Source organism: Hyperolius riggenbachi, chromosome 3, assembly GCF_040937935.1.
Source record: "Hyperolius riggenbachi isolate aHypRig1 chromosome 3, aHypRig1.pri, whole genome shotgun sequence".
NCBI classification, from domain to species: domain Eukaryota; kingdom Metazoa; phylum Chordata; class Amphibia; order Anura; family Hyperoliidae; genus Hyperolius; species Hyperolius riggenbachi.
In genome coordinates this window covers 48038873-48183051 of record NC_090648.1, presented here as the reverse complement: position 1 = coordinate 48183051, position 144179 = coordinate 48038873, and the positions used below count along the sequence as shown (strand labels likewise).

Sequence of the window (144179 nt, the reverse complement as noted above, 5' to 3'; positions counted from 1 at the left end):
TCTGAATTTGTGCGGCTGCAGGAGGTCTCCAGTGTCACCCCCCTGCCATGGTGACCCCCAGAGCAGTTTTCTCTAGCTGCCAGCCCGTTAGTACGCCACTGAATGGTGATCCACTCAATCAGGCTGATAACTAACATGCCAGGAGCCCAGGAGGATGGGTAGGTGCCCCTGTATTTTTTAGTGCAGTGGTCCCTTTAAATTCTGCTCTGTACATAGTCAAACAAAACTATTTCTCAGTCATACCCAATGTTCAAATGAACAGGTGGGTGCCAATAGGATTCCACCACCCGATTCATACCCATGCTTAAAGAGTTGTTTTTTTTCTGTTCCTGTAGTCACTGTTTATTAATTTAGGAATGAAAGTGCGAATGTCTTGTTATTCCCTCTATTGTATCTACAATGATAAGCCAGTTCACGTAAGCAGAACCTAAGATATAGGCCCATATGAAATTTTCCTTTTTTCCTGACTTTTATCCCCGAAGAAAATTTTTCAACTTCTTTTTAAAATAATTAAAATAGATGAAAAAGTACTGTCAAAATTATTTAAAGTATTTTCTCACTTGCAGTTTAAACAGTATTTTATTGACAATTGTGAATATAGAGATGGCCCGAACGGTTCGCCGGTGAACCGATTTGCGTGAACTTCGGTGGTTTGCGTTTGTGGTGAACCGCAAACTATATGCGAGTTCGACCCGCCCCCTATGCTACATCATTAGGCTCAACTTTGACCCTCTACTTCACAGCCAACAGACACATGGTAGCCAATCAGGCTACACTCCCTCCTGGAGCCCCCCTCCCCTTATAAAAGGCAGGCAGCATCGGCCGTTTCCCTCACTCGTGTGGCTGCAGTAATTAGAGAAGGGAGAGGTTGCTGCAGAGACATTAGGGAAATCTTAGTTAGGCTGTTGTTAGGCTTGTTAGCTTGCTCCTTGCTGATACATATTGCTAAAAGTAAAAAGCACCCTCAACAGCTCTTTTGAGAGCTAATGTTGTTCTTGTGATCTATTTTATTTTTTGTGTGTGTCCCACTGACACTTACATATACAGCCCTGTCAGTCAGTTGCAGCTGGCCCTTGGCCCCTTGCTAATTCCTACTGTGCCACTGCCAGGCCCAGCACATTCAGTGCCTACTTTTTCTCTGCACATGTGTCACAGCTGCACATTTGTAATACCAATCACTGCATACCTGTTCATGTTTACTGCACCTGTGTGACAGAAGCACGCAGTGTTATATACCAGTCACTGCACCTGTTCACAGGACCTGTGTGTGTGACAGCTGCACATTTGTAATACCAATCAATGCATACCTGTTCATGTTTACTGCACCTGCGTGACAGAAGCACGCAGTGATATATACCAGTCACTGCACCTGTTCACGATACCTGTGTGTTTGACAGCTGCACATTGTATTGATACCAGTCACTGCATACCTGTTCAGTGCACCTACGTGACCGCACGCAGTGTTATATCATATACCAGTCACTGCATACCTGTTCATGGTACCTCTGTGTGTTACAGCTGCACATCTGTAATACTAGTCACTGCATACCTATTCACTGCACCTGTGTGATCGCACGCTGTTTTATGTACCAGTCTGTGTATACCTGTTAACTGCACCTGCGTGACAGCTGCACATTGTATTTTAATACCAGTCACTGCATACCTTTCACTGCACCTGTGTGACTGCACATTGTATTAGTCAAGTCAGTGCATACCTTTCACTTCATCCCCCTGATATGGACAAAACAGGCAGAGGCAGAGGCAGACCCAGAGGCAGGCCACCCGGCAGGTCTGTTTGAGGTCGTGCTGAAGTGATTTCATGTGGCCCTGTACCAAAGTACAGTGCTCAGAATAAGGCACGTCCCATCAACTCCCAAATTTGTTAGGATGTGGTTGACTATTTAACACAGAACACCTCATCTTCCGCAGCCACCAACGCTACTCCAAGCAGGGGGAGCTCGTCGTCAGAAACAGCTGGTGGCAGTGTCTGGCGCCATGTATTGACACCTATGGACAGCCAGCCAACATGCCCTTCAACGTCAGCTGCTGATGCCACCATAGTGCCATCACCCCAGGGCTCAGCGGTGTGGAAATTTTTTATTTGTGTCTGTCTCAGATATGAGCAATGCCATCTGTACTCTCTACCACCAAAAATTGAGCAGTGGAAAGGCCAACCCCTGCGTAGGGACAACTGCCTTACGAAGCCACATGGAGAAAAGGCGCAAAGTGCAATGGGAAGACCAGCTGAGGAAAAGCAGCACACAAAAGCAAAGCCACCCTCCTTCTCCTCTTCCTCCTTCAGGTGCATCATCTTCAGCCGCTTTCTCCCTTGCACCTTCACAGCCACCCTCCTCAACTCCGCCTCTCACCTTGAGCGGTTCCTGCTCCTCTGCCCACAGGTGTCCCACAGGTGTCCATGAGGGAAATCTTTGAGTGGAAGAAGCCAATGTCTGCCAGTCACCCCCTTGCCCGGCATCTGACAGCTGGCTTGGCGGAACTGTTAGCTCGCCAGCTGTTACCATACCAGCTGGTGGACTCTGAGGCCTTCCGAAAATTTGTGGCCATTGGGAACCAGTGGAAGATACCAGGCCGCAATTATTTCTCAAAAAAGGCCATACCCAAACTGTACCATGAAGTTGAAAGGCAAGTGGTGTCATCTCTGGCACACAGCGTTGGGTCAAGGGTCCATCTGACCACTGATGCCTGGTCTGCCAAGTACAGTCAGGGCAGGTACATTACTTACACAGCCCATTGGGTCAACCTGGTGACCGCTGGCAAGCAGGGAGTACATGGCTGTGCAGCGGACCTTGTGACACCTCCACGGCTTGCAGGCAGGCCTCATGCCACCTCCTCTCCTTCTCCTCCTACTCCTCCTGCTACATCCTCTTCGCTGTCATTCTCCTCCTCCTCCTTGGCTGAGTGGCAGTGCTACTCTACTGGTGCTGCAATCTCCTCTCCAGCTACACAGCCCCAGCTCCACGGGGCCTATGCTGCATGCCAGGTACGACAGTGTCACGCCATCTTAGACATGTCTAACATGTGAAAGTCACACTGGAACAGGTCTCCTGGCTGCTCTTAACAAACAAGCGGATCAGTGGCGGATCCCGCACCAACTGGAGATCGGCAACGTGGTGTGTGACAACGGCAGGAATCTAATTTCGGCTTTGAATTTGGGAAAATTGACACATGTACCCTGCATGGCACATGTGCTGAATCTAATAATTCAGAGATTTGTGTGTAAGTACCCAGGCTTACAGGATGTCCTGAAGCAGTCCAGGAAGGTGTGTAGGCATTTCAGGCGGTCTTACACGGCCATGGCACGCTTGGCCGATATTCAGCGGAGAAACAACTTGCCGGTGAGGCACTTGATTTCCTATAGCCCGACTCGCTGGAATTCAAAGCTCCTGATGTTTAACCGCCTGCTACAACAGGAGAAAGCCGTCAACCAGTATCTCTACAACTACAGTAAAAGGACATGCTCTGGGGAGATGGGGATGTTCTGGCCAAAGTACTGGACACTCATGTGAAATGCCTGCAGGCTCATGCCGTTTGAGGAGATGACAAACATGGTGAGTCACAGTAAAGGGGCCTCAACAGTACACAGTACATTTTTTCACCTACTTTCAGGTACATTTTCAATTGTAAAATGATTACAATTTAGTTTAAAGAGGATATGAAAATGATCTCCTAGGAGATAACTCAGAAGAAAAAGTTAATTGCATATGGGCCATGGTCTCTTGTCTCTATTGGCTTCAGAGGTGCCAAGCAAGCTTCCCAAACAGCAGTCTGATTGCCAGGGAAGTAGTAAGAGATATGAAGATGCTTAGAGGATGTTATAAAATGTTTGACTATTGTAATGTTCAAAAAAGCACGTACAATTGTAATTTTGAGATATTTCTTTTCAGTATCTAATCTAATACAATTCCATGCAACACTTCTCTAGCATGCAGGGCAGAGACTGAAACATTTTATGCTGTACTGTTAATCATTTACTGTCACAGATTTTCAGGAGCTGAATAATAGAAAACAAGTTATAATCCTCTCTCATGCCTGTCTGTCTTTGTCACATGATGTCCCTATCACAGGCAATATTCCTCCTGGTAAATCTTCCTAAATTCCCATGATCTTTATAAGCCTTACGATTCAAAATGGTTGTGAAGACTGAGGCTTAGCTAGGGTTTTCAGCACCTAAGGACAAAGACAGTTTTTGTGCCCTCCTCCGAATAGTCCTGCAGCTCCTGTCGCCAAGCAAAAAAAAAAAAATGGCTATGATCGTGCACTAGAATGTGGGTGTAGTTTAGGAGGACTATGGCAGGGATTAGATTGTGAGATCATCTGAGGACAGTCAGTGATATGACTATGTACTCTGTAAAGGGTTGCAGAAGATGTCAGTGCTATATAAATACATAACAATAATATGGTAGGGCATTAGACTATGACTATGGTAAGATTAGATTGTGAGCTCCTCTGAGGACAGTCAGTGACATGACTATGGGCTTGATTCACAAAGCGGTGCTAACAGTTAGCACGCTGGTGAAAAGCCCTTTATCACGCCTAAACTCAGTTTAGGCGTGATAAGTTTAGGCGTGATAAGTTTAGGCATGATAAGTTTAGGTGTGATAAGTTTAGGCGTGATAAGTTTAGGCGTGATAACTATACAACTGGGTTAGCACAGCAGTGCACAGCTGATCAAAGTCTGGTGCACTTCGCATAGAGTTTAATGGCGCTGCTTTGCGTGCGGGACTTTGCGCGCGATCTAAACTTATCTAAACTTATCATGCCTAAACTTATCACGCCTAAACTTATCACACCTAAACTTATCATGCCTAAACTGGCTTTTCACCACCGTGGTGCAGTGGTTATCATGCCTAAAGTCTCTAACTGGGTTAGCACCGCTTTGTGACTCGAGCCCATGGAGTAAAATGTGTTAACAACTTAAAATGAACAGCTAATGTAATTTAAAAGAGCCTCTGGTCTGAAATACACTGACAAAAAATTAATGTAGCAGCTAAACTTGACTTTTTTTTTAAAGAGGAGAAAAAGTTGGCTCTTATATAGCTTGTTCTAAGTATACTTGTGGTAACCTGCATCCAATCTGCATTCAAATTTTAGATTAGGGACTAGCACATAAATTTGCACTTAATTTGCATAATTTTGCATCTGATTTGAATTCAAGGCGTGTATTTAGCCCCTGGGGGTCTGTACACGCCCCTTGATGGTTTATAAGCCAGTTGCAGCCTGTGAGTGCTGTCATTTTTGTTTGTCTGTCTTGAAGAAATGTGTATACCATTGTATGATAAGTCGCACCAGGTAAGTTATGCTTTTAATGTCAGGTTAGTGGTAGGTCTTCCCCGAGGGGGCACGTCAACGCCGGGGGGAAGTCTAGTAGGAAATGATTTGTGCACATATTATTTGCTGAAGCTAACGCCCTCCATTGCTGTACCTGTTTGAATGCATGTTGTGTAATATGGTCCATTGGAGCTCTGCACTTCTTTGCAGCTAAATCAAATCAGGTGCAGCCTTTTGTATTTGGAAGCGCTGCCTACACCTTCTTCTCTTATATAGCTTAGTTTGCTTAAAAAAAGTTGGTCTATTTGTGTTAGTGCTTTCAGCTGGCCATGCACACAACCATATCAATAAATTGTATATTCTAAATCTAAACCATGTCTTTATTACAAAAACATACATAAATAAATAAATGCTGCTTGTGCAGAATATAATTTGGATACATCTTGTAGGAATCAGCTCAGTGATTAGTGGGATTAGGTAGCCCAGCGAATAAAAAGTCAAGGAAGGTAGTACTCCAAGAGTATGTGGTGATGGTGAGAATTAATTTATTACACTAAAAAAAGCCAATTTCGTAAAAAAAACTGTTGGCATACACCTGCTAGTGTATTCCTTATTTGCATCAGCCACGGTATATACTGACAGTACCCAAAAGATAGCTGCATGCTATTTTCATTTATTGGCAGACAAGTTTAATAAAAAAAAAAATGGCAGATTTTCTGATTTTCTGAATCACATATGTTCTAAAAAAAAGTCTTCTCCACTTTTCTTCAACTCCAGAGTCTCTTTGAACACCTATTATGATGTATCACTTAAAATTAGAATTTAGATATTTAAATTACATTTATTTATTTTTTTGCAGTATACCTGTGCTTTTTTTACTCATGCATAGAAAATTCTTATACATAACAATGGAAAAAAAAATGTTTTTTAAGTCAGCTAGGATTTTTTTGTCGCCATTTCCTTCCCAAATGACTCTTTCAAAGCTTGTAAACCTCCTTTTTATACCTACACATATATGATGTCCAATTTTTACCATGATGAATAGAATCATTCAGGCAAATCACCAAGTGGGCAGAATGTTTGAGGTTTAATCATCTCTTTAAACAACATCACATAACCAGGAAATCGTCATCCTTTTTTTTCTCTTTTGCCTTTACTGGTTTGAATTAATTAGTAACCTACAGAAGGAAGACAACCTGCTTAGGCTACTGTCTCCTCTCCTTTTTAACATGAATTTACTATTTATGATCATGATGATGACAGCATCGAGATACAAAGATCAGTATGTTATATGATGAGGTGTGATGCTTCTCACTCTCATTTTGAGTGTTGGTGATGTAGTGAGGAAGGTCTCTGAATCGTATGCGCTACCTTGAACATGAAAGCATCGGTAGTCTTCATAGTGGTGGGCATATGGCTCCTGTCAACAGGTGAGGAGATCACAGAGAAATATATGGTGGATTTTCATTCCAGTTATGTTTTAATTGATAACATTTTGTTACTCATCTGCTATACATTTGATATCCTTTGTCTAATTCAGGGATGAGCAGAAACTACGCCAGTGCGAATTTACGCATCGTAGATTGCATCTACGCATCGTGGTTCGTAGGTGAAGTTTCAAAACTACGCTTACACCCACTATGCGTAGTTAACATGTGTATTGTGTAATGAACTACGAATGCGTTACTTGCTATTTAATTTTATTATTATTTTTTAATTAATTAATTAATAATGCGTTATTTAATTTTCCGCGTGCGGTTGCATGCTTACAAATTTACACATTGGAAAGGGGAATGTATGTACAGAAGAGTTTGCGGCATAAGCATTTAATGAAGAATTAATTCCTAAAATTTTATGCATGCGGGCATAAGCATACACTACGCTTCGCACTACACATAATTGCGTACTTTAATGCGTAGTCTACGAAATGCATACAAAGCGAATATTTGATTTTGAAGCCGTAGTTTGGCGAAGCGTAATTGCATAAAACTATGCGTAGTTCCAGCGTAGCGAAGTTGGCTGACTACGACCGTCCCTGGTCTAATTGGTAAATCAGATTTCATTCTCTTGAACATTTTTAGCGGTTTGACAGATATAATCAACACACATTATTTTTCTTTTGATTCAATCTGTGTTTTTGTTTTTTCGTGGGGCCTTTTAATCTATTATTTTGACCATTAGAAAATAGGAGTGTTTTTTTTGGGTTAAATAGTGTAAAGACTGGATGATGTATTACTTAGTTAAAACTTTGGCATGTATATTTCTGTATGCCATTTCTGATTGTCTATCCAGTGTATATAGTGTCCCAGGGCTATCAATCCCAGAAGATTAGCACATATGTGTTGTGTCACTTGTCTCTTTAAAGTTGTAAAATAATGCAGGGGAATGGGGGCCCTTTGGATCCCTTTGTATAAATAAAACTTGTATTTGTTTTCAGACATTATCAGGTTTTCTTCTTCACAGCAGGGCCAGATGCGAGCTAGGAGAGCAATGGCTTTATATTCCAGTAAAACAAACAATATTGTGGATGTTTATAAGAGTCTTATGGGGGATCCTCTTTTTTGCTGATTTGAGATCAGTCATTTAGGCTTCTTGCACACCAAGACGTTGCATTAGGTGGCACGTTAAGGTTGCATAACGTGCACCTAACACAACGTATGGTGCTGCAAGAGCCGACGGTAGAGTGAGCCGCGTTAGGCGGCTCGAGTCCTATAATGTCTCCCAGAGTGGCGCTGATTGGCCAGCGGGACCACGTGATGCGGAGCGAGACACTCCGCATCACGTGGTCCCGCCGGCCAATCAGCGCCCGCCAGTGCAGTGAATATTAAGTAGCCATGTGCGCGGCTACTGTAGCTGGCTCTCCCCGCCTCCTCTCCGCCCCCCACTGCGCATGTGCAAACAGTCTAACGCGGCTATAGCCGCTCCAACGCCGTAGCATGCTGCACTTTACACAGAACGTGCAGCGTTACATGTAACGCAACGTGGGCTGTGTGAACAGCCCACTTGTGTTACATTGCTGTGCGTTGGGGGAGCGTTACAGGTGCACTAACGTGCGCCTGTAACGTCTTGGTGTGTAAGCAGCCTTATGGGTGCAAATTATAGCAAAAACCATTCCAAAACACAGATTCATTGAAAATGCTCTGTCACCTTTACTGGTGATGCTGGATACATTTTACTGATGATACTGACTGGAAGGATTCTTTAGCAAGTGTTAATAATGTACTGTATATATATATTTTTTTCCAGTGAGCACATTTTTGGGTAAAGCTGACATAGCTAGGAAATGTGTCTATCGATTTTAATCTTGAGGCCAAGAGGAAGGTAAAATTAACCCCAAATTTCAGAATCGGTCCTACCTGCACGATGTCATCACACTAACTCAGTGGGTCAAAGCATTAACATTGCTTTGGAATGAGAATGATTATTTATTAGCTAATTTGGTAGATTTGAAATGAAAACATACAAAACCTTTCAGACATGGGCCCATATGCAATTCACTTTTTCTCCTGACTTTTCTCATAGGAGATAATTTTTCATCTTCAATTTAAATTAACTTTTTAGCACTCTGCAGTGGAAAAAGTACCAAAAAGTAGGTGAAAAAGTACTGTCAAAATTATTATCAGTATTTGTGTTGCTTACTGGTGGTGTAAAAATCATTTTATTTACAAGTTGTGAAAATATCACCTAGGAGAAAACACAGATAAAAAAGTGAATTGCATATGGGCCATAAGGGCTCTATGCTAACTCGTCAGCATTAACGTTGCCTCATTCTTCTACCCTTAACATCTGGCAGGGTGTTAAATAACTGGCTTGGACCATTTTATCACCCAGCATGTTCTTTACATGCTATCCTATTCCCTTTTTCATGCTGCCAGGAAGTGATGCTTCCAGTTCCCATCAAACATGAGCATTGGCTTAGACCTGCTAGGAGTATGTCTAAAGTTCCTATCACACATCTTTCATTGCATTATTCTAGCATCTGGGGTAATTCTCTTTGGTCCACTTTGGGGACCAATAGAGCTCCGATGGGAACCATGAAGATACTTTTGCCAGGACTGTAGTGTTCATTCTTACTAGTGGAAGCGGAGGAGAGCAAGGGCCTGGCTTGTAGAGGCAGACATTGGATAAGTGCTGGGAACCTGCCAGTCTTTTATCAGTGGCTAGCAGTGGATGGTGGGGAACAGCAGGGTTGAGCAATGGATGTCCCAGTTGAGTAAAGTTGCAGTGCATCTCCCAAGGAAGAGAGGTAGCAATGCTGTGGTGCTGAAGGACAGCTCCATGGCACAAAACCTTGTTCCCCTTCACGCATACGAGGAAGTCCAAACGCATTGACCCCCAAAGATAGTACTCACTGGTGCTGGATCCAGTGATCCAAGCCACGGTTCAGATAAGATAGGAGATCCACTAACTCAGTGAAGTACTAAAAAAGCCTGTATTTGTTCCTATGGCAGCATTGTGGATACATTGTTTTGTGTCTGACATCCTATACAACAAAACGCAAGTGTCCCTTTGTCTGTCTCTATTTCAGTGCTTTGTGCTACTGAGCATGTCAAACACTGACAGCCGTTGGGGCAGGACGCAGGGTGGGTGAGCAGGCTGGCCGAGCGGGCGGAAATGTGCACGCGCGTGGTCGGTGCACACGCATACTGACTGGCGGCGGTGGCGGCCTGAAGAGACCTAGAGCCTGTTTTTAAACGTCAACTAGTTTTCAATAAAATACCGGCTCTTCGCCTTTGTCTACAGCCTTATACAGGCCATTTGATTTCCTTATAGGAATCATGCAGATGGTTGATTCAGCCGTTTAACCAGAAACATATACCTAGCTTTCCTAGTTTTGCAGCAGCTATCCAGTGGAAGTGAACCCTGTTTACAAATTGTCCTAAGTTTCAAGCCAATTGCATCATATTACTGGCAGAATTCTGAAATGGTTGTGTTGATTATGATATAACTATTTTTGGAAAAAAGTTGGTTTGGGTTGGTCCAACAAACTTTTTTTTTCTGTTTTAGCATTGCTACAAAACTCAGCAGTTATCTATCAGGAGAGTTTTGCACATTTTAAATATGTACTTTTTTATACAATGTAATATTTAAGCTTTGAGCAACCCCATACTCTGTTTGTTGTTTTGAAGATATGCTAATGTTTTTATCTGTCGTAGCTCTTGACAAACAAGCAGTTGCAGTCATTTTAACAATGTGATATTAATAAACGTTACGGTAAATGTTATCTTTTCTACACTGAGTATAGGAAGGTAGCCAGGTATAAAATAAGTGCCTCCAGTATTGGTAGCTAAGTACAGTTGTCCCCAGTATTGGTAACTAGGTACAGTTGCCCCCAGTATAGAGAGGCCAGGCACTCTCTTCACTTCCTGTTTCTGCCTGGTTCTGCCCTCATACTTCTGCCACCTGAGGAAGTCGCCTCACTTGGCATCATGGGCAGACCGGTCCTGTTTAAACTACGTATTAAATTGGGATGTTTGGTACACACTTTATACAAAAACTACTAAATATGATTCAGTGCCCTTTCAGTCGATTTCCCTTTTTCAAATTCTGTTTTTGCTGATTAGCTGCTATTAGCAGCTTAACTGTTGCCAAAAGCTGAAAATGTATGTTTCTTCCCCTGCCTACATTTATTCCCCCCCCCCCTACTTTTCTCCGCCCACCAAATACATCATATAGCTGTAGAATACTTCTTCTAAATCTATTCCCCCAGCTGTGTGCCTGGAATAATCATCTTACCAAGCCTAACATACCCCATGTGTGATAAATACCAGTTTTGTTAAGTATCTAACACCCATTATAATAACCCCTTTTTTATTGTTAAATACTACTCTTCCTTCAAACCTAACATGGCAACCCACACCCACATTGATATAAGCTCCTCCAAACATTGTATGTCTTCCCCATCCCCATGCCTCTAACTATTCTACACACCTAGCATGGCCTTTGCTGCATACCATTCTTGAAACTCAACACAATCTATCCCTTAGGAGCTACATAACCTGTAGTACTAAATTCTACCTCTACCACCTCCTCCAAATAGCCTTAGTATAGCGCTTCCAACCCCCACTGCTAAACACTTCTCCCATACTTCCCACATACCTAAAAAGCACCTTGCCTATTTGTATTTCCATTCCCCTTTCTCACTCACTTTAACCTTTAGCATTATGACTATAATAACAAACTCTATACCCCACACATGCCTATACTTAACAGATCTCCCCACCCAGTCATGAATTGCCCAAAATAGTTGACTCCAGAAGTCCAACAATGTAGCTGAAGAAGTAAAGTTGGAATTAAACAGGTATTTGTGGCCAGGTCTAGCCCAGCTCTTCTCAAAGCCTGTGTCTGTTCAGTATGGTGCTTGGTCTTAAATGGAGCAATCTCTGCACCAAAAAGAATAAGTGCATGGAAGCTCAGGACAAGGAAGGCAGAGTATTCAGAAAAAGTCGATAATAACATGTTATGCAGCGTTTTTTTCTGGCGATTTTGGTGCCCCAGGCAAAGTTTCTTTGGTTTCACCCTACCCCACCCACCTAATCCAAAGGAATTTGTTGTATTGGTACCATTTAAAAATAATAAATGATATACAAATAATATGCAAAAATTATACTATTTCTCAAAATAAGTGTACAAAGGATACATAAATTATTACATAAATTATTACCAGGTTAGATACACCTCACCAACCGAAATTCATAGCACCCAAATACAAACCGTGTTCCTATAATTGTTATGAGGGGTGTGTAGTCACCTCTAGGGATGCTCATCCGGATATCGGATATCCAGGTAACCCGGATATTTGACCATTTTTCCACTATCTGGCCGGATCCAGATTCCGGATAGTTAGGCAGAAATCCGGATAGCTATCTGCAGATAGTTTGACGGCCGACCCGGATATCCACGGATTTCTCCCAGATATCCGGATCCTAATTACAAGTTCAGTGGCAAAAAGACCACCACCCTCTCTCCCTCGTCTTCCAGGGATTTGTAGTATGTCAAAAGCAAGCTCACTTACTTTGGCCAGGACTCGAACCCAGATCAACTGCATGGAGGGCAGTTATGCTCACCACTATACCACCAACGACACACACAGCCGAGCACAGCACTTTGAAGTCTGGAAGATTCCAGGGCAAGGGTGGGAAGGATGAAAAGCTAGGTGGCCATGCAGCCATTCCTGCTAACCTAAAGCTTACTTATAGACAGTCATATGAGACACATGCCGGGTGCAGGGCTGTGTGATGAGTGATCCTATAGACAGTCATACGAGACACATGCTGGGTGCAGGGCTGTGTGGTGAGTGATCCTATAGACAGTCATACAAGACACATGCCGGATGCAGGGCTGTGTGGTGAGTCAACACATTGGCTTAAGACTTTACCAAATCCAGTGCTCCAATATGGGGAAGCTTTGCTGTTTGCTTTTATTTTGTTTTTGAGTGTGGTGTCACAGTTCACTCATCTCTTCAACTACAAGAAAGGCCCAGAAGTAGTCTTAGCTACCGTAATATCTATGTTACGGCAGGGCCCTTATAACACTTTCTCTTACAGGGCTAATGAAACCGTTTTGCCCATGCGATAAAGCGAGGTGCAAAAATAAAATCATGCCTAGCAGAGGATGGTTTTGATACATCAACCTCTGGGTTATGGGCCCAGCACACTTCTGCTGCACCACTCTGCAGTCTGCTTACATTTGTATACAATCTTCAAGTTTAAGAAGGGTACATTAGTTCCCTTCACAAAACACAAAGCCATCTCTGGGTGGGCTTGAACCACGAACCTTTAAGTTAACAGCCAAATGCACTAACCAATTGTGCCACAGACTCTGTGCACACATTTGCTGCTAAATGGCTATCTGGGGTTTGGTTGTGCCACAGAGACTAGTTGTTGCTGCTAAATGATTTTATGGGGGATGTATGTGTGTCTTTTGGAGGGAATAAGTAAGTCTGCTCCAAGACGTTTAACGCCACTTTTTCCTACAACAAAGCATTCCCTGTGTGGCAGCAGAGTGGTGCAGTGGAAGTGTGCTGGGCCCATAACCCAGAGGTTGATGGATCAAATCCATCCTTTGCTAGGTATGATTTCATTTTTGCCCCTCGCTTTATCGCATGGGCAAAACGGTTTCCATAGCCCTGTAAGAGAAAATGTAATAAGGGCCCTGCCGTAAAATAGATATTAGGGTAGCTAAGGCTACTCCTAGGCCTTTCTTGTAGTTGAAGAGATGAGTGAACTGTGACACCACACTTAAAAAAAACAACAAAAAAACAGCAAACAGAGAAGCTTCCCCATATTGGAGCATTGGATTTGGTAAAGTCTTAAGCCAATGTGTTGACTCACCACACAGCCCTGCACCCGGCATGTGTCTCGTATGACTGTCTATAGGATCACTCACCACACGGCCCTGCACCCTGCATGTGTCTCGTATGACTGTTTATAGGATCACTCACCACTTCCTGGCCGAAGTATGTGAGCTTGCTTTTGACATACTACAAATCCCTGGAAGACCAGAGAGTGAGATACAGTAGATGTTTTTAGCTTCTAAAACAGTTAAGAAGCCTATAAAAAACCATTTCCGGTTCTCAATCCAGATATCCGAATCCGGCCGGATACTGGGATCGGGTATCCAAACTCAATTCGGATTTCAAAATTTCAAACTTGGATATCCGACCCGGATCAGATATCTAGGTATCTGGATCCGAATTAGTTTCAGATAGTGAAAAGTGGTATCCGAGCACCTAATCAAGGCATTTTTATTGTACACCCTGGTTCTTCATAGGTCAAATCAGTACAGACTAAACTTAAAATCATTACTTCTAAATGAGCACATTGAAAGCACCTGCCATGCTATTGTTATGTTAACCAACAGTGTCAATGTATGCATTAGAATGACCATTCATACACTTTTTAATTGAACTAGTAACTAAACTAGAAGCTAGTGTATAAACATTCTATCAAAGGATAGAATGTTGACAGTTTCTATGTGGTGCACCCTCCTGCAGCCAGTTATTAATCCATGCATCTGCCTTGTTTGTCTATGCCTAAAACAGCCTTGATGTTTTTCTCTCATTTGAAGGGGGGGTTATTGTTTGTTTGTTTGCTTGCTTTATGTGTTTTTAAAGCAGTGTTGCATGCAAATGTTTGCCAGTCATTTATGCATCAAAAATGCTATTTTTGGATTTTGAGAAAATGTTGGCGTAAATACATTGTATGTTTGCAGTTTGGAAAAAAACTCACAAAAAAACACAAACAAACTGTATTTTTATTGCAAAAATTTCTACAAATGAAAATTTAGGGTGAAAATTTGTGAAAAAAAAGGAAAAAGCGCAAAATTATTAAAAGGTGATTTTCAATGGCTTCTTAGCTCAAAAGTCATATTTAACATTACGTTTGTGAAAATTAATGCAAAAAGAATATCAGCATTTTTGCTCCGTTTTACAGCAAAAGCTTCCGTCTATGATGCCATTATAGGTTATACTAACAACAGTAAACTGGATTTAATATTCTACAGAAAACCCTATAAATGGATTTCATAGGCTGTAAAGAAGGGAGCAGTGATGTTGTAAACCTTATGAAGTAAATATTCTTAAATTATCTGTCATCTTTCATGTCATCCAGGAATTCATCCCTATACAATGTTTTTATATAGCATTGATAGTTTTTTACGCAGTGCACAGGGCTGTTTATACTTAAGTGAAAATTAAATATTAGAGAGGGCAAGGGACAGGTGTGCTTGTAAAGAATCAGCCAAGTAAGACCAGCAAAGGTTCAGCAAGAATGCAGGTAGTCAGAAGAATGTTCCGCTTTCCCACTGTAAATTCACTTGTTTGGTAGTCATGGAAACTCTAGCACACAGCAGCACAACACCAATATTCACCTGCACTAACATTAACTTTTTCTGGACCAACGCAGTTGAGATCTATGTCCTGCTTGTGGCTGTGCAGATCTGACAGGATGTAGATATCAACAATAGTCACCATGCATTCCCGCCACTCACGCCGCTGTCTCCCCACAGCAGAACACTCGCCCTGCTGTCTATATAATGGCAGAGCTGTGTGAGGCGGTCAGAGAACTGATTTCATTGGCTTCTGACCCTGTCATCACTGTGAGCCAATCCCATTGACTTATATTGATGGACAGCGTCAGGAGCCAGTGAAAGCGGCTCTTGACCTGCTCACACAGCTCTGCCATCATAGAGATGGCAGAGAGAGAGACCTGCAGCAGGGACAGAACGGCGTGACCAGGTGGAGTGGCGGATTATTGCGGCCATTCGTCGAGAGGTGCCATTTTACTGTACCAGCGGTTTCTGGTCCTTCAGGGGGCAGAAGCTGCTGGTACAGAAGTAGTTAAAGCAAACCTGAAGCAAAAAAAAAAAAAACACACACACACAAAATTGTGATATAATGAATTCTGTGTGTAGCACGGATAAGGAATAGAACTATAGTAGCAAAACAAAAGAGTCTCAGTTCAATAAGATTTTTTTTTTAAATAACATTGCATCATTCTGTCATATTAACACTTTTAAAAGCACACTCTGGACCAGGCATGGGCAAACTCCAGCTGTTACGGAACTACAAGTCCCACAATGCATTTGCCTTTATGAGTCATGACTGTGGCTGTCAGACTCCTGCAATGCATTGTGGGACTTGTAGTTCCTTAACAGCTGGAGGGCTGAGTTTGCCCATGCCTGCTCTGGACTGTGGACCAATGGGGAGCCACAGTGGGAGATTTAAAGATACTTTGCCGGGGCTCAGATACACAATAATTACATTGAGAGTACACTGTAATTACAGCAGCAAGAGGCGGCGGATGTTTAGGGGCGATATGTACTGTATATTGTGAAGGGTGATGGGGGGGTCTTTGGCGATGTGTGGCGGCCTGAAGGGGAGCTCAGGGGTTTCCTTATTAAAGGAGGCCCCCCAGATGCACCAGACAAAGATGTTGGCGATGTTTGGCAGGTGCGCGCAAAGGAAACAGGCCATCGCACGAAGTAAACTGGCAATAGGATTTGCCGGTAATCCCTGCGCAATGGCATGGTGATAAGTAGCTTGCATCTGCACGCTTCAATAGAATATGGCCCTCTGTCTTTTAAGCTATAGAACAAAGCAGAAATAATGGCCTTTTGAACTTTCCAACAGTAAAACCTTATCTCAAGCTGTCTCTCACTGTTTCTTTGCTGTTTTAGTGTTTCAGAAAATAGCACTGTCTCCGACCCAAGTTGGGTCGAAGAGCTCAGAGAAGTTTTTTTTTACTCTTCCTGTACTGTTTTCTTTGCTAGTACCAATGGTCAATTTTATCAGCTGTGCTATGCATACAATTCCTTATATCATAAGTTTATTTTAGCTTTAGGTTTGCTTTAAATTCCGCCATCCATGACCATTCTCAGGAGCTGCAAAATTCCCAATTATATGCAAAATCATAATGCAAAATTTCCAACTATTGTAATTATGACGTGTGATTTCACAACCACTCATAGACCCATATGCAATTAACTTTTTCTCCTGAGTTTTCTCCTAGGTGAAATTTTCAAAATTGTCAATAAAATGCATTTTAACCACTTCCCCACCGAGAGGAATTTACCCCTGAAACACCAGAGCATTTTGTACATTTCAGCGCTCCTTCCATTCATTCGTCTATAACTTTATTATTACTTATCGCAATGAAATGAATTATATCTTGTTTTTTTCGCCACCCATTAGGCTTTCTTTAGGTGGGACATTATGCCAAGAATTATTTTATGCTAAATGTGTTTTAATGGGAAAATAGGAAAACATGTGGGAAAAAAATCATTATTTTTTAGTTTTCGGCCATTATAGTTTTTAAATAATGCATGCTACTGTAATTAAAACCCATGAAATGTATTTGCCCATTTGTCTCGGTTATAAAACCGTTTAAATTATGTCCCTATCACAATGTTTGGCGCCAATATTTTATTTGGAAATAAAGGTGCATTTTTTTCAGTTTTGCATCCATCCCTAATTACAAGCCCATAGTTTATAAAGTAACAGTGTTATACCCTCTTGACATAAATATTTAAAAAGTTCAGTCCCTAAGGTAACTATTTATGTTTTTGTTTTTTTTTTACAAAAAAAAACAATTGGGGAATGTGGGAGGTAATGATTTAATTTTATTGTGTAAAACTAATGTATTTGTATATGTAAAATGCTTTAGGGTCCGGAAGGACGCATACAGGAAGCACTACGAGGCTGGGAAAATCACAATGATTGCGCTGTTTCTCATAGAAGCAGCAGATCATTGCGGGGGCTTAGATCAATGAACGGGAATGGATTTTCCCGTTCATTGATCTCCGGGCGAGCGGGCAGCAGCGTGCACGAGCAGCGGGAGCACTCGCACAAGCAGCGGGAGTGCGGACAGCGGCGGTAGCGCGGGGGGTACGGATTTCTCCGCCCTTGCTTTTATAAGGATGGAAAAAGGGACGGAGAAATCCGTACCGTGGGGGGTATAGTGGTTAAACCACCAGGAAGCAAGAAAATACTCAAAATCATTTTAACAGTACTCTTCCACCTACTTTTTGGTACTTTTTCAGTTGCAAAGTTCTGAAAAGTTATTTGAAATAGAAGATGACAAAATATCTCCTAGGAGAAAACTCAGGAGAAAAAGTGTATTGCATATGGGCCCATAACCTCATACAATTCTTTCTGATGCCATGGACTTGGCATGAAAATGTGTTTTTTTTTTTTTTTCATGTCCATGTCCATCATTGAATGTATTAATAAATGTTTTCTCATGCCCATAGACTTCAATGATTTGTGCAATAATTAATGATCATGGTCAGAATCATTATTGAAAAAAAATTGATGTGATAATTCACAAGTGAAACTACCTATTACGATCAACACGATTCGCTTTAAAGTTTACCCGAGCCAAAGTTTGGGTACAAAATAAAATACTTACCTAAGAAGATGGACGCCTCTGGGTCCTAATGAGGTTTCTCATGGCATCCTACAGTCCTCCTTTGCTGCTCACTAACCCGACAAGGGGCTGTGCTACTCTTCACGCATGAGCACAGCTATACTGTTCCTGTGTTAGCACAGTCGCGCCTGTGCAGTAAGCCAGTGGTAAGCTTGGAGCCAATGTCCTCTGGTTCCCCAGATGATTGTGGCCGCGCCCCTTTCCTGGCACGAGCGCCAGCATGATTTGTTTTTATGTCAACCAGGAAATTGGCATTATTTCCTTGCACAATTTCCCCTTATCTAGCTTTATCTATCCTCATTTTGATCACCATCTCATCTTCCTTATATCAGTTTACTAAAAGGCGATTATAAACCTCATTATGCAAAACAGGTTATGTTAAAGATATAAGGTAAAGCAACCTAAAGCTCAATCTCTGTGCTTGCCTCATGAGCCTGACATTCTGAGTCACAATACAATAAGTAGCTGTGAATCTGAAAACCAACCGAGGAGAGGTAAGAGGCTAAAATATACAGCTCTATTGTAGCATCAAACAAGAAAGGAAAGCTTATGTTACAGATAGCCATAAATCATCATGTGGAGAAAATACATTTCTTCCCCGGGTTATGTTGGTACAGCACAGTGTTTGTGCTCCAATAGCTCAAGCCAGTATTTACTGCAAATGTAAAGCTGCTGACAAGTGATGTATTGTGGGGGTGGCCGTACATAGGAAAGGGGTGCCCCTAAATATCAGTAATTTAACCATATTTCTACTATGCTAGGAAGCAGGCACCCAATATCAAACCTCGAGCACTTGCTGTAGCTGTAGGCCTGTAGCCCTGAGCTGGTGTTGGGTGGACTGCAGCAGATGTGAATTGAAAGCCACACCACATGGCAGCAGCTGTAAACTATGGAACAGAGAAAACCATGGGCCCCTTTCCCGTTTATGAGCTGGTTGAGGATGTGGGCTACTGGAGCAGCACCGGCTGTGAGTTGAAAGCTGCAGTGGCAACAGCCTGAAGTAGAGGCTGTGACAGGACGGTGACACAGTGACATGGGGGAGGAAGACGGCACAATACAAACTTGGAGAAATGAGGCACTGCAGCTCTAGCTGCACCTTGCACCCATATTACCCTCATAGCTAGGGGGCGTGAGGGTAATAGTCAAGAGGATATATTTCTATTATTTTTAAAAATATGGGCTTTTAATTAGTGATGGACACAAAACTAAAAAAAAAAAGTACCTTTATTTCCAAGTAAACTATTGACACCATACATTGTACTAGGGAAAAATTGTAAACGTTGCAAGAACCACGACAAATGGGCAAATAAAATGTGTAGCTTTCATCCACAGTAGAAAGTTCTATTTTAAAATTATAATGGCCGAAAACTAAGAAATAATGAATGTTTGCCAATTTTTTTTTATTATTATGCCCATTAAAATGCATTTAGAATAAAATAATTCTTAGCATAATGTAGCACCCAAAGAAAGCCTAATTGGTGGCAAAAAAACAACAACAAGATATTGATCATTTAATTATGATGAGTTTTGCCAATAGGGGATTACATTTGCACAATAGTACCAATTTATGAGCAAACTGGTGAGATACTGTCCTCCCCCTGGTACTTGCTTATTCTAATATAACTTACAAATATATTTAAATTATTTTATATTCCAACCTAGGTGCTATTCTTAAGAATTGACAGTGGTTCCTTGCATGGTAGTATCCTACATCAGTTCAAAAAACGGTGTGTCCATAATTGTTTTTTCATGGAAGTGTTGGAGTTGTCCAATGTTTAAATGTAACAGGAATATTAAGGCTGACATATGTATAACATCTTAAACAATACAAATTGCCTGGTCATCCTGCTGAGCCTCTAATACTGTTAGCCATAGACCCTGAACAAGCAAGCACATCAGATGTCTCTTATCGAAGTCTGACTGGATTAGCTGCATGTTTGTTGCAGGTGTGCGATTCAGACACTATTGATACCAGAATAATCAACAGGACTGCCAGGCAACCCCCCCCCCCCCCCCAGTGACCAGGCTTTAATAGCTTGCTGCAGAGCTGAACAACCAACCACACAAATTCTGCCCCTTTTTCTGCCCACCAACAGAGATATCTGTTGGTGGGCTCTGATCACTGCTGCATGTTTTTTTATTATTATTAATTAATTAATTTTTGTAATGAAATTATATCTTTTTTAAAATTCTTTTCCTAATCCTTCCCTCTCCCAACAACCAATCAGGGCGATCCCTTCTCTTAGGCATCAGCCTATGAGAGGGAATCGCGGTCGGAGCCTCTCCAGGGGACAGCCGAGTGACAGGGCTGTCCCCAGTACAGCACTGCTGTAGATCGTAGTGCTGTACAATGTAAATCCACTCTCTTACAGTCTGCTAGCGGCAATCGCCACTGGTAGATTGATGACGCATCAGCGCGCTTGATCACCTGCAACCCACTCCACCAGGAATTGACATTAATCGGCATTATGCGGCCTTGGGGGAGCCACCTTGTGGCCACCAATCGATGTTAGGTGGTCGTAAGGTGGTTAAAAGGAAATAAGTATGGAAATAAGTATGGCAGCCACCATATCCCTATCTCTTTAGGTTCCCTTTAACATTTTGATTATGCCCAGTTAGAAATTATGTTGAATGGACTATGGTCTATGTATAGATTGTAAAACACGAGCCTTAGCCAATTTCTCAATTTCTCAATTTTTGTATCAAATGTTACTTTAAAAAAATTGCCATACATTTAAAATAAATAAGATTCTTTGGTGAGCTCTCATTAATTTTCTAAAGAAGACAGATGGCAACTGATGCAAATGGCGATCACCCAGCAAATGTTTTTGCAAAAAGCCTGTGCTTTTCCTTCTGTAAGTCCACCATTACCACCACCAATAACACCCCACACTGTGAATGCAGCTGACCGATTCAACAATTAAAGCTACTTTTTTTCAGTATAGCATAAATAATTGATGTTGATGATGCTTAAAATCACTGTGAAACTTTTTGCCAACTTTTCTTCATGTAGCTAGGGTCCATATTCATTTTTTTTCTGATTATATCAGGAATTACAGTATATCCGGGTAATATCAGGAAACAATATGGCATTAAGACAGGCAGTTACAACCAATGTCTGTTTAAAACGAAACCGGGCCTGATGACCGTTTAAAAATGCTTGCCATTTCAAAGCTGGGGGAAGGGGACATTTCTGAAAACAAATTTGCAATAGAAAACACTAACATTCCCTCAGTTAGTATTTGTTTTGTTTTTTTCAATCTAAATAACTATGTAACATATTTTGTAGCACTGCAAATGCAGTTTGCATTGCAAATAAAAACATTAAAATAATAATAATAATAATAATAAACATGGGATTTAATTTTGCTAAATCTTTCAATTTTTTGTTATGTTATTGAGATCTAAGTTGTGTATAATTCATATTGTCTTTACAGGGAGTGCATTACAGAGTTCAACTATTGATCCGTGTCTTACAACAGCGTTTACCACGGATACTTCATCTTCAGGTACACAAATCCCATCTTATATTTCTTTAAAACTTTTTGCCGAACCCTTTTTTGTACTTGTAGCATGTTTTACCATCACAGCAAGGAATATTCAAAGGAAAGGTAAACATAAGCTGAAACAATTTCTATTAAATATCTTAGTGCTACAAAAGGCACTTTAGAAAAAGAATTTTATTTAAATTCATTGCTACAGTTTGTTCAGTGAGCTTCAAATAATTCTAGCTTGCATGCAGATTTCCTTCAAACTATCAAAATTGGCAGGATGGGCATTTGATTGGCTTAATCCCAAAGGTGCATACAGTTTTTAATGTAGTTGGTGTAATTGGTGTATCCAGTGAGGGGCCAGCAGTTGATGAAGTCCAGTATTGGAAGGAAAATAAAACAAACAGAACAAAAAGAAAAAAAACAGTAGCATCAACGCATTACAAAACACTGGGATAAGAAGCAAGCAGAGCGACACTTACAAAGGTGGGTTGCTATGGGCAACCACAATGAAAGGCATGTGGTGAATTCCAGCTCTATGCAGATAAATCTTTGTTCTTCTAAAAAGAATAGTTGGTGGCTCTCCAATAGGGATGGTCAGAAATGCTCATTTCCAATTCAGCGGAAATTCCATTTTCCAGCAACGCCAATTTCATTTTTTTTTTTCCAATTTTACGTTCTCCGTTTTCAAGGAGTTTTTTTAATAATATGTTGTGCATCAGAGAACGCAAACATTTTTTTTTTTTACAAATCTGAAAAACGAAAATCAGAAAATGTAAATTGAAAAAACAGCAAGTCAGTTTTGTGATTAGCCTGAAATAACAGAGGTGATCCAATTTTTGCAGAAAAATTCTGCATTCTCTGTTTGGTCCAATGCTTCCAAGTGGGTTAAAATTACAGAGTTGCAGTAAATCGGATTTCCACAAAATTATGAATTCTGGTTTCTGTCTTCTGAATTCCAATCGAAAATCGAAATCCGAGTGAGAATCCCTACTCTCCAAAACATGAAAAACCACTGGATATTATCTCAGGGGTGTATCCCTAGGGCCCTAGCTAGGGGTCAAGTACTAGACTAGATGAAAGGATGGTCTTACCTCAGATGAAGAGTGGATTAATAAAAATAATTTTATTGAACACACATGATGATGTGCTTTCAGTCCTGAGGTCAGTAAAATAGTGTCTTACTATAGCAATACTGTGAACACGTAGCACCTCTGTAAAAAGCTTGTTTTTTTACATAGTATTAAAAAAAGGTCAATAGTTCTTGATTGTGTGTTTGGAACGATAAAATATTGTGTCCTTCAGCTGGGACAATAAGACATTTCACATCATTTTTTAGCTTTTAAACACAAAATAAAACTATAGAATTTAAAAAAAAATGCTATTTAGGAGTAGAAGGATAGATGCAATTGTTTATCTCATCAGTTTGTTTTCAGTTCATGTTTGCTTTAAGGTATACTTGCTTTAAGGTTTAAGGTAAGAAGTGATCACCATCAAGCCAGCAGATAAAGGTCTGCTGTGTAGTAGTGTGTAGTAGTTTTAGACGCCTGCAAATATGTAGTTGAAACGGAATACAATTTACTAACAATGTGAACTAAAAAAAAGACTACATTAACCTCCTTGCCGGTCTAAAAAATCCGGCAAGGAGGCAGCGCCGCCCTTTTTTTTTATTTATTTTTTTTTTTAAATCATGTAGTGAGCAGAGTGCTCGCTACATGATAGCTGCTGAGCGGCGGCATCCCCCCACCCACCCACTCAGAGTATGCAGGAAATACCGTTGAGAACGAGATTTCCTGCAGGGCTTCCCCGGTCGCCATGGTGACCAGGCGGGATGACGTCACCGACGTCATGGACGTCGGGACATCACAGGGAATCCCGAACCGCCCCTTAGCGCTGCCTGGCACTGATTGGCCAGGCTGCGCAGGGGTCTGGGTGGGGGGGGGGGCTCGGCGCGGCGGATAGCGGCGAATCGGCGGCAAGCAGCGGCGATCGCATACTACACGCAGCTAGCAAAGTGCTAGCTGCGTGTAGGAAAAAAATTATGCAAATCGGCCCAGCGGGGCCTGAGAAATCCTCCTGCGCAGGTTACCCCGAGCTGAGCTCGGGATAACCGGCAAGGAGGTTAAGGAATGCAATAAATAACTAAAATGATCTGCAACTTGGCAAAAAGTATAGTAATGCAGCTAAATCCATTTAAATTCTTATATTTCCTGAAAACATTTTGAGAAAATTGTAAAAAAAGGAACATGCGCTTCTAAAATATCAACTACTTTTTAATCAGATAATTGTATGAGTCAACAAATCAATATAATTTAAAAAGGATCCTATACGTATAAAAACAATCCACAATCATCCCACCATCACATTCACACAATCATACACTATGCGTGACCTGCCGCATATAGCCTTCCAGCACCAAGAAAAATTTTGTTTAGTTTCCAGGATGCAGTTCACTTTTGCAAAAAAAGGGGAGCTCAAGTTGCAGCGTTACAACGAATAAAACTTGCGAGTCCTTTAAAAAAAGACCCAGTGTGTCCACAATGGCAGGTAGAAAAATTTTATATGCTCTCCACCGTTATAGAGAAACTCCAGGATTAATCCTCCCAAGGTTGTAATGTGGTCTATAATGTGCTTCTTAGATATATATAAATTGCTCATATCATTGATCCACTCAAGGTACCTTAAGTTAGATGATCAGGTCCTGCGTGGCTAAGAACTCCACAACTCTCCGTCTAGATTGCGGGGATACCCGGCGGCCTACGTCACTTCCTTCTGGCAATCCCAGTGGTGACGCTCGCTCTTCCGGGATCTTCGCTTGTAGTGTCTTTGTAGTCGGTGACGTCACCTTAAAGATATAGGAGCTCTTTTTCGAAGTGCAGCCGCTAAGCGCTTCTACGGCTCACAGCTCTTAGATATCTTGACACATAGAAGACAGAGTCAATATCTTCACCTCTACGCGTTTCAGCTAAATAACGTTAGCCTTCTTCAGGAAGAACAGTTGCCATTTGGGACCTCTCGTGTTATATAGACCATCTGATTCAAGCCACCACCTCTACAGGGGAGTTTCCTCCCATAATTTCATATGCAAATTTCTCCATTCCCCCTGGCTGTTAACCCTTTCCATACCCACATTTTCTCTCACATTCACCCAAATTACATCAAGGGATTGCCATACAATAAAAATTAATTTATTCATTAAAAAATGCAAATGTTTCCATTTCATTGTTTAAACCTTTAGGAATCAAAGTGTCCAATTGGAAGATCCACTTTGATTCATTTCTTGACATTTTACGGATGTAATCTCCTCCCCTTGGATCTTTTTTAATAATTTCTAGGCCCCAAAAAGTCGTTCCCCTCAGAGATCCCCCATGTTTTTCTTTGAAATGGTTAGATAATGGGTGTTTCATGTTTTTCTTCATGATATTTTTGCAGTGCTCACCTATACGTGTATGCAGGGCCCTCTTGGTTCTACCTACATATATTTTATCACAGGGACACTGGATACAATAAATAACTCCCTTTGTGTTACAGGTTATTGAGTCCTTAATTTTGTATGTTATTCCGGCTTCTGTAATAACTTCTAATATCCTGCCAGGGTTATGAGTGACTCTACACCCAGTACATATTCCACATCTCTTGAAGCCCTTTTTCCCCTTTGCCTCTTCTGGAAAATTCTGCTTTTTCTCATTGGCAGCTGTGGCAATTGATAGCCCTATATTTGGTGCCCTCCTAAAGATTAATTTTGGTGTGTTTGGCAGTAAATCGCCTAGAGTTTTATCTTCCCTCAATACACTCCAGTGTTTTTCTACTATTTTTGCAACCAATCTAGATTGGGAAGTGTATTGAAAGATCATGGAAAAATCCACGTTATTGTTTTCAATCCTACTCTTTGATGCCAGTAGGTCTTTCCGTCCCTTTCTATCTACCATATTTTTTGACTTCATAATCATATTTTCAGGGTACCCCTTTTCTAGGAGGCAGTCCACGAGACCCCGCGCTTCAATGTCATATTCCACTTTATCTGTACAGTCGAACACGGTAAATCCAGCGCTGGAGACTTGGGCGCAGCAGCGCAGGAGACTTGGGCGCAGCCGGCGCCACCATAGGCCGTAATAGGAACTACGGCTATCGCAGGCACATGGAGTAACTTCAGCGCCGTCAGAAGACGGATCTGAAGTTGCTTTTAAAACAATAATTCGGCTTCCAGCTATTGCTGGAAGCCGAATTATTTCATTCCCCCACTATCCATGTCGGCCTGGAGGGGGAATAGTAATTAACACGGCCCGGACTTGTGCGGCAGCAGGATTAGCCATATACTGGCTGTGTCCTGCGCCCAAGTCTCCGGCGCCGTTCTCTCTCGTACGCCTGTACAGTTGCGTCGGAGTCTCGTGAACTGTCCCCCCGGTACACTATTTAACCAGCGGGGTAAATGACAGCTGCTATAAAGAATATAGCTATTTACATCAACAGCTTTTTGGAATGTTCTGGTTTTCAATCTTCCTGTTTCAACGTATATCTCTAGATCAAGGAAATTGACACTGTGGTCACTAATATTCGCAGTTAGTTTTATATTCCAACTATTAGTGTTAATGGTTTCTATAAACTTCTCTAATGAGTTCCGATCTCCATGCCAGACCAGCAGAATGTCGTCTATAAAACGACGCCATAGGACCCGGCCCGCACCGAGACCCAGGTCTCCATAGACGTGCTGAGTCTCCCAATAAGACATAAATAAATTTGCATAGGCAGGTGCGAACCGGGTCCCCATCGCAGTTCCGCTGGTCTGCAGGTACCACCCCTCACCATACAGGAAATAATTATGTTCAAGAATGAATCTAATCGCATCCAGAATAAAATCTGCCTGTACTGGGTTCATTGTATCATCACCATCCAAAAAGTATTTAACTGCTTCCAGTCCCTTCTGATGGTCAATTATGGTGTAAAGTGATGTAACATCTAAAGTGCACAGCAGCCAATCTTCTTCCCATTCCAAATGTTCCAAAATCTTTAAGACATGTTTAGTGTCTTCCAGATAAGCTTCAGTCCTCTTAGTGTATTTCTGCAAAAAAGTATCTACATATCTGGAGAGATTTGAGGTGAGGGACCCTATCCCTGACACAATTGGTCTCCCCGGTGGGGTTTGGGTACATTTGTGGACTTTTGGCAGATGGTAAAACAATGGTTTTTTAGGGAATTTTACATTCAGATAATCGTATTCCTTTAATGATAAAATATCAAGTTCCTTCCCCTTATTCAATAGAGTTTCTAGTTCCTTCCCAAATTGGGTGCTAGGGTCATTCTTTATAACACAATAGGTTTTATTATCTCCTAATAATCTCATGGCCTCCTGGTTATAAGCACTGGCATCCTGCACCACAATGCCACCACCTTTATCTGCTGGTCTCACAATGATTTCTGGGTCTTCACGGATTTTCCTCATGGCTGCTCTTTCACCTTTTGTTAAATTATCATTATACAGGTTTTTTGGTTTTACCCGTCTTATATCTCGCTCTACTAGATTTTCAAATGCAGTCATAGCGTCACTGTATTCACTTAACGGAAAAAAAGAGGAGGGTTTCTTTAGGGTCGTATGTTGGAAGATCCTCTGTTGGGGATCTTCCGTTATAGGTCTTTTCAGAAAATATTTTTTCAAGCACATTTTACGCATGAATTTTTTTATATCTATATATGTATCAAATTTATTCATCTTATTACAGGGTGCAAATTTCAAACCCTTTTGTAAAAGGTTCACTTCGTCGCTTGTCAATTCACGTTTACTAAGATTGAACACCCCTCCTCTCTTCCCACTTTCTCCCACCCCTCGATTATTGTTCTCTAAAGTTGTTACCTTTTTATGTTTGCTCCTCCCCCCTCTACACCCTCTTTTCCTACGTATGGCCTTGGTGTCCGTAAAAAATATTGACTAATTGATTGTCGTGGGGGCTCTACCACAATATTGTTTCTTGATTTAAATTGTTTCTTATTCCTATTGAATTTTTGAGAATTAAACTGCGTGGGTGGTGTCTGTCTTATTATGTTGTTGTTTTTTCTAAACCCTCCCTGTCTTACTAGGGGTGGGCCACTGGGAGTTCTATTTCTCTCCACGGAACCTGTAGTCCCCCTTGGGGTTTTATTCCTCACTACAGGGCCATGGCCAACACCTGGGTTTACCATCCGAGGTGTTCTTTTTCCTACATAATTCTTAGTTCCTCCGAAACTCTCTGAAAGTGGTGCAAATCTATTTGATATAGGGATGTTTGATATTATGGGGCTAGGATCTACTCGCTTTGATATATTCATTTGTCTTTCAATGTCTATTTTTTCTTTCCTCCTCTGGGTGGGATGTGAACTAACCTCCCAACCAGATGAATTGTGTGTTTTTGTCCATTCTCTATTTCCTTCATCTGTATCTGACTCATCAGTGATTTCAACATCACTGATGTCTATGTACTCCTGTAGTAATGAATACTTACCACTTGATACCTCTGTGTCCTCACCGATCTCATCAATCGTCTCCAAAGTGCCTATTTCACTCTGTATATTGTCATCTCCTATATTCTCTTCTTCCATACTTTTAGACTGTTCATCTGTAATGGGTACTGAATCTCTCATAAATTTTTTAATCTTTTTATTTACAATCTCTTTCTCCAATGTTTCTAATCTAGCCTGTATACTTATCTCTAAACTTTTATATTCATTTTGTAATTTATACGGGCTTAGGAAATTTTGAATATCTCTAATATCTCCGCCCAATCTTTCAGACTGAGCCCTTCTTGCGTCTAGTACAAATTGTGTTGTCTCCATAGAAAATACATGGAACATGTAATCCCATTTTTCCAAAGTTTCAGCATCTGCCAAATCTTCTGACAGAACCTTCGATACTGACAGACCTCTAGGGGCTATCTCCCACTGCAAATATCTCTGTAGTGATGCAACCTCCCAATTGATCTTCCAATTGGACACTTTGATTCCTAAAGGTTTAAACAATGAAATGGAAACATTTGCATTTTTTTATGAATAAATTAATTTTTATTGTATGGCAATCCCTTGATGTAATTTGGGTGAATGTGAGAGAAAATGTGGGTATGGAAAGGGTTAACAGCCAGGGGGAATGGAGAAATTTGCATATGAAATTATGGGAGGAAACTCCCCTGTAGAGGTGGTGGCTTGAATCAGATGGTCTATATAACACGAGAGGTCCCAAATGGCAACTGTTCCTCCTGAAGAAGGCTAACGTTATTTAGCTGAAACGCGTAGAGGTGAAGATATTGACTCTGTCTTCTATGTGTCAAGATATCTAAGAGCTGTGAGCCGTAGAAGCGCTTAGCGGCTGCACTTCGAAAAAGAGCTCCTATATCTTTAAGGTGACGTCACCGACTACAAAGACACTACAAGCGAAGATCCCGGAAGAGCGAGCGTCACCACTGGGATTGCCAGAAGGAAGTGACGTAGGCCGCCGGGTATCCCCGCAATCTAGACGGAGAGTTGTGGAGTTCTTAGCCACGCAGGACCTGATCATCTAACTTAAGGTACCTTGAGTGGATCAATGATATGAGCAATTTATATATATCTAAGAAGCACATTATAGACCACATTACAACCTTGGGAGGATTAATCCTGGAGTTTCTCTATAACGGTGGAGAGCATATAAAATTTTTCTACCTGCCATTGTGGACACACTGGGTCTTTTTTTAAAGGACTCGCAAGTTTTATTCGTTGTAACGCTGCAACTTGAGCTCCCTTTTTTTGCAAAAGTGAACTGCATCCTGGAAACTAAACAAAATTTTTCTTGGTGCTGGAAGGCTATATGCGGCAGGTCACGCATAGTGTATGATTGTGTGAATGTGATGGTGGGATGATTGTGGATTGTTTTTATACGTATAGGATCCTTTTTAAATTATATTGATTTGTTGACTCATACAATTATCTGATTAAAAAGTAGTTGATATTTTAGAAGCGCATGTTCCTTTTTTTACATTTATTCAATTGAAAGGTTTGTGGAATCCCCTTTTGGAATAGTGCAGCTGAGAAAGCCCACTAGCGCCGCTTCCCATTGAGTATTTTGAGAAAATTAACTTTCAACTGAAATCGTTTCACTTTATACAGTTAGTATAGAGGGATTTTCCCCACAAACTTTTATGCTTCTTTAAAATTGTACCTTTGATTATTTCAAACAAATGTTTTCAGGTTAGCAAAAATTCTTCTTGAGTAATCAATGATGGTAGAACTTTGTATGTCACATTCCAAAATTAAAGATCGATCACGGGATCCGAATACCGAGCCCATGATGGGGAAAAATGGCTCATGATCACGGGCTAGCCGTGATCACAAGTTTGTGATGAGCAACCCTGCCTCCACATGATACCTTAGCTCATCACTCAGCTACATGTATTTTAGTGTTAAAGCGGACCCAAATCAAACATTTTTTTAATTCAAAATATTTTGTTGCACCACTCTGACACATACAAAGACTCCTTCAAGCCTATAAGCATTTCAGTGCATGCTTTTCACCCTTCTCTTTTCATAACTAGGGTTATACTGGGGGCAGCCATTAGCACTTCTTCCTTTTCCGGACACCACCTACTCCACCAGTTTGCCGGATTCAGTCCCGGCAATATGAAAGGAAGGGAGGGGTTCTTCCAATAAATGTAAAATATTTTATATTTGTCATCATGCAGCTGAAAAAGGGCTGCTATTTATTATTATAATTTAAAAAATAGATTTTATTTCTGAAATCTTTTATTTTTAATTTGGGTCCACTTTAAGTGTAAAGTACTACTCCACACTCTCTTCCAGATACTACTACAGTTCATTCAAATGCAAAATGAATATGACCGTGCATAATTACGATTTGGAAATGCAATGAATTTTTGTGTAATGCATTTGTAATTTTTTTTTTTTTTCATGTAATTATGTACTGATTCTAGAGGTTCTTAAAAAAGCCCCCATACATACTGTCATCATTAAGATTGGTATGAATGTTAACGGTGACAAGTCAAAAACTAATTTTTCAAAAAGGTTTTGTAGTTTTTGAGAAAATTGATTTTAAAAATGCAAAAAGAAAATGTTTTTTCAACTCAGAAAAATGACAGTTTAAAAAACATTTTTTTTCCTTTGCATTTTACTACAAGGTCTTTTTTGTAATTGTGCTTAACATGTGTAGTCATTTTCATAATTATAGCATGTCTGGGAGCTTTGCAATTAACTGCTAAAATCGGCACAAAATTACGCAAAAATGCAAAATTATGGTTGCTGATTAAGTTTACAAACAAAAATATTTGCGATTCCCCCCGAAATTTTGAATTGTGATTTCACATCGTAATTGCGAATTACAATAAAAAATTACAATTATGCGACATTTGTGCTCATCACTAAATGACAATCTTCAAGTAGTGATGTAGTGAACATGAAATTTTCAGTTCGTGAACACAGATTTTCTCAAATGCTTGTGAACAGACCACAATTGGCAGGCAAATTCTAAAACCTATAGGGACTGTTTCTGGCCACAAAAGTGATGGAATGTAATGATCTGCTCAGCTGCCTTTTTGACCATTGTTCAGGTCTGCATTCTGCAGGTCTCTGGAAGAGAGACCTTTTGTCAGTTTTGCAGCTTGCCTCTGCTGAGGAATTTGCATACGTTTGTCATGCAGATTGCCTAGCCACATCCTTTGTGGGCTTGCTCTATATATACCATGTGATATCACAGACCTTCGCTGGTCATAAGGATTCTTCCTGTGAAACACTCCGGAGAGTGTCAGCCTTGCTCATTGTTTAAAGATTAGCTTAGAGTAATTCCTGGGACTGCACTCGGCAGGTTTCCCTAGTGCAGTTAGGATTGCATATCTGTTTTGTTTGTCTGTTGCGATTGTCCTGTCCCTGCGGTGGTCGACAGGAAGTCGTTCTGATCTTTGTTCTTGGAGTATAGCTGGAGCAGCGGTTGCTAGTGCTACCAGCTATCTCCTCTATCTGTCTTGCCCGGATCGCACTCGCCTAGCGCTAGTGCTGTGGATCCGTCTGATCTCCATCTCTCTGTCTCCCTGGATCGCACTGGCCTCTTTTTGCTAGTGCTGTGGATCCTATCTCTCGCTTGTCCTCTGTTTCGTGTTTGTCTGTCGGTGGTTAGTTAGGCGCGCTTGTCGAGACCGCGCATGAACGTGTGCACTGTTGCGAATGAGTGCGGTGTTCGCGTTCAGTTAGCATTTGTTATTTTCCTTATCTCCTCATTGTATGATTTGCTGTGCCTTTGCTACTCTCGTGCTCCGCCTTGCTGTAGCCTTGTGTCATGTCTGGCGATCGCACCTCTCGCGATCGCGTTCCTACTTCATATCTGCTGTGGTGTGTGCACCGTCGCGGGTTGGCGACTAGTTTGGTGCACACACACACAATCTGTCTCTGTGCTCACTCTCAATCGCTTCTCTTGCGATTGCGTTTCTTCCCTTCGTACAATTCCTGTCTGGCGTGTGTGGTAGGGCAGAGGAGCTGTTCCTCTGCACTCCACAGCTCCACCTGCCGACAGGAATTTCCCTCTGCAGGTGCATTGCACCTTCTGCTGGGTTCCCGCAAATTACACGCTTGTGGAGGATTTCCTCAGTATCGGCGCATGTCTTGTGCGCTGATCATGGAGAGAATTCCACAATCGTTACATGGAAAAGTTGTTTCAACTTTTTTTTTAACACCTGGACCGTGGAATGTTGGAGGAGGATCTATAGCAAAAGTCTCACCAAAAATAACGTAGTTGATGCAGAGTCGTGTTTAATCTCTAAAGGGAAGAAATCGCAGTACATTCCTAAATTTGTGGAATTAAGTGCTTTAAAACGTCCGGTGTGCATACAAGGCGATAAGGTAGTGTAAGGGTTATGCCCGGTTCACAATGACAGACTTAATGCCACGTTTACTACTAGAGATGGTCTGAATGGTTCGCCCGGTGGGTAGTTCGTGCAAATTTCAGCTGTTTGTATCCATGGTGGGACACGAACACATAGCACATTTGACTCGCCCCCTATACCTTCTCACTCACTACAGCTGCTGCTGTAGTGAGTGGAAGGGAGAGACATTGCTGCAGAGACAGGGACAGTTAGCTAGGCACTTCTGTTTACTGCTGATTGCTGAAAGCACCCCAAATCAAAACCCCTTTTAAAAGCTCGTATTGTTCTATTTGTATGATTGTATCCCTTGCTGTACTGTGCTAGCACACAGTATTACCAGTGCATATCTCTCTACTGTATTTGCTGGTGACACTGCATAGATACAGCCCACAGTTCCCAGTTGGAATTTGTAGTCCGCCACTGGCAGTGATGAGCAAAAATGCAAATATTCTTTTTGTCAAATTTTCCCCAGAATAAGTAAAATTTTTGTTTCGACAAGCAAAAAAAAAAAACATCCGAACATAGGCTTGGAAACAGCGACCATGCTTGAAGGACAACTGTAGTGGGGAAAATGGAGGCTGCTAAATGTATTTCTTTTAGAACAAAACCAGTTGCTTGGCAGCCCTGCTGGTCTGTTTGGCTGCAGTAGTATTTGAATCAAACCAGAAACATGCATGCAGCTAATCTTGTCAGAAATCTGACACAAAAATCACACCTGATTTGCTGCATGCTTGTTCAGGGTCTATGGCTAAAAGTATTAAAGGTAGAGGATTAGCAAGATAGCCAGAGAACTGGTATTGCTTAAAAGGCAATAAATATGGCAGCCTCCATATACCTCTCAATACAGTTGTCCTTTAAAGGACAACTGTAATGAGAAGACTATGGAGGCTGTCATATTTATTTCCTTTGAAACACTACCAGTTGCCTGGCTATCTTGCTAATCCTCTGCCTCTAATACTTTTAGCCACAGACCCAGAACAAGCATGCAGCAGATCAGGTATTTCTGACATTATTGTCAAATGTGACAAGATTAGCTGCATGCATGTTTCTAGTGTGATTCAGACACTACTGCAGCCACATTGATCTGCAAGACAGCCGAGCAGCTGGTACTGCTTAAATGTAAATAAATATGGCAGCCTCCATATAACTCTCACTACAGTTCTTTTTTTAAAAATACTTTTGTTTTAGAATACAAGTACAATCCAGCCTGCTGTAGCTTGTATTTGTGGGGATTTTCAAACCACAAACACACAGTAGACTGCAAATAAATGAGCAGTAGCTAGCCGTGGCATAGCTGAGAAGCTGTGTGCCCCAGTGCAAGTTATGCATTGGGGCCCCCCAAGCTCTCTATACATAACAACTGATACACCACACCAAAACCAATCAAGGACAACCACAGTGTCAGAGGTGCAAGAAGGGGATGGGGAACTGTGTGTTAATGATCACTACTATTCTAATCATCTGTAGAAGTGAATATTATCAGCATAGTACCAATAAAGAGCTAATACTGTGGTTAAGGGTGGGCCCCTCGGGGCCCCTCTAGCCAGAGGGTCCTGATGCGGTGGCTACCTCTGCACTCCCTATTGCTATGCTCTTGGTAGCTAGCTAACCTCTCTCTACTCCTATCACATCCACTAACTTTTCCTAACAGAGGCTGTTGTGTCAGAGAGCTAGTCTTCTCAGGGGGCTGTCTGTTGTCTGATTGGTTGAAGTTATATGGAGGAAAAACGTTTTAGCCATGGAGAAAAAACGTTTTAGACATTTATTTAGAAAAGGGTTCTTTACAGTAAGAGTGATTAAGATGTGGAATGCATTGCCACAGGAAGTCGTTATGGCAAACTCTATACCTGCATTTAAAGGGGTCTTAATGCTTTCCTTGCGTTGAAAGACATCCATGGCTACAATTACTAGGTAATGCCTAATGATGTTGATCCAGGGATTTTATCTGATTGCCATCTGGAGTCGGGAAGTAATTTTTCCCTTTAGGGGCTAATTGGACCATGCCTTGTGGGGGTTTTTTCGCCTTCCTCTGGATCAACAGGGATATGTGAGGGAGCAGGCTGGAGTTGTACTTTGTACTTGTTGAACTCGATGGATGTATGTCTTTTTTCAACCAAAATAACTATGTAACTATGTAACTATATGGTTCCTGGGTCAATTATGCAGCTAAGAATCATGGGAGACCTAATATGGGGAGAGAAGACATTACTATCAATTTTCGAATTTTCATGCTAAGCACATGTCGAATATAGCAGTTATTTTTGAAATTTAGTATTTGGGCGAAAATATGTCACTTTCTCTTGAAATTTCGCTATTGGGCGAAAATGCGAAAATTTAAGCTAATTTTCACGAAAATTCGGCAAAAGCGAAAACGTGATTTTTGATGCGAAAATGACTTTGGCGAAAACTTACAAGCAACACTGGCCACTGGCAGCACACTGTATTATACAAGTGCATATCTTTCCACTGTATTTGTGATTGATCTTACTGTACCATAGCTTTCTTTGTGGGTGACACTGCATAGATACAGCCCACAGTTCCCACAGTTTGATAATTTATGTCCTGGGAGTATCAACTAATGACAACTCTTTGCGGCTGTTTGCGGCGGTGCGTTAAACAGTGAGTTTGGTCTGTAAGTGGGAAGCAGTACACTACTAACATTACCTGATCTACGTATACACACGCAAGATGTTTTAAAGCACTTTATGCCTCTAATTTAGGAATGAGATGTGATTTCTGCCCTTTAGGGATTATAACCCTACTCTGCGGCAAATACGTAATTTTCCCCGGGACTTTTGGTATGTATCCCACTCTGCCATGTCTCCCTCCAGGTGTTAGACTCCTTGAAACAACTTTTCCATCACTTTTGTGGCCAGAAATAGTCCCTGTATGTTTTATAATTCGCCTGCCCATTAAAGTCTGTGGCGGTTTGCCCGGTTCGCGCAAACTCAAACTTTTGCGGAAGTTCGCGGTTTGCGAACACAAAATCTGTTGTTCGGGCCATCTCTGTTTAACACACCCCAAACAACAGCAAAGAGCTTTAGCGATTAAGTCTGGTGAGGACATATTTGTTTTACTAGTTGAAACCATAAGTGTCAGGACATAAGTGTTCGTCCTCTCGGCAGCATTCTTTGTGAAGTGGTGTGTAGTGGCCGCCGTGCTTGTGCACACATTTGCGAGATTGCAGGCAATCGTGGTTTTTCAGTCTCTATGGTCAGGCTGAGGTAGTTCAATGACAGTTAAGTAACCCAAAAAAACTCTAATTCTGCACTAAGGGACAGTAGTGGATACTAGATGGCAGTAGTGGTAGTAAAGGATTATTGGGTTTTGGTCGGTGCACTACTAGGACCAGCAGACCTGTCTCCAACAGCTAACTTGTGCAATGGACACAAAACAGCAATACAATAGCAATAAAATCAATGTACCAGCCCTAAGAAGGGCTTAGCTGTTCAGGACAATGTGGTAGCAGCAAGAATCAGCACTGAGGACTAGAGTTGGGCCGAACCTCCGATTTTAGGTTCGCGAACCGGGTTCGCGAACTTCCGCGGAAGGTTCGGTTCGCGTTAAAGTTCGCGAACCGCAATAGACTTCAATGGGGATGCGAACTTTGAAAAAAAAAAAAATTATGCTGGCCACAAAAGTGATGGAAAAGATGTTTCAAGGGGTCTAACACCTGGAGGGGGGCATGGCGGAGTGGGATACATACCAAAAGTCCCCGGGAAAAATCTGGATTTGACGCAAAGCAGCGTTGTAAGGGCAGAAATCACATTGAATGCTAAATGACAGGCCTAAAGTGCTTTAAAACATCTTGCATGTGTATACATCAATCAGGGAGTGTAATTAGAGTTCTGCTTCACACTGACACACCAAACTCACCGTGTAACGCACCGCAAACAGCTGTTTGTGTAGTGACGGCAGTGGCAGGTTCACTGAACAGGAATACAGTGGCGGGTTCACTGAACAGGTATGCAGTGGTGGGTTCACAGAACAGGTATGCAGTGGCAGGTTCACTGAACAGGTATGCAGTGGTGGGTTCACGGAACAGGTATGCAGTGGTGGGTTCACAGTACAGGTATGCAGTGGTGGGTTCACAGAACAGGTATGCAGTGGTGGGTTCACAGAACATGTATGCAGTGGTGGGTTCTCAGAACAGGTATGCAGTGGCAGGTTCACTGAACAGGTATGCAGTGGCGGGTTCACAGAACAGGTATGCAGTGGCGGGTTCACAGTACAGGTATGCAGTGGTGGGTTCACAGAACATCACAGAACAGGTATGCAGTGGCAGGTTCACAGTACAGGTATGCAGTGGCGGGTTCACTGAACAGGTATGCAGTGGTGGGTTCACAGAACAGGTATGCAGTGGTGGGTTCACTGAACAGGTATGCAGTGGTGGGTTCACAGAACAGGTATGCAGTGGTGGGTTCACAGTACAGGTATGCAGTGGCAGGTTCACTGAACAGGTATGCAGTGGTGGGTTCACAGAACAGGTATGCAGTGGTGGGTTCACAGTACAGGTATGCAGTGGTGGGTTCACAGAACAGGTATGCAGTGGTGGGTTCACTGAACAGGTATGCAGTGGTGGGTTCACAGAACAGGTATGCAGTGGTGGGTTCACAGTACAGGTATGCAGTGGCAGGTTCACTGAACAGGTATGCAGTGGTGGGTTCACAGAACAGGTATGCAGTGGTGGGTTCACAGTACAGGTATGCAGTGGTGGGTTCACAGAACAGGTATGCAGTGGTGGGTTCACAGAACAGGTATGCAGTGGTGGGTTCACAGAACAGGTATGCAGTGGTGGGTTCACAGTACAGGTATGCAGTGGTGGGTTCACAGTACAGGTATGCAGTGGTGGGTTCACAGAACAGGTATGCAGTGGTGGGTTCACAGTACAGGTATGCAGTGGTGGGTTCACAGAACAGGTATGCAGTGGTGGGTTCACAGAACAGAACAGGTATGCAGCCAGGAACAAGCTAAGCCTAACTAATCTTTCCCTATGAGAGACAGTCTGCAGCAGCTCGCCCTACTCTCACTAACGCAGGCAGTGCAGGCACACGAGTGACCGTAATGGCCGCCGCTGCCTGCCTTTTATAAGGGGGGGAGTGGCTCCAGGGGCTAGTGTAGCCTAATTGGCTACACTGGGCCTGCTGACTGTGATGTAGAGGGTCAAAGTTGACCCTCATGGTGCATTATGGGGCGAACCGAACTTCCGCAAAAGTTCGCCTGCGGGACGCGAACGCGAGCCACTGAAGTTCGCATGGAACCGTTCGCAGGCGAACCGTTCGGCCCAACTCTACTGAGGACACAGAACACAGGCCTATCTAACGCTCTCCTTGTCAGCAGCACACTCCCCCTGATCTGTCTAGCACAGAAGCCAAACACAGACTGCACAATGTCTGCTGTGCTGGCGTTCTGATAGGTGGGTGGCAATTGGCTGATTGGCTGCCATGTGTCTGCTGACTCTTTTTTGGCTCCATTGTAATGTATAGGGGGGGCGGATCGAACATGCCAAGTATTCGCCTGCCAATGCAAATGCGAAAACCCCATGTTCGCTGCAAACTATTCACCGGGTGAACAGTTCGGGCCATCTCTATCTCCATGTACCGTTTGGTACAATGGACCTAGGAGGGAGACTTACCATACAGTATCTCCTCTAAGCTCAGGGAGCGAGTGCAGTGTTCTTGGCTCCAGATGTGCTCACCTATTCCACAGAACCAGGACTAGTGAGGTTGCTTGGTTATTATCAATTTTATCATGCTGTGATTAATGCACATTTTTGTGTTTTTCATGTTTACAGAGTTGACATCATCTTACTATTCATCAAGTTCAGGAATAGCAACCTCTGATTCAACGGCATGGCCTAAGTCAGGTATAGCTCCAGATTCAGCTGTGGCCTACACAGCCTGATTACCTCACATTCTTTTGGTTCTCTAGACCTCTTAAAAGTTGTATTGTGGAATTCTTGCCAGGAAAGTATCTGTCCTCCTGTTGTTTTCTTTGACAACTATTTTAGGTGTACAAACCAGTCTAATACAAAAGCCAATTCATTAATAATATTACTATACCCAAAATAAACTATAAGTAGACCTAGTAGAGAACTGGGCTGTGCAAAGACAGGAAACAACCAATAAACTATTGTATCAAAAATAATATTAATAGCCAGGTAAGAAACATGAAATGAGAAAGGGTCAGTGACTGACTGGATCAACACCGTCACCCAATAATAATTTCAGGAATATTTAAAGAATTATAAAATACCATATACAATATCTAAATCATCTAAATTAGTGTTCCCCAACCCTGTCCTCAAGGCCCACCAACAGTGCATGTTTTGTGGAAATCCACAGAGGTACTTAATCAGCTCTGCTGAGACACTAATTACCTCACCTGTGCATGTTTCTGGTTTCCTGCAAAACATGTACTGTTGGTGGGCCTTGAGGACAGGGTTGGGGAACTCTGATCTAAATCATCCCTTCAGAAAATTATTGGCACAGCCATATATACAGCACACGTTGTCTAGAATATGAAGTCCCAGCCTTTCCCTGGCCCAGAAGACCAACAGTACCGGAAAAAAAAGAAAGAATAAAAAAGTAAACATATTAAATAGAAGTAAAATCACAATTAACATATAAATAAACCTACTGTAGATTAAAGGTCCTAATTCATCTTTCATATTCATAACTCAGCTCACATAGATGCAGTGGTGCTCAGCAGAGCTCGAATATTCGAGTAGCTCGAATATTCGAGCTCTTTTTCAGCTATTCGAGCTTGGTATTCGCTGGAGTATTCGAATGGGCTATTCGAGTGAACTCGAATAGCCCATTCACTATTCGCGCTATTCGAGCTAACAGCGCTATTCGAGCTCGAATACCGAGCTCGAATAGCGTCATAGCCCAGATTGATGTCCTTAGAGCCAATCAGAGGGCTCCCAGGCCCTCTGACGGCGGCCAATCACTGAGGGGGACCCTGGCCAGCCCCTACCCTATAAATAGCGGCCGCCATGTTCCGTTTCTCCGTCCTTGCCCGACTTTGCACAGAGAGAGATTTGCTCCTTTGTGCGTTGGCTTAGCAAGAGCTTTATTGTGGTCATTTACCTAGCGTTTTTGCTCACATACACCTCCTATATACACCTATATTGTTGTTAGTTAGATAGACATTGTATTTTAGTTAGTAGCTTTTGTGTTACATAGAGAGAGACTCAGACAGCTGCTGCAGGCTTACAGCTTTAGGCCTCAGGGCCTTGCCTGTGTGGGCAGCTGTTCTCTCCTGTCCTCTGTTTATTTCTCATCTATACCAGTATTTCTGCTGTCCTTTAGTACTGATTGATTGTATTTTGTATTGTAGTTATATACTGTAACTGTACTAGGACACTCACTCAGTCACTGTTCATAGGCTACTAGCTCCTGCGTGTGCGTGCACTCACTGTCTGTGTACTGTACACACACTCTATTTCCTTCTGAATAGTTATATACTGTAACTGTACTAGGACACTCACTGTCACTGTTCATAGGCTACTAGCTCCTGCGTGTGCGTGCACTCACTGTCTGTGTACTGTACACACACTCTATTTCCTTCTGAATAGTTATATACTGTAACTGTACTAGGACACTCACTGACTGTCCCTGTTCATAGGCTAGCTCCTGCGTGTGCGTGCACTCACTGTCTGTGTACTGTAGTGTACACACACTCTATTTCCTTCTGAATAGTTATATACTGTAACTGTACTAGGACACTCACTCACTGACACTGTTCATAGGCTACTAGCTCCTGCGTGTGCGTGCACTCACTGTGTGTGTACTGTAGTGTACACACACTCTATTTCCTTCTGAATAGTTATATACTGTAACTGTACTAGGACACTCACTGTCACTGTTCATAGGCTACTAGCTCCTGCGTGTGCGTGCACTCACTGTCTGTGTACCGTACACACACTCTATTTCCTTCTGAATAGTTATATACTGTAACTGTACTAGGACACTCACTGTCACTGTTCATAGGCTACTAGCTCCTGCGTGTGCGTGCACTCACTGTCTGTGTACTGTACACACACTCTATTTCCTTCTGAATAGTTATATACTGTAACTGTACTAGGACACTCACTGACTGTCACTGTTCATAGGCTAGCTCCTGCGTGTGCGTGCACTCACTGTCTTTGTACTGTAGTGTACACACACTCTATTTCCTTCTGAATAGTTATATACTGTAACTGTACTAGGACACTCACTCACTGACACTGTTCATAGGCTACTAGCTCCTGCGTGTGCGTGCACTCACTGTCTGTGTACTGTAGTGTACACACACTCTATTTCCTTCTGAATAGTTATATACTGTAACTGTACTAGGACACTCACTGTCACTGTTCATAGGCTACTAGCTCCTGCGTGTGCGTGCACTCACTGTCTGTGTACTGTACACACACTCTATTTCCTTCTGAATAGTTATATACTGTAACTGTACTAGGACACTCACTGTCACTGTTCATAGGCTAGCTCCTGCATGTGCGTGCACTCACTGTCTGTGTACTGTACACACACTCTATTTCCTTCTGAATAGTTATATACTGTAACTGTACTAGGACACTCACTCACTGACACTGTTCATAGGCTACTAGCTCCTGCGTGTGCGTGCACTCACTGTCTGTGTACTGTAGTGTACACACACTCTATTTCCTTCTGAATAGTTATATACTGTAACTGTACTAGGACACTCACTGTCACTGTTCATAGGCTACTTGCTCCTGCGTGTGCGTGCACTCACTGTCTGTGTACTGTAGTGTACACACACTCTATTTCCTTCTGAATAGTTATATACTGTAACTGTACTAGGACACTCACTGTCACTGTTCATAGTCTACTAGCTCCTGCGTGTGCGTGCACTCACTGTCTGTGTACTGTACACACACTCTATTTCCTTCTGAATAGTTATATACTGTAACTGTACTAGGACACTCACTGTCACTGTTCATAGGCTACTAGCTCCTGCGTGTGCGTGCACTCACTGTCTGTGTACTGTACACACACTCTATTTCCTTCTGAATAGTTATATACTGTAACTGTACTAGGACACTCACTGACTGTCCCTGTTCATAGGCTAGCTCCTGCGTGTGCGTGCACTCACTGTCTGTGTACTGTAGTGTACACACACTCTATTTCCTTCTGAATAGTTATATACTGTAACTGTACTAGGACACTCACTGTCACTGTTCATAGGCTACTAGCTCCTGCGTGTGCGTGCACTCACTGTCTGTGTACTGTACACACACTCTATTTCCTCCTGAATAGTTATATACTGTAACTGTACTAGGACACTCACTGTCACTGTTCATAGACTGCTAGCTCCTGCGTGTGCGTGCACTCACTGTCTGTGTACTGTACACACACTCTATTTCCTTCTGAATAGTTATATACTGTAACTGTACTAGGACACTCACTGACTGTCACTGTTCATAGGCTAGCTCCTGCGTGTGCGTGCACTCACTGTCTTTGTACTGTAGTGTACACACACTCTATTTCCTTCTGAATAGTTATATACTGTAACTGTACTAGGACACTCACTCACTGACACTGTTCATAGGCTACTAGCTCCTGCGTGTGCGTGCACTCACTGTCTGTGTACTGTAGTGTACACACACTCTATTTCCTTCTGAATAGTTATATACTGTAACTGTACTAGGACACTCACTGTCACTGTTCATAGGCTACTAGCTCCTGCGTGTGCGTGCACTCACTGTCTGTGTACTGTACACACACTCTATTTCCTTCTGAATAGTTATATACTGTAACTGTACTAGGACACTCACTGTCACTGTTCATAGGCTAGCTCCTGCACGTGCGTGCACTCACTGTCTGTGTACTGTACACACACTCTATTTCCTTCTGAATAGTTATATACTGTAACTGTACTAGGACACTCATTCACTGACACTGTTCATAGGCTACTAGCTCCTGCGTGTGCGTGCACTCACTGTCTGTGTACTGTAGTGTACACACACTCTATTTCCTTCTGAATAGTTATATACTGTAACTGTACTAGGACACTCACTGTCACTGTTCATAGGCTACTTGCTCCTGCGTGTGCGTGCACTCACTGTCTGTGTACTGTAGTGTACACACACTCTATTTCCTTCTGAATAGTTATATACTGTAACTGTACTAGGACACTCACTGTCACTGTTCATAGTCTACTAGCTCCTGCGTGTGCGTGCACTCACTGTCTGTTTACTGTACACACACTCTATTTCCTTCTGAATAGTTATATACTGTAACTGTACTAGGACACTCACTGTCACTGTTCATAGGCTACTAGCTCCTGCGTGTGCGTGCACTCACTGTCTGTGTACTGTACACACACTCTATTTCCTTCTGAATAGTTATATACTGTAACTGTACTAGGACACTCACTGACTGTCCCTGTTCATAGGCTAGCTCCTGCGTGTGCGTGCACTCACTGTCTGTGTACTGTAGTGTACACACACTCTATTTCCTTCTGAATAGTTATATACTGTAACTGTACTAGGACACTCACTCACTGACACTGTTCATAGGCTACTAGCTCCTGCGTGTGCGTGCACTCACTGTGTGTGTACTGTAGTGTACACACACTCTATTTCCTTCTGAATAGTTATATACTGTAACTGTACTAGGACACTCACTGTCACTGTTCATAGGCTACTAGCTCCTGCGTGTGCGTGCACTCACTGTCTGTGTACTGTACACACACTCTATTTCCTTCTGAATAGTTATATACTGTAACTGTACTAGGACACTCACTGTCACTGTTCATAGGCTAGCTCCTGCATGTGCGTGCACTCACTGTCTGTGTACTGTACACACACTCTATTTCCTTCTGAATAGTTATATACTGTAACTGTACTAGGACACTCACTCACTGACACTGTTCATAGGCTACTAGCTCCTGTGTGTGCGTGCACTCACTGTCTGTGTACTGTAGTGTACACACACTCTATTTCCTTCTGAATAGTTATATACTGTAACTGTACTAGGACACTCACTGTCACTGTTCATAGGCTACTAGCTCCTGCGTGTGCGTGCACTCACTGTCTGTGTACTGTACACACACTCTATTTCCTTCTGAATAGTTATATACTGTAACTGTACTAGGACACTCACTGTCACTGTTCATAGGCTAGCTCCTGCATGTGCGTGCACTCACTGTCTGTGTACTGTACACACACTCTATTTCCTTCTGAATAGTTATATACTGTAACTGTACTAGGACACTCACTGACTGTCACTGTTCATAGGCTAGCTCCTGCGTGTGCGTGCACTCACTGTCTGTGTACTGTACACACACTCTATTTCCTTCTGAATAGTTATATACTGTAACTGTACTAGGACATTCACTCACTGACACTGTTCATAGGCTACTAGCTCCTGCGTGTGTGTGCACTCACTGTCTGTGTACTGTACTGTACACACACCCTATTTCCTTCTGAATAGTTATATACTGTAACTGTACTAGGACACTCACTGTCACTGTTCATAGGCTACTAGCTTCTGCGTGTGCGTGCACTCACTGTCTGTGTACTGTAGTGTACACACACTCTATTTCCTTCTGAATAGTTATATACTGTAACTGTACTAGGACACTCACTGTCACTGTTCATAGGCTACTAGCTCCTGCGTGTGCGTGCACTCACTGTCTGTGTACTGTACACACACTCTATTTCCTTCTGATTACTGATTGATTATCGTAATTTCTGGTTGTACTTACTGTTACTACTTACTGTACTAGTAGGGACACTCAGTCACTGTTCATAGGCTAGCTCCTGCGTGTGCGTGCACTCACTCACTGTCTGTGTACACAAACTCTATTTCTTTGTGATTATTACTACTGATTATTGTAACTTCTAGTTGTACTTACTGACTCTGTTACTACTTACTTACTGTACTAGACACTCACTCAGTCACCTCGCCCACCAACCCACTCCATTAAAGTACCCCACTTCTCACCCGCCCTTTTAAAAAACGTTTGTGTTTACGCCCAAAACATCGAAGATGTCTGGAAGTGGCAGCCAGCGCGGTCTGGGCAAGGGGAAGGGCAGCAAGGGAATCAGAAGGAGAGGGAGCAGCATTGTGGCAAGCCGCGGGCGCGGCCGCGCCACCATGCACAGTTCCGCAGCAACGTCAGTGGCTAACATTCCTCCTATAGCCACTGGCCGTGGACGCCTTGGGCGCCGCCCAGCAGGAGCATCTGCAACTCACGCTGCAGAGACACAGCAGCAGCAGCGTGTAGCACCTGCTCCGATTTTCCTCCAGCCGGGTCGGAAACGTCCCATTGAGGAAAAGGATGCAGACACTGTGGTGCAACTGATGACGGAGGATGAGCAGCCCGCCATCAGCTCTGCATCCGAGGCCTTCACCCTCACCACCACCACCACCACCCCTGTTCGCAGCAGCCGCCCAGCAGGGCCTGGGGAGGAGGCCAGTTCACCATCAGTCGCCGACCTGTCACTCAGCACTCTTTTGACCCCAGGCATGATGAGTCAATTGTCTGCTGTTGTTGACGATTTGGAGGAGGAGATGCTGATGGGCACTTTGGGGGATGAGGGATTGGACAGCAAGACTGTGGCGACAGTCAAGCAGCCCATCCATGCATCAGGAGAGGAGTTTGGGGGGTCATCATCCCAGCAGGACATGTTTCAGGAGGGGGAGGATGATGATGACACGGTAACAGACAGAGACTGGGTGCCACCAGCTCCAGGGGATGTCGTCATCAGCAGCTCTGAGGAGGAGGAGGAGGATGCGCTTGTGGGCCTTGCAAGGAGGCGCATCATTGCAAGCATTGGCAGCAGTAGGCAGGTCCCCCAGCCTGCTGGTGTCTCAGGCTCAGCAGCAGCAGCAGCAGCATCTGCCAGTACCACCACCAGCCGCACCCAAGCCCCCACCCCAACCACCACAGGGAGACAGGCAGCAGCGGTTCCATGCCGTAGGGGGTTGTTTTTGTCACCAATCTGGTGCTTTTTCACCATGCCCACAGTGTACAGCAAGTACGCCACTTGCAACCACTGTCAGCGGAAGTTGAGCAGAGGTGCAGACCCCTTAAAGTTCAGCACCAGCTCGCTCATCAACCACCTTGCTGCGAAACATTTCCACCAGCATGAGGAGTTCCAGAGGCTGAAGGCATCTGGTGCTGGCAGTGGCACCACACCCTTCACTGCACAGCCTTCAGCAGCAGCAGCAGCAACAGCAGCCACCCGCCCTCCTGCTCCTCCAGCAGCACCAGTAGGAGTGCGGAAACGCACTGCTCCTCCCCCCTCTGCAACTCCTGCCGCCGACACTGAGGCCTGTTCTGGCAGCCAGTCCTCAGTGGCCTCCTCTGCTGTGTCTGCTGATTCCCGTGCCAGCAAAAGGCCACGCCAGAGCCTTTTGAGCGAGTCCTTCCAGGGGGTGGTTAGGGCTCTGCCTCCCAGCAGCCGTCGCGTGCGGCAGCTGAACGGCTTGCTGGCACGGGCCATGTGCTCCCAACTCCTGCCGTACACGCTCGTGCAGGAGGGGAGCGACATTCGTGCGCTGCTTGCTTGCGCAGCCCCAGACTGGCAGCTCCCCAGCAGACACTTCTTCGCCCGCAAGGCCATTCCTGCACTGCACCGCTTTGTGATGGCCAATGTGGAGCGAGGGCTGGAGCACGCGGTTGGTGAAAGGGTCCACGTCACCATGGACTCCTGGAGCAGCCGCTTCGGGACGGGCCGCTACCTGTCCTTCACTGTCCACTGGGTCAGCTTGGTGGAAGGGGGTGAGGATGGGAGAGCAGCAGCGGGCACAGCAGCAGCAGCAACACAGTGGGTGGTGCCACCCCGCAGGGTCGGGGGAACTGCAGCAGGTTCCTCCGATCCTCTGCCATCCTCCGGCACACCTGGCCAAACCCCCCGCCTCAGCAGCAGCGTGAAGGCCCGCCACTGCCAAGCGCTGCTGCACTTGGTCAGCCTTGGGAAGACCAAGCTGACGGCAACCCATGTGTTGGCCAAACTCCAGGAGCAGGAGAGGATTTGGCTGACCCCCAGAGGCCTCAGAGTCGGAGAGGTGGTGGCCGACAATGGGGCCAATCTGGTTGCCGCAATAGACAGGGGAAACCTGACCCACATCCCCTGTCTTGCCCACGTGCTGAACCTGGTGGTGCAGAAGTTCTTGCGCACCTACCAGGGGATGGGCGAACTGCTGGAAACGGCAAGGAACGTTGTGCGTCACTTCCGGCACTCGGCTGCAGCCTGTGCGAGCCTGGAAGACGTGCAAAAGGAGCTGGAGCTGCCACGCCATCGGCTGATCCTTGACGTTCCGACTCGCTGGATCTCCACCCTGGTGATGTTGGAGCGTCTGGTTGAACAGAAGCACGCTGTCAACCAATACCTTGCCCTGGCCAATGTTTCCGCCGCTCAGAGAAAGGACAAGACCAGCAACATCCCGTCCATCGTCCCCGATGATGACTGGAGGCACATGCAGCAGGTGTGCTTAGTGCTGGCTCCCTTTCTGCACACATGGTGAGCAGGGACCATGCTATGGTCTGCGAGTGGGTGCCCCTGGTTTGTCTGCTGAACAGGGCCCTCGATGCTTTGCTGGAACAGGGAGCGGCAGCTTTGGACCAGCAGGAGCGGCAAGCAGCTGCACAGTCCACCTCTGAGGGGGAGGAGGAGGAGGACTTGGTGGAGGTCCCTGACCTTGCTGCTGATGAGGGGGATCAGCACAGCGCAGCTGAGTTGGTGCGGGGGTGGAGAGAGGATGAGGCGGCAGAGGAGGAGGATGAGGAGGACAGCACTGCCGTCGATGTGCCAGCAGACGTGGCCCGCCTCTTCCCAATGGCAGCGCACATGCTGACGTACCTGCGCAAGGACCCCAGGGTGATCCAGATGAAGCAGAGGGAGGACATCTGGATCAGCATGATGTTGGACCCGCGCCTCAAGGGGAAGTTGAGCCAGTTCCTGCCGCCTGCAGGAGGAGACCCAGCGCAACAAATAAGGAGCTTGCAGCAGGCCCTTGTTGAGCGCTTGGAGGAAGCCTTCCCCCAGCCTTCCACCCCCACTGTCCAGCCAGCACAGAGGCAGCAGCAGGTGCCTGCATCCAGCAGCAAGCGCCCCACAGACCTGCTGTCTCTCAGCCACGAGCTCTGCAGGACTGTAGAGGCTCCGGCAGCAGTGACTAGAGAGGAGGTGCATGCAGCAGCATCCTCCTCCGGTCACAGCCAGCGCCTGACCCGCATGGTGGCTGACTACATGGGGTCCTACAGCGGGCTTGACAGCGATGCCCCTGTTGATCCCATGGAGTATTGGGTCAAGCGCCTGGAGATCTGGAGCGAGCTGGCGCAGTACGCCCTGGAAGTGCTGTCCTGTCCCCCTTCCAGCGTGCTGTCCGAGCGCTGCTTCAGTGCAGCTGGTGGCGTGGTCACCGAGAAACGCTCACGTCTGTCTCACAAGTCTGTGGACAGACTGACGTTTCTCAAGATGAACCAGGCGTGGGTGGAAGGCGAGTTCCTGGCCCCTGTTGTTGGCGAGAGGGGGACATGAACTGAAGAACCATCGTTAATGTGCCTTACCACCCTTTACCACCTCCTGGCTCCTGCTCACTAAGCCAGCCTGGTTCACTTTGACTATTACGTCGCCTACAGCCACACATTTTACACCTACAGTGGGCTGCTGTGTACTGCCCTTCTGCTGTCTGTCTGTGTTTCCCACTGTCAGGGTACACAGATTTACCTTCTGCTGCCACTCTGCCACCAGCTATTACGTCAAAAAATAGCTATATCTGTGTAATTGGTTGTAAAACCAAAACTACAAAACCATTAAAAAAAAAAAAAGTTTAATTTTTCTGAGGTGCCCGGGTTGAAAACTGTGTTGTCCCAGTTGTGTATTGGACACAATGTGGGCTGCACGACCGCTGTCTGGGACCTCCTGTTGTGTTTATTTACGCCCTGGTATCACCGCTAGGTACCAGGGCTATTGTGTCACGCTGCCTGCCTGCTGCCACACTCACACTACTCCTCCATTCCTCCTGCTGCTGCTGCTGTCTGTCTGTGTTTCCCACTGCCAGGGTACACAGAATTACATTCTGCTGCCACTCTGCCACCAGCTATTACGTCAAAAAATAGCTATATATCTGTGTAATTTGTTTTACAAACAAAACCAAAAAACCATTAAAAAAAAAAAGGTTTAATTTTTCAGAGGTGCCCGGGTTGAAAACTGTGTTGTCCCAGTTGTGTATTGGACACGATGTGGGCTGCACGACCGCTGCCTGGGACCTCCTGTTGTGTTTATTTACAGCCCTGGTATCACCCGCTAGGTACCAGGGCTATTATGTCACGCTGCCTGCCTGCTGCCACACTCACACTACTCCTCCATTCCTGCTGCTGCTGCTGCTGCTGTCTGTCTGTGTTTCCCACTGCCAGGGTACACAGAATTACATTCTGCTGCCACTCTGCCACCAGCTATTACGTCAAACAATAGCTGCTCACATTACTCCTCCATTCCTCCTGCTGCTGCTGCTGTCGGTCTGTGTTTCCCACTGCCAGGGTACACAGAATTACATTCTGCTGCCACTCTGCCACCAGCTATTACGTCAAACAATAGCTGTTCACATTACTCCTCCATTCCTCCTGCTGCTGCTGCTTTCTGTCTGTGTTTCCCACTGCCAGGGTACACAGAATTACATTCTGCTGCCACTCTGCCACCAGCTATTACGTCAAACAATAGCTGCTCACATTACTCCTCCATTCCTCCTGCTGCTGCTGCTGTCGGTCTGTGTTTCCCACTGCCAGGGTACACAGATTTACCTTCTGCTGCCACTCTGCCACCAGCTATTACGTCAAACAATAGCTATATATCTGTGTAATTTGTTTTACAAACAAAACCAAAAAACCATAAAAAAAAGGTTTCATTTTTCTGAGGTGCCCGGGTTGAAAACTGTGTTGTCCCAGTTGTGTATTGGACACGATGTGGGCTGCACGACCGCTGTCTGGGACCTCCTGTTGTGTTTATTTACAGCCCTGGTATCACCGCTAGGTACCAGGGCTATTATGTCACGCTGCCTACCTGCTGCCACACTCACACTACTCCTCCATTCCTCCTGCTGATGCTGCTGTCTGTCTGTGCTTCCCACTGCCAGGGTACACAGAATTACCTTCTGCTGCCACTCTGCCACCAGCTATTACGTCAAACAATAGCTGCTCACATTACTCCTCCATTCCTCCTGCTGCTGCTGCTGTCGGTCTGTGTTTCCCACTGCCAGGGTACACAGAATTACATTCTGCTGCCACTCTGCCACCAGCTATTACGTCAAAAAAAAAAGGCTATATATCTGTGTAATTTGTTTTACAAACAAAACCAAAAAACCATAAAAAAAAAGGTTTAGTTTTTCTGAGGTGCCCGGGTTGAACACTGTGTTGTCCCAGTTGTGTATTGGACACGATGTGGGCTGCACGACCGCTGTCTGGGACCTCCTGCCTGCTGTGTTTATTTACAGCCCTGGTATCACCGCTAGGTACCAGGGCTATTATGTCACGCTGTCTGCCTCATTGACTGCCTGCTGCCACACACTCATCCTCCTCCTCCTGCTGCTGAATTTACCTCCTGCTGTCTGTGTGTTTCCACTGCCAGGGAGCACATACAATGGCGCTTCCAACATGCGTGCGCCACCAGCTATTTGTTACGCTCAAAAATAGCTGCATTTCTTTAAAAAAAAATTGAAAAGAGAAATAAGTGAAGAAGAAGAAGACGATATAGAAAAAGAAGGAGAAGAAGAAGAAGGAGAAGAAGAAGAAGAAGAAGAAGAAGAAGAAGAAGAAGAAGAAGAAGAAGAAGAAGAAGAAGAAGAAGAAGAAGAAGAAGAAGAAGAAGAAGAAGAAGAAGAAGAAGAAGAAGAGAAAGATGAAGAAGATGAAGAAGATGAAGAAGATGAAGAAGAAGAAGATGAAGAAGATGAAGAAGATGAAGAAGAAGAAGATGAAGAAGATGAAGAAGATGATGAAGAAGAAGAAGAAGAAGATGAAGAAGAAGAAGATGAAGAAGATCAAGAAGAAGAAGATGAAGAAGATGAAGAAGAAGAAGATGGAGAAGATGATGAAGAAGAAGAAGAAGAAGAAGAAGATGAAGATGAAGAAGAAGAAGATGAAGAAGATGAAGAAGATGAAGAAGATGAAGAAGATGAAGAAGAAGAAGAAGAAGATGAAGAAGATGAAGAAGATGAAGAAGAAGATGAAGAAGAAGAAGATGAAGAAGAAGAAGAAGATGAAGATGATGATGAAGAAGATGAAGAAGAAGAAGACAATATAGAAGAAGAATATATAGAAGAAGATATAGAAGAAGAAGATATAGAAGAAGATATAGAAGAAGAAGAAGAAGATATAGAAGATAAAGAAGAAGAAGAAGAAGAAGAAGAAGTATATACAGTACTGAACAAAATTCTGGACACAACTTCTCTTTCCACCTTTTTTTTTTTAAAGGAACATCCCCACATAATCACTTGCTGTTGTTACTTGGAAAAAAAGATGTTTCTTGCATCATTCACCTTCAAAACAAGTGTTGGAAGCTATTTAAGGCCAATTCGAATAGTCAGCTCGAATAATGAGCTTGAATACCGACTCGAATAGTGAGCTCAAAGTCCGAGGTCGAATCGAATAGTAAAAATTATTCGACTCGAATATTCGACTGACCTCGAATAATTTACTATTCGAATTCGACCAAACTCAAATTTTAAAAAGGGGTATTTGAGCACCACTGCATAGATGCAACAAATCTAAATGTTTAGTCCATTTGGCCTCAGCTTTTAGCAGAAGTGTGTTTTGATCCCTGCCACATCTAGGGGTAGCAACATGCTGCAGGACCTGGAAGCACAACTGTGCAACACAATATTTTATGCCAAAAAATGGGTAGGCACTGCCTGATCCCTCCTCCCATTCCTGATCGTAGAAGCGATCCTGTCCTTCACCCTCTAAACTGTCTTTCTAATATACAGTAGTCCACATGGACATTTAATACTATAAATTACAAATTTGGAGTCACACATAAAGTGACCCCAATATCAAATGCCTTACCAGCCACCACTCAACACAATGTTGCACTGTATATAAGACAGGCAGGGAGAAGTCTCCCCGCTTTGTCTCAATTGCATGGACAATCCTAAAACTCTAAAAATCAGATCTCATATACTTGTCTTTAGTTACATAGTTACATAGTTATTTTGGTTGAAAAAAGACATACGTCCATCGAGTTCAACCAGTACAAAGTACAACTCCAGCCTGCTCCCTCACATATCCCTGTTGATCCAGAGGAAGGCGAAAAAACCCTTACAAGGCATGGTCCAATTAGCCCCTAAAGGGAAAAATTCCTTCCGGACTCCAGATGGCAATCAGATAAAATCCCTGGATCAACATCATTAGGCATTACCTAGTAATTGTAGCCATGGATGTCATTCAACGCAAGGAAAGCATCTAAGCCCCCTTTAAATGCAGGTATAGAGTTTGCCATAACTACTTCCTGTGGCAATGCATTCCACATCTTAATCACTCTTCCTGAAAGCACTGATACTTTACATATTTGTGTTTTGTGGGGTTTTTTTTTGTTTGTTTTTAATCTTTGTCTGAACATGGTGTTAATGATATTTTTTTTACCATGTTTTCTAAAAGTTCAAACATCATATGGAACTACAGATGCAACATCAGATGGAACTACAGATGCAACATCAGATGGAACTACAGATGCAACATCAGATGGAACTACAGATGCAACATCAGATGGAACTACAGATGCAACATCAGATGGAACTACAGATGCAACATCAGATGGAACTACAGATGCAACATCAGATGGAACTACAGATGCAACATCAGATGGAACTACAGATGTGACATCAGATGGAACAACAGATGTGACATCAGATGGAACTATAGATGCGACATCAGATGGAACAACAGATGCGACATCAGATGGAACTACAGATGCGACATCAGATGGAACTACAGATGCGACATCAGGTGGTGCTTCAGATGCAACATCAGAGGGAATTACAGATGCAACATCAGAGGGAACTACAGATGCAATATCAGAGGGAACTACAGATGCAACATCAGATGAAACAACAGATTCAACAACAATGGACACAACACCTATAATAACAACTGATGCAGCAACAACTTTTATCACCTCTATAACTGGTATGGAGCTAATCCACATGTATGGGAAGGTGGGACTAAATAATAAATGTGTATATTTATTTATTAGAGGTATACATCTTTTTTAATTCGTTTAGAAAAAGTCAGTTTATATAGTTTAATTTAGAAATCTAGTTGTAAAAGTAAAGAAAACATATGTTAGAAATGAACAGGCAAACAGTCAAATGTATGCATGGCAAATACTGTATATAAAATGTCTTGCCTTCTGAATGATTGGTATTTAAAAAAAAATCAATTTCTATTATTAAAATGTCTACAGAGCTCATCCAGGTAGTGCAGTGAGCAATCTGAACTACTTATATGCAGAGGGGAATACATTGTACCTTTGTTCACTAAATTGTTGCATACTAGATGTATGATAATATCAAAGTAGAGATGGCCCGAACGGTTCGACCGCAAACGTATTCGCGCGAACATCACTTGTTTACGTTCGCATAGAAACGCAAATTTTATGCCGAGTTCGACCCGTCCCTATACTACATCATTAGGCTCAGCTTTGACCCTCTACATCACAGTCAGCAGACACATGGTAGCCAACCAGGCTACACTCCTTCCTGGAGCTTCCCCCCCCCCCCCCTTATATAAGGCAGCTGCGTTGGCCATTTTCCTCACTCGGTGTGGCTGCAGTAATTAGAGAAGGCAGAGTTTGCTGCAGAGAAATAGGGAAAGCTTAGTTAGGCTAAAGTTAGGCTTGTTAGCTTCCTCCTTGCTGATACTTATTGCTAAAAAGCACCCCACAACAGCTCTTTTGAAGGCTAATGTTGTTCTTGCGATCTGTTTATTTTTTTTTTTTTTGTGGCCCACTGACACTTGCATATACAGTCCTGTCAGTCAGTCGCCGCTGGCCCTTGCTAATTCCTATACTGTGAAAGTTCCAGCACATTCAGTGACTACCTTTTCCCTGCACATGTGTGACAGCTGCACATTTGTATTACCAGTCCGACCGTCCATACCTGTTCATGGTACCTGTGTGTGTGACAGTCAGCTGCACATTGTATTGATATCAGTCACTGCATACCTGTTTAGTGCACCTGCGTGACAGCACACAGTGTTATATTATATAGCAGTCACCGCATACTTGTTCACGGTACCAGTGTGTGTGACTGCTGCACATTTGTAATACTAGTCATGCCTACCTGTTCACGGTAAATGTGTGTGTGACAGCTGCACATTTGTAATACTAGTCACTGCATTACCTGTTCACTGTACCTGTATGTGTGACAGCTGCACATTTGTAAGACTAGTCACTGCATACCTGTTCACAGTACCTGTGTGTGTGTGACAGCTGCACATTTGTAATACTAGTCACTGCATACCTGTTCACAGTACCTGTGTGTGTGACAGCTGCACATTTGTAATACTAGTCACTGCATACCTGTTCACAGTACCTGTGTGTGTGACAGCTGCACATATGTAATACTAGTCACTGCATTCCTGTGCACAGTACCTGTGTGTGTGTGACAGGCAGCTGCACATTGTATTGATATCAGTCACTGCATACCTGTTCAGTGCACCTGCATGACAGCACGCAGTGTTATATTATATAGCAGTCACTGCCTACCTGTTCACGGTATCAGTGTGTGTGACTGCTGCACATTTGTAATACTAGTCACTGCATACCTGTTCACTGCACGTGTGTGACTGCACATTGTATTAGTCAAGTCACTGCATATCTTTCACTTCATCCCCCCAATATGGACAAAACAGGCAGAGGCAGGGGCAGAGGCAGGCCACCCGGCAGGTCTGTTCGAGGTCATTTTGTCATGATTTCGTGTGGCCCTGGACCAAAGTACAGTGTTCAGAAGGCACGTGCCATCAATCCCCAAGATTGTCAGGACGTACTACAAGTTGACTATTTAACACAGAACACCTCATCTTCCTCAGCTTCCGCATGGAAGCGTGACATGCCGTATCTTCCTCCTCCTGCTCTGATTCTGGCACCCCACTTAGCACTCAGTTGGCCTCCACCACCAAATTGCCATCATCCCAGGGCTCAGCGGTGTGGACATTTTTTTGTGTGTCTGCCTCAGATGAGAGCAATGCCATCTGTACTCTCTGCCACCAAAAATTGAGCCATGGAAAGACCAAGGCGTAGGGACAATTTCCTTACGAAGGCACATGATGACAAAGCACAAACTGCAATGGGATGACCACCTAAGGAAAAGCAGCACACAAAAGCAAAGCCACATCCTGCAGTGGAAGATACCAGGCTGCAATTATTTCTCAAAAAGGTGATACCCAAACTGTACCGTGATGTTGAAAGGCAAGTAGTGTCATCTCTGGCACACAGCGTTGGGTCAAGGGTTCATCTGACCACGTGGTCTGCATAGCACAGTCAGGCCTGCCCGAAGACTAAGTCAGTCCCCACACACAGCATCTCTGCCTACACGCCATGTGACTTCCTGCCCCAAGACTAAGTCGGTCCCCAGTCCCCACACAGCATCTCTGCCTGCAGGCTGCTTGAGTGCCTTCTCTGCCACCACCAACAGGATCCAGGACTCCAGGTGGATTTCTGAATTGTTTAAGGCCGCTGCTAGCAGCGGCTGCTATAATAATTTTTTGGTGCGCGTACATGCCTGCCTAATTTTTCTGGCTGCACTGTGGCTGCAACAACAAAACAAAAGGCATGTACATGTGTCAATTCCCCTTTGTGATCGTTACCTTGCATATCACAATAAAGCAATGACCGCCGGCTATATGAAAGTGTTGTATTCCCCTCCGCCATGCAAAACTCCAGGTGTTAGACCCCATGAAACATCTATTCCATCACTTTTGTGGCTAGCATAAATGTATGTAGTTTTCAAAGTTCGCCTCCCCATTGAAGTCTATTGCGGTTCGCAAAGTTTGCGCGGAACCGAACTTCTGCGGAAGTTCGTGTTCGAGTTTGCGAACCTAAAATTGGATGTTCGAGCCATCTCTATATCAAAGTACTTAATGTAAGCTGTGTCCTCAAGGCCAGTTGTTTCCCTGATGCCCCTACAGTGTTTGTTTGAATAAATTCAAGCTGTGCACTCTTTACTCCTAGATGAACTTCCCAGCTTTTACTCCTTCCCATGATATCTAAACAAGCTTCTTTCTGTAGAATGTTTAGAAACTCTTTAGAAACACCAACTAAAAATAAGTCCATGGGCTTTTTTGTGAAAGCTAGTCATGATGTTAATACTCTTTTGGTTCAAGATAGTGGCAAAAAACAGAAGGAAGGAGTGTACATTGTGAATTTAGTGACATGCAAAGGATGATGGTCTACCACTCATAGTAAGTGATGGACTACTTTGCTGCACTCCACTGCTTATAGAGTAGATGGGTAATCTCACAGTGGAAATCAACTGAGGATTGGAAAAACCCAAGAGAAGAAGAAATATGGTAGTCCTATCCAAATACAGAAAAGATGGTTGTATTGCAAACAAAAATTGTAGGAAAACAATTAATTGTTTAAATGGTCATGGCAGGCACAGCAGAGAAATAAGTATCCAAGAGTCAGGCACGAAGAGTGGAGAGGAACCAAAGTAAAGATGCACACACATTATGCTGACCAGAATTGCCAGCACTGGCGCTGGTCATAGGAATTAAACACTAAATACCTATTTATGGTCAGGTTCAGGTACTCAGCCAGGTGAGCTATGGTGCACACCACCGGGCATGCAGGGATGTGAATCTAGGTACCATTGAACATAAGCATATGCAACATTGTGCACAAAAGGGGGGGAAGGAGGTGACGTTCAGAACCTGAGGAGGATTTTGTTGGAGAGCAAGGAGACCACGGGATCAATAGCGCCTTATGCCCATAGATGCTCATGGAGGAGCTGGTGGGTGGTGAGGAGAGGTGGCCACAGCTCACCTTCTTTCACCCTGTGCTTAACTTTCCCAGTGCCTTAAATACATTTACAAATCAAATCAAATCAAATCAAAGATAGCTTTACTGGCATGACCAAGATTAATTACAGGTATTGCCAAAGCAAGGGGAAAAAGGGGGGACATGGGAGGGGGTGGGGTATGGGGACAATGGCTAAGCAGTCTGTGGGCATTTTTTAGGTTTACAGCTCCGTTATGCTCCTCTCAGTCTGTGGCATGCTGTGACATAGTGTGCAGCGATTGTCACTGTGGATTCCTCTTCTCCCAGTAGGATATATGTTTTTCTCTCATCTTCTAATGTAAGAAAGTCTGGGAATAGTTCCAACAATTTCTTAATGTAAGTGTCCCTGGTTGCAGAATATTTGGGGCAGTGCAGCAGGAAGTGGCTTTCATCCTCAAGGGTCTTCTGCTCACAGTGTTGGCATAGTCTCTCCTCCCTGGGTTTGTACGTCTGTCTGTGTCTCCCAGACTCTATTTCGAGGTTGTGAGCACTCAATCTGTAGACACTCAGGATTTTCCTCTCTTGAGAGTTTTGCAGCTTTTCCAGGTATGGGGCCATTTTATATTCTCTTTGTAGAGACTGGTATATGGCTAGCTTTTGTGACTGTTTTATTTCACTCCTCCATTTTTCCACATAGTCTTCTTTGCTCTTAGCTGTGGTGTGTTTTATCTGGAGTCTTGTTATGACCTGTGGGTCGGGGGTTGGAGGGAGTATAGAGCTGACCACGACTTTCAGTGCACACGGCTTTTCTTGGTCTTCATTGTGCAGCATGGCTTTGTAGTGGGGTGAGTCGGGGCTGCTGCTCTGTAGGTGGGCCCAGAAGGACAACACTCTCTTCTGTATCTCAAGCAGTAATGGGAATCTCCCCAGCTCAGCTCGGCAGGCATTGTTTGAGGTACTCCGATGGACATGGAGAAGACTTCACCAAACAAAGCTTCTGACTGCTGGATCCTGTAAAAAAAAAAAAAAACACACACAAAAAAACAAACACACTCCTGACACATAATCTTGAACAGTGACCCCCCTTCCTTTTCCCAAAAATGAATTCTTTTCTGATGTCTGACATAACCTTTCTCTTAAAATGTAACACTTGCTGATGGTCCTTGACACCCCCTCTTCCAGATGGGCAAACTAACCCCCCCCCCCCACACACACACACACACACCATAGAATAAGCTCCTTCCTGCCACCATTCTAAGCTTCCAGCCCTAACAAAATAAAGAGGCTAAATGGCTCCTAACCCTATTCCCTGACCTACCTTATCTACAGTACATCTGATACTTATATCCTACTAATATAATAAATGGGAAAGTTCAGATGTTTGGATGTTTGGATGTTTGTTACTCGATCACGCAAAAATGGCTGAACGGATTTGAATGAAATTTGGCACACACATAGTACATTACCTGGAATAAAGTATAGGGAACTTTTTATTCCCATAACCAAAAAGGGGGGGCGGAGACAAATACAAATGTCACTGGAAAATGTAAACTGCAGCCATTCTTACACTGTTAATGGTAGGGTTCTCAAACTTTGCACAGTTGGTTGTTGGGTGACTGGGATTAATATTCAGGAAAGTGGGTGGAGTCTATAAAAGCCAATCAAAATTAACCTATTGATTTTCAAGGGGAATATTTACATTGCTGCCATTCTTGCACTGTTAATGGCACAAGCCTCAAACCTGGTACAGTTGATCATTGGGTGACTAGGGTTCAATTTCAGAAAGGGGGTGGAGCGACAAACAGCCAATTAGATTTGTTTCATTCCAATGCAAATTAGTGATGCCAAACACCGCAAAGCTCACAAACTTAGTAATTTATTAATTGTGTGTTAGGGTTAGAAAAGTGGGCACAGCCAACACCAGCCAAATACATAAGCGGGCAATGCCGGGTCATAAGTAGGCAGAGACAAATACAAATTTTACTGCAAAAATGTAAACAGCAGCCATTCTTACACTGTTAATGGTAGGGTTCTCAAACTTTGCACTGTTGGTTACTAGGTGACTGGGGTTAATATTCAGAAAAGTGGGTGGAGCCTACAAAAGGCAATCAAAAATTACCTATTGATTTTTCAGGGGAATATTTCATTGCTGCCATTCTTGCACTGTTAATGGCACAAGCCTCAAACCTGGTACAGTTGATCATTGGGTGACAGGGGTTTACATTTATACAATGGGGGTGGAGCCACACACAGCCAATATGATTTGTTTCATTTTAATGCAGGTTATTGATGCAAAAGATCGCAAAGCTCACAAACTTGGTCGATGAGTAATTAATTAATTGTGTGTTAGGGTTAGGAAAAGTGGGAGCAGCCAGCACCTGCAAAATACATAATCGAGCAATGCCGGGTCATCAGTAGGCGGAGACAAATGCAAATTTCACTGAGAAAATGTAAACTGCAGCAATTCTTACACTTTTAATGGTAGGGTTCTCAACACAATTGGTCACTGGGTAACTGGGATTAATATTCAGAGAAGTGGGTGGAGCCTACAAAAGCCAATCAGAATTCACCTATTGATTTTCAAGGGGGATATGTAATTGCTACCATTCTTGCACTGTTAATGGCACAAGCCTTAAACCCGGTACAGTAGGTCATTGGGTGACTGGGGTTTACATTCAGACAAAAGGGCGGAGCCACAAACAGCCAATCAGATTTGTTTAATCTCAATTCAAATTATTGATGCCAAAGACCAGTGGCATAGCTAAGGAGCTGTGGGCCCTGATGCACGTTTTACAATGGGGCCCCCCCAAGCACTCTATACATAACAATTGATACGACGCACCAAAACCTGCCAAGGGCAACGACAGTCTCAGAGGTGCAAGAAGGGGATGGGGAACAGGCTGTTAATGATTACCACTATTCAAAGTATCTATAAAAGTAATAATTATGAGCACAGGATCAAAAGAGAGCTAATTCTGTAGTTGAGGCAGGGTCCTTCGGGGCCCCTCTGGCCCAAGGGCCCCGATGCGGTCGCTACCTCTGCAACCCCTATTGCTACGCCCCTGCCAAAGACAGCAAAGCTCACAAACTTGGTTATTGAGTAATTGTGTGTTAGGGTTAGTAATAGTAGGTGGAGCCAACACCAGCCAAATACATACCTGAACAATGTTAGGAAATAAGTGGGTGGAGAAAAATACAAATTTCATTGTGCAAATGTAAACAGCAGCCATTCTTACACGGTTAATGGTAGGGTTCTCAAACTTTGCACAGTTAGTCACTGGGTGACTGGGATTAATATTCAGAAAAGTGGGTGGAGCCTTTAAAAGCCAATCAAAATCCACCTATTGATTTTTAAGGGGAATATTTAATTGCTGTCATTCTTGCACTGTTAATCACCTGTACCTGGTACAGTTGGCCATTGGGTGATTGGGGTTCAAATTCAGAAAAGGGGTGGAGCCACATCCAATCAGATTAATTTTATTTCATTGCAAATTATTGATGCCAAAGACCGCAAAGCTCACATACTTGGTCATTAAGTAATTGTGTGTTAGGGTTAGAAAAAGTGGGCAGAGCCAACACTAGCCAAATACATACCCGGGCAACGCCGGGCTTCCAGCTAGTTACATAATATGCTTCAAGTCCAGCACCCTTCTACCAGCCTTCGGTCTCTCCCCCCTCAAGTCTAAGAGAACTCCTACTCCTGTTGAATCAATGTGTTTAGCAAAATACTTACATTTTAATACATAATATTTAAAGTGGTCTGAAACTCAGACATAACATTCAATATAAATGTGTTTTCAATTTTTTTATTATTCATACAGTTACCATATTTGCTTTTGTGCACACGTAATATTGTCTGTCTACAAATTTCACATTTCCAAAGTGTAGTTTATCTTGCCCTGAAAGCTGCCATTGCATTTTATTCCAGCTGCTTTTTATTATATATTAAAATCTTCTAGTGAGCTGTTCTGTACTGTGTGTATGTTTGAAACAGAGAAAGCTTCTCAGAGAGTGTTTTCAATTGTTAATGTTTACACACAAATGTAACAACATTGGAAAGTAAACAAAGATACTGTTATCTCCAGTCTGGATGCATATCTCAAGCTGAATAGCCTTTCCATGGCAGGACAAGGTGCTGTGTTTAACTGTTTCAATTATGTTCTGCTATATTTTTTTTCTGGGATAGTATCTTTAAAGCTGTAAGTAATTTTTTAGAGCAAAGTAGAAATGCTGACTTTCAAACCACTTTATGTGTAAAAGTGGCAGCATAACAGGAAGATACAAATGACTGATGAACTGACATCACCACATACATTTTTAAAATGTTACTGCTTTTGATCTTCCCTATAGATATCCCATCAACTACCGATCTTCTATGTACTACAAGGTATCTAACTTCTACAGGTACGTGAAATGCTTCCATTTTGCTTACCTTTGCCAGCTAATTATAGAAGCTAAACTAAGGAATGCTGTCTATATTTATTTTACATAAAAAAAATTAAGGCGGCTACAGCTGTTTACCATTTTCTGATCTTGTAGACATTTATTTTTTTGGTAACACTGTTTTTTTTTATTAACTCAGAACAATAAGAATTAACAATTAACAGTTGTAGTGACATTAATTCAGCTCATAATTGTATGCATGACAATTATTCCAACAGGGATCCTATACAATAAATCGCAAGTGTCCCTGCGTCTGTTCCTGTGTCAGTGCTTTGTTTCACCCAAAAATTATCGTAATGCGGCACTGTTTCGCTAGAAAATACAAGTATTGCGGCAGCATTTTACCAGAACATAATTGTACTGCGGCAGCGTTTCACCAGAAAATACACGTATTGTGGCAGCGTTTCACCAGAAAATAATTCGAATGCGGCAGAGTTTCACCAGAAAATACATGTATTGCGTCAGTGTTTCTCCACAAAATACAATACATTACCTGTCTGAAACTTCCGCTGGCTCTGGGCGCACTCCATGTGCCACGTGGTTGCCTAGTAATGTGGCCACGTGTGTGACGTCTGATGTCACACGTGTGTCCTTACTAGGCAACAATGTGGGGCGTACATGTATGGAGAACGGAGTAAGCCCGGGGGCTGCGGACAGGTAATGTACCACTTGCACTGGGTACTGAGGGGACAACGCTGGTGGTTTCAGCACGTTCAACGCTCGTCCCGAAATCACACGCTATTACTGCCGAGCACCCATTTGAGCAAGTCTGCCCTATATCTTGCAGCATGTGCAATCAACTAATGCAACCAAATTCGGGCCAAAATTGGTCGCTTGTCGGTCGGGCATACACTTGGTGGCAGCTATTTTCATCAGATTCGATTATAATAATCGAATCGGATGGACGATTTGCAGCCAAGTCGCCTGATGTATGCGTGTGCAGAAGACCCAGGCTAGACGCGACTTGAGCCAGTTATCAGGGCTGATCGTGGCTGAACGGCAGACCGCGGGTGGATGGCGAGGGACTCGCACGTGCTTATGGGGCTGGAGGAAGCCATGGGTAAGTATCAAATCAAGATTATGCCAGCTCCGGTACACTTTAAATTACTTAAAGGGATCTTGAGCAGAAGCTGTGGGCAGTGGTGCTCAAATACCCCTTTTTAAAATTCGAGTTTGGTCGAATTCGAATAGTAAATTATTCGAGGTCAGTCGAATATTCGAGTCGAATAATTTTTACTATTCGATTCGACCTCGGACTTCGAGCTGACTATTCGAGTCGGTATTCGAGCTCATTATTCGAGCTGACTATTCGAATTGGCCTTAAATAGCTTCCAACACTTGTTTTGAGGGTGAATGATGCAAGAAATGTCTTTTTTTTCCAAGTAACAACAGCAAGTGATTATGTGGGGATGTTCCTTTAAAAAAAAAAGGTGGAAAGAGAAGTTGTGTCCAGAATTTTGTTCAGTACTGTATATACTTCTTCTTCTTCTTTATCTTCTATATCTTCTTCTTCTATATCTTCTTCTTCTTCTTCTATATTGTCTTCTTCTTTTTCTTCTTCTTCATCTTCTTCTTCTTCATCTTCTAATCTTCATCTTCTTCTTCTTCTTCTTCATCTTCTTCATCTTCTTCTTCATCTTCTTCATCTTCTTCATCTTCTTCTTCTTCTTCATCTTCTTCATCTTCTTCTTCTTCTTCTTCATCTTCTTCTTCTTCTTCATCTTCTTCTTCTTCTTCTTCTTCTTCATCTTCTTCTTCATCTTCTTCTTCTTCTTCTTCTTCTTCTTCTTCTTCATCTTCTTCTTCTTCATCTTCTTCATCTTCTTCTTCTTCATCTTCTTCATCTTCTTCTTCATCTTCTTCATCTTCATCATCTTCTTCTTCTTCTTCATCTTCTTCATCTTCTTCTTCTTCATCATCTTCTTCATCTTCTTCTTCTTCATCATCTTCTTCTTCTTCTTCTTCATCATCTTCTTCTTCTTCATCTTCTTCTTCTTCTTCATCTTCTTCTTCTTCTTCTTCTTCATCTTCTTCTTCATCTTCTTCTTCTTCTTCTTCATCTTCTTCTTCATCTTCTTCTTCATCTTCTTCTTCTTCTTATTTATTTATTATTTATTTGTTGTATTTATAAAGCGCCAACATATTACGCAGCGCTGATCTTCTTCTTCTTCTTCTTCTTCTTCTTCTTCTTCTTCTTCTTCTCCTTTTTCTATATTGTCTTCTTCTTCTTCACTTATTTCTCTTTCCATTTTTTTTTAAAGAAATGCAGCTATTTTTGAGCGTAACAAATAGCTGGTGGGCGCACGCATGTTGGAAGCGCCATTGTATGTGCTCCCTGGCAGTGGAAACACACAGACAGCAGGAGGTAAATTCAGCAGCAGGAGAAGGAGGATGAGTGTGTGGCAGCAGGCAGTCAATGAGGCAGGCAGCGTGACATAATAGCCCTGGTACCTAGCGGTGATACCAGGGCTGTAAATGAACACAACAGGAGGTCCCAGACAGCGGTCGTGCAGCCCACATCGTGTCCAATACACAACTGGGACAACACAGTTTTCAACCCGGGCACCTCAGAAAAATTAAACCTTTTTTTTTTTTAATGGTTTTTTTAGTTTTGGTTTTACAACCAATATAGTTATTGTTTGACGTAATAGCTGGTGGCAGAGTGGCAGCAGAAGGTAATTCTGTGTACCCTGGCAGTGGGAAACACAGACAGACAGCAGAAGGGCAGTACACAGCAGCCCACTGTAGGTGTAAAATGTGTGGCTGCAGGCGACGTAATAGTCAAAGTGAACCAGGCTGGCTTAGTGAGCAGGAGCCAGGAGGTGGTAAAGGGTGGTAAGGCACATTAACGATGGTTCTAAGTTCCGGCAGCCAGTTCATGTACCCCTCTCGCCGACAACAGGGGCCAGGAACTCGCCTTCCACCCACGCCTGGTTCATCTTGAGAAACGTCAGTCTGTACACAGACTTGTGAGACAGACGTGAGCATTTCTCGGTGACCACGCCACCAGCTGCACTGAAGCAGCGCTCGGACAGCACGCTGGAAGGGGGGCAGGACAGCACTTCCAGGGCGTACTGCGCCAGCTCGCTCCAGATCTCCAGGCGCTTGACCCAATACTCCATGGGATCAACAGGGGCATCGCTGTCAAGCCCGCTGTAGGACCCCATGTAGTCAGCCACCATGCGGGTCAGGCGCAAGCTCCTTATTTGTTGCGCTGGGTCTCCTCCTGCAGGCGGCAGGAACTGGCTCAACTTCCCCTTGAGGCGTGGGTCCAACATCATGCTGATCCAGATGTCCTCCCTCTGCTTCATCTGGATCACCCTGGGGTCCCTGCGCAGGCACCTCAGCATGTGCGCTGCCATTGGGAAGAGGCGGGCCACGTCTGCTGGCACATCGACGGCAGTGCTGCTGTCCTCATCCTCCTCCTCCTCCTCTGCCTCGTCAGCCTCATCCTCTCTCCACCCCCGCACCAACTCAGCTGCACTGTGCTGCTCCCCCTCATCAGCAGCAAGGTCAGGGACCTCCACCAAGTCCTCCTCCTCCTCCCCCTCAGAGGTGGACTGTGCAGCTGCTTGCCGCTCCTGCTGGTCCAAGGCTGCCGCTCCCTGTTCCAGCAAAGCATCGAGGGCCCTGTTCAGCAGACAAACCAGGGGCACCCACTCGCAGACCATAGCATGGTCCCTGCTCACCATGTTAGTGGCCTGCAGAAAGGGAGCCAGCACTAAGCACACCTGCTGCATGTGCCTCCAGTCATCATCGGGGACGATGGACAGGATGTTGCTGGTCTTGTCCCTTCTCTGAGCGGCGGAAACAGTGGCCAGGGCAAGGTACTGGTTGACAGCGTGCTTCTGTTCAACCAGACGCTCCAACATCGCCAGGGTGGAGTTCCAGCGAGTCGGAACGTCAAGGATCAGCCGATGGCGTGGCAGCTCCAGCTCCTTTTGCACGTCTTCCAGGCTCGCACAGGCTGCAGCCGAGCGCCGGAAGTGACGCACAACGTTCCTTGCCGTTTCCAGCAGTTCCTTGCCGTCGCCCATTCCCTGGTAAATGCGCAAGAACTTTTGCACCACCAGGTTCAGCACGTGGGCAAGACAGGGGATGTGGGTCAGGTTTCCCCTGTCTATTGCGGCAACCAGATTGGCCCCATTGTCGGCCACCACCTCTCCGACTCTGAGGCCTCTGGGGGTCAGCCAAATCCTCTCCTGCTCCTGGAGTTTGGCCAACACATGGGTTGCCGTCAGCTTGGTCTTCCCAAGGCTGACCAAGTGCAGCAGCGCTTGGCAGTGGCGGGCCTTCACGCTGCTGCTGAGGCGGGGGGTTTGGCCAGGTGTGCCGGAGGATGGCAGAGGATCGGAGGAACCTGCTGCAGTTCCCCTGACCCTGCGGGGTGGCACCACCCACTGTGTTGCTGCTGCTGCTGTGCCCGCTGCTGCTCTCCCATCCTCACCCCCTTCCACCAAGCTGACCCAGTGGACAGTGAAGGAAAGGTAGCGGCCTGTCCCGAAGCGGCTGCTCCAGGAGTCCATGGTGACGTGGACCCTTTCACCAACCGCGTGCTCCAGCCCTCGCTCCACATTGGCCATCACAAAGCGGTGCAGTGCAGGAATGGCCTTGCGGGAGAAAAAGTGTCTGCTGGGGAGCTGCCAGTCTGGGGCTGCGCAAGCAAGCAGCGCACGAATGTCGCTCCCCTCCTGCACGAGCGTGTACGGCAGGAGTTGGGAGCACATGGCCCGTGCCAGCAAGCCGTTCAGCTGCCGCACGCGACGGCTGCTGGGAGGCAGAGCCCTAACCACCCCCTGGAAGGACTCGCTCAAAAGGCTCTGGCGTGGCCTTTTGCTGGCACGGGAATCAGCAGACACAGCAGAGGAGGCCACTGAGGACTGGCTGCCAGAACAGGCATCAGTGTCGGCGGGAGGAGTTGCAGAGGGGGGAGGAGCAGTGCGTTTCCGCACTCCTGCTGGTGCTGCTGGAGGAGCAGGAGGGCGGGTGGCTGCTGTTGCTGCTGCTGCTGCTGCTGAAGGCTGTGCAGTGATGGGTGTGGTGCCACTGCCAGCACCAGATGCCTTCAGCCTCTGGAACTCCTCATGCTGGTGGAAATGTTTTGCAGTAAGGTGGTTGATGAGCGAGCTGGTGCTGAACTTTAAGGGGTCTGCACCTCTGCTCAACTTCCGCTGACAGTGGTTGCAAGTGGCGTACTTGCTGTACACAGTGGGCATGGTGAAATATCGCCAGATTGGTGACAGAAACATCCCCCTACGGCATGGAAGTGCTGCTGCCTGTCTCCCTGTGGTGGTTGGGGGGGGGGGGGGCTTGGGTGCTGCTAGTGGTGGTACTGGCAGATGCTGCTGCTGCTGCTGCTGAGCCTGAGACACCAGCAGGCTGTGGGACCTGCCTACTGCTGCCAATGCTTGCAATGATGCGCCTCCTTGCAAGGCCCACAAGAGCATCCTCCTCCTCCTCCTCAGAGCTGCTGAGGACGACATCCCCTGGAGGTGGTGGCACCCAGTCTCTGTCTGTCACCGGGTCATCATCATCCTCCCCCTCCTGAAACATGTCCTGCTGGGATGATGACCCCCCAAACTCCTCTCCTGATGCATGGATTGGCTGCTTGACTGTCGCCACAGTCTTGCTGTCCAATCCCTCATCCCCCAAAGTGCCCATCAGCATCTCCTCCTCAAAATCGCCAACAACAGCAGACAATACCCTGATGGTGCCTGGGGTAAAAAGACTGCTGAGTGACAGGTCGGCGACTGACGGTGAACTGGCCTCCTCCCCAGGCCCTGCTGGGCGGCTGCTGCGAACAGGGGTGGTGGTGGTGGTGGTGGTGGTGGTGGTGAGGGTGGAGGCCTCGGATGCAGAGCTGATGGCGGGCTGCTCATCCTCCGTCATCAGTTGCACCACAGTGTCTGCATGCTTTTCCTCAATGGGACGTTTCCGACCCGGCTGGAGGAAAATCGGAGCAGGTGCTACACGCTGCTGCTGCTGTGTCTCTGCAGCGTGAGTTGCAGATGCTCCTGCTGGGCGGCGCCCAAGGCGTCCACGGCCAGTGGCTATGGGAGGAATGTTAGCCACTGACGCTGCTGCTGCTGCTGCTGCGGAACTGTGCATGGTGGCGCGGCCGCGGCCTGCCACAATGCTGCTCCCTCTCCTCCTGATTCCCTTGCTGCCCTTCCCCTTGACCAAACCGCGCTGGCTGCCACTTCCAGACATCTTCAATGTTTTGGGCGTATAGACAAAAGTTTTTTAAAAGGGCGGGTGAAAAGTGGGGTACTTTAATGGAGTGGGTTGGTGGGTGAGGTGACTGAGTGAGTGTCCCTAGTACAGTAAGTAAGTAGTAACAGTCAGGAAGTACAATTAGCAGTTACAATAATCAGTAGTAATCACAAGTAAATTTAGTGTGTGTACACTACAGACAGTGAGTGCACGCACGCGCAAACACGCGCAGGAGCTAGCCTATGAACAGTGACTGAGTGAGTGTCCCTAGTACAGTAAGTAAGTAGTAACAGTCAGTAAGTACAACTAACTAATTACAATAATCAATCAGTTATCAGAAGGAAATAGAGTGTGTGTAGTGTGTGTACACAGACAGTGAGTGCACACACGCAGGAGCTAGTAGCCTATGAACAGTGACTGAGTGTCCTAGACTCCTGGTACAGTAAGAGTAAGTAGTAACAGTAAGTACAACTAACTAATTACAATAATCAATCAGTTATCAGAAGGAAATAGAGTGTGTGTAGTGTGTGTACACAGACAGTGAGTGCACACACGCAGGAGCTAGTAGCCTATGAACAGTGACTGAGTGTCCTAGACTCCTAGTACAGTAAGAGTAAGTAGTAACAGTAAGTACAACTAACTAATTACAATAATCAATCAGTTATCAGAAGGAAATAGAGTGTGTGTAGTGTGTGTACACAGACAGTGAGTGCACACACGCAGGAGCTAGTAGCCTATGAACAGTGACTGAGTGTCCTAGACTCCTAGTACAGTAAGAGTAAGTAGTAACAGTAAGTACAACTAACTAATTACAATAATCAATCAGTTATCAGAAGGAAATAGAGTGTGTGTAGTGTGTGTACACAGACAGTGAGTGCACACACGCAGGAGCTAGTAGCCTATGAACAGTGACTGAGTGTCCTAGACTCCTAGTACAGTAAGAGTAAGTAGTAACAGTAAGTACAACTAACTAATTACAATAAGCAATCAGTTATCAGAAGGAAATAGAGTGTGTGTAGTGTGTGTACACAGACAGTGAGTGCACACACGCAGGAGCTAGTAGCCTATGAACAGTGACTGAGTGTCCTAGACTCCTAGTACAGTAAGAGTAAGTAGTAACAGTAAGTACAACTAACTAATTACAATAATCAATTCGTTATCAGAAGGAAATAGAGTGTGTGTAGTGTGTGTACACAGACAGTGAGTGCACACACGCAGGAGCTAGTAGCCTATGAACAGTGACTGAGTGTCCTAGACTCCTAGTACAGTAAGAGTAAGTAGTAACAGTAAGTACAACTAACTAATTACAATAATCAATCAGTTATCAGAAGGAAATAGAGTGTGTGTAGTGTGTGTACACAGACAGTGAGTGCACACACGCAGGAGCTAGTAGCCTATGAACAGTGACTGAGTGTCCTAGACTCCTAGTACAGTAAGAGTAAGTAGTAACAGTAAGTACAACTAACTAATTACAATAAGCAATCAGTTATCAGAAGGAAATAGAGTGTGTGTAGTGTGTGTACACACTACATAGACAGTGAGTGCACACACGCAGGAGCTAGTAGCCTATGAACAGTGACTGAGTGTCCTAGACTCCTAGTACAGTAAGTAGTAACAGTAAGTACAACTAACTAATTACAATAAGCAATCAGTTATCAGAAGGAAATAGAGTGTGTGTAGTGTGTACACACTACACAGACAGTGAGTGCACACACGCAGGAGCAGCTAGTAGCCTATGAACAGTGACAGTGAGTGTCCTAGTACAGTTACAGTATATAACTACAATACTAATACAATCAGTAGTAAAGGACAGCAGAAATACTGGTATAGATGAGAGAAATAAACAGAGGACAGGAGAGAACAGCTGCCCACACAGGCAGGCCCTGAGGCCTAAAGCTGTAAGCGTGCAGCAGCTGTCTGAGTCTCTCTCTATGTAACACAAAAGCTACTAACTAAAATACAATGTCTAACTAACTAACAACAATATAGGTGTGTATAGGAGGTGTATGTGAGCAAAAACGCTAGGTAAATGACCACAATAGAGCTCTTGCTAAGCCAAAGCACAAAGGAGCAACTCTCTCTCTGTACAAGTCTCAGGCAAGCACGGAGAAACCTAACATGGCGGCCGCTATTTATAGGGTAGGGGCTGGCCAGGGTCCCCCTCTGTGATTGGCTGCCGTCAGAGGGCCTGGGAGCCCTCTGATTGGCTCTAAGGACATCAATCTGGGCTATGACGCTATTCGAGCTCGGTACCGAGCTCGAATAGCGCCGGTTTGCTCGAATAGCTCGAATAGTGAATGGGCTATTTGAGTGTACTCGATTAGCCCATTCGAATAGCTACAGCTATTCGGAGCTCGAATACCGAGCTCGAATAGCTGAAAAAGAGCTCGAATATTCGAGATACTCGAATATTCGAGCTCTGCTGAGCACCACTGGCTGTGGGTATGTATATAGGCATACCCATGGCTATTTAGTAAAGAGGGTACACTCACCGACCCCTTCAGTAAGCTCTGCTTCTTACCGGGTGGCCACTATAAATTACATGGCAACAAAGGACACTGAAGAAAAGTTGAGCTGTCCTCCGGAACAGGAAGGCTGAGAGTCGTCTCTGTGCATGCACTGGCTTCCTGCTCCCCTCCGTGCATGAACCGAATAATGATGCGCAGCAGAGGGAGAGAGGAAGCCTGTACATGTGCAGAGGATGAGCATGTCTTTCTGGTCCAGGGACTGTACGACTTTGCTTCAGTGTTGTTTGTTGCCATGTAATTTATAGCGGGGAGAAGCAACGCTTACTGAAGGGGCTGATGAGATTCGCCTCTTTACTAAATAGCCATGGCCATGGGTATGCTTATATGCAAAGCCATGGCTTCTGCTCAGGCTACAAAGACCAGAGAAATGTCATAGGTAATTTTTTTTTACTTTGTGCTCAGTCTTTGCTTATCTCTCCTCTCACCTGACCACTGCCTCCCCTAACAGCATGCAGCTATTGTTTTTTGATCTTCTCAGCAGGTGGTCAGTCATTGTCCTAATCAGGACTCAAAATCTCTGGATCTCTGGCAGAAGTGCTGATTACAGCAAGGGACATGACATAAGACTTGAGTCTCCTGACAGGCAGCTGTGCACAGTGTATATCAGCATCGTACAGTTCACATGCTACACGCCGATATACACAGCTCTAAGTGGGCTCACACAGTGCACAGCTGCCTTGTCAGGAGACTCCTTGTCCTCTCTCCTCCTTATCAGCACTGCTGGCTGCCGCTGATTGCAGTGAGTCTCCCCCCTGCAGCTTACTCTCACCTCTGCCGAGGAAATACGATCTAGTGGGTTAGGTATGGCAAGGCAAGCATCTCCGATCTTCTGGCTGGCGGGGGCCAGAGGCAGATTCACACATGCTCTGTGGCTGCTTCCACGAAGGGGCGGGGAGGTGGGACAGAGCTATGTACCTATTGGCCGAGGGGCGGAAGGATAGTGTAGTAAAGGAGCTGAGAGAAGCACTGAAGAGTGACAGGGGGGAGAAGGAATGGTCAGACGTGAAAGATAATTAACGTTAGTAACGGCTGGTACCACCTTTTGATAGGAATGCGCCCCAAGCGGCTGCTTGTAGTGCCTGCTGCTTCAGGCGCCCCTGACTACTGAGCATGTCAAGCACTGACAGCCATCGTGACAGATGGGCAGGCCGGCTAAGCAGGCGGACATGTGCGCGCGCGGCGGGCGGCTGCAATGTAGTACAATATATGGTGACAATATTTTGTTTGGAAATAAAGGTGCATTTTTTAAGTTTTACATTCACCACTAATCACATGCCCATAATTTAATAATAATATACCCTCTCAACATACATATTAAAAAATGTTTAGTCTCTAATGTATATAGGTGTAATTTTAATATTTAGCCACAAGATGTCCTCACGCACTGCTTCCTATAAGCGTACAATAAGTACGCTTAATAGGAAGTAATGCGTTACAGTGTTACTTCGGAAGTGACACAGGCAACTCATTGATGCCTGTGATCACGGTGGTCTAGAGGGGAAATGAATGAATGGGAACAAAGTTCTTCACATTCATTAATCTAACTATCAGCGGCGGGAGCGGTGGAAATGAGCGAGTGGGAGGTCAATTGAGAATGATCACTGTTTTTTAACAAAAAAACAGTGATCATTCTCGGTGGACATGCACGGATTGGCTCAGGGGACTTTTTTGGGCATTTCCGACCATCCCTACCTCTTAAAAGAGATGGCCTGAACTGTTTGCCGGTGGACAGTCCCTCTGCGAAGAATGCGTGTTCACCTCGGCAGGCGAAAACATGGCATGTTCGACCTGCCCCCATACATCATCATGAAGCAAAAATTTGACTCCTCACCCCAGAGTCAGCAAGCACATGACAGCCAATCAGCTATGCCTTCCTCCAGGACCACACACTCCATATAAAAACTCCAGCACAGCAGCCATTTTACAGTCTGCCTGTGTGCTGTGTTAAGCAATTTAGGGACGGAGCAGTACTGTTAATAGGAAGGGCGGTAGTTAGGCCTGTGTGCTGTGTGTTCAGTGCAGTATCTTGCTGCCTGCTACCACAGCCTCCTGAGCAACCAACAGTAGCCCTTAACCACTTTACCCCCGCCCGTACGAATTTCTCCATCCCTTTTTCCATCCTTTAACCCCCAGGGACGGAGAAATCCGTACTTTCCGCTCTCCCGCCGCTGCCCGCGCTCCCGCTCGTAAACACGCCGCCGCCTGCTCGCCCGGAGATCAATAAACAGGAAAATCCATTCCCGTTTGTTGATCTAAGCCCCACAATGATCCACTGCTCTCCGATGGGCAGCGCGGTCATTGTGAGAAAAAACAAACACTCACAGCCTCCTACTACTTCCTGCGAGCGTCCGTGAGGACGCTCGCAGGTCGCAATACACAAAAAGTTACTGTTGCCATCTTTTGGCCAAATAGTAAAACTACACCCTAAGCATTTTTTACATAGAAATAAATTAGTGTTACACAAAAAATTAACTCATTACCTCCCACACTCCCCATTTTTTTTTTGTAATTAAAAATAAATTAAAAAATTTACAATTAAAAAAAAAAATAAATAGTTACCTTAGGGACTGAAGTTTTTAAATATTTATGTCAAGAGGGTATAATACTGTTACTTTATAAACTATGGGCTTGTAATTAGGGATGGATGCAAAACTGAAAAAAATGCACCTTTAGATCCAAATAAAATATTGGCGCCAAACATTGTGATAGGGACATCATTTAAATGGTTTTATAACCGGGACAAAAGGGCAAATACATTTCATGGGTTTTAATTACAGGAGCATGCATTATTTAAAAACTATAATGGCCGAAAACTGAAAAATATTTTTTTTTCCCCACATTTTTCCTATTTTCCCATTAAAACACATTTAGAATGAAATAATTCTTGGCATAATGTCCCACCTAAAGAAAGCCTAATTGGTGGTGGAAAAAACAAGCTATAGTTCATTTCATTGCAATAAGTAATAATAAAGTTATAGACAAATGAATGGAAGGAGCGCTGAAAGGTGAAAATTGCTCTGGTGCTCAAGGGGTAAAACCCCTAAATGGTGAAGTGGTTAAGGGCTGGTTTATTGTTTTTGTTGCTATTGTTATATTGCAATTCTGTGTGTGTGTACTGACTGCTCAGCGCACTGGATTTGGCTGTTGAACACAGGTGTACACACTGCTGCTAGTGCTACAGCATCTTCCATAAAAGCCCTTAAAGAGAACCCGAGGCGGGGTTCTTAAGTCGCAATCCCCATACAGAGGCTGGGTCTGCCTATAGAGCCGAGCCTCTGTTGCTATTTAGTTTCCTCCAAAGCCCCCCCTGCGCGCTGTCAGACCCCATAAAACACAGCCACGCTGGCGACATGCAGCGTGTCGCAGCCAGCTGTGTTTATCTCACTAATGCCAGTCTCGCTGCTCCCCCACCTCCGGTCCCCGCCCACGTCCCTTCCTTCCCCGCTGATTGGAGGGAAGGGACGCGGCCGGGGACTGGAGCGATTCAGGAGGCGGGGGAGCAGCCGAGACTGACGTTAGTGAGGTAAACACAGCCGCATAGCTCGGCTGTGTTTTATGGGGTCTGACAGCGCGCAGGGGGGTCTTTGAAGGAAACTAACTAGCAACAGAGGCTGGGCTCTATAGGCAGACCCAGCCTCTGTATGGCCTCTGTATGGGGATTGCGATGGAAGAACCCCGCCTCGGGTTCTCTTTAACCACCCTGGCGGTAATGACGAGCCTGGCTCGTCCAGCAGAAACCTGCTGAAAGTGATAATGACGAGCCAGGCTCGTCAATACTGCCAGGGAGATTTCCTGTTTCTCTGCGCCGCCAGCTCCACTTTTCCCTCATCAGAGGGATTCCCCAGGATGGCTGGATGCCTGTCTGCACGCTGTGGGTAGCGATCTGTGCTACCCCCAGCGTGCAGAACTAGCATCCAGCCACTCTGGGGAATCCCTGTGCAGCCAGCGGGGCAGAGTATGCGCTGGCTATGCGGGCGGGTGGGGGCATCCCCCCTTCTATGTGTGCGGATGGCTGAGCGGAGGCTCCCCCTTCTATGCGGGTGAGTGGGGGGATCCCCGTTCTATGTGTGCGGATGGCCGAGCGGGGGCTCCCCCTTCTAAGCGTGGGGGGGGGGATCCCCTTCTATGTGCGCGATGTCCGGGAGGGGGTTCCCCCTTCTAAGCAGGGGAATACCCCTTCTATGTGGGCGGATGTCTGGGTGGGGATCCCCCTACTTTGGGGGATCCCCCTTCTATGCGGCATGCTGTGGGTGTCCCCCTCCTCCCATACGATCTCCCCCCCCCCCACCCCGTCTGAAGCACCTTGAGGTGGGATCTACTCACCAGAAGGCTCTCTCCTGCGGCGGCTGGCTCACTTCCTCCTCCATTGCCGAAGTCCCAATCTGTGTACTTACAGTACGAGGCTTGGTGACGTCACCAAGCCTCGTACTGTAACTACACAGAGAACGAGACTTCGGCAATGAAGGAGGAAGTGAGCCAGCCGCCGCAGGAGAGAGCCTTCGGGTGAGTAGATCCCACCTCAATGTGCTTCAGACAGGGGGGGGGGGGAGATCGTATGGGAGGAGGGGGACACCCACAGCACGCCGCATAGAAGGGGGATCCCCCAAAGTAGGGGGATCCCCACCCAGACATCCGCCCACATAGAAGGGGTATTCCCCTGCTTAGAAGGGGGAGCCCCCACCCGGACATCACGCACATAGAAGGGGGATCCCCCCCCCCTTAGAAGGGGGATCCCCCACCTGGATATCCGCCCACATAGAAGGGGGATTCCCCCCCCCCACCTTAGAAGGAGGATCCCCCACCTGAGCATCCGCCCGCATAAAATAGGGATCCCCCCCCTTAGAAGGGGGAGCCCCCACCCGGCCATCCGCACGCATTCAAAGGGGAATCCCCCCCCCCTTAGAATAAGGAGCCCCCACCTGGTAAGGCCATCCGCACACATAGAATGGGGATCCCCCACCCACAAACCTGGCTCCCTATACATCTGACTCCCTATACATCTGGCTCACTATACATCTGCCTACCTATACATCTGCCTACCTACCTATACATCTGGCTCACTATACATCTGGCTACCTATATACCTGGCTGCACATCTGACTACCTATACATCTGGCTCACTATACATCTGGCTACCTATATACCTGGCTGCACATCTGACTACCTAAAAACCTGGCTATACATCTGGCTCCCTGTATACCTGGCTATACATCTGGGTTTTATACTCACCATTGGCGTGCTGATCCCTCGTCGCAAACCTCTGATAGCTTCCCTAGTGCCTTCTTCCAGGTAACATTCAGATTCAGGTTTATACTATATGCAGCAATCACTTCAAAATACAGGCCCTGCCAGTGACAGCCTTATGCAGGGCAGTGGTGGATACCAGATGCCAGTGGTTCTGGACACTTAAAGAGAACCAGAGATGTTGGAAAAAAGCTTTTATGCATACCTGGGGTTTCCTCCAGCCCCATAAGCCTGGATCGCTCCCACGCCACCGTCCTCTGCTGTCTCTATCGCCGCTACCGGGTCCCGTCACTTCCGGCGTACACGGCCAATTGTACGCAAGAGCAGGGACTCCCTCCATATCCTTATGCATGCGCCTGCGTAGTATGGAGGCGCATGCGTATGGCTATGGAGGAGTCCCTGCTCTTGCGTACAATTGGCCGCATCCACCGCAAGTGATGCACTGCGCTTGCGTCGACTGGCTGAAAGTACGGGACCCGGTACCGGTGGATAGAGGCAGCAGAGGACGGCGGCGTGGAAGCGATCCAGGCTTATGGGGCTGGAGGAAGCCCCAGGTATGCATAAAAGCTTTTTTCCAACATCTCTGGTTCTCTTTAAGTGTCCAGAACCACTGGCATCTGGTATCCACCACTGCCCTGCATAAGGCTGTCACTGGCAGGGCCTGTATTTTGAAGTGATTGCTGCATATAGTATAAACCTGAATCTGAATGTTACCTGACCTGTGTGAAGTGACATTCCGTTTGTCGCCTCCCCCAAAAAAACAAAAAACACTTGAGTGCCCAGATCCAATGCAATCTAGTATCCACTGCTGTCCTGCATAAGGCCTCACTGGTAGGGTCTGTTTTCTAGGGTGCTTGTTGTGCCATTCAGTTACCTAAACCAAAAATCTTTTCAAAATCAAGCAATACCATTTAGGAAGGAAAATCACACAGTAGATGGTACACACCAATAAAGCACAAAAGTCTATTTTACTGAAAAAAACTTTATACATTTTATTTATCAAAAATACATATTTAAAATAGCCCAAAGAGCTCTACCCCAATACCACCCCTGCACCCACCAATCACATTCACCCCCATGCAATCCAAACATATCACACCAAGCATACAATGCAGATGGAACAATGCACTTTGATGTGGGACAAAAAAAGGGGGGAAGCATATGTTTGATGAACCCACAAAAACAGTTGTTACAGATGCAAAAACTGTTTGCAATATGTGATTAGAGATGACCCGAACGGTTCGCCGGTGAACTTGTTCACGCGGACAACTGGGGTTCACGTTCGTGTCGAACCACGAACATATAGCGCGTTCGACCCTCTCCCGATACCACATCATTGGGCTAAACTTTGACCCTCTACATCACAGTCAGCAGACACCTGGCAGCCAATCAGGCTGCACTCCCTCCTGGACTCCCCCCCCTATAAAAACACTGCTGCGTCGGCCATCTTCTCACTCTGTCTGCTGCCTGCTGGTAGTGAGAGAAAGGAAAGGTTGCCGGAGAGATAGGGAAAGTGTTAGTTAGGTCTTGTTAGCTTGCTCCTTTGCTGATATTTGTTGCTGAAAAGCACCACAAAAAAAGCTCTTTTGAGAGCTAATGTTCTTGTGATGTGTTTTTTTTTTGTGTGTGTGTGTGTGTATTGCCACTGACACTGCATATACAGCCCTGTCTGCCGCAGCTGGCCCTTGCTAATTGCTATACTGTGCCAGGCCCAGCACATTCAGTACATACCTTTCACTGCATCTGTGTGACTGCACACTGTTTTAAATACCAGTCAGTGCATACCTTTTCACTGCATCTTTGTGACTGCACATTGTATTTTACCACCAGTCACTGCATACCTTTCACTGCATCTGTGGGACTGCACACTGTTTTATATAGCAGTAATTGCATACCTTTTCACTGCATCTGTGTGACTGCACATTGTATTATACCACCAGTCACTGCATACCTTTTCACTGCACCTGTGTGACTACACATTGTAATATACCAGAAGTCAGTGCATACCTTTCACTGCATATGTGTGACTGCACACTGTTTTGTATACCAGTCACTGCATACGTTTTCACTGCATCTGCGTGACTGCACATTATATTATACCAGCAGTCAGTGCATACCTTTCACTGCATATGTGTGACTGCACACTGTTTTATATACCAGTCACTGCATACCTTTTCACTGCATCTGTGTGACTGCACATTGTATTATACCAGCAGTTAGTGTATGCCTTTCACTGCATCTGTGTGACTGCACACTGTTTTAAATACCAGTCAGTGCATACCTTTCACTGCATCTGTGTGACGTCACATTGTATTATACCAGTCACTACATACCTCTCACTGCATCTGTGTAACTGCACACTGTTTTATATACCAGTCAGTGCATACTTTTCACTGCATCTGTGACTGCACATTGTATTATTTTTTGTTTTGTTTTGAAAAGGGGCTAGCCATTACACTACCTGATCGATGTGTACACTGCCAGACGTTTTAAAGCATGCAAAATTTAGGAACATAATGTGATTTCTGCCTTTTAGAGATTAAAACACGACTCTGCCTCAACTATGTAATTTTTCACGAATTTTGCGGAAGATTCACGTTCGTGTTTACGAACCAAAAATTTGATGTTCGCAAATTTCCCAAATGCACGGTAGTCCACATGGACATTTCATATGATAAAATCACAAATTTGGAGTCAACCGTAAAGTGACCCCCAATATCAAATGCCTGTTCACTCAACACATTGTGGCACTGTGCACAAGACAGGCAGGGAAAGTTTACCCACCTTGTCTGAAGTGCAAGGGCAGCCCTGAAATTCCCCAAATCAGATCTCACAATCTTGTCTCTAATTGAAAGTACTAATACTATACATGGTGTTTCTTTTTTTTTAAATCTTTTTCTGAACAAGGTGTTATTGACATTTTATACCATATTTTCTTACAGATGAAACATCAGGTGGAACTACAGATGCAACATCAGATGGTACTACAGATGTAACATCGGATGAAACTACGGATGCGACATCAGATGGAACTACAGATGCGACATCAGATAGAACTATAGATGCAACATCAGATGGAACTACAGATGCACCATCAGATGAAACTACAGATGCAACATCAGATGGAACTACAGATGCAACATCAGATGTGACATCAGATGGAACTACAGATGCGACATCAGGTGGAACTACAGATGTAACATCAGATGGAACTACAGATGCAACATCAGATGGAACTACAGATGCGACATCAGATGGAACTACAGATGCAATATCAATTGGAACTACAGATGCAACATCAGATGTGACATCAGATGGAACTACAGATGCAATATCAGATGAAACTACACATGCAACATCGGATGGAACTACAGATGCAACATCAGATAGAACTATAGATGCGACATCAGATGGAACTACAGATGCGACATCAGATGGAACTACAGATGCGACATCCGTTGGAACAACAGATGTGACACCAGATGGAACTACAGATGCGACATCAGATGGAACTACAGATGCGACATCCGTTGGAACAACAGATGTGACACCAGATGGAACTACAGATGCGACATCAGATGGAACAACAGATGCGACATCAGGTGAAACTACAGATGCAACATCAGGTGGAACTACAGATGCAACATCTGATGGAACTACAGATGCAACATCAGAGGGAACTACAGATGCAACATCAGAGAAAACTACAGATGCAACATCAGATGTGACCTCAGATGGAACTACAGATGCGACATCAGATGGAACTACAGATGCGACATCAGATGGAACTACAGATGTGACACCAGGTGGAACTACAGATGCGACATCAGATGGAACAACACATGCGACATCAGGTGAAACTACAGATGCAACCTCAGGTGGAACTACAGATGCAACATCAGAGGGAACTACAGATGCAACATCAGAGAAAACTACAGATGCAACATCAGATGGAACTACAGATGCAACATCAGAGGGAACTACAGATGCAACATCAGAGAAAACTACAGATGCAACATCAGGTGGAACTACAGATGTAACATCAGATGGAACTACAGATGTAACATCAGAGAAAACTACAGATGCAACCTCAGGTGGAACTACAGATGCAACATCAGGTGGAACTACAGATGCAACATCAGGTGGAACTACAGATGTAACATCAGATGGAACTACAGATGCAACATCAGGTGAAACTACAGATGCAACATCAGATGGAACTACAGATGTGACATCAGAGAAAACTACAGATGCAACATCAGGTGGAACTACAGATGTGACATCAGAGAAAACTACAGATGCAACCTCAGGTGGAACTACAGATGCAACATCAGGTGGAACTACAGATGTAACATCAGATGGAACTACAGATGTGACATCAGAGAAAACTACAGATGTAACATCAGATGTAACTACAGATGCAACATCAGGTGGAACTACAGATGTAACATCAGATGGAACTACAGATGCAACATCAGGTGAAACTACAGATGCAACATCAGATGGAACTACAGATGCAACATCAGATGGAACTACAGAGGTGACATCAGAGGGAACTACAGATGCAACATCAGATGGAACTACAGATGTGACATCAGAGAAAACTACAGATTTAACATCAGAGAAAACTACAGACGCGACATCAGGTGGAACTACAGATGCGACATCAGGTGGAACTACAGATGCGACATCAGAGGGAACTACAGATGCAACATCAGATGGAACTACAGAGGTGACATCAGAGGGAACTACAGATGCAACATCAGATGGAACTACAGATGTGACATCAGAGAAAACTACAGATTTAACATCAGAGAAAACTACAGACGCGACATCAGGTGGAACTACAGATGCGACATCAGAGGGAACTACAGATGCAACATCAGGTGGAACTACAGATGCAACATCAGGTGGAACTACAGATGCAACATCAGAGGGAACTACAGATGCAACATCATGTGGAACTACAGATGCGACAACTACAGATGCAACATCAGGTGGAACTACAGATGCGACATCAGAGAAAACTACAGATGCGACATCAGGTGGAACTACAGATGCAACATCAGGTGGAACTACAGATGCAACATCAGAGGGAACTACAGATGCACCATCAGAGGAAACTACAGATGCAACATCAGAGGGAACTACAGATGCGACATCAGGTGGAACTACAGATGCGACATCAGAGAAAACTACAGATGCAACATCAGGTGGAACTACAGATGCGACATCAGAGAAAACTACAGATGTGACATCAGGTGGAACTACAGATGCGACATCAGAGAAAACTACAGATGCAACATCAGGTGGAACTACAGATGCGACATCAGAGAAAACTACAGATGTGACATCAGGTGGAACTACAGATGCGACATCAGAGAAAACTACAGATGTGACATCAGGTGGAACTACAGATGCGACATCAGATAAAACTACAGATGCAACCTCAGGTGGAACTACAGATGTAACATCATATGTGACATCATATGGAACTACAGCTGTAACATCAGATGGAACTACAGATGCGACATCAGATGGAACTACAGATGCAACATCAGATGGAATTACAGATGCAACATCAGGTGGAACTACAGATGCAACATCAGATGGAACTACAGATGCAACATCAGGTGGAACTACAGATGCGACATCAGAGGGTACTACAGATGCAACATCAGATGTAACTACAGATGTGACATCAGGTGGAACTACAGATGCAACATCAGATGGAACTACAGATGTGACATCAGGTGGAACTACAGATGTGACATCAGAGAAAATTACAGATGCGACATTAAGTGGAACTACAGATGCAACATCAGAGAAAACTACAGATGGAACATCAGATGGAACTACAGATGCAACATTAGAGAAAACTACAGATGCAACATCAGGTGGAACTACAGATGCAACATCAGGTGGAACTACAGATGCAACATCAGAGGGAACTACAGATGGAACATCATATGGAACTACAGATGCAACATCAGTTGGAACTACAGATGCGACATCAGAGGGAACTACAGATGCAATATCAGGTGGAACTGCAGATGCAACATCAGATGGAACTACAGATGGGACAATGGACACAGTGACAGCAACTATAAGAACAACTGATGCAGCAACAACTGGATCTTTTATCACCATTATTACTGGTATGAAGCTAATGTAAATGTACAGTATGGGTAGGTGGGACTAAATATGTATATTTAGAGGAGGTATACATTTTCTTTAATTTGTTTAGAAAAAGTCAGGTTATATTGTTGATTTATTTAGAAATATTAGTCTAGTTGTAAAAGTGAAGAAAACATATTTTGAAGATGAACACCAGGCAAACAGTTGAATGTATGCATGGCAAATACTGTACATAAAATGTCTTACCGTCTCAAAGATTAGGTTTTTTTTAAATCAATTTCTAATATTAAAATGTCAACAGAGCTTACCCAGGTAGTGCGGTCAGAAATCTGAACTACTTATCTGCCGAGATGTACACATAATACTTTTGTTCACTAAAATTTAAAGCTCCATACACACGCTTAACAGCGGTCTTTTATGCAGCACAATTATTAAACAACTTTTGTTGTGAAACAACCAGAAAAAGTTGCAAGCACATTTTTCTGGTTGTTTCACAACAAAAGTTGTTTGATAATTGTGCTGCATAAAAGACTGCTGCTGAGCGTGTGTATGGGGCTCTACAAAAGTCTTTTAAAAAGAGGCGACCAAGGACTGATAAGGCGCAGCTCAAGTCAATCCAACAGTTGGATTGACTTGAGCTGCATCTTATCAGTCATTGGTCGCCTCTTATCAGTGATAACGCCTTGTCGCTTCCATGTCTTTTACTTGACAAAAGTTGTCCAACTTCTTCAAGTAGTTTGATAATCGTGCATTTAAAAGACTTTTGTTGAGCGTGTGTATAATGAGCCTTTACTCTTAAGGTGCGTACACATGCACTACTGTAAGGAACGATGGGTCTGTCGGACCCTCCCACTGGGCGGGCATTATGCCGACAGTAGAGCGTGTGTACAGTCTGTCGGCAGACCGATAAGGCTGTTTCTGAACGATCCACTCAGCGGATTGTTCAGAAACAGCCTTATCAGTCTGCCCACAGACTGTAGTGTACACACGCTCTACTGTTGGCAGAACGCCCGCCCAGCGGGAGGGTCCGATGGACCCGTCGATCCTTACAGTAGTGCGTGTGTACGCACCTTAAAGGATACCCGAAGTGACATGTGACATGATGAGATAGACATGTGTATGTATAGTGCCTAGCACACAAATAACTATGCTATGTTGCTTTTTTTCTTACTCTTCCTAAAAAAGTTAAATATCAGGTATGTAAGTGACTGGCTCAGTTCTGACTCAGACAGGAAGTGACTACAATGTGACCCTCAATGATAAGAAATTCCCCTTTTTATCTCTTTCCTGCTCTCAGAAGAAATTTTCTGCTAGGGAAATGTTTTATAGTTGGAATTTCTTATCAGTGAGGGTCACACTGTAGTCACTTCCTGTCTGAGTCAGGACTGAGTCAGCCACTTACATACCTGATATTTAACTCTTTCAGGCAGAGAAAGAAAAAAAGGAACACAGCATAGTTATTTGTGTGCTGGGCACTGTACATACCCATGTCTATCTCATCATGTCACATGTCACTTCGGGTATCCTTTAAGCTGTGTGCTCAAGGCTAGTTGTTCCCCTAAGGACCCTATAGTGTTTGCTTGAACAAATTTAAGCTCTGCTCTCTTTACTCCTAAGAGAACTGCACCTCAATCCTACTCCTGTTGAATCAACTTGTTTAGCAAAATACTTTTTTTCTAATTTTAATACATAATATTTAAGTACAGGTAGTGCTCGGTTAACGCATGAGATAGGGACTGTAGGCTCGTTCTTAACCTGAATCCATCCTTAACTCGAGTCATCACTGCAATCCGGCGCTTGCGGTGATTTAAAATGTTTTTAAGTATTTTTACATTGATCTAAAGACACCATGTGTGTGTGGGGAGGTGAGCAGCTACATACCACACACCTCCCGTGCCCTGGCGTCACCCTCTGCCTCAAAAACACCTCCATATTATTAAACAGATCCGCTCCCTCTGACCCGAATACTGTACTGCGCTGCGCATGCGCAGTATGCCTGGCCTGCGTCAGAGGGCACAGATCTGTTTAATGATACGGAGGTGTTTTTAGGAGGTGTTGCAGTAATTCAGACCACATTAGAACAGGTATGGAAACTTATAGGATAGAAAAAATAAGACTGAAAATTTTGTTACAGTCTTTTTAACAAAAACGGATCCAATAGGTTTTCCCCACCACCTTCACATTGAAGGCTATGCTAAATATAGCTTTGTTTTCTTAAAACAAGAAGGAACACACAAAATGCTTTATTTGTGTTATAATATGCAACAGCATCAGCATCTCCAGCTATTTTGCTATTTATATTCTGGATGTACTACCCTAAGCCATATAAACCAGTGCTGGGCCGAAATGACGCATGAGCGTAATTACGTATCATAATTCAATGCAAAATTACACGTAAGCGTTACGCGTAACTTACGGTCTTACGCGTAATTATTTACGCGTAAGCCATAAAGCGGTATCGTAATTACGCTGTCTACCGTAATTGCTAGGTATGCGTAATTTTACGATGACTTACGCGTAATTTTACGCGTAATTACTAACGTACAACTCCCCTTTTCTAAGAGTAACCAATCAGTCAACATCCTAAGCAACCAATAGTATCTACTCCCGCCTTTCAGTATATAAGCTTACGTTTTGACGCATACGAATGATGTGTACACAACAGCTATTGCGTACACATCGTCCGTATGCGTCAAAAAATATGCATTTATGGGTATTACGGCACTACGCGTAACATCGTAGCGTAAGCGCCTACATTACGGTATCCTTACGCGTAACTGCGTAAATTAACGCGTAATTACAGTGATGAACCGTAGATAATTTCCTACGCCGTAACAGTAATTGCGTAATGCGTAATATCGTAAAATTACGCGTAATGATCCGTAAGCGTAGATTTTTCCATTACGACCAGCACTGATATAAACACATTAAGTGCACATGAGGCTTTTTTTATTTAATAGCTTCATCATCACCATTTTTCCGTGATCACAGATTTAGGGCTGGAACACAGTAGAGCAGGGGTGTCAAACTCAAATACAAAGTGGGCCAGAATTTAACACCAGGACCTAGTCGCAGGCCAACCTCAATGTCTACTGGCCCCCCTCCTTCCCTTATAAAACGTTATGGTATCTAATGCCCCCCCTCCACAGTTCCCTGGTGTCTAGTGCCCCCCTTCCTGCCCTTTACAGTTCCCTTGTGTCTAGTAGTCCTCCCTCCCTTATACAGTTCTCTGGTGTTTAGTGGTCTTCTCTCTCCTATACAGTTCCCTGGTGTTTACTGGTCCCTTACCTCCCCTATACAGTTCCCTGGTGTCTAGTAACCCCCTCCCCTATACAGTTCCCTGGTGTCTAGTGACCCCCTCCCCTATACAGTTCCCTGGTGTCTAGTGTTTTCTCTCTCCCTCTCCCATCTGGCTTCCCTGGTGAGATAGGGCTTCACCCCTAATATAGCTTTCCTGCTGACCTAGAGTGGGCCAAACATAATGCAAAGTGGGCAAACCCCTTAGGGCCAAATCTGATGGCTCTGAGGGCCAAATTTGGCCCACAGGCCAGAGTGTACCATGTACGCACTGGAGTGTTTTTTTTGAGTGTTTAGGGAGAGCTTTAAATAGCTAGCGATTTCCCTAAACTCTCTGCCAATGTAAATAAATGTAACAAATTCCACAGTAGTGATTGTGATTAGCAAAACCGCAATCGCAGGACATGCAGCATTTTGGGAGCATTTGCACTTCAATGTAAAGTATTGAAGTGCTGGGAAATCGCTCATAATTCGCTACACAGAGTGATTTGTGTGTGATTATAAATTACTGCACACTGTAAAAAAAGATGTAATATTTTGAAACAAACAATCAGAATTAAAATAGCTAATTGCAAATCTCTATCACAATTGCTGGCAAAAAGCTTACACTTTTTAAAATCGCTACCAAAATCGCCGGAAAATGCTCATGAAGTCACTTACAAAACACTAATTAAAAACGCCAGCAATTGCGATAGCCATTTGTAGTGGGCAGTGGCGTAGCATTAGGGGGTACAGAGGTAGCAACCACATTGGGACCCTTGGGCTAGTGGGGCCCCATGGGGCCCACCCCTTAAACACAGTATTAGCTGTTTAATGGTCCTGTGCTGATAATATTCACTAGTTGATTTGAATAGAAGTAATCATAACACACAGTTTCACATCCCATCCTTGCACTTCTGACACTGGTTGTCCTTGATTGGTTTTGGTGTGTTGTATCAATTTTTATCTATAGCATGCTTTGGGGGGGCCCCAATGCTAAACTTGCAATGGGGCCCACGGCTTCTTAGCTATGCCACTGGTAGTGGGTTCCAGGCCTTATACTGGTTTAATAAATTAGGCCCTTGGTGTTTCTTTGAGAATTCAGTGATAATACATGTATGTATACTTCTAACCTTCAGGAGACAAGGACTTTTTGTCTAAATGAGTCGCCACACACGATACAATAAAATGATCCGATTTTACGGCAATTCGATAAAAACGAACGATCGGATCTCCCGAAAAAATCTAAAGCTTTTTTTTCATTCGACTGAAAAATCTGATCGGATTTCCCATTTTCTTTCATTTTTATCGATCCGGAATGCCAGATATTTTTCTTCAATCTTTCTAAAGATTGTATGGTGTGTGTTAGATTGTCAGTTTATTAATATACACACCCTAGCAATTTTGTCAGAGTTTTCAATCATTTTTATCATAATTGGGGAAACATTTACCATACGTGTGTGGTACATTGGTCATATTTTTGTAATGTTACAAATCAGTCCGAAAAATTGATTGCAATTCTTAAATTGAACAGATATTTAAACAATTGTATGGTGTGTGGCCACCTCTACAATGCATTGCAAAAAAAAGGACATTTTTATCAAAAGTAGTAAGGGGCCTCCTCGTATTACAGAAGAGGGGAAAAAATTCCACTATCAGAGTCCAGTGTTTTAAAATGTAATGTGCTTTGGGTCCTATGGGAGAAAAGTGCTTTACAGATGTTGGTGCTTTGTAAATAAATAATATTAATACTTACAGATGTTTTGTTGTTGTTGTTGTTGTTGTCAAAACAACCACTGTGATTACAAAAAAACTTTTAAAATGTAAAGCAAGCTTCTATATATACATGTGCAATGTTAATTTGTACCAGGGTAAAACACACTAACTATACACAAATTATTCCCTATATAGTTGTCACATATAGCAGATCGTATTCTAAACCTCTTGTTGACAGATTTTTCAACGAACTAAAGCATATGAGCAGATCAAAAATAATACAAAAGGTATCAGATACTAAAGTCAGGGCTATTAGCATAGACATAAACTACAAAAAGCGTCCTTAAAGAGACACTGAAGCCTCAAAAAAAAACTGTTTTTACTTCAGAGTCTTTTTTAGCATTAATGCCCTACCTGAAATGCTGCATCCCCGCGGCTGAACTCTCAATTAATACCCTCAAAATCCCCGGGGAAGATTTGGGCAGTGCTTCCGGGTAGAGGCCAGAGCTTTGGGCAGTAGCTCTGCCTCTACTCACATCAATCTGCATGGATCTCCACCTCTCCCCACCCCTCTCAGTCTTCTTTCACTGACAGTGGTGGGGAGAGGCGGCGATCAGCGCAGATTGATGTGAGTAGAAGCAGAGCTACTGCCCAAAGCTCTGCCTCCCCCAGGCAGCAAAATCCACGACTTGGAAAGTCATGGATCTTTTGCCCCGGGATTTCAGGGGTTTTAATTGCGAGTTCAGCCATGGGGATGCGGCGTTTCAGGTAGATCACTAATGCTAAAAAAGACTCTGGAGTAAAACTTTTTTTTTTCTTTTGAGGCTTCAGAGTCTTTAATTGGACTGCAACTCCCATGTTCCATAAAACAATAACGTAAATTTTATTGAACAAATACTGATACGTTAAAAAACAATTTACAAACTTGTTAAAAATTCTCCAGTATACACCAATATAATCAATGCACCTCCAGATCAAATGTTTGAATAAATATCAAGATCAAAGCTGACAATCAGTAATGCAGTAATGTGATAAAAAATACTTAATGTATATCACTCTATTGTATCCCTTTAGAAAAAAAGTTCAAAAACGTGCCAAAAAAAATTAATTTCCAAAAATAATGCAAAAAATCTATGAAATGCAAAATTATGCAAAATATGCAAAAAAGGAGTGAAACAAAATAATCCTTTAGGGATGGAAAAAGTGATTGTCAGAAAGTCAGCTAGTGCTTTCAGGCGATACGCCAATCACACCACATCGCATAATGCAACATAATTATTAAAGTGCTATAGCGTGCATGTAAAGCGTGCATTTCAACTAGTCCATCTCCTTGTAAAAACTCTTCTAAATTATTTATATTCCTTTCAAATGCATTCCCTGTCAAGGATCTATGCAAAGATGGCAGGCCGGCCGTCCTGCTTGTGCGCCCACTATGGTGACAGATGGCTGTGACACTGCAATCTGATAGGGCATTATTTGTCACTGTGTATTCAGACATAGTGAAAATAGACTCTTACAGCTAAATTGTAATTCTCACATAAATTTTCTGTAAATGGCAAATAATAAAATGGCAAAATTTGCAAAAAAACATAATAAAAACAGAAACATGTTAACGATAGCAATGTTGCACATAGACCTACCGCATTTATTCTTGCATGTTTCAGACACAGAAACATCGACGAGTGCCTTCAGTGCTGGGACAGTACCAGATACGTCATATGATGCAGACACTACAACTGTTCCTGACACTGGAACTGCAACAGATACAACCACTGATGGAGATACGCCAACTGTGACCAGTGCCAGGACTGTACCAGATACATCACCAGATGCGGACACTACAACTGTTCCTGACACTGGAACTGCAACAGATACAACCACTGATGGAGAACCTCCAGCTGTGACCAGTGCTGGGACTATTCCAGATACAACACCAGATGCAGACACTACAACTGTTCCTGACACTAGAACTGCAACAGATACAACCACTGATGGAGAACCTCCAGCTGTGACCAGTGCTGGGACTATACCAGATACAACACCAGATGCAGACACTACAACTGTTCCTGACACTGGAACTGCAACAGATACAACCACTGATGGAGAACCTCCAGCTGTGACCAGTGCTGGGACTATACCAGATACAACACCAGATGCAGACACTACAACTGTTCCTGACACTGGAACTGCAACAGATACGACCACTGATGGAGATATGCCAACTGTGACCAGTGCTGGGACTATACCAGATACAACACCAGATGCAGACACTACAACTGTTCCTGACACTAGAACTGTAATAATTGCATCCACTGATGGAAATACACCAGCTGTCACCAGTGCTGGGATTGTAACAGCTACTACACCAGATGCAGATACTTCAACTGCAACAGATACACCCACTGATGGAGATACTCCAGCTGTGACCAGTGCTGGGACTGTACTACAAACAACACTAGATGCAGAAACTGCAACTGTTAATTACACTGGAACTGCAACAGATACACCTACTGATGAAGATACTCCAGCTGATGGGCATACTTCAGCTGTGACCAGTGCTGGGACTGTACCACATACATCCACTGATGGAGATGTTTCTGCTGCAGTGACCAGTACTGGGATTGTACCAGATATATCCACTGATGGAAAAACTCCAACTGTGACCAGTGGTGGGACTTCATCAGATATTTCAACTGATGTAGATACTCCAGCTGTGACTGGTTCTGGGACTGTACCAGTTACATCCACTAAAGGAGATACTTCAGCTGTAACCATTACGGGGACTCCACCAGATGCATCCACTGATGGATATACTCCAGCTGTGACCGGTGCTGGTAGTCCACCAGATATATCCACTGATGGAAATACTCCAGCACTGACCAGTGTCATTACTCCACCAGATACATCCATTGATGGGCATACTCCAGCTTTGACTAGTGCCAGGACTGTACCAGATAGTACATCCAGTGAAGGAAATACTCCAGCTTTTTCCAGTCCTGGGATTCTACCAGACACAGCCACAGTTGGAAATACTCCTGTTGTGACCAGTCCCAGTGCTCCACCAGTAGGTGAAGTAACTAAACCAAGTGAAACAACAGGAGAAACTCCTGCAATACCTTCTGTAAGTGCCACAACAGTAGGAAGATCTACTGTATCAGATACCACCTCACCAGAAACTTTTGTCTCAAGTGAAATGCCAGCAGAAACTGGAACTGGAACTGCTAAAACAAAATCTGTAATACCTACAGAAATGAGCACAATATCAAAAACATCTCAAGTTACTGTTACAACAGGACTTGAAACACTTTCAACAGATGAAGAAGCTAAAACTTCACAAACTGCAAAAACAGTACTACCCACAACTGATGTATCAAAAACGGAAACACACTCAACTCCACTTACCACAGCTACCTTAGTAACTGCAACTGGCATAACAGAGCCTAAAACACCTCCAGGAGCAGAAGAAACAGCCTCACAAAGTACAAGAACATCGGAAACTGTAACCACTATATCAGAATCTGGAACTACCCCAACAGCAAAAGCAACAACTCCCTTTGTCACAGCTCCAGTGGGAACCGGAACAGTCATCACAGAGCCTAAAACATCTCTTGCAACTGTAGAAACAGCTTCTCAAACTGCAAAAACAGCAGAAACTTTGACAGCCACCTTGGGACCTGAAACACTTCCAACAGCAAAGACACCATTAATCACAGTTTCAACAGAAGCTATAACTGTCATAACAGGACCTGAAACATCTCCCATAACAAAAGAAACACCTTCACAAACTACAACAGGATCAGAAACTATGACTGCCATAACAGGATCTGAAACACTTACAACAGGTCCAGGAAAGCTAACAACACCATTAACCACTGCCACTGTAGAAACGGTTACATTTATAACAGAGTCCAAAGCACCTACTGGGGAAACACCTTCACAAACTACTAAAACATCAGAAACAGTAAGTGCTATAACAGGATCTGAAACAATTTCAACAACGGCGAGAACTCCTTTTACCACTGCTTACATAGAAACTGATACTGTTGTAACAGAGTCTGCAACACTTTCTGCACCAGCAGAAACAGCTCCACAAACTACCAAAAGATCAGAAACTGCAACTGCCATAACAGGATCTGAAACACTTCCAACAGCAAAGTTATCACCATCAACCACTGCACCCACAGGAACTATGACTGGTATAACAGCACCTCAAACTCCTCCTACATCAGAAGCAACAACTTCCCAAAATACAAAAACATCAGAAGCTGTAACTGCCTTAACAGGATTTGAATCAACAGCAAGGACTACCACTCCAGAAGGTACTTTAACGTCTTTAACAGGAGCTGATACACCATCAACAGCAAAGCCAGCAACTTCAGCAGCAATAACCACAGGTGTACCAGACAGACCTACAACAGAAATTTTGTCTACAACTGGCACAGAAAAACCTGAAACAATAGTAACAGAAAAAGTCACAACTGAAGCAATTATCACAGAGCCACCACCTACAGAATCCTTACCAACAACAGTCAGCACTGCATCTACCACCAGGATTACAGTAAAAGATGAACGTGAGTAAACATTTTAAAAATAACTTTCCTATAATTGTGTGTCTGTTTAGGTACATATGCTGGCTGATTTCAAATATAAATTCAAGCTTTTTACTGTAAAGCCGAAACACTCTCCAGGGAGTTAATAAGCCAGGGCTGTCAATATCCTACCATCTCCTCTCTGTGAGCTGTTTTTGAAATAGACAATTTGTGCGTAAGTGGCATTGTGGAAATTTGGGCATGCCATAGGCGCCTATGAAAATACCAGTGCCCAAAGAATTGCAACAATAGAGTTCCACTACAGTATAGCAAAACTCTGCAGGAAATGCAGCAGACATGCTGGGAACAGTAGTTCAATGGATTTCAGAAAAAAAAAGGTCCAGTATTAGTTGGTAAACATTTAGTTGGTAAACATTTGCTACATCACGTCATAAAAGACCTTAGTGGAATTGTTGTTTTTTTTGTTCATTTTTTTAAAAAATTAATTGGCCATGTATAGTACCCACATTTCCAATTTTTTTATTTCTTTATTTTTTTCCTATGGGTGTTTATTTGAAACGACAGTAGTATAAATTCTACTACTTAAACTTTTCAACAGTATTCACTATATTCTATAACCAAAACATTTGCTTTGCAAATTTTCACCAGCTAATAAGAGGCAATTTAATAAAAAATGTATATCTATATCTATATTTCTCACCATTCTCCATTCATACCACATCAACCCCTATATTCGCAATTATAGTTTGTATTCAGCTCAGATTGTTTTCTCATGATCCTCATTTTTTTTCTTAATAATTTGGTAGTCAGTTTAGCACTGTTTCCTTCCACAAAACATTTATCATGCCGTACTTCTCTCTAATTATTCACCTTGTCTTGTCAATCTGTTTCTCCTATAGCTAAATGTAAATATGGCACCTTCGATGGGATTAAATGCATCTGTATAGAAGGATTTATTGGCATTTTATGTGAATCTGTTGTACAACGTGTTGAAATTGGTAAGCTTTTCACTTTTTGAAGGTAACACATGGGGAAAATGTTTTTTTTTTTTTTTCAAATTGGGTTGTATGGATTTGCAAACCTCTGCTCTGTCATAATTTTTTTTGTTATATTCAAAATGCCCACATAGAAGTGCTCTCTCATGGAATGCATTACAGTCTATGGGGCAAATACCCCTGTGGTCTACTATGGAGGCTGCAAAGAAGACCCTCTTTAGAGCACACTATTGTCCCAACATTACCTCCAACCCAGGACTTCATGGCCAGAAAGATAATAATTAAAATAAAAAATATAGAGTAGTCCAAAGACCCTTTATTGATTTATCTAAGTGATTTTTGTCTATGGGCACTAATAATTGCAGTCCTCATTGTCCATCCGATATATTTGAAACCATTCAACTTTTTTTTTATATGGCCATCAGTCACAAGGTAAACATTCATAGATATTCAAAGACTTCAATTGCCCATCTCACTCAAATGCTTTGTTTAACCACCTTAGCTTTATTACAGAGTTTATGTGTTTAAAACAATTTCAGTTCTCTCCCATGTCCAGTTGCCATATATATGGCTGATGTATTGAAGTCCATTGGCTTTTTTTGTATACAGTATGTACCTAACCCCAAGGGTGGGCCTCCAGATACAAGATTAAGAGGTCTTGGGACCCATCTAGTGATGCATATTAATAGTGTAATACTATTGTAATATATTTTAACTTGTTCATGTGGGTTACTGTGAAGTAGCACTGGGCATCACCCATCTGAAAAAAAAGTCAATGAAAATATTGTTTTATTGCAATGATATCACAGTGAACAAGCAACAGTTCGGCTGATCACCACTAGACAACTTTTCAATCAAGACATTGGCCTCAATTCACTAAGCTTATCACCTGTCTTTAACCACTTCACCACTGAGGGGTTTTACCCCCTGAGCACCAGAGCAATTTTCACCTTTCAGCGCTCCTTCCATTCATTCCTCTATAACTTTATTATTACTTATTGCAATGAAATGAACTATATCTTGTTTTTTTCGCCACCAATTAGGCTTTCTTTAGGTGGGACATTATGCCAAGAATTATTTTTTTCTAAATGTGTTTTAATGGGAAAATAGGAAAAATGTGGGGAAAAAAATAATTATTTTTCGGTTTTCGGCCATTATAGTTTTTAAATAATGCATGCTACTGTAATTAAAACACATGAAACGTATTTGCCCTTTTGTCCCGGTTATAAAACCATTTAAATTATGTCCCTATCACAAGGTTTGGCGCCAATATTTTATTTGGAAATAAAGGTGCATTTTTTTCAGTTTTGCGTCCATCCCTAATTACAAGCCCATAGTTTATAAAGTAACAGTGTTATACCCTCTTGACATAAATATTTAAAAAGTTCAGTCCCTAAGGTAACTATTTATGTAGTTTTTTTAATTGTAAATTTTTTAATTTTTTTTTAATTACAAAAAAAAAAAAAATGGGGAGTGTGGGAGGTAATGAGTTAATTTTATGTGTAAAAGTCATTTATTTGTATGTGAAAAATGTGTAGGGTGTAGTTTACTATTTGGCCACAAGATGGCCACAGTAACTTTTTGTTTTAATGCGACCTCCAAGCTTCCCTCCGGAAGCTTGGAGGAAGAACAAGGAGGCTGGACACGTGAGTTTTTTCTCACAATGATCGCGCTGCCCATAGGAGAGCAGCTGATCATTGCGGGGCTTAGATCAACGAACGGGAATGGATTTTCCCGTTCATTGATCTCTGGGCGAGCGGGCGGCGGCGTGTTTACTAGCGGCGGGCGGCGTGTTTACGAGCGGGAGCGCGGGCAGCGTCGGGAACGCGGAAAGTACGTGTTTCTCCGTCCCTGGTTTTTAAAGGATGGAAAAAGGGGCGGAGAAATACGTATGCGCGGGGGTAAAGTGGTTAATAACGTTTCTAGAGTTATCACCATGGTGATAAGGCATGTAGTATTCACGAAACATTTTGGATCCATCTGAAAATGGCACCTGCGAATAATGGGTCATGGTGTTGCCGCTAATCCGTTTGCCGCTTATCACTATTTAACGTCAAAGCATTATCGTTATTTAGCTCTGTTTATTTTATTGAAAATTAGCGTTAACACACAGAACCCTCTCTATACCTATCCCTAACCCCTAGACCCCCCCTGGTGGTGCCTAACCCTAACCAATTCCCTGGTGGTGCCTAACCCTAACCACCCCCCTGGTGGTGCCTAACCCTAAAACTCCCCTGGTGGTGCCTAACCCTAACCACCTCCCCTGGTGGTGCCTAACCCTAACCACCTCCCCTGGTGGTGCCTAATCCTAACCACCCCAGTGGTGTATGTTAAGGGGAATAGTGGTAGCAAGTCAAAAAAAAAATTTTCAGAAAGACCTTGTAGTTTTTGTGAAAATCGATTATAAATGCGCAAAGGAAAAATGGTTTTTAAACAGTCATTTTTCTGAGTGTAAAAAACATTTTTGCCTTGCAATTCTAAAATTGATTTACACAAAAATGACGAGTCTTTAAAAAAATGTTGTTTTTTTTTACTAGTTCCCACTATTCTCCTTAACATATATAGACATTTTGGTTACGATGTATGGGGGCTATGTTATTTACCACTAAATGACACAAAATTGCAAATAGATTGCACAAAATGAATTGAACTTTCAAATAGTAATTATATAAGGCTGTAATTGTGAAAATGTACACAAATGTTCACATTATCGTAGTTAGCATATTACGATAATCACTAGTACTCAATCCCCTGGGTGGATGTACATATACGGTAGGGCTCTTGCAGGTTTTACCCCAAGTCCATCTTTACTATTACCTAAGACACACTTCCAGGATAAAGCTATGTCCACACTGCAGCCAGGTCTGCTCACAGCGGATTGTTGCCGTTTCGAGCGGTATAACGGCTCTTTGTCAAGTGATAGCTATCACTTGACAAAGAGCGGTTACACCGCTCCTAATGGCGACAGTGTCCTTCATTCACTGGTATGCATCTGAGAGCTATGAATTATTTCTAAGAGCTGTTTTTACATTCCGACCTGAAGTTGGATGTTTGGGCTGATGTTATTCACCCTGTGAAAGTAAATAAGTCGACATTTTGAACCATCCTATGCTGGTCACGCCTACTTTTATTCATTTAAGGTTTGCACATGCTGCTATGTAAACAACACACATAACTAAGGAAGGCACGCTCCTTACATAGCAACAAGCACTGCTAAGACATGTACAGTGAATGCTCCCTCACATTAAGCTGCACTGCTTTAGCAGCACAGTTTAAAGAGAAACTCCAACCTAGAATTGAACTTTATCCCAATCAGTAGCTGATACCCCCTTTTACATGAGAAATATAATGCTTTTCACAAACAGACCATCAGGGGGCGCTGTATGACTGATTTTGTGCCGAAACCCCTCCCACAAGAAGCTCTGAGTACTGCGGTACTTTTGACAGTTTGTTACAATGTAACAAGGTTCACAGACAGGAATTAGCTGTTTACAGCTGTCTCTAACAGCCAAAACAGCTAGGAGCAGCTACATAACCTGCCCACAGTAACAATGTCACCATGTAATAAATGTCAGAATGTAAATCGGGGAGAGGAAAGATTTTACAATTGGAAAACACTGACTAAATCATTTATACATAATTATTGTAAAAAATGAAGCACTTTTTTTACTACATTATTTTCACTGGAGTTCCTCTTTAGGGAATCAAGGCCCCTGTGCGTTACCTTGGTAATGATTGCATTGCTATGGTAGTATGTGGCTCAACCAGTTTTACGATAGCAATTTTCACGTTACAGCAGGAATGTGCGTGGTGCTCCCTCTGTGCTAATAACTGTATGTGTTTGAGAAGTTTTTCCAGATGTTACATGGAGTTAACTTCATGGGAATACTAAAGGAATACTGTTATAAACTGTTCTTATCACCTTGCTTCGACACCATCGTCTCACAGACTGTGAGATCACTTGACTCTCCACACAGCAAACAGGATATAGACTTGCTCCGGCTTCTTTCAATGTTTCCGTCATTTATTCAAGTCACAGGAATACAGATAGATACATTCATCATATCCTAGCCATGCCAATCTTCATGTTGCGTTATAAGCTCATGATTAGACTCCCTCTTGAAGTCAATCAGGTACCTTCTTCCTAACTACGTTACACTAAACTACATATGTACAGCATCCATTATATCAGATTACAGAAAGGACGAACATGCTTAGGTCCCAGTCGGCCTTGCGAGCTAGTGCAGAAGGAAGAAGCAGAAGTGAGTTCTCCATTGCTCGCTCCAGCTTTAATACCGGCTAGGAAAGAGTTAAATATGACATCATCTTCGCCACCCCCTAAATAAGTCTATTGGTGGACTCACTTGTGGTGTCATCATACACACCTACTCGATTAATAATCGATGAGGCACTTGACCCAGATGCGGGAATGTGAATGTTTAGTAAATATGGCCAATGTTTACTGTTCCTGTCCTGTAAGTGGAGGTCAGAGTAAACCGATGGCCTTCTCTTAGGAACATGTTCTCAGTATCTGCGTGTATCTTCTGCTACACGCAGACCCTGAGATGCCTCTGTCTATTTTAAAGGCATACACTGCGGACAAGCCTTTTACATAAAACTCAGGCCAAGTAACTGAGGCCTACTTAAATTATAACAATCCCCCCTAAAACGGCTTGACCCGCAGATCCCAGCGTCTGAACCTCCCAATACCTGGTTTCTTTCTTGTATGTTTCACTTTTCGATGTTCGTGCTCACACAACTTCTCTGCTCTAGGCGGTTACCCCTGGAAGAGAGAGAGCAAGACCTCTTGGTCTTCCTGTAACCAGGCTCTCTGGGGAGGCCCTACTTCTAAGTCCCTCAATACCACATGCTCAGCATTTGCGTCACTTGCGTATCACTCACAAACTTGCATGACCACAGAAAAGTGAAACTCGTTTGGTTGTTACAAAACGGAGCAGTGCCAGGTGCCTTCTAAAAGAGCGCCTTTATACAATCAGCTCCTAGGTACTACTAAACCTATACCCGTAACCCTGTATATCCCTTAATTTAAACTATTGGTTCCGGAGATTGTTTATGAGGCACCAATCTCTGGACCGGTTAATTTATTTTACGTAATTTTAACCCGCAACCTCACCTGGATAACGATGCCTAAAGTTGTCATCCCCATCCAGACGACCAGTGGGTGTAGAAAGAACTTTGGAACTGCAGATGCCCCGTCCGAGTGTCCCTGGAACATCACCGGAACCTTTGTCCACCAGGGCAGACTGGAACTCACCTGCTCATTTTTGTGTTCTACCTCGTTAAGATCACCTGTATCATGGTGAAATCTTACCTCTAACTTAGTGTACTGTTTGTTTAACCTTTGTAACAACATGTGGCCATCTTGGATCAAACCCTGTTCCCCTTTGTCCCATGTCGTGTTCTCTTTCAGGACGGGAACTACCCGTGAAACTTTGACCTTTAGAGTTCTCTTAACAATTTGAGAAACAACGTCATCAAACCTGGATGACAGGATCCATATGGGATCTCCACTCACACAATATGTTCCCCTTGGAAACTCCCCCTTATCGGAACAATTATGAGAATATACCTTGAATGTATCATTAGACCTTATGTTAAAAAACCAAACCTTTCCTTCCGCCACCGGAACTATCTGTTGGGCTTCAGGGTGGATCTTTTGAATGGTAGCCTCGCACTCTGCGTTATTGAGCCTGCAGGCATCTTCACTAAATTTGACTTGCCCCGGCCAACGCAGGTACTTCTGCAAGAATTGCCCACATGAGGACAACTCTACTTGTTTCACCTCCCTGTCTAGCACCAAAAAAGGTTGACCTCTCAGGTCCTGGTGTAAGACATGGGTTGAGGTGGGAACTAAGGAAGTGGCGGTGCCTAAAGGAATGTTGCACCGTTTCCATTTGTTCACCCAAACATCTCGAAGCTGCCATGCAAAAGATCCTTCTCCAGAAAAATTAATATACCTCCCCTTGTCCAATCTTTCGCTGACACAATATGTCCCCAGCTGTCCTGATTGGACCTCTTCCCCCCTTATGTCCTGAGGCACACTATGTACCTGAGGTCGGGAAGACTGTACTCTCTGCAATCTTTCGATTAAGAGTACCTCATCACTTACCCAACTATCATGAGGATAAGCTGCTGCATATGGACTGTGTAATATCGTCCCCTGTTGTGACCCGTGTGGTGTGAATGGGGTTCCCTGTGTGGGCTTTCCCTCCCCCGGGACCGCTCTCCCCACCCTCTTTGTCACCTGGAAATGTGGCTTGATCTCGATTTTTACTTCTTGTTTCGAGAACCTCCCACCCTTGGCTTTCCAGCCTTTACGTGTGTATAGTTGTTTCAGAGGCACTCTCTGTTGGTAGCTCCAGAGTGTGATGTGGTCCCCTGCGTCTCTCTGGTAAGAGAATTGACGCCTCCTGCTCGTTCCTCTCCAATCTGGACCCATCTCACTCTGCATAACCAAGACAAGGTACCCCTGAATCACACACTCCACCTTTTGCATGTACCCATTGTACTGCAATGTACCTTTTAACAAACCTTTGGATCGGTGCATTGATTCTGGGAGTGTGGCATTCAATAGCAGATTTACACTGCCATTAAATTCCCACTGCCCGCACACTTGACCCTTCAGACCTTTCACCCCCATTGTGCCATGAAATTTGCTTTCTCCTGGCACAAGTGCTCCTTTCCTCCGTCCCTGCATGGTCCATCTGTGCCAAGCGGAGGGAGGTGTGAAAGGATCAGTACCTTTGTCACCCAACATTAACATGCTTGGGCCTTGCATTCTCATTAACCCCTTATTATACATGAGAATGTCCTCTCTTCGTTCTCCTAGGACGGAATGGCAACCTAGGATCACCATCAGCATGGTACACTTCATTATAAAAGCACCACCCTGGGAAAGAAAAACATTAGCACTTTGCATTATGCTTTGCTCCGACAGTTTTGTTAGTCTCTTTCCGATTTCAGGAATCTCGTGGTTTAGTCTCTTTCCAATTTCAGGAATCTCGTGTTTTAGTCTCTTTCCGATTTCAGGAATCTCGTGTTCCTCCAAGCTTAGATTGGCATCTGGAACCTTTCGCTTATCCGACTGACATCTCCATCTTTGCTGCCAGCACTGCAGCTGTCTCAATTCCATATTGCCAAACACCTGAAATCGAAATACAAACAAATCAATTCTTATTAATGATTTGGGATTCGCCCTGCGGCTTGTACTCTTTACACTTTAAATTGATCAATATATATCGTAATTGATCTCGTTGCTTTATGGTTCTCCTGAACTCTGTTTACTCTTATTGGTAGATTGGAGTTAAACTTCACCCCCCTACCTCAGTACTATCTTCAGTACTTACCTGTTTAAAATATGCTCCCGCGGACTTCACCTATGGAAGCTCGCTTCACCTTTGGAAGCTCTCCCCCATTGCAGCTCACTCCACATCCCCCCTTATCTGTCCATGCGCGGCCGTCGCATGCACAGATTACGGATGCCACACCTGATGCTGCTTTGCAGGTGAGCCTGCAATGCTCTTACTCATTATCGCATTTACTTGTCTAGAACTTCATCGCGATACCAGCTCTGCTAGAAGTTCTGTGTGTTGTACCCTCTGACCAATGTTTGCCGTGCCACCACCTAAACTACCAAAAAAAACTGGCTGCCTCCCTGTAGGAAGGAGCACTTTGCACTTAAACTACACAGGGTGCAGGGCTAAGCATACCAGCGTCACATGCCTGTATGCAGATCCCTGAATGCCCACATGGAAGGTAGTCACATGGCAAACAGCGTACTGATACACTGTCACTCTGTAAACGGCAATGCTATCATCTGTATAATTGCCCCATGAACTGTTGTCAGTCCTTGTTCTTTGTGCTACAATTGATAAGAGCTGGAAAAACATATTTGACCAATCAGTGGACGAAAAAAAAATGCACACAAAACAGCTCCAGCCCAGCATAGACCTCTCAGTCCAGCTCTGGTCCTATTCACGACAAAACCGGAAAAAACGTTACCGCTCTGCAGAAGCGGCGACGGAAACCCGAATTGGTCAACTCCCTTTTTTCCAACTCCGGCACCCCCTTTGATGCGCTGTCCCCCTTTCCTTCTATTGGGAACTCATGCTGCACCACCCATTAAGGTGCCTCACTTACAGGAATAATCCCATAAGCAACACAGTACAGACCCATTTCCGATCTGTACTGCTCCGTGTGTCCCTGCACCGAGCTGGGAAACACTTCCTATTCTGGCATTCCTGTCCATGGACTCTGGGAAAAACTCTAGGGAAATACGTTGAAACCCGAGACACACAGTAGCATGTCTCTGTATCTCTCCCCCCCTCCCTTTCAGCTGCTCTGCCCGGAGCCGCGAGCACAGCCTGCCGTGACGTGGATCCCCCAGCCCCTCCTCCCCCCTGCCATGACGTGTAGGGGCCATGACTCACGGGGGCGGGCTCTCTCCACTGCCACCATTTTGAGTCCTGGACTGCCAGCCAAGATGGCTGCTCCCATAGCAGCCTCTCGTTCCTATAGACCTAGGAGAGAGAGCAAACACAAATAGAACATACTTTTTTATGCATCGTTACACACAGCTTCTATCCACAGTGCACAAAAATCAGCCTCAGCATTCCTTCACGTCTCAGCTGTAATCCGAACTGCAATCAAACATACGGATCCCCAGAGACGTAGGAATCTTTCTCACTCTATCACAGACATAACTAAGAACCGCCCGACTGGAAATGCGAGAAACGTGCAGAACATCTCACAAACAGAAAGACACTCGCTTTCCTCCTCTCTCCCCTCTCTCCCCCCCATCCAGCCCCAACAGACTGAAGCACCGCTGGCTTATCTCCTGCTGCGGGGGACCCCCCCCCCCTTTTTCCCAGCCTCTGTAGAGACTGGAAGAGAAGAGAAGAGAAAAAAAACTTCTTGCCAGCACAAACATGCCTGAGACAAATGCAAAGATAACCACTCCGTAAATATACAACACAGGAAGCTTGAATCTGAAGAGGGAGAAGAAAAAAAAAAACCAAGCACATAAACCAGACTCCCCCTCCCACCATGCATGGGAGAGATGAGAAGCCCGCAGCCACCATGCTGCACTTAACACCGAATATACACATTAACACATTATCCTCCTCTCCTACAATAAAGATAATGCAACACAACAACGTAAAACATACTTGCCTGAGCAGAAGACTTCGTAAGCCTGCGAATTCGACCAGCTTTTGGCAACTTTCCACGACACTGAGTGGATCTCTGGAACTACTGAGCGTCAGCTCTGTGTACCCACACTGGCTCAGCGGATCATCTCCAGCGGCAGCTGCCAGCCGGCCTCGGAGCTTCCAGACACCTGTGACCCGGTTTAGGCAAGGACTGATGTGCACTGTCAGTCTAAGTTTAACATCCACGAGTGTCGCCGCTGGTTCTCTCGAATTGCAGCTGTGTGCTTGGCTCCCACACACTACTCACACCAGCTTATCAGTCTCAGCGTGATAAGCTTTACAGTCCGTGTCCGTCTATTCCGCTTGTTTTGCTGTGGAATATCTTGAAACCATTTTCTGTCGGCCCCGGCCCCGTCTGCCTGTATAGTTAGGCAGGGAAGGATTTCAGGCACCACTGTTATAAACTGTTCTTATCACCTTGCTTCGACACCATCGTCTCACAGACTGTGAGATCACTTGACTCTCCACACAGCAAACAGGATATAGACTTGCTCCGGCTTCTTTCAATGTTTCCGTCATTTATTCAAGTCACAGGAATACAGATAGATACATTCATCATATCCTAGCCATGCCAATCTTCATGTTGCGTTATAAGCTCATGATTAGACTCCCTCTTGAAGTCAATCAGGTACCTTCTTCCTAACTACGTTACACTAAACTACATATGTACAGCATCCATTATATCAGATTACAGAAAGGACGAACATGCTTAGGTCCCAGCCGGCCTTGCGAGCTAGTGCAGAAGGAAGAAGCAGAAGTGAGTTCTCCATTGCTCGCTCCAGCTTTAATACCGGCTAGGAAAGAGTTAAATATGACATCATCTTCGCCACCCCCTAAATAAGTCTATTGGTGGACTCACTTGTGGTGTGGTGTCATCATACACACCTACTCGATTAATAATCGATGAGGCACTTGACCCAGATGCGGGAATGTGAATGTTTAGTAAATATGGCCAATGTTTACTGTTCCTGTCCTGTAAGTGGAGGTCAGAGTAAACCGATGGCCTTCTCTTAGGAACATGTTCTCAGTATCCCTGAGATGCCTCTGTCTATTTTAAAGGCATACACTGCGGACAAGCCTTTTACATAAAACTCAGGCCAAGTAACTGAGGCCTACTTAAATTATAACAAATACTTGATATACAAATAAATGGCCCGCTGATATTAAAGGGACTCCGAGCGAGCACCTCTCATGGGCATGTCTTTAAAGGGACTCCGAGCAGTGCAGAAACTATGGAAAGATGCATATCATTTTAAAGCTCTCTTTCTCCTCTTTCCAATGATATATAAACCACCGCCCTACGCCTTTTAGTTTTCGCGATTGAAATTGCCGCGGACGCGATTTCAATCGCGAAAATAAAGAAAATTAAAAGGCGTAGGGCAACGATTTAGGTGTCGCCAGAAAGAGGAGAAAGAGAGCTTTAAAATGATATCCATCTTTCCATAGTTACTTTGTATTACACAGGCCGACTGTTTCTGCTGAATGAAGCTGCTGACACTGGGGAAAGTGTCGTCCTGTGTAATACAAGTAACTATGGAAAGATGGATATCATTTTAAAACTCTCTTTCTCCTCTTTCTGGCGACACCTAAATCGTCGCTCTACGCCTTTTAGTTTTCTTTATTTTCGCGATTGAAATCGCGGCCGCAGCAATTTCAATCGCGAAAATAGCGAAAACTAAAAGGCGTAGGGCAGCGGTTTATATATCATTGGAAAGAGGAGAAAGATAGCTTTAAAATGATATGCATCTTTCCATAGTTTCTGCACTGCTCGGAGTCCCTTTAAGATTTAAGACTCAGACCAGTACTGCAAAGTACTTAAAGATGCATACCTTTCTGTAGCTTGTGCTCTCCTCTTTCATTTGATGCTTGAATCACCGTTCTACACCAAATAGTTTTCATTCGATTTCAATTTTAAATATTGCGGCTGCCATCCCTGCTATGTTATAACTTTCGAGGCTTGAGCCTTGAAAAATTTAATACCCACAAAGCAATAATCACTTACCAAGCTAAATCAGATAGTGTTTTTATGTCTCTGGCTCTATGAGGACCCACTACTTGATATCGAAGAATTGTGTGTTTTTATACTTTTCTATTTTTGGATATACCCTTTTGTATATGTATCAATAAAGCTTTTTCTATTGGGAATCTTTTTTGTAATCCCGAGATTGCATTGATTACATGAGTCCTTTTCTAAAGTGATACAATAACTTTCGAGTCACCCGTCTTCTCTGCTAGAGAAGTGCATCACTGAATGAAGCAGGAAGAGGAAGTGACACGCATGGCCATTGCAAGAGGCTCCTCCAGACTTTGTTGGAAGTCGGCTGTCTTAAAGGCATGCCCATGAGAGGTGCTCGGAGTCCCTTAAATATATTGATATATCACCAGCCACCTAAGAATAAGTACCCACAGATTATTTTTCCTGATTATTTTGTGAAGTTCCTTATTACTCATTTATAATATTATTTATTTTGAAATTGTGCTGTGTCTTTATCCACTTCAGACATCTCCTTCTTTCCTTTTAGGAAAAACTATCAACGCAACTGTAAATGTGACACTGCGATTTCCTGAAGAGATTTTTCATGTGGACTTTACCAAGCCAAATACTCCTAAATTCAAAGAGTTTGAAATTAGTTTCAAAATAAGGGTGAGTTAATATCATTGTTAAGGGGGTTCTATTAGGAAACAAGAAATTTGAGCGCCAAGCTGACCACATTCAGTGGAAGTTTGGCTCCCAAATTTCCCCCCATATCCATTGTTTATATGGGTGCCTGCAGAGGTAGTGATGCTCAAATACCCCTTTTTAAAATTCGAGTTTGGTCGAATTCGAATAGTAAATTATTCGAGGTCAGTCGAATATTCGAGTCGAATAATTTTTACTATTCGATTCGACCTCGGACTTCGAGCTCACTATTCGAGTCGGTATTCGAGCTAACTATTCGAGCTGACTATTCGAATTGGCCTTAAATAGCTTCCAACACTTGTTTTGAGGGTGAATGATGCAAGAAACCTCTTTTTTTCCAAGTAACAACAGCAAGTGATTATGTGGGGATGTTCCTTTAAAAAAAAATGTGGAAAGAGAAGTTGTGTCCTTAATTTTGTTCAGTAGTGTTACTGTATATACTTGTTCTTCTTCTTCTTTATCTTTCTTCTTCTTCTTCTCGATCTTCTTCTTCTATATCTTCTTCTTCTTCTTCTATATCTTCTTCTTCTTCTTCTATATTGTCTTCTTCTTCATCTTCTTCTTCTTCTTCTTCTTCTTCTTCTTCTTCTTCTTCTTCTTCTTCTTCTTCTTCTTCTTCTTCTTCATCTTCATCTTCATCTTCATCTTCATCTTCATCTTCATCTTCTTCTTCTTCTTCTTCTTCTTCTTCTTCTTCTTCTTCTTCTTCTTCTTCTTCTTCTTCTTCTTCTTCTTCTTCTTCTTCTTCTTCTTCTTCTTCTTCTTCTTCTTCTTCTTCTTCTTCTTCTTCTTCTTCTTCTTCTTCTTCTTCTTCTTCTTCTTCTTCTTCTTCTTCTTCTTCTTCTTCTTCTTCTTCTTCTTCTTCTTCTTCTTCTTCTTCTTCTTCTTCTTCTTCTTCTTCTTCTTCTTCTTCTTCTTCTTCTTCTTCTTCTTCTTCTTCTTCTTCTTCTTCTTCTTCTTCTTCTTCTTCTTCTTCTTCTTCATCATCATCATCATCATCATCTTCTTCTTCTTCTTCTTCTTCTTCTTCTTCTTCTTCTTCTTCTTCTTCTTCATCTTCATCTTCTTCATCTTCTTCATCATCTTCTTCATCTTCTTCTTCTTCTTCTTCATCTTCTTCTTCTTCTTCATCTTCTTCTTCTTCATCTTCTTCATCTTCTTCTTCTTTTTCATCTTCTTCTTCATCATCTTCTTCATCTTCTTCTTCATCTTCTTCTTCTTCTTCTTCTTCATCTTCATCTTCTCCTTCCTTTTCAATATCGTCTTCTTCTTCTTCACGTATTTCTCTTTTCAATTTTTTTTTAAAGAAATGCAGCTATTTTTGAGCGTAACAAATAGCTGGTGGGCGCACGCATGTTGGAAGCGCCATTGTATGTGCTCCCTGGCAGTGGAAACACAAAGACAGCAGGAGGTAAATTCAGCAGCAGGAGGAGGAGGATGAGTGTGTGGCAGCAGGCAGTCAATGAGGCAGGCAGCTCGCCGTGACATAATAGCCCTGGTACCTAGCGGTGATACCAGGGCTGTAAATAAACACAACAGGAGGTCCCAGACAGCGGTCGTGCAGCCCACATTGTGTCCAATACACAACTGGGACAACACAGTTTTCAACCCGGGCACCTCAGAAAAATTAAACCTTTTTTTTTTTTTTAATGGTTTGTTTGGTTTTGGTTTTGCAACCAATATAGCTATTGTTTGACGTAATAGCTGGTGGCAGAGTGGCAGCAGAAGGTAATTCTGTGTACCCTGGCAGTGGGAAACACAGACAGACAGCAGCAGCAGGAGGAGGAATGGAGGAGTAGGCGAGCAGCTATTGTTTGACGTAATAGCTGGTGGCAGAGTGGCAGCAGAAGGTAAATCATCTGTGTACCCTGGCAGTGGGAAACACAGACAGACAGCAGCAGCAGGAGGAGGAATGGAGGAGTAGGCGAGCAGCTATTGTTTGACGTAATAGCTGGTGGCAGAGTGGCAGCAGAAGGTAAATCATCTGTGTACCCTGGCAGTGGGAAACACAGACAGACAGCAGCAGCAGCAGCAGGAGGAGGTATGGAGGAGCAGTGTGAGTGTGGCAGCAGGTAGGCAGCGTGACATAATAGCCCTGGTACCTAGCGGTGATACCAGGGCTGTAAATAAACACAACAGGAGGTCCCAGACAGCGGTCGTGCAGCCCACATTGTGTCCAATACACAACTGGGACAACACAGTTTTCAACCCGGGCACCTCAGAAAAATTAAACCTTTTTTTTTTTTTTATGGTTTTTTGGTTTTTGGTTTTGCAACCAATATAGCTATTGTTTGACGTAATAGCTGGTGGCAGAGTGGCAGCAGAAGAAGGTAATTCTGTGTACCCTGGCAGTGGGAAACACAGACCGACAGCAGCAGCAGCAGGAGGAATGGAGGAGTAATGTGAGCAGCTATTGTTTGACGTAATAGCTGGTGGCAGTGTGGCAGCAGAAAGTAATTCTGTGTACCCTGGCAGTGGGAAACACAGACAGACAGCAGCAGCAGGAGGAATGGAGGAGTAGTGTGAGTGTGGCAGCAGGCAGGCAGCGTGACATAATAGCCCTGGTACCTAGCGGTGATACCAGGCCGTAAATGAACACAACAGGAGGTCCCAGACAGCGGTCGTGCAGCCCACATCGTGTCCAATACACAACTGGGACAACACAGTTTTCAACCCGGGCACCTCAGAAAAATTAAACCTTTTTTTTTTTTTATGGTTTTTTGGTTTTTGGTTTTGCAACCAATATAGCTATTGTTTGACGTAATAGCTGGTGGCAGAGTGGCAGCAGAAGAAGGTAATTCTGTGTACCCTGGCAGTGGGAAACACAGACAGACAGCAGCAGCAGGAGGAGGAATGGAGGAGTAGGCGAGCAGCTATTGTTTGACGTAATAGCTGGTGGCAGAGTGGCAGCAGAAGGTAAATCATCTGTGTACCCTGACAGTGGGAAACACAGACAGACAGCAGCAGCAGCAGCAGGAGGAGGTATGGAGGAGCAGTGTGAGTGTGGCAGCAGGTAGGCAGCGTGACATAATAGCCCTGGTACCTAGCGGTGATACCAGGGCTGTAAATAAACACAACAGGAGGTCCCAGACAGCGGTCGTGCAGCCCACATTGTGTCCAATACACAACTGGGACAACACAGTTTTCAACCCGGGCACCTCAGAAAAATTAAACCTTTTTTTTTTTTTATGGTTTTTTGGTTTTTGGTTTTGCAACCAATATAGCTATTGTTTGACGTAATAGCTGGTGGCAGAGTGGCAGCAGAAGAAGGTAATTCTGTGTACCCTGGCAGTGGGAAACACAGACAGACAGCAGAAGGGCAGTACACAGCAGCCCACTGTAGGTGTAAAATGTGTGGCTGCAGGCGACGTAATAGTCAAAGTGAACCAGGCTGGCTTAGTGAGCAGGAGCCAGGAGGTGGTAAAGGGTGGTAAGGCACATTAACGATGGTTCCGGCAGCCAGTTCATGTCCCCCTCTCGCCGACAACAGGGGCCAGGAACTCGCCTTCCACCCACGCCTGGTTCATCTTGAGAAACGTCAGTCTGTCCACAGACTTGTGAGACAGACGTGAGCGTTTCTCGGTGACCACGCCACCAGCTGCACTGAAGCAGCGCTCGGACAGCACGCTGGAAGGGGGGCAGGACAGCACTTCCAGGGCGTACTGCGCCAGCTCGCTCCAGATCTCCATGCGCTTGACCCAATACTCCATGGGATCAACAGGGGCATCGCTGTCAAGCCCGCTGTACGACCCCATGTAGTCAGCCACCATGCGGGTCAGGCGCTGGCTGTGACCGGAGGAGGATGCTGCTGCATGCATCTCCTCTCTAGTCACTGCTGCCGGAGCCTCTACAGTCCTGTAGAGCTCGTGGCTGAGAGACAGCAGGTCTGTGGGGCGCTTGCTGCTGCTGGATGCAGGCACCTGCTGCTGCCTCTGTGCTGGCTGCTGGACAGTGGGGGTGGAAGGCTGGGGGAAGGCTTCCTCCAAGCGCTCAACAAGGGCCTGCTGCAAGCTCCTTATTTGTTGCGCTGGGTCTCCTCCTGCAGGCGGCAGGAACTGGCTCAACTTCCCCTTGAGGCGTGGGTCCAACATCATGCTGATCCAGATGTCCTCCCTCTGCTTCATCTGGATCACCCTGGGGTCCCTGCGCAGGCACGTCAGCATGTGCGCTGCCATTGGGAAGAGGCGGGCCACGTCTGCTGGCACATCGACGTCAGTGCTGTCCTCATCCTCCTCCTCTGCCGCCTCATCCTCTCTCCACCCCCGCACCAACTCAGCTGCGCTGTGCTGATCCCCCTCATCAGCAGCCAGGTCAGGGACCTCCACCAAGTCCTCCTCCTCCTCCCCCTCAGAGGTGGACTGCGCAGCTGGTTGCCGCTCCTGCTGGTCCAAGGCTGCCGCTCCCTGTTCCAGCAAAGCATCGAGGGCCCTGTTCAGCAGAGAAACCAGGGGCACCCACTCGCAGACCATAGCATGGTCCCTGCTCACCATGTTTGTGGCCTGCAGGAAGGGAGCCAGCACTAAGCACACCTGCTGCATGTGCCTCCAGTCATCATCGGGGACGATGGACAGGAAGTTGCTGGTCTTGTCCCTTCTCTGAGCTGCGGAAACAGTGGCCAGGGCAAGGTACTGTTTGACAGCGCGCCTCTGTTCAACCAGACGCTCCAACATCGCCAGGGTGGAGTTCCAGCGAGTCGGAACGTCAAGGATCAGCCGATGGCGTGGCAGATCCAGCTCCTTTTGCACGTCTTCCAGGCTCGCACAGGCTGCAGCCGAGCGCCGGAAGTGACGCACAACATTCCTTGCCGTTTCCAGCAGTTCGCCCATCCCCTGGTAGGTGCGCAGGAACTTCTGCACCACCAGGTTCAGCACGTGGGCAAGACAGGGGATGTGGGTCAGGTTTCCCCTGTCTATTGCGGCAACCAGATTGGCCCCATTGTCGGCCACCACCTCTCCGACTCTGAGGCCTCTGGGGGTCAGCCAAATCCTCTCCTGCTCCTGGAGTTTGGCCAACACATGGGTTGCCGTCAGCTTGGTCTTCCCAAGGCTGACCAAGTGCAGCAGCGCTTGGCAGTGGCGGGCCTTCACGCTGCTGCTGAGGCGGGGGGTTTGGCCAGGTGTGCCGGAGGATGGCAGAGGATCGGAGGAACCTGCTGCAGTTCCCCTGAGCCTGCGGGGTGGCACCACCCACTGTGTTGCTGCTGCTGCTGTGCCCGCTGCTGCTCTCCCATCCTCACCCCCTTCCACCAAGCTGACCCAGTGGACAGTGAAGGACAGGTAGCGGCCTGTCCCGAAGCGGCTGCTCCAGGAGTCCATGGTGACGTGGACCCTTTCACCAACCGCGTGCTCCAGCCCTCGCTCCACATTGGCCATCACAAAGCGGTGCAGTGCAGGAATGGCCTTGCGGGCAAAGAAGTGTCTGCTGGGGAGCTGCCAGTCTGGGGCTGCGCAAGCAAGCAGCGCACGAATGTCGCTCCCCTCCTGCACGAGCGTGTACGGCAGGAGTTGGGAGCACATGGCCCGTGCCAGCAAGCCGTTCAGCTGCCGCACGCGACGGCTGCTGGGAGGCAGAGCCCTAACCACCCCCTGGAAGGACTCGCTCAAAAGGCTCTGGCGTGGCCTTTTGCTGACACGGGAATCAGCAGACACAGCAGAGGAGGCCACTGAGGACTGGCTGCCAGAACAGGCCTCAGTGTCGGCGGCAGGAGTTGCAGAGGGGGGAGGAGCAGTGCGTTTCCGCACTCCTGCTGGTGCTGCTGGAGGAGCAGGAGGGCGGGTGGCTGCTGTTGCTGCTGCTGCTGCTGAAGGCTGTGCAGTGATGGGTGTGGTGCCACTGCCAGCAGCAGATGCCTTCAGCCTCTGGAACTCCTCATGCTGGTGGAAATGTTTAGCCGCCAGGTGGTTGATGAGCGAGCTGGTGCTGAACTTTAAGGGGTCTGCACCTCTGCTCAACTTCCGCTGACAGTGGTTGCAAGTGGCGTACTTGCTGTACACAGTGGGCATGGTGAAAAACCGCCAGATTGGTGACAGAAACTTCCCCCTACGGCATGGAAGCGCTGCTGCCTGTCTCCCTGTGGTGGTTGGGGGGGGGGCTTGGGTGCGGCTGGGGGTGGTACTGGCTGATGCTGCTGCTGCTGCTGCTGAGCCTGAGACACCAGCAGGCTGTGGGACGCTGCCAATACTTGCAATGATGCGCCTCCTTGCAAGGCCCACAAGCGCATCCTCCTCCTCCTCCTCAGAGCTGCTGAGGACGACATCCCCTGGAGGTGGTGGCACCCAGTCTCTGTCTGTCACCGGGTCATCATCATCCTCCCCCTCCTGAAACATGTCCTGCTGGGATGAGGACCCCCCAAACTCCTCTCCTGATGCATGGATGGGCTGCTTGACTGTCGCCACAGTCTTGCTGTCCAATCCCTCATCCCCCAAAGTGCCCATCAGCATCTCCTCCTCAAGATCGCCAACAACAGCAGACAATTTACTCATGATGCCTGGGGTCAAAAGACTGCTGAATGACAGGTCGGCGAGTGACGGTGAACTGGCCTCCTCCCCAGACCCTGCTGGGCGGCTGCTGCGAACAGGGGTGGTGGTGGTGGTGAGGGTGGAGGCCTCGGATGCAGAGCTGATGGCGGGCTGCTCATCCTCCGTCATGAGTTGCACCACAGTGTCTGCATCCTTTTCCTCAATGGGACGTTTCCGACCCGGCTGGAGGAAAATGGGAGCAGGTGCTACACGCTGCTGCTGCTGTGTCTCTGCAGCGTGAGTTGCAGATGCTCCTGCTGGGCGGCGCCCAAGGCGTCCACGGCCAGTGGCTATGGGAGGAATGTTAGCCACTGACGCTGCTGCTGCTGCTGCGGAACTGTGCATGGTGGCGCGCCCGCGGCCGCGGCTTGCCACACTGCTGCTCCCTCTCCTCCTGATTCCCTTGCTGCCCTTCCCCTTGCCCAAACCGCGCTGGCTGCCACTTCCAGACATCTTAAATGTTTTGGGCGTATAGACAAAAGTTTTGTAAAAGGGCGGGTGAAAAGTGGGGTACTTTAATGGAGTGGGTTGGTTGGTGAGATGACTGAGTGAGTGTCCCCTAGTACAGTAAGTAAGTAGTAACAGTCAGGAAGTACAACTAGCAGTTACAATAATCAGTAGTAATCACAAGTAAATTTAGTGTGTGTACACTCAGACAGTGAGTGCACGCACGCAGGAGCTAGTAGCCTATGAACACAGTGACTGAGTGTCCTAGACTCCTAGTACAGTAAGAGTAAGTAGTAACAGTAAGTAGAACTAACTAATTACAATAATCAATCAGCGATCAGAAGGAAATGGAGTGTGGGTGTGTGTACACTCAGACAGTGAGTGCACGCACGCAGGAGCTAGTAGCCTATGAACACAGTGACTGAGTGTCCTAGACTCCTAGTACAGTAAGAGTAAGTAGTAACAGTAAGTAGAACTAACTAATTACAATAATCAATCAGCGATCAGAAGGAAATGGAGTGTGGGTGTGTGTACACTCAGACAGTGAGTGCACGCACGCAGGAGCTAGTAGCCTATGAACACAGTGACTGAGTGTCCTAGACTCCTAGTACAGTAAGAGTAAGTAGTAACAGTAAGTAGAACTAACTAATTACAATAATCAATCAGCGATCAGAAGGAAATGGAGTGTGGGTGTGTGTACACTCAGACAGTGAGTGCACGCACGCAGGAGCTAGTAGCCTATGAACACAGTGACTGAGTGTCCTAGACTCCTAGTACAGTAAGAGTAAGTAGTAACAGTAAGTACAACTAACTAATTACAATAATCAATCAGCGATCAGAAGGAAATGGAGTGTGGGTGTGTGTACACTCAGACAGTGAGTGCACGCACACAGGAGCTAGTAGCCTATGAACACAGTGACTGAGTGTCCTAGACTCCTAGTACAGTAAGAGTAAGTAGTAACAGTAAGTACAACTAACTAATTACAATAATCAATCAGCGATCAGAAGGAAATGGAGTGTGGGTGTGTGTACACTCAGACAGTGAGTGCACGCACGCAGGAGCTAGTAGCCTATGAACACAGTGACTGAGTGTCCTAGACTCCTAGTACAGTAAGAGTAAGTAGTAACAGTAAGTAGAACTAACTAATTACAATAATCAATCAGCGATCAGAAGGAAATGGAGTGTGGGTGTGTGTACACTCAGACAGTGAGTGCACGCACGCAGGAGCTAGTAGCCTATGAACACAGTGACTGAGTGTCCTAGACTCCTAGTACAGTAAGAGTAAGTAGTAACAGTAAGTAGAACTAACTAATTACAATAATCAATCAGCGATCAGAAGGAAATGGAGTGTGGGTGTGTGTACACTCAGACAGTGAGTGCACGCACGCAGGAGCTAGTAGCCTATGAACACAGTGACTGAGTGTCCTAGACTCCTAGTACAGTAAGAGTAAGTAGTAACAGTAAGTAGAACTAACTAATTACAATAATCAATCAGCGATCAGAAGGAAATGGAGTGTGGGTGTGTGTACACTCAGACAGTGAGTGCACGCACGCAGGAGCTAGTAGCCTATGAACACAGTGACTGAGTGTCCTAGACTCCTAGTACAGTAAGAGTAAGTAGTAACAGTAAGTACAACTAACTAATTACGATAATCAATCAGCGATCAGAAGGAAATGGAGTGTGGGTGTGTGTACACTCAGACAGTGAGTGCACGCACGCAGGAGCTAGTAGCCTATGGACAGTGACTGAGTGTCCTAGACTCCTAGTACAGTAAGAGTAAGTAGTAACAGTAAGTAGAACTAACTAATTACAATAATCAATCAGCGATCAGAAGGAAATGGAGTGTGGGTGTGTGTACACTCAGACAGTGAGTGCACGCACGCAGGAGCTAGTAGCCTATGAACACAGTGACTGAGTGTCCTAGACTCCTAGTACAGTAAGAGTAAGTAGTAACAGTAAGTAGAACTAACTAATTACAATAATCAATCAGCGATCAGAAGGAAATGGAGTGTGGGTGTGTGTACACTCAGACAGTGAGTGCACGCACGCAGGAGCTAGTAGCCTATGAACACAGTGACTGAGTGTCCTAGACTCCTAGTACAGTAAGAGTAAGTAGTAACAGTAAGTACAACTAACTAATTACGATAATCAATCAGCGATCAGAAGGAAATGGAGTGTGGGTGTGTGTACACTCAGACAGTGAGTGCACGCACGCAGGAGCTAGTAGCCTATGGACAGTGACTGAGTGTCCTAGACTCCTAGTACAGTAAGAGTAAGTAGTAACAGTAAGTAGAACTAACTAATTACAATAATCAATCAGCGATCAGAAGGAAATGGAGTGTGGGTGTGTGTACACTCAGACAGTGAGTGCACGCACGCAGGAGCTAGTAGCCTATGGACAGTGACTGAGTGTCCTAGACTCCTAGTACAGTAAGAGTAAGTAGTAACAGTAAGTAGAACTAACTAATTACAATAATCAATCAGCGATCAGAAGGAAATGGAGTGTGGGTGTGTGTACACTCAGACAGTGAGTGCACGCACGCAGGAGCTAGTAGCCTATGAACACAGTGACTGAGTGTCCTAGACTCCTAGTACAGTAAGAGTAAGTAGTAACAGTAAGTAGAACTAACTAATTACAATAATCAATCAGCGATCAGAAGGAAATGGAGTGTGGGTGTGTGTACACTCAGACAGTGAGTGCACGCACGCAGGAGCTAGTAGCCTATGAACACAGTGACTGAGTGTCCTAGACTCCTAGTACAGTAAGAGTAAGTAGTAACAGTAAGTACAACTAACTAATTACGATAATCAATCAGCGATCAGAAGGAAATGGAGTGTGGGTGTGTGTACACTCAGACAGTGAGTGCACGCACGCAGGAGCTAGTAGCCTATGGACAGTGACTGAGTGTCCTAGACTCCTAGTACAGTAAGAGTAAGTAGTAACAGTAAGTAGAACTAACTAATTACAATAATCAATCAGCGATCAGAAGGAAATGGAGTGTGGGTGTGTGTACACTCAGACAGTGAGTGCACGCACGCAGGAGCTAGTAGCCTATGAACACAGTGACTGAGTGTCCTAGACTCCTAGTACAGTAAGAGTAAGTAGTAACAGTAAGTAGAACTAACTAATTACAATAATCAATCAGCGATCAGAAGGAAATGGAGTGTGGGTGTGTGTACACTCAGACAGTGAGTGCACGCACGCAGGAGCTAGTAGCCTATGGACAGTGACTGAGTGTCCTAGACTCCTAGTACAGTAAGAGTAAGTAGTAACAGTAAGTAGAACTAACTAATTACGATAATCAATCAGCGATCAGAAGGAAATAGAGTGTGTGTTGTGTGTGTACACTCAGACAGTGAGTGCAGTGCGCACACGCAGGAGCTAGTAGCCTATATGAACAGTGACAGTGAGTGTCCCTACGGGTACAGTAAGAGTAAGTAGTAAGTAAGTACAACTAACTAACAATAATCTATCAGTAATCAGAAGGAAATAGAGTGTGTGTACACACAGACAGTGAGTGAGTGCACACACGCAGGAGCTAGCTAGTAGCCTATAAACAGTGACAGTCAGTGAGTGTCCTACTCCTAGTACAGTATAACTACAATACTATTAGTAAAGGACAGCAGAAATACTGGTATAGATGAGAGAAATAAACAGAGGACAGCTGCCCACAGAGGCAAGGCCCCCCTGAGGCCTAAACCTGTAAGCTTGCAGCAGCTGCCTGTCTCTAATGTAACACACAAGCTACTAACTAAAATACAATGTCTATCTAACTAACAACAATATAGGTGTATATGGCAGGTGTAGGTGAGCAAAAACGCTAGGTAAATGATCACAATAGAGCACTTGCTAAGCCAAAGCACAAAGGAGCAACTCTCTCTCTGTACAAGTCTCAGGCAAGCATGGAGAAACGGAACATGGCGGCCGCTATTTATAGGGTAGGGGCTGGCCAGGGTCCCCCTCTGTGATTGGCTGCCGTCAGAGGGCCTGGGAGCCCTCTGATTGGCTCTAAGGACATCAATCTGGGCTATGACGCTATTCGAGCTCGGTACCGAGCTCGAATAGCGCCGAGTTGCTCGAATAGCTCGAATAGTGAATGGGCTATTCGAGTGTACTCGGATAGCCCATTCGAATAGCTCCAGCTATTCGGAGCTCGAATACCGAGCTCGAATAGCTGAAAAAGAGCTCGAATATTCGAGCTACTCGAATATTCGAGCTCTGCTGAGCACCACTGTGCAGAGGTACACATTTTTTCCTTGGGGGGGGGGGGGTTTAAGGTTAGCCGTAGTAGGTAGTTAAGGTTAGCTATAGGGGGTTATTAAGGTTAGCCATGGGGGGGGGGGGGGGAGAAAATGAAACCGTAACCAAGATTTTAACTTCATCCCAATCAGTAGCTGATATACCCCCTTTCCCATGAGAAATCTTTACCTTTTCACAAACAGATTATCAGGGGGCTGTATATGGCTGATATTGTGGGGAAACCCCTCCCACAGTGTGATGTCAGGACCATGGTTATCACATCACACTGTGGGAGCTTTGTTGCATTGTGGGAAATAACAGCTGTTAAAAGCTGTTTCCAACTGCCAAAAAAGCATGCAGCATCTCCTTCCACTGTTATTACCTGCCAGCAATAAAAATGTCACCATGTGATAAATGTCAGAATCAGGGAGAGGAAAGATTTTACAATGAGTAAACATTGACCAAATCATTTATATATAATAATAATAAAAATGAAGCACTTTTTTTATTACATTATTTTCACTGGTGTTCCTCTTTAAGATCTGCTGTGGGGGAGTGGTTGAGGTTAGTTGTGGGGTGTACAGTTAAAGAGGAACTCCAGTGAAAATAATGATATAAAAAAGTGCTTTTTACAATAATTATGTATAAATGATTTAGTCAGTTTTGCCCATTGTAAAATATTTCCTCTCCCTGGTTTACATTCTGACATTTATCACATGGTGACATTTTTACTGCTGGCAAGTGATGTCACTGGAAGGAGATGCTGCTTGCATTTTTGGCAGTTGTAAACAGCTGTTATTTCCCACAATGCAACAAGGCTCCCGCAGTGTGATGTCAGTACCTCAGTGCTGTGAGGCGCTGACATAATTTTGTCGGAGGGGTTTCACCACAAAATCAGCCATACAGAGCCCCCTGATGATCCGTTTGAGAAAAGGAATATATTTCTTATGGGAAAGGGGGTATCAGCTACCGATTGGGATGAAGTTCAATACTTGGTTACAGTTTCTCTTTAAGATTAAGCATCCAGGGGGAGTATCAAAGGTTAGGCATCGGTAGAGTTGAGTATGAGAATAAGAATATTGGTATCTAATATTATCATTATTTTACTACGGTAATTATTATTGGAAGAGTAGAATATCAAGAAATGTACTGATGTTCTTCTATCGTCTATTTCTGAGATCCCAAATTTCCGGGTGCCCTTTTTTCATGTACAAGTTCCATTGATGCCCTTCACAGCTGAGAAAAAATGTAACCATTCAAACTTTCTCTCCTTTACAGATGTATGGCATCTACAAAAGTGTGCCAGGGTATAAAGATGTCATCATCAAAAATGTGAGGTATGTCTTGCAAGTGTTGTCTCTCTTTCATTGTCTCCCTCCCTTAAAGAGACTCCGTAACAAAAATTGCATCCTGTTTTTTATCATCCTACAAGTTCCAAAAGCTATTCTAATGTGTTCTGGCTTACTGCAGCACGTTCTACTATCACCATCTCTGTAATAAATCAACTTATCTCTCTCTTGTCAGACTTGTCAGCCTGTGTCTGGAAGGCTGCCAAGTTCTTCAGTGTTGTGGTTCTGCTATGCACTCCCCACTCCAGGCCCCTCTCTGCACACTGCCTGTGTATTATTTAGATTAGGGCAGCTTCTCTCTTCTCTCTTATCTTTTACAAGCTGGATAAATCCTCCTCTGAGCTGGCTGGGCTTTCACATACTGAGGAATTACATACAGGCAGAGCTGTCTGCACTCTGCAGGAAGAAACAGCCGGACACTTCAGTGGAAGATAGCTGCAGGGGGAAAGAAACACACAACTGATCTCTTGAGATTCAAAAGGATGGGTGTATACAGCCTGCTTGGGTATGAATGTATTTTCTATGTGTGGACATACTGTACATCAACCTACTTCCTGTTTTGGTGGCCATTTTGTTTGTTTATAAACAAACTTTTTAAAACTGTTTTTAACCACTTTTAATGCGGCGAGGAGCGGCGAAATTGTGACAGAGGGTAATAGGAGATGTCCCCTAACGCACTGGTATGTTTACTTTTGTGCAATTTTAACAATACAGATTCTCTTTAATTCTTTTTTTCTTACATTTTTTTAGTTATCAGGATGAGGAAAAATGGCAGATACCTTTGTATGATTGTATTTGAAAAAGGCTGAAAGGTAGCTAGATTTGCTGTAACATAACTAGCAGTCAGGGAGATGTATGTACACTTCTTCTTTTGATGTTACACCCCTGGCTGCATCTACTTCCTAGGCTGATGTGTGCTGTCCATGCTGGGTGGGAGAGACATAATGATAAACACCCTGATAATGTCTTTGAAAAAAGTCAGAGAAGTGAAGACAATAAATACACATTGCTGCAATCTTAGCCCCATACCACCATCTGAATTCTTTTCAGCAAGGTGATTGATAAACTATACTCTGATGATTTGATAGAAACCCCCATGCAGGAACATGGTCTAGCCCTGCAGAGCCTGACACTTTTTATATCTGGAACTGAGGAACAGTGGTGCTCAGATACCTCTTTTTGATATCCGTGTTGTTCCAGATCCGGATAGCAAAAAATCTGGATAAATCCAGATATCTGGATTCGAACCATTCGGAAATCCGAGTCTGAGTCTATCCAAATCTATCCAGATACGCAAGCCCCTTCACCGCAGCAAGGTAATGATCACGAAGGGGAATTGACACATGTACATGTTTTGTTGTTGCAGCCGCAGTGCAGCCAGAAACATTAGGCAAGCATGTAGATGCACCAGAAAAATTACTATAGCGTCCGCTGCTAGCAGCGGCCTTAAAAATTCAGGAATCCGCCTGGAGTCCTGGACCCTGTTGGTGGAGAAGGCAGTCAAGCAGCCTGCAGGCAGAGATGCTGTGTGGGGAGCGACTTAGTCTTGGGGCAGGCAGTCACACGGCGTGCAGGCAGAGATGCTGTGTGTGGGGACTGACTTAGTCTTCGGACAGACCTGACCGTGCTTTGCAGACCACGTGGTCACATGGTCCCTTGGCCCAATGCCAGGGGTGCTCGGATACCACTTTTCACTATCTGGAACTAATTCGGAAACCTACAGTGGTGTGAAAAACTATTTGCCCCCTTCCTGATTTCTTATTCTTTTGCATGTTTGTCACACTTAAATGTTTCTGCTCATCAAAAACCGTTAACTATTAGTCAAAGATAAAATAATTGAACACAAAATGCAGTTTTAAATGATGGTTTTTATTATTTACTGGAGATGTCTCTCAGTAAGCAGTCATGAGCAAGGATGAGATTCTCATCATGGGCCCGCCTTATATACAGGAGGGGTTGGCCAGGGTTCCCCTCTGTGATTGGTTGCTAGGGCTGGGAGCCCTCTGATTGGCTCAATGATGTCATGGACGTCATCTCCGTGGTTACGCTATCTGGATCGGGTACTCTAACTAGGTATCTGGACGGTTTTCCAGATACCTAATACGTATTCGGATTCACTCGGATAGTGCATTCCTGCTGAGGGATGATTTTGTAGCAGAGAGGCAGAGCTGTGTGAGGAAGGAAATTGCTCCTAGTACTGTAATTAGTGTTGCTCGGATACCTCATTATCCTATTCGAGTTTGGTCGAATTCAGCTAGTAAACTATCCGAATTCACTCGAAGTTCAATATCCGATGTAATCGAATATCCGATTCGACCTCGGATATCCAACGTCACTATCCGAGTCTGTATTCGAGTACAATATTCGAGCTGGCCTTAAATAGCTTGTAAAACTTGTATTGGAGGTCAATGATGCATGAAACCATCTTTTTTATGAAGAAAAACATCAAGTGATTATGTGGTGATGTAGTAGTTATAAGAAAGGTCTCAAAAATAGTAAATTAACTTCATGAAAAGTGTTTGCATGAGAAGGTGTGTCCAAAATGGTTGTTGTAACAGTCTTCATTTACGTCATCTTTATCTTCTTCTTCTTCTTCTTCTTCTTCTATATCTTCTTCTTCTTCTTCTTCTTCTATATCTTCTTCTTCTTCTATATCTTCTTCTTCTATATCTTCTTCTTCTTCTTCTATATCTTCTTCTTCTATATCTTCTTCTTCTTCTTCTTCTTCTTCTTCTTCTTCTATATCTTCTTCTTCTTCATCTTCTTCTATATCTTCTTCTTCTTCTTCTATATCTTCTTCTTCTTCTTCATCTTCTTCTATATCTTCTTCTTCTTCTTCTATATCTTCTTCTTCTATATCTTCTTCTTTATCTTCTTCATCTTCTTTATCTTCTTCTATATCTTCTTCTTCTATATCTTCTTCATCTTCTTCTTCGTCTTATATATCTTCTTCTTCTATATCTTCTTCTTCTATATCTTCTTCATCTTGTATATCTTCTTCATCTTCTTCATCTTCTTCTATATCCTCTTCATCTTCTTCTATATCTTCTTCATCTTCTTCTTCTTCATCTTCTTCATCTTCTTCTATATCTTCTTCTTCTATATCTTCTTCATCTTCTTCATCTTCTATATCTTCTTCTTCTATATCTTTTTCTTCTATATCTTCTTCATCTTCTTCTATATCTTCTTCTTCTTCATCTTCTTCTTCTTCTTCTATATCTTCTTCTTCTTCATCTTCTTCTTCTTCTCTATCATTATATTATGTGTCTTGGTTTACCTTTCTTTTGTAATATTTTTTTTTTACTTCATTTGTGGAAATATTCTATTTTAATAACACCATAGTTATATTTGTGTTGATGGCATAATAGGTAGGTAGTGGCACATTGCAAGCCACAGCACCTTTTTCTGTGTACCCTGGCGGTGGTAAAACACAGACATCAGCAGGAGGAGGAAATAGTTGCAGGCTTGCAGCTATTTGTGGTGTGTGGTAATAGTCGGTCGGTACTCGGTAGGAGAGTTGGTGGGCAGGTGGCAGCAGAAAATAGTTCTTCTTCTGTTCTCCCTGGCAGTGGTAGCAGCACACAGACAGCATAAGCTCAATGCAGCTACAGGAGGAGGAGTAATGTGTGTCAGGCAGTGTGATGTGACTGACATAATAGGCCCTGGTTCCTAGCGGTGGTACCAGGGCCGTAAATGAACATCATGAGGTTCCAGACAGCGGTCATGAAGCCCACATTGTGTCCAATACACAATTGGGACAGCACAGTTTTCAACCCGGACACCTCTAAAATAATTTAATTTTTTTTTTCTTTTAAAATAATGCAGCTATTTGTGAGCGTAAATAGCTGGTGGCGCATGGGCAGCAGCACCTTGTAATGTGTTCCCTGGCAGTGGAAACACACAGACAGCAGGAGGCAATACAGCAGCAGGCAGCATGAGGAGAATGAGTGTGTGTGGCAGACTGGCATTTGGCAGCAGGCAGGAGAGCAGGCAGCGAGACATAGTAGGCCCTGGGTCCTAGCGGTGGTTCCAGGGCCGTAAATACACAGCATGAGGTTCCAGACAGCGGCCGTGAAGCCCACATTATGTCCAATACACAATTGGGACAGCACAGTTTTCAACCCGGACACCTCTAAATTAATTAAAATTTTTTTTTTTTCAAATGGATGCAGCTATTTTTGAGCGTAATAGCTGTTGGCGCATGGGCAGCAGCACCTTGTAATGTGTTCCCTGGCAGTGGAGACACAGACAGCAGGAGGAAATACAGAAGCAGGTAGCGTGAGGAGGTTGAGTGTGTGGCAGACTGGCAGCAGGCAGGAGGGCAGGCAGCGAGACATAATAGGCCCCTCCACCTCATCCTCTCTCCAACCCCGCACCAGTCCAGCTGCGCTCTGCTGCTTCCCCTCATCAGCAGCAAGGTCAGGGACCTCCACCAACTCCGAGCCCTCCTCCTCAGAGGTGGCCTGTGAAGCTGCCTGCAGCTCCTGCTGGTCCAAGGCTGCTGCTCCCTCTTCCACCAGTGCATACAGGGCCCTGTCCAGCACACACACCAAGGGGACCCACTCGCACACCATTGCATGGTCCCTGCTGACCATGGTGGTGGCCTGCAGGAAGGGTGCCAGGACTGAGCACACCTGCTGCATGTGCCCCCAGTCCTCTGTGGAGATGATGGACAGGAGGTTGGTGGCGGCACGCCCAGTTGCAGTGATGGAGGCAACTGTTGCACGTGCAAGGTACTGGCTGACAGCCAGCCTCTGTTCAACCAGACGCTCCAACATCGCCAGGGTGGAGTTCCAGCGAGCCGTCGATCATGAGCCGGTGCTGTGGCAGGTGCAGCTCCTTCTGCACCTCTTCCAGGCTCGCTACGGCTGCAGGTGAGAGACGGAAATTATGCACGACCTTCCTTGCTGTCTCAAAGAGTCGGTCCATCCCCTGGTAGGTCCGCAGGAACTTTTGGACTACCAGGTTTAGGACATGCGCCAGGCAGGGGATGTGGGTCAGGTCTCCCCTGCTGATGGCAGCAACCAGGTTCGCCCCATTGTCGGACACCACCTCTCCGACTCTGAGGCCTCTGGGGGTCAGCTAATTCCTCTCCTGCTCTCGGAGTTTGGCCAGGACGTTGTTCGCCGTCAGTTTGGTCTTCCCCAGGCTGACCAATTCCATCAGCGCTTGGCAGTGGCGGGGCTTCACGCTGCTGCTGAGGCGCGGGGTTTGGGCTGGTGTGCCGGAGGATGGAAGTGGATCAGAGGAACCTGCTGCTGTTCCGCTGACCCTGCATGGTGGCACCACCCACTGCGTTGTTGGTGCTGCTGCTCTGACAGTGCCCGATGCTGCTCCCCCCTCCTCACCCCCTTCCACCAAGCTGACCCAATGCGCGGTGAAGGACAGATAGCGGCCTGTCCCAAACCGGCTGCTCCATGAGTCCATGGTGACGTGGACCCGTTGACCCACCGCATGCTCCAGCCCTCTCCCGACATTGGCCATCACAGAGCGGTGAAGTGCAGGGATGGCCGTGCGTGCAAAATAATGTCGGCTGGGCATTGGCCAATCGGGGGCTGCACACATCAGGAGCGCACGCATGTCGCTCCCCTCCTGCACAAAGGAATAAGGCAGGAGTTGGGAGCACATGGCCCGTGCCAGCAAGCTGTTCAGCTGACGCACGCGACGGCTGCTGGGAGGCAGAACCCTGACCACCCCCTGGAAGGTGTTGCTGAGCAGGGTCTGGCGAGGCCTTTTGCTGGCACAGGAAGCAGTGGAGGGAGCAGAGGAGGCCACTGAGGACTGGCTGCCAGAACAGGCCTCAGTGTCAGCGGCAGGAGTTGCAGAGGGAGGAGGAGCAGTGCGTTGCTGATGCACTCCTGCTGCCCACGGTTTCGCAGTTGTGGCGGGTCTGCCACTGCCACTGCCAGCTTCCTTCAACTTCACGAACTCCTCATGCTCGTGAAAGTGTTTCCCTGCAAGATGGTTGACCAGAGAGGTGGTGCCAAACGCAGAGGGCTCCTTCCCTCTGCTGAGCTGCTTGCACTGGTTGCAGGTGGCATACTTGCACTCCAAATATGGAAGGGTGAAAAAATTCCATATTGGGGAGGTGAAGTTGCCCCTTCGGCTGGAAGGTGCTGCTGCCGCTGCTCTCCCTGTGGTGGTTTGGGGGGGGGAGGGAGTTCTTGGTGCGGCTGGTGGTGGCACTGGCAGAACTCGTCTCCTGATCAGCATGCTGTGTGGCCTGCATACCACGCCTACTTGTGATCCTGCCCATGCCTGCGATGCTGATCCTTCTAGCAAGGCCCGCAGACGCATCCTCCTCCTCCTCCTCAGAGCTGATGACATCCCCACTCCCAGGACCTGGCAACCAGTCTTTGTCCTTCACAGTGTCATCATCATCATCCTCATCCTCCGCAAACATGTCCTGCTGGGATCCCCCAAACTCCCCTTCTGCATGCATGGGCGGATGGACAGTCACCACTGTCTGACTGTCCAAAGCATCACCCCCCAAAGTGCCCATGAGCATTCCTTCCTCCGCCAATTCTTCCGCAACAGCATTCCATAACCCCACTGCGCTTGGGGATAACAAGGTGCTGAGTGACAGGGTGCTGATGTCGCCCGCTGGGGCTGGAGAACTGCACTCCTCCTCCTCCTCCTGCTCCCCAAGCAGTGCTGGTCGGCTGCTGCTGCTCTTGCGAACAGGAGTGGTGGCGGGGGTGGAGGACTCGGTTCCAGAGCTAATGGTGGCCTGCTCATCCACCATCAGTTCCACCACAGCGTCTGCGTCCTTCTCCTCAATAGGACGGCTACGACCTGGCGGTGGGAGGAACATCTGGGCCACACGCTGCTGCTGCTGTGTCTCTGCAGCGTGACTCCCAGCTGTTGGGCGGCCAAGGCGTCCACGGCCAGTGGCTAATGGCGGAATAGCCACTGGTGCAGACGCAGAACTGCGCATGGTGGTGGTGGCGCGGCTGCCACGCCCACGACCTCCTCTCTTGGCGATGCCCTTGCTGTCCCTGGCCAAACCACGGCTGCCAGTGCCAGACATCGTATATTTTTAATATTACACAAATGAAAAACAAAAAACTTATGTATGTAAGCTGTAAAGGTGGGTGGGACAAGTGGGGTACTTTAATGGGGTGGGACTGGTGGTGGTGGGTGTGTGAGGTGACGGACAGGTGTTGTACTCTACAGCAGAGATCAGTGTAGCGCTAACGAGAGAGTGCGCAGTGCGCACACAAAGACCCTAGCTGACGCTGACTGACGGTGTCCCTATACACAGACTACAGTACAGTATAGTCAGCTAATACACAATAGAAGTAATATAAACAATAGGATGGTTGTAGCACTAACGAGAGGGTGCGGACAGCGCAGATGTGCACTGCGCACACAAAGACCCTAGGTAAAGCGGTGATGGACGGTCTCTATACACAGACTAGAGTACACTACAGTACTACTAACTAAACAATAGAAGAATCTAGCTAAATAATACAACAGGTGTGACTAGATTACAGAGAGCAGATACAGCAGGACAGGTATAGCAGTAAAGCTGGGCAGCTGGGCCTTGCTAACTACAAAATACAATAGTACAATAATCTATCTAACACAGAAGTAGTAGTACAGGAGTAGAGTAGGACAGGTGAGAGCACAGGTAAGGTAGAGACTAGAGCACAGAGCAGGGCAGGCTGCCTTGCCTAGGCACAGGGCCTAGCTGCTGGCTGCAGGCCTGCAGCAGCACCAGTGTTAGTCTCTCTCCCTCCCTAGTCCCTAGTAATCACACAAACTAAACTGCCTAAAATACAATCTATCTACAATACAAAGCAATACAGTTGAATATCAAGTGTTGGAGTGTAAAAACGCTAGGTTTAGAACAATAGCAATGCACTTGCACACAGACAAAAAGCACTGGAGCAGTCTCTCAGTGCTATCAGTCAGTAAGTCGCAAGCAGAACGAGTGAGGCAAGATGGTGCCCGCTAATAATAGAGGGGGGCTTGGCCAGGCTCCCCCTCTGTGATTGGCTGCAGCCAGAGGGCTGGGAGCCCTCTGATTTGCTTATGAGGACTTGAGGTGACGTCTGTTGTGACGCTATCCGAGCTCGTGATGCTATCCGAGCTCGGATAGCTAGGATATCTCCGGATAGCTGCTTGCTATCCGAGTGCGGATAGCTAATACTATTCGAGCTCGGTATTCGAGCTCGATTAGTGAAAAAAGAGCTAGGGTATCCGAGTAACTCGGATATCCTAGCTCAGATGAGCATCACTGACTGTAATGTGTACCCTAACATACAGCATTAAAAAGTTTATTTTAATAGATAGTTTTTCTTTAACAACAGCTGACTGCCATGTAAAAAAAATGGTTGCAGGGTCACTATGTCTGTCCACAGAGCCAGAGAGGGACCTACTGCAATGATCATTAATGATCAATAACAATGTTGTTGTGATTACAATATTTTTTATCAGCCTTTCTTCTTGATTCTGCTCCACAGGTATCTATTGTTTTATTCATTTTCATTTTTTTAAGAAAGTAGTAATTCATTGGAGGTAAAGAACGATTCAAACTGGTTACAGTCATTGTGGCAGGGGAGGACTGGTGCACATTTTTTGATAACTACCATCAATGAGAGTGCCCAACCTCAAACAAACGTTTGGCCACTAACCACGGGGATGTGAGAGAGAAAGCGCGCTGTATCCTTTGTGCAGGCGCTGCTCGTACTTCCAATCCTCCCCACCCTACAGAGCCTCAATATGAGTGAACAGACCATTGCTATCACCAAATTGGAGAGCCCAAAATATTGATCTTCTAAAGCCTAAAGGTGGCCACACACAATACAATAAAAAAGATCGGATTTCCCCAAAAATTGAAAGCTTTTTTTTTTTTTATTCGAGCAAGAAATCCGATTAAATTTCCCATTTTAATTCGATAAAAGTTGACGGGAATGGTGGATTTTTCTGATCGATCTTTATGAAAATTGAATGATTTTCTCAGAGTTTCCAATCATTTGTATCATAACTGAGGAAAAATCGAACACATGTGTGTGGTACATTGGTCAGATTTTTGAAATGTAACAATCAGTCAGAAAAATTGATTGCTATTCTTGAATTGAACAGATATTTAAAATATTATATGGTGTGTGGCCACCTTTGGCCATATCCAGCTGGAGATATCCCCCTGGAGTACCTGAGTCCCTGGCAGTTAGTGGAACAAATACTGCGTCTGCTGGTCTTGCTAAATTGTCAGCATCTTCACTCAGGAGAGCCCTGTCCACTTGCCTGGTTCCCACTAACAGAAAAAAAAATGGTCCGTTCCCAGGTGCTAACAGAATGGATCCAAACGACTGCGAACAGATCCAATGTTAATCTATGGATCCATTCACATTGGTCTGTTAGAATGGATCCGTTCCACATGATTTGCTGAACGGACAGCAAAATTGGTTCTACAGCAATTTTTCCAGACCGCCAAGCCCAGCAGAACGGATACAGAAGCACTGCATTAGTAAAGAAACAGTCCGTTCTTTCTAGCAAAATCCCCTTTGCTGATGGGGTCGGGGAAGGATATGGGGAAACGGAATGGAAACAGCTGAACGGTAATGGAGTGAAAACGGATCCGATTGACCGGTAATCACATTTGTTTTCACGGATCTGTTTGCCACTTAATTGCCAGTGTGAACCGGGCCTAAGGCCCATTGTACAGTATTTGAAGATATAATACTGTGAGCGCTCTTGTCTTCTTCTTATGTTCTACAGTTCTATATGGAGGAGAAGCACCATTGATTTATACCTGATTGCTTCCTCTCACTCTAAGGCAGGAATGTGAAACCAGTCCTACGAGGGCCGAGGTCCTCACACATTTTTGACACAGCTCAAATGAATTGATGGGTCTGAATCAGGAAAGGTGTGGTCCATCAGGTAGAACACATTCCTCTCATTCTCAGTCCATCCTAAACTCTGGCATGGATCTGGCCCTCCAGGCCTGGAGTTCGACACCTGTGCTCTAAGGTCTTTTTTCCATGGGTAGCTGAAGGTGAGGACCTCACCGCCAATTCGCTGCTTCTGTTCACTGGCTGGGCGCTGGTGAGCCATTGTTTGTATTTTTTTTTAATAATAATTGGGTGATATGTAATTTATCATGACTCAAAAGGCAGAAGAGGATGCACACCTTCCAGTAATCGATTGGATGTGCCAGACCGTCCGGTCACCACCCGGATCCAGAAATAGTAGTAGATGAAGTCGGCACCATCCGACTGTTACATGCTTGATAAAGAAACTTCTTTCGAAACGTCGCAATTACTGTGACAGTCTGTCATGAATTTATCTGAATAAAAGAGCATTGAAAATACGGATGGTGCCGACTTCATCTACTACTAAGTAATTTATCATGTGTGCAGAGCTTAAAGGGAATCTGAACTGAGTAAAATCAAGTAATATTTCATACTTACCTCGCCGTCAGTCTCTCTTTCACAGTAAGACGTTACAGGCGCACGTTAGTGCAGCCTGTAACGCAGCCTAACTCACAGCAATGTAAAATGAATGGGCTGTTCAAAGTGCCCACATTGCGTTACAGGGTAACGCTACACGTTCACATAAAGTGCAGCATGCTGTGCGCTCTAAGCGGCTTTAGCCACGTTAGGCTGTTTGCACATGCTCAGTGATGTGTTTTTTTTTTTAATTTTTGGTGTCGGAGAGGAGGCGGGGAGAGTCCGCTAATGCGGCCAGCCACATGGCTAATTACTATTCACTGCACTACAGTGTTTATTTCCTGGAGCGGCCGCTTATTGGCTGGCGGGACCATGTGATGCGGAGTGTTCCGCTCACGTGGTCTCCTCCGGCGCATAGGACAAAACAGGCGCACCAAGAGCTGCTTAATGCAGCTCTAGGTAGCATCCTGCTCCAACACCACCAGGCGTTGCGTTAGGGGCACGTTATGCGACCTATAAAGTCCCCTAAAATGCAACGTCCTGGTGGGAAAGAGGCCTTAAACAATTATTCCTTCCAGTTCCAACTAGATCTAGCTGTACTTGTCTTTCTAGATGCTGAAAGCCTTAGGGACATTTTCCACTTTATCAGTTGCTGTCAATTATAAGTGAAAAGACAACTGATGTGCAATGTAAATTTCATGTTTCCCTATGGCTCAGGTAGGCAATATTACAGGTAAATGGAGTACTGACCCGAAAGCTGTTAAGGGATCATTGCCATTTTTATAATGGAGGATGTATAATTCCATTGATCACAGAAGACAAACAGAATGCGGGAGAGGAGAAAGAGATTGATGAGTAGACTACGTGGGAGGTAAGTATGATGTGTGTATGTTTATTTTGACATTTATTTTTCACTTCAGGTTTACTTTAAGGTAGACAGGGCCACAAAAAAAAAACTAATTTTCTAGGGTTTAGGTAGATGTGGTTACTTTCATATCTCAGTTGTTTTTGTATTACATTATGAAAAACGCTTATAGAATTTTTATGTATTTATTTTTTTAGGGAAGGAAGCATCATTGTGGACCATGAGGTGATTGTGGTGTTAGAGTTTACACCTAATTCTACTGTAAAGGACCAATATGATAATGCTTTTGCTACTCTAGAGAAAGAGCTGGAGATTGAGATGGCTGAAGAGTGCACCACAGGTAAGTTTGCTTTTATTTCTTTTGTCTTCATACAAAATGGAGAGTAGCCTGCAGCTCCATGGCCAGAGTTCAAAAGCTGTCTGCCTTGATGACCTTGGGATCAAGAAGGACGTCTGTGTAACGATCGGTGTAACACAGAGAGAATCTGATTACCGGTGATCTGCAGTATCACTGAGAATACAGATATATACCCGATTATAGATGATCTGCAGTATCACCGATAATCAGATATATCTCTAACCTCTGGACACCTGAGTAATAACTGAGTGTTTGGTGGAACAGTAATACTTTGAGGAAAGCACCCGTACAGGGGGTGCAAGGCAGTAGGAGATACTGCCTAAAGAACAGCTTCCTTCCAGTGGCCTGAGGCTCCCCAAGGGGCGGAGCCAGGCAGAGAGAGGGAAGGACCAGAGTGTGAGTGACACCCGAGGTGAAGTGTCACTAACAGGTCTGTGAACTATCTCCCAACAGGGGAGAGAGTTCTCGTGGTCGGACAGGCCTGGTCGGCAACAGACAGACAGATCGGGAACAAAGACAGGAGACAGAAACGGAATCCAAGGACAAGCAGAGTTTGGCAACAGAGTATCAGAAATAGCGAAGTACCAATTCAGAGATCAAGAGAGTGGTCAGGAGAGCAAGAAGTCATAACAGATATAAACAATGTCTAATCTTTAGGTGTGAGCTCCGTGATCATCTACACCCTGGAACTAGTCTGATATATAACAGAGAGGTAATACAGTTCCCTAGTCTTGGGTGTGAGTTCCTTGATCATCAACACCCTGGAACTAGTCTGAAGTATAACAGGATTGTAATACAGTTCCCTAATCTTGGGTGTGAGTTCCTTGATCATCAACACCCTGGAACTAGTCTGAAGTATAACAGAGAATAACAACACAGATTAGCAAAAAAAGTCTGAGTGCTACCACGTAGTGATCGCAACGGCAGACACCAGAGAAATGACCAGCATCCAGTATATATACCCTAGCGCTCTCCAGCGCCTCCCCTAAGTGCTGGACCAATGGGAAGCAGGGGCGTAGCAATAGGGGGTGCAGAGGTAGCGACCGCATCGGGGCCCTTGGGCCAGAGGGGCCCCGGAGAGCCCTCCCTCAACTACAGTATTAGCTCTCTATTGGTCCTGTGCTCATGATAATCCCTTCTATAGATACTTTGAATAGTGGTAATCATTAACAAGCTGCTCCCCCATCCCCTTCTTGCACCTCTGACACTGTAGTGGCCATTGGTGGGTTTTGGTGCGCCGCATCAATTGTTATGTATAGAGTGCTTGGGGGCCCCATTGTAAAACTTGCATCGGGGCCCACAGCTCCTTAGCTACGCCACTGATGGGAAGTGGTAAAATTGTCAGCTGACCGGCTCGGTCAGCTGACACCTTTCTGGCTGTCAAAAAAGCTCTGCCTCTCAACGCGCTCGCTCGTCCTTCTGAACCTGTGTGGACTATCAGTCCCAGCCACACCAGATCTGTTTTGCAATGTATCCGCTATGCCAGACGCGGAACCAGCCGCACCGCTATCCGAGCACGCGGCGGTTTCTCCGTGTTCCGCCATGTGGACAGATGTAGACCTATGCGTGTAAGCCGCCGCGTCGGACGCGGAATCCGCCATGTTAAACGCAGAATCAGCCGCCTTATCCTGAGCACTCGCGGCGGCTTTTCCACGTTTTCTCACAGTACCCCCCCCTCCCCTGAGGAGTGGACTCCGGACAGCTCCTACCCGGTTTCTCAGGATATAAGGCGTGGAACTCCCTTTTTAATTTATCTGCATGCATGCGACACTCAGGTACCCATGTTCTCTCCTCAATACCATACCCTTTCCAGTGAACCAGATACTGTACTGAGTTCTGTACAACACGTGAATCTAAAATCTTTTCTACTTCGTACTCAGGTTGGTCATCTACCATCACAGGAGGAGGAGGAGTGGAACCTACATGCACTGCTGGCTTAAGCAGGGACACATGAAAGGATCTTACACCACGCATGCTTGCAGGAAGATCAATGGCATAAGTAACATTGTTGATCTTCCTGGTTACTGGAAAAGGGCCCACAAATCTGGGTCCTAACTTGGGCGAGGGCTGTTTCAGGGTCAAATGACGCGTGGACACCCAGACCAAGTCTCCTGACCGGAACTTCCACTCTAAGGAGCGTCTCTTGTCAGCTTGATCTTTCTGACTTTGAAAAGCCTTCTCCAAATTACTTTTCACGATCCCCCAAATTTTTTTAAACGACTTTTGCCAAGCCTCCAAAGCTGGAAACGGGGTGGAAGCTACTGGGAGTGGGGAGAACTTAGGCAACTTTCCAGTTACCACCTGAAACGGAGAAAATCCAGAGGAAGAGCTTTTCAAATTATTGTGCGCAAATTCTGCAAATGGCAAGAATTTGACCCAATCATTTTTTGCCTCCGTAACATAACACCTTAGAAATTGTTCCAATGACTGATTAATTCTCTCAGTCTAGCCATTGGTTTGTGGGTGGTAGCCTGACGAAAACGACAGTTCCATGCCCATTTGATGACAAAATGCCCTCCAAAATTTGGAAATAAATTGGACTCCCCGATCTGACACAATGTTTTCCGGGATGCCATGTAGCCGGAAAATGTGGATGATAAAAAGATCGGCCAGCTCCTGGGCCGAGGGGAGTCCTTTCAGGGGCACAAAATGGGCCATTTTACTGAAACGGTCGACTACCACCCAAATGACCGACATGCCCTTTGACTTCGGAAGCTCACCCACAAAATCCATGGACAAATGGGTCCACGGTTCACTTGGGGTGGGCAGAGGCTGCAACATTCCCACAGGTGCCAGACGGGAGGGTTTGCTTCTCGCACACACTGCACACTCTCTAACATACATGTTAATGAAGGCCACCAAGCACACCTGGCAACGAGGTCCAGTGTTCTGGTGGCCCCAGGATGTCCAGCATTCTTGTGGGAGTGGAACAACTGCAATATCTGGAGACGAAATGGCAGTGGTACAAACATCACCCCTTCAGGCTTTCCTTCAGGGACATCCTGCTGGAAGGGACTTAAAGTCTCCATCCAGTTTCTCCAGGTCTCTGTGGCTGCCAACACTACTCTCTTTGGGATAATAGTCTCTGGGTCTGAGGGCTGTGCTGTCTCTGGCTCAAAGCATCTGGACAAATCATCCGCTTTAATGTTTTTACTACCCAGAGTGTACGTAATTACAAATCTGAATCTCGAGAAAAACAGTGCCCACCGAGCCTGACGGGGACTCAATCTCTTAGGCACCTCAATGTACTCCAAATTTGTGTGATCAGTGTAAACAGTAATCGTAAGTTCTGCTCCTTCTAGCCAGTGGCTCCATTCCTCGAAGGCCAATTTAATGGCTAGGAGCTCTCTGTTGCCTATATCGTAGTTCTTCTCTGCTGGTGAAAACCTATGAGAGAAATAGGCACATGGGTGTAATCTTCCCTGCAACCCAGAACGTTGAGACAGCACATCCCCCACCCCGACCTCTGAGGCGTCCACCTCCACAATAAAGGGATAGGAGGTGTCGACGTGTCTCAAAATGGGTGCAGAGCAAAATAATTCTTTCAAGGTGGAAAAAGCAGCCAGAGCCTCGGGGGACCAGTGGTTGGTATCTGCCCCTTTCTTTGTGAGACTGGTGAGGGGTGCTATGACTGTGGAGTACCCCTTTATGAACCTTCTATAGTAATTAGCGAATCCCAAAAATCTCTGGAGGGATTTCAGTCCCACTGGCTGTGGCCACTCCAGGACAGCAGAGACTTTGGCAGGATCCATAGACAGGCCCGAGGTGGAAATTATGTATCCCAGAAAGGTGACAGATGTTACCTCAAAAATGCATATCTCCAATTTAGCGTAAAGCATGTTCTGTCTTAACTTATGCAACACCCATTTGACATGAGCCCTGTGCTCAGAAAGGTTATCCGAGAAGATCAGTATATCATCTAGATATACCAGGACAAATTTACCCAATACCTCCCTGAATACTTCATTAATGAGTTCCTGAAAGACGGCCGGAGCGTTACACAACCCGAAGGGCATCACCAGATACTCGTAATGCCCATCGGGTGTGTTAAAGGCCGTCTTCCACTCATCGCCCTCTCTGATCCGCACCAGGTTGTATGCACCCCGCAAATCCAATTTCGAAAAAAATCTTAGCACTGGTGACCTGAGTAAATAAATCGTCTATCAAAGGCAACGGATAGCGATTTTTTACTGTGATCTTATTCAGGCCCCGGTAATCAATGCATGGCCGAAGGCCTCCGTCTTTTTTCTTAACAAAAAAGAAACCTGCTCCGGCAGGCGACCGGGAAGGGCGAATGAAACCCTTAGCTAAGTTTTCACGGATGTATTCTTGCATGGCCACTTTTTCCGGCCCAGACAAATTTTAGAGATGGCCTCTAGGGGGCATACAACCAGATCAGAGGTCGATGGGGCAATCGAAAGGGCGATGTGGAGGTAGTTTATCTGCAGCTTTGGGACAAAACACATCTGAAAATTCAGAATATTGTTCCGGTACCCCCTCCACATGAATTCTGGTCTGACCCAAGGTCACCTTCACTAAACAATGATGAAAGCAATGGCTGACCAGGTTGTTAGCTGACCAGTGGCCCAATTGATCTGAGGGGAGTGAAGGTGTAACCAGGGCATACCAAGGATGATAGTGGAGGTGGTCATGTGTAACACAAAAAAATGCAACTTCTCCCTATGCAGCACCCCTATAGAGACTCCCACCTCCGGTGTCTGAGACAGAGGACGGTTACGTTGCAGAGGGGAATCATCCACTGCCGTAACTTGGATGGGTGGTGTCACTGGGGTGAGTGGAACACCCAATTTCTGAGCAAATTCGAAATCCATAAAATTAGCCGCTGAGCTTGAATCAACGAAGGCCTCAGTGACTTCAGATTTATCTTCCCAAGTAATCGTACAAGGAAGAAGCAACCTTTTATCATCTAGGGGTAAAAGTTGTACGCCTAGGGTATTACCCCCAACTACTCCTAGGCAGTAACGTTTCCCGACTTCTTAGGGCAATTCTGAACTCTATGACCCCCCTCTGCACAATAAAGACATAACTGCTTGGAAATTCTGCGTCTCCGCTCCACTTGCGACAATTTTGTCCGACCAATCTCCATTGGCTCAGGTGGAGGTGAAACGGGAGGAGGTGGAGTCACCGGAGGTGCTGCGTAGGACCCCATTCTTATATGGCTTCTACCCCGGGTCTGTCTCTGATAGCATAGCCTACGGTCGATCCTGATGGCCGATGAAATGGCCTCATCTATGGTCTTAGGTTCAGACTGACTTAACATTAGATCAGAGACCTCATCTGACAACCCTGATAGGAAACAATCTAAAAGGGCAAAGGTGTCCCACCTGGCTGACACTGACCACCTTCTGAATTCAGCAGCATACTCCTCGACCGGACTCTTGCCTTGACGTAATAATTTGAGCTTCCGCTCAGAAGTCGAGGCAATGTCTGGGTCGTCGTAAATTATTGCCATGGCTTTAAAAAATTCCTCTACAGAGGTCAGGGCTAAGTCTCCAGCGAGTAAACTGTACGCCCAGGTCTGGGAATCGCCTGATAACAAAGTCTTAATAAACGTGACTCTTTGGGCCATGGTTCCTGAAGATCTAGGTCTCAACTCAAAGTATGACAACACTCTACTCCTAAAATTTCGGAAATCAGATCTGTGACCAGAACATTTTTCAGGTACAGGCATACGTATGTCTGTGCTAGGAGGGGATTGCGCCTCATCCACAGCCATCTGAAGGGTTTGTACGGATCCAGACAGGGCATTTATTAGCGTCTGGTGGCTACCCAGCACTTGGTTGATGTTTTCCACTGAGGTGGTAAATGTGTTCAGACGGCTGGTGAGAGCATCCATTTGTGTTTGGTCTGCCGTTCTGTAACGATCGGTGTAACACAGAGAGAATCTGATTACCGGTGATCTGCAGTATCACCGAGAATACAGATATATACCCGATTATTATCAACAAAATATCTCTCTATGCTGAATCTAAAACTTAACTTTTATTGAAGTCTGATAATTAAAAGCAAAATGCTGGCTGGAAATACATTACTAAATTACACTTTCAAGTAGTTGCCAAGCCTGCTCTGTCAGCATATGAGGGGACAACCTAAATTATCCCAGACTTAATGGCATTTACTGGTTAAAATGTAAAATCACACAACCCCCACCAAACATCCCGACATGTTTCACTTCTAACTGAAGCTTTTTCAAGGGAACAAGTGCTAAGAACGTGCAAATAGTGATAAGGTGCAAGAGTACATTGTAAAACAAGTATAAATAATAGCCTATAGGCTTATGTCATTGTAGCAGCCAAACGAACATGGCGGCTGACTTCAGCTTATATACCCTCCAAGGGGTTGTGGTTAAAAGCCACCTCCCCCTGACACTCCTTAAGGTCACTCCCTCCACTAGGGCCAGCACTCCATTTGTTCTCTGCCATTTTCTCCATAGAATCCACCAATAGGAGCATAGTCAGTATAGTACAATGTAAAGAAAATGAACCCCTTATCGTCTGACCCCATTCTCCAAAAACAATACATTCATACCTCTTCTATCATCACATAAGTGGATCGCATCAGAGGGGCGCTTATGGCTAAGCAGCATTGATATGCGGGGCTTAACGCCAAGTATCGTAAAAGGAGCGTCCTGATTGGTTACCAGGATGTCCTCCGAGTCACCCTGCCCTGGCCAATCAGCGCAGCCCATTAGTGGAGACCGACGTCAGGGTACTTCCGCCTATTGCGCCGTGGAGCGCACACGTCACATACCCTCGCTTGTAAACTTGATGCTGCACATCCAGGCTATGATAGGCCGAACGGATGTAACCATAGCAACCCCTCACCAGTACACATAAACATACGAGACCCAGCGTAGTTTGAAATCCCTATAGCGCCGCCTTGTAAGTTACAGTCGCGCTGTGCGGGGGATACATCGCTTTTGCATAACCGCTAGTATATAGCCATTATCTATTAGCAACCCGTGTTTACGCGTATAATAAATAAAAGGGGGAAGGGGGAATGAGGGGGGATCAAGCATATAGAGATCTTGCAGAGTACACTATACAACTATGCTGGCATATCAAAGAAATACCAATGCGGTACAGCTAATAAGCATTAAAAGCCTTAGAGGGGACACACGGATATGACAAAGTATGTGCTTGGACCTACATCTAAGGGATCAAAAGAGACCAACCAAGGAGGACTGATTGAAAAGAGGATATACTTTATTAGAAAACCAAGGTAGGGTCTGAAAATAACTGATCATATATACCTGCTCAAAGCATAAGTATACAGCATATAAGGAGATGGTGCTGGGTAACCCATGATAACATGGTTCATAAAAGGGGCGTAAAAGTAAAACCTTCATTGAGGCCATCTGGGCTAAGAGTGCCCAGTCTGTATATCCATCTGGATTCCAGTTGTCTTAACTTTTGATCCAGATTACCCCCTCGGGGTCCCAAATGCCATTGCTGGATCACCCAGTATTTGAATGTATCCGTATCACCTCCATGTTTTTCATTAAAATGGCGGGCCACAGACATATTTCTCCTGTGTTTTATGTCCCCAAGGTGTTCAAGAATCCTTGTCTTTACTGCCCTTGTGGTTTCTTCAATGTACATTAGGGGACATGAGCATTGGATTGCATAGATCACCCCCTCTGAATCACAGTTGTAAAAATCAAATAGGTCAAATTTCCGACCATTCTTTGGTGCAGTGAAATTACTACATTTCAGAACTTGGGGGCAGGTTTTGCACTTGCCACATCTATGCATACCATTGAGTCTATGGTTCAGCCAGGTCTTTTTCTTTAATTTCTCTGCTTGATTTATAGGTTTTGCCGGTAGAAATGAATGTACTAATGCATCACCCAGATTTCTCCCTCTCCTATATGTTATTTGTGGTCTGGGAGGAATAAACTTTCTCAAATCTCTATCCAGTTGGAGTATGGGCCAGTGGGTACCAATAATCTTCTTGATGATTGGTGACTGCTTAGTATAGGTGCTAATGATCCTTATCACATCCGAATTGGGTTCTAATTTCTCCTTTGGACACAATAGCTCTGTTCTCTCAGTGGATCTTGCTTTCATTTCAGCATCTGTTAGGACCTTTTGGGGATACCCCCGATCCCTAAATCTTTTATGCAGGTTTTTGCATTCTTTATCAAATGCTATTGGGTCAGAACAATTTCTACGTGCACGGAGGAACTGACCCTTCAGAATCCCTTGTTTCAGAGGGTCCGGATGATGGCTCTCCCATGCCAGCAAAGAGTTAGTCGATGTAGATTTACAAAAGATGCTCGTATCAAGGCCCCCGCTGTTGTTCTTTACAATATGTACATCCAAGAAATCAATAGATGTAGAGCTAATCTCATGGGTGAAGAACATACCTATGTGGTTTTTGTTCAATTCACCCACAAAGTCCAAGAACATGTCCCTGGGGCCGTCCCACAGGATGAACACGTCATCTATGAAACGGCCCCAGAATAAGATGTGTGATCCATACACCGCCAGGTCCTCACCGAAAACAATCACATCCTCCCATCAACCTAGGAATAGGTTGGCATATGAGGGGGCACAAGCCGTCCCCATAGCACAACCCCTTTCCTGTAGGAAAAACTGATTCTGGAAGAGAAAATAGTTGTGGGTAAGTATATATCTCAAAAGATCCAAGAGAAATAATAAGTGCTCCCTAACGTATATACTCCGAGATTTCAAGAAGTGATCAACTGCACTAATCCCTAAATTGTGTTGAATATTATTATATAGGGATTCCACATCCAATGATGCCAACCACGTGTTAGCTGTAATTTTGATATCATGTAGCTTGTTGAGTAGATCCATTGTGTCTCTCAGATATGATGGGAGACTTTCCACAAATGGTCTAAGGAAGAAATCGATATATCTACTTGCATTTTCAGTTAAGCTGTTTTTTCCTGCCACAATAGGTCTACCAGGTGGAGACAATACATTTTTGTGGACCTTTGGAAGTGCATAGAACACAGGGACAGTAGGATGTTTCGTATTGATACAGTCAAAGTCACTCTTATCAAGAATCCCTTTGTCACGTGCAGTCTTTAAAAATGCCTCAAATTCAGTCTGGAATTTCGTCGTTGGATTTTGTTTTAACTTCCGATATTGTTTGTCATCATTAAGGAGCCTGTTACACATTTCAATATAGCTCCATCTTGTCATGACCACAATATTACCACCTTTATCAGATTTTTTAATTATGAGGTCACTATTACTTGACAGATCATCCAAGGCTTTTTTTCTCACTGGGGGAGAGATTACTTGTAACGTCTTTTTCTTTATTCCCCCTCCTTGCTAAATCCTCAAGTTCCCTGGTAACCACATCCACAAAGGTTTTTATAGATGAATATTGACTAATCGATGGGCAGAATTTACTCTTTGCTTGTAGATTACTGACTGGTGCACAGCTACGTATTTCTCCCGATGTATTTTCTATAAGGAGATCATTAAGATTCGCTAGGGCCTCTTCATCTCTCCTAAACTCACTTCTACTTTGTGCACTTGGTGTACTCATAAATTTCTTAATTGCTAATTTTCTGGCAAACAGATTGATATCCTTGACAGCCTCAAATAGATCAAACTGTGAAGATGGAACAAACGAAAGACCTTTTGATAATACATTCAGTTCAGTCTCATTCAGTATATAGTCAGTTAAATTAATGATTTTCATCTTGTCAGAGTTGACTGTATCAGTCACCATTCCTCCTCCCTTTGTTTCCAATACCGGCGTTTGTACCCCCATTTTTCCCTGTTGCGTAAATCTCTCGGGGTGCCTGTTGGTCTCGGTTTCTGACCTCTTGGTTTCCCCCTCCCTTTGGGTTTCTTGGGCACTTTGTTGTTTCCCCTGATTCTGATTCAGAATTATGTTCGCTTTCTGACTCAGTGTTAGTGTCAGTTTCCGTATCTGTTTGTCCAGAGGCTGGTGGCGGTGTGGTTTTTTTAGGGGTGCGGCCCCAATCATACACTTTATTAAATGTAAAGTCTTTTCAATCTCGAGTGTATTTCTTGTGTTTTTTACTCTTAATGGATTCTTTGTGATTGTGAACTTTATTCTGTAGTTTTTCTTCAAGATCTTTATATGAAGGGTGCGATTTAAAAGTCAGGACCCTCCTATGCTCTTCCGCTAATTTTTTATTTATTTTTTTCTAGTTCCTTTAACTCAAAGTCCCTTAGAAATGCCATCAGTTCAAGACTCTGCTTTGTTTTTAATTTATTCCATCCGTCCATAAATTCACTATTTTCTGTGTGTTTATGAGGGGTAACCAGATTTCTGAGACCTCTCACCGTTATTTTTTCCTTCAAATAGGTGTTAAAACTAGTTATTTCCCACCAGCTCCTGTTATGTTCTTTATAAATATTAAATATGGTTCTAAAAGCCTCATTAATTTCTGAATCTGGGGTGACAGTAACCGGAGGGCTAACCTGATCAGGCTCCTCCAGGGAAAAAACCTGTTTGGCTTCAGCAATCAATCTATCAACATCAGGGATAGTATCTAAAAAGCCTGCCATATTGACGTACAAAAAGATCCAGGAGTATGGAGATAAGGTGTCAGGGCACCTAAAACAATTAATAATTCAACAAATCCTGAGCTACAGTATTATCAACAAAATATCTCTCTATGCTGAATCTAAAACTTAACTTTTATTGAAGTCTGATAATTAAAAGCAAAATGCTGGCTGGAAATACATTACTAAATTACACTTGCAAGTAGTTGCCAAGCTTGCTCTGTCAGCATATGAGGGGACAACCTAAATTATCCCAGACTTAATGGCATTTACTGGTTAAAATGTAAAATCACACAACCCCCACCAAATAACCCGACATGTTTCACTTCTAACTGAAGCTTTTTCAAGGGAACAAGTGCTAAGAACGTGCAAATAGTGATAAGGTGCAAGAGTACATTGTAAAACAAGTATAAATTATAGCCTATAGGCTTATGTCATTGTAGCAGCCAAACGAACATGGCGGCTGACTTCAGCTTATATACCCTCCAAGGGGTTGTGGTTAAAAGCCACCTCCCCCTGACAGTCCTTAAAGAGAACCCGAGGTGGCCTTGTATTACGTAAGTGGGGCACAGAGGCTGGTTGGGCACACTAACACCAGCCTCTGTTGCCCCATCGTGTGTGTCAAAGACCCCCCTGCTCGCCGCTATACCCCCGCAGAGCTGGCGACACGCAGCGTGTCGCCAGCACAATGTTTACTCTAGCGCTGTCTGTCAGCGCCGCTCCGCCGCCTCCTCTGCATCGCCGCTACCCGCCCTCGTCCCTTCCCTCCCGCTGATTGGAGGGAAGGGACGAGGGCGGGTAGCGGCGATGCGGAGGAGGCGTGGGAGCGGCACTGACAGACAGCGATAGAGTAAACATTGTGCTGGCGACGCGCTGCGTGTCGCCAGCACTGCGGGGAGTTTAGCGGCGAGCAGGGGGGTCTTTGACACACACGATGGGGCAACAGAGGCTGGTGTTAGTGTGCCCAACCAGCCTCTGTGCCCCACTTACGTAATACAAGGCCACCTCGGGTTCTCTTTAAGGTCACTCCCTTAAAGAGACACTGAAGCGAAAAAAAAATATGATATAATGAATTGGTTGTGTACTATGAATAATTACTAGAAGATTAGCAGCAAAGAAAATATTCTCATACTTTTATTTTCAGGTATATAGTGTTTTTTTCTAACATTGCATCATTCTATAATATGTGCAGATTACACAACACTCAGCATTCAAAATGAGTCTTTCAGAGCAGTCTGTGAAGTAATGACCTCTCCTCTAGCAGAGGAAAAGTAAATAGTCCAGGAACAGTTGAGATAATAAAAGTCAGATAACAGCCCTCTCCACGACTAACTTAGTCGGAGAGCTTAATGGCTTGTATGCATAGAGATAACAACTGGAGTTTCTCAACTCTTCCTGTACTGGAAACAATTACACTGATGTATCTGATCTTAATGTTTTATTTCTTAGCTGTGCTACACATACAAATCATAATATCATCATTTTTTTTTTTCGCTTCAGTGTCTCTTTAATACCCGATTATAGATGATCTGCAGTATCACCAATAATCAGATATATCTCTAACCTCTGGACACCTGAGTAATAACTGAGTGTTTGGTGCAACAGTAATACTTTGAGGAAAGCACCCGTACAGGGGGTGCAAGGCAGTAGGAGATACTGCCTAAAGAACAGCTTCCTTCCAGTGGCCTGAGGCTCCCCAAGGGGCGAAGCCAGGCAGAGAGAGGGAAGGACCAGAGTGTGAGTGACACCTGAGGTAAAGTGTCACTAACAGGTCTGTGAACTATCTCCCAACAGGGGAGAGAGTTCTCGTGGTCAGACAGGCCTGGTCGGCAACAGACAGACAGATCAGGAACAAAGACAGGAGACAGAAACGGAATCCAAGGACAAGCAGAGTTTGGCAACAGAGTATCAGAAATAGCGAAGTACCAATTCAGAGATCAAGAGAGTGGTCAGGAGAGCAAAAAGTCATAATAGATATAAACAATGTCTAATCTTTAGGTGTGAGCTCCGTGATCATCTATACCCTGGAACTAGTCTGATATATAACAGAGAGGTAATACAGTTCCCTAGTCTTGGGTGTGAGTTCCTTGATCATCAACACCCTGGAACTAGTCTGAAGTATAACAGGATTTGTAATACAGTTCCCTAGTCTTGGGTGTGAGTTCCTTGATCGTCAACACCCTGGAACTAGTCTGAAGTATAACAGAATGATAATACAGTTCCCTAATCTTGGGTGTGAGTTCCTTGATCATCAACACCCTGGAACTAGTCTGAAGTATAACAGAGAATAACAACACAGATTAGCAAAAAAGGTCTGAGTGCTACCACGTAGTGATCGCAACGGCAGACACCAGAGAAATGACCAGCATCCAGTATATATACCCTAGCGCTCTCCAGCGCCTCCCCTAAGTGCTGGACCAATGGGAAGTGGTAAAATTGTCAGCTGACCGGCTTGGTCAGCTGACACCTTTCTGGCTGTGATAAAAGCTCTGCCTCTCAACGCGCGTCCTTCTGAACCTGTGTGGACTATCAGTCCCAGCCACACCAGATCTGTTTTGCAATGTATCCGCTGTGCCGGACGCAGAACCAGCCGCACTGCTATCCGAGCACGCGGCGGTTTCTCCGCGTTCCACCATGCGGACAGATGTAGGCCTATGCGTGTAAGCCGCCGCGTCGGACGTAGAATCAGCCGCCTTATCCTGAGCACTCGCGGCGGCTTTTCCGCGTTTTCTCACAGTCTGAGACATTTTTGCACCTAGATTGGATTGTATGCATCAATGTTTGTGCCTTTCAGTGAATTCAGTTAACCTTTTCACACTCACAAATGCTTTGCAGGTGTGCAAAGGGTTACGTGATTTTGCTGTTCTGTGGGCCACACCCCCTTTAGCACCTCCAGTATACCTTATTTAAATGTCTTTCTTTTCTTGAGGTGATGAGCCTAGATTCTGAGCCTTTTCTTTTGGCTGTGAAACGTGTCCGGGAGCTTCTGAACTCTGTTCCTGGGGCTATGATTTATAAAACAGAAGAAAACTTGAGCATACGATATGGACTAAACTAGATGCAATATGATGCTACATATAAACCCCAATGTAGTATTGTCAATTATGTATAATTCAAGGGGAGGAGCTTAAAGTGCATTGTTGGGTTAAGTTTGTTTTTATGTGTTTATACTAAAAAAAAAATGGAGCACTGTAATTTGAATACTTCAAAAAAAAATGTTTTTTTTTTAAACTGGGTAAAATGACACTTTGTTGCATACCCTTGTATATATATATATATATATATTAGTTCCAAGCACTGTATACACATTTAAGGAAATGGACAATGTAATGTCCCCTTCTTAAAGGGGAACTTTAGCCTAAACAAACATACTGTCATTAAGTTACATTAGTCATGGTAATTAGAATAAATAGGTAATATAATCTCTTACCCACCCTTTTTTAAAAGAACAGGCAAATGTTTGTGATTCATGGGGGCTGCCATCTTTGTCATGGGGGCAGCCATCTTTTTGGTTGAAAGGAGGTGACAAGGAGCATAAGACACAATTTCAACTGTCCTGTGTCCTGATAAACCCTCCCAGCTGCACACGCTAGGCTTCAAATGTCAAATTCAACATGTAAAAAAAAAAAATTGCACCAAAACAGCAGCACGAGAACAACAACATCAGAAATCCTATCATGCTTTTCACAGTATAAGGGGAAAAATGCCCGGGCAGTTTTCTTCTGTGCAGCTAAAAATGAGGCTTGTATAAGAGAAACAAAGTTCTGATGCTGTGAAACTGTTAAAGAAACACCAGGCCTTTTCAGTGCTGCTGAGTCGATTTTTAGTCTGGAGGTTCACTTTAAGCCTCTTTATCCCCGTGTCCTCGATGCAGGCTGGAATAGCCCGAATGCGGAGCCCCGGCCACGTGGGGTTTCGCACCCTGAGCTTTACCAGCCTGCATGGTCCATGGTATGGGGGGCCACTGGAGGAGAGGGGTGGCTATGCCTCCCCTTCTCCCTCAGAGCCCTTGTCTAATCCATGGAAAAGGTGCTCTTCCCCACCTCTGGTGGGCAGGAGGAGCTAGAGAAATGGATTGTGGAAATGGACAAGGGGTATGTACCCCTATACTCACCTGGGGAGGGGAATAATAGTGCGCAGCTTTTTTTATTTAAAGTTGACGCTATTATTATTTATATAGTGCCAAACCGCCGTAGCGCTGTGCATTGTACAAAACAGACAGTGGAGCAGAGCACTAGAGATATAGATGCATGAGCAGTTCAACACACGGTATAATCAGGACATCCAGCAACACAACTGCAAATACATAGAACTGATTCAATTGATAAAATGCACAAAAGCAGAAAACACACGGGGAGGTCCCTGCCTTTGCAAGCTTGCAATCTACAGGGTAGTGGGGTGGAGATACTAAGGGAGCAGCTGACGGGGTTAGAGGATGAGGCGGTGAGCCTTAAAGAGAACCCGAGGTGGGTTTGAAGAATATTATCTGCATACAGAGGCTGGATCTGCCTATATAGCCCAGCCTCTGTTGCTATCCCAAACCCCCCTAAGGTCCCCCTGCACTCTGCAATCCCTCATAAAGTCAGTCTGCTGCTCTCCCCGCCTCCTGCAGAACTCCAGTCCCCGCCTGCATCCCTTCCCTCCCTGCTGATTGGAGGGAAGGGACGGGGGCAGGGACCGGAGCTATGCAGGAGGCGGGGGAGCAGCTGAGACTGACACTACAGATGTAAACACAGCCTCACAGCGCAGCTGTGATTTATGAGGGATTGCAGAGTGCAGGGGAACCTTAGTGGGGTTTGGGATAGCAACAGAGGCTGGGCTGTATAGGCAGATCCAGCCTCTGTATGCAGATAACATTCTTTAAACACACCTCGGGTTCTCTTTAAAGAGGACCTCGACTCAAAACTTCCTCTTCGCTCTAAACGATAAACAACAGCATACTAACCTTTAAAGAAAAACATTTATTTGTAACAGCTGATACAAATCCTGCAATAAATGTGCTTCTACTTCCTGCTTTTAAGGAAGTGGACATAAGGTTAACATCCTGTGTTTACAAGTTAGCTGCTTTACAGAGGTAGCCAGCTGACACAGTTGAGAGATCAAATTACAATTTTTATTAGTCACATATGAGAGGGTAAACTCTCTATATACATACAGGGTGCATTTCTATGTTTTTGTTTGTTTGTTTTTTCCTGTGCAAGAGATTATTTATTTAAGTATTTATATAGCGCCAACATATTACGCAACACCGTACAGAATATATTGTCTTGTCAGTAACTGTGCCTCAGAGGGGCTGACAATCTAGTCCCTACCAGAGTCATATGTCTATATCATGTAGTGCATGTATCATAGTCAAGGGCCAATTTAGGGGGAAGCCAATTGACTTATCTGTATGTTTTTGGAATGTGGGAGGAAACCAGAGTACCCAGAGTAAACCCACACGGACACAGGGAGAATATATGAATTCATTGCAGATGTTGACCTGGCTGGGATGCAAACCAGGGACCCATCATTGCAAGGCAAGAGCGCTAACCACTATGCCACCATGCTGCCTAGTTCAGGTTCACTTTAAATTCTGGTTTCAACAAATCGTAAGCCTGTCTAAAAAAGGGTGTTATAGGGATGCAGATGAAGGCTTCCAGGCTTCGAGCATGATAAAACAGGGCCTGTCACTACCATAAAGGCAAAGGGGGCAATTGCCCCAGAGCCTGTAGGGGCCCCCATGGCATCTCCTTCCCATCTTAACTGTTTCTCCCTGGGGCCTCTGCAGAGTCTTTGGCAGAGGAGTAGTGTTTCATCTATGTTGGGGGGCAGGTGAGAAGCTACACTGCCAAAGACTCTGCAGGGGCCCCGGGGAGCACAGCTAAGTCGGGTGGTGGTTGGGAGGGAGGGTCAGCAGCCAGCTCAGGGGCCCAG

General features: G+C 44.7%; 1 protein-coding gene across 1 annotated transcript; it reads left to right on the top strand.

Moving 5' to 3' along the window:
* The first annotated feature begins 52157 nt into the window (after positions 1-52157).
* LOC137562089 (mucin-2-like) lies at positions 52158-136612 on the top strand. The gene is made up of 8 exons (XM_068273426.1): positions 52158-52725; positions 77907-81122; positions 87759-90665; positions 91544-91642; positions 103392-103513; positions 116035-116093; positions 127565-127707; positions 136581-136612. The coding sequence occupies exons 1-8, from the start codon at positions 52158-52160 to the stop codon at positions 136610-136612; spliced, it is 7146 nt and encodes a 2381-aa protein (XP_068129527.1).
* The last annotated feature ends 7567 nt before the right edge of the window (positions 136613-144179 follow it).

Bases quoted from the DNA above. Each gene is read 5' to 3' on its own strand.
- LOC137562089 (XM_068273426.1), top strand. From the start codon at position 52,158: ATGGTGTTAATGATATTTTTTTTACCATGTTTTCTAAAAGTTCAAACA. The intron at 52,726-77,906 runs GTATGGAGCTAA...ATTTTCTTACAG, and splicing joins TTTTATCACCTCTATAACTG to ATGAAACATCAGGTGGAACT. The intron at 116,094-127,564 runs GTATGTCTTGCA...TTATTTTTTTAG, and splicing joins GTCATCATCAAAAATGTGAG to GGAAGGAAGCATCATTGTGG.